Genomic DNA, 109825 nt, shown 5'->3' on the forward strand with positions numbered 1-109825 from the left:
CCTGAGAGGCAGTTTTCCCACTGTCTGGTCCAAACACGGCTCGCTGATGGGATCTCTGGACACTACAGAGCACAAGAGACAGGACAAGGCGGCTTTTCCAGAGGAGAGTGACCTGCATGTTGGAGAAACTCTGGAACGCGTATGAAGAATAGTGCCTGGCAGTTCTGGACTCAGGGAACAGGTCCTGGCTGCGGGGGAGGTAGCTTTCTCTCTCCCTGCTGTCCTTCCAGCTGCTCCAGAGTCAGGAAGCACCTTGATACGCGAGTTAGACTAGGAAACCTCTGAGGTCTTGTCAATCCCCAGAGCCTGAGCTTCCAAGGATTTGTCACTTTTCTGCCTCAAAGTCTTGGCTGGCCCTGGTCTTTCCTCAGGGCCCCATCTCAGGCTGCTGACCTTTTCAATCTCTTCAAAGTGAAAGTGAAAGTGTTAGTTGCTCAGTCCTGTCCGGCTCTTTGAGATCCCATCTGAGCTACCAGGGAAGCCGTCAGTCTCTTCAAGGACGATTCAAATGCCATCTCCGCAGTGGAATCTTCCCCAATCAACACCCCCTCTCGCCCTCCACTGCACCCCCTCCCCAAACTGTTAGAGCACCTGGCTGAATCTCTTCTGTGTTTCTCCCTCACTAGACTCCAAGGGCACGGCTGGGGCTGATTCATTCCCTTGTCTTCACAGTGCACCTGAGAGGGACTCCACTTAGGAAGGATCTGGTGAGGTGAATGACCCTCCTTCCCAGGGGTAGTTTAACCGTGAGGAGAACTGCCTTGGTAATTAGGAAGCATCCTAGTACAATGTCAGCATCATCACTTACTAGCTATACCTCAGTTTTCCTACGGGACTGTTGTGAGGATTAAATAGACCTTGGAGAAAATCATTTCACATTTTGTTTTTCCATCAATGAGCAGCAAGTAGTTTCAGTCTATATTCCAGAAACAAAGACATAACAGGCTGTCTCTGAGCTTGAGGAGGCTCTTCAGTGGTACACAGCAGGGGAGAAAGCGATAAAGTTCCTGGAAGAGGTGGGAACCAAGTTCTACTGGCTCTAGGTACGGAGAAGGAACACATGCGTGAGTCTGAGGGGCTTCCCAAAGGAATCAACATCCGAACTGAGTCTTGACGAGTGACTGGAATGTCAACAGGTGGAAATGGCACAAAAGAGCATTCAAGCAGAGGGAACGGCATGAGCATAGTGCGGGTAAAATATGGGAAGCATTTGTGGGCTGGCCAGGAGCCCTACTTGGCGGGCAGTCCAGGACTTTGGGGCTGGACGGAGTGACAGGAAATACAGCTGAATAAAAGACGGTGGTGAGAGATGAATGGGAGAGCCAAGAGGTGTTAGGGCGGCATGGGCTGTGGTCAGAGCTGTGAGAGAAGGAGAGGACTGTGTGGAGAAAAGATTGGAAGGGGCAGGTTGTCGGGGGAGGAGGCTGCTGCGGTTGTCTGGACATGAGATGGTCAGTCCTGAAGGAGGGCAATGATGGCAGTGGGGGTGGAGTGGAGGGGCACTGTGGAGAACACCTTAGAGGGGAACTGCCAGGGCCTGATGAGAGCAAAGGCCAAGAAGAGAGTGATGAGGTCCCTGTATCCTGATGAAGCCACAGACTTAGCAGTACTTTGTTACCTCATCAAAGCCACTGGCATCACTTGTGCATCTAATTCACCACTTCCCTAGGTAGATGGGTAGCTCTTCTCTGGAAAGAACCTTTTTCAGGGTGTGGTGTGGGAAGACTTGGTCTAAATCACCCTGACACCCAACTATGGGACCTGTGATCAGCAGAGCTTCAGGACTCTGGTTGCTGAGAAGATGAGGAGGGAGGGGAATATGACGTTATTTCCTCTTCCCTCTTTCTTAGATTTGAATCAAGTCCCCTGATTTTACCTTCTCATTGCTCCTTGCGCCTTCCCTTTCTGATACTTATCACAGTTTTCATTTACATATTTCTGTCATACTTGATTGGCGTCTGTCTTTTCTACTGGACTGTAAAATTACCATTGAGAACAGTGCCTGGTAACTAGGCGGCACTCAGAAATATGTTTAGAGCTTTGAAGACAGAAAGTAGATCGGTAGTTGCTGGGACGTGGGATGGGAAGCTGGGCTGACAGCTAATAGGCACAAGGAGCATTTTCACAGGTTGGAAAACTGGATTGTGGTGATGCTTGTGCAAGTGCTTACATTTATTGAAAATTACTGCGAAATTACAGCCAGTGAATTTTATTGTATATGTTATACGTATACGTTATACCTCAATAAAGCTGTTAAAATAATAAAACATTTGTGAAACGAGTAAATGATCTATCTCCCTCCCTGAGGTTGTAAACTCCGTAAGAGAAGCTCTATCCTCTAAATCCATAAGAGTGACTGGCATCCAGTAGACGCGGAACAAACAGCCCACCTAAACACTGAAATCTATGAATGAAGCGGCAGAGGAAGGACTCTGGCCAGAGATCCCCGCCAGCAGCTTCCGGGTCGCTGCTCTGCCCGCCGCCGCGAGACGAGCACGGCGATTGGCCAGCGGAGCCGGTTGTCCAGGGCCCGGACCAGGAGGGTGCTCGGAAAATCCCCTACGCGAACTCGCGGGGTGGGGCTTCCAGGGGGCGGGGCCAAGAGGGGGCGGGCTCCAGACGCTGGCTGGGCGGCTGCGCACTACTGCCGCCGCTGTCGCCGGGGTGAGAGGAGTGGACGCGATGGCAGGGCCCGCGTGGATCTCCAAGGTGAGCTCCGGGCAGGCCCGCATGTGGCTGGCGGGCGTGCTGGGTGCTGGGCGGGGGCTGGCGCGCGGGCCCCGATGGGAAGACGGCGGCGCGCGACTGGCTGGGAACAGACAGGGAGCCGGTCCCGGCCGCCCGTGCGCCTGGCTCGGTGGCCCGCAGGCGGTGTGTAGGCAGCCCCGCTCCCGGAAGGTCGCGCCTGGAGCGGGGACAGCATCAAGGTCAAGGCGGGGAGCGCCGGTCCTGTTCCCGATGAGACCCCAGTGCTACCGCCGGCATCTGTCCCGGCCGGAGCCCAGGCCTCGCGCGGAGCCGGGGAAGGTCACCGGAGTCGCCGACCAGGCTCCACCATCCCGGCTATTTCCGAAGCTGCGGCCCTGCAGCCTGCTGATCGCGCAGAGTCCGCCTCAGCACGACCCGGGCCTTCCCCCGGTCTCTACTCAGGCCCCGGCCGGGTAACCTCCCTAGCCACCGGCACGTGCGTTGGGCTTGAGAGGTTTTCTCAGGTGAGGGAATCCCGGGGTCATTTTCCTGCCAGATTTTTTTCTCCCTTGGAGCGCTTCCCAGTCTGCTGTTGTAGCTATTTCCCCTTCAAAGGACACGGGACACGTTGCACCTTGGAACCTGAGCACCCAGAGACTGGGAGAGGGAGACCAGCAACGCCTTTCCTTTACCTTATGTTGGTGAGAGTCCTGTGATCTCACCTTGACAGCTGGGATGCCTGCCAGAGCTGGAAAGGGTTGCAGACCGTCTGCAGTTCCTTGGTTCCTCAGTGGAACTAACTTTGCCTGAAAACGTAATTGCTCAAGGTCACACAGGAAATCCCTGCCAGAACTGGAAGAGGAACTCAGGTGTCTCAGGATTACCAGTTCCAAGTCCCATTTTGCCTGCTCTGTCTGTGGTCAAGGTCAGACAACAAATTATAGGCAGAGGGAAAAATGGGCCCTCAGGTCTCCTGTTGCTTTTAGAGAATGATCCCCTAAAAACCTACCATAAGCAGTTTAATTTTTTCTCTAGAAAATTTGATACTGTATTTCTCCCTTGCTTTGAGTTTAAAGTGAGGTTTGCATACATTTAATTTAGTGAAAAGTGCTCTACACCGGAATTTAGGAGACTTAGGTTTAAATCTTGGCAATGCCACCGACTGGCCATGTGACCCTGAGCAAATTACTTAACATTTGTGAGTCTTAATAAGCTATCTGTAAAATATCTATACTTGCTTCACAGAGTTGTTGAGGATTGAATAAAATAATGTGAGAGCACCTAATACATATAGAAGCAACACAAAAGTCTGAAGCTCTCCTACCTGTCAACATACTTATCTTACAGCCTTCAAGCAGACAGTTGGGCATCAGTAGCCGCATTTTATTTACTAACTGGGTTCTGCTTTGTTACCCTCTTCAGACCTGGGCTTGTGTGTAATGGTAACTTATTTCACATTCACTCCTTAAGGTAAAGCAACTTCTGTGTCATTGTCTAAAAAGAAGTCAATCCTTCAATCACTGACCTTACACCTAACACCTAATTATCTTTGATCGATACATAAGAGTTCAGAATGAGAGACTAAAACAGCTAGTAAAGTGCTAGTAAATTTGTTTTTCCCTTAGTGTGGTCTCTAAGGAAAAAACTATGCAGTAGGTATTCAGAAAGTGTTGGGTTGTGGAATCAGATGATGAGGTTCTCTGACATGGACTCCCAGTGTGACCTTTGGCAGTCATTTGACCTCTGGCAGTCATTTGACCTTTGTGGTCCAGTTTCTCCCTTTAGGGAGTGGAGTAGGTGGTGCCTTGGATGCTCCCTTTAGGGACTGGAGTAGGCAGTGCCTCTGAAGTTGACATCCCAGGATGCTGAGCTGGGTTGTGAGTTTCAGTCAAAATAAGTCCTCTATTAAGAGTTCCATTTCAGGTTCTATTTGAAAAAGATCTGTATAAGCTTATACATATATATATATATATATTTTTTTTTTTTTTCTAAAGAAGGTTTATTTAGAGAAAATTAAAGGGTTTCTAAAGACCTTTCTGGCTCTAAAATTCTATAATTATAATGAGGCAGTTTCCCATTAGCAGGCTTTTATTGAGTACCTGTCATACTTTCAAGAGTGTATTTATATGTTTTTAAGTTGGAGGATGAAGGTAAAAAAGGAAATGAGGTGCTATGTGTGAAGTCACAGGTTCAGTCCATATTCTGTGAGCCTGGTCTTGGTCTCCTTACCTGAAAAGGGCTACTAATACAATCTCCCCAGGTTTTATAAAAAATAAAATGATGTAATATATGTATATAATACATATAACTATGTATGTATATTATACAAGTACAATATAAAGTAGAAGACAGTCTGTGCTTTAAAAAATCTTGTTTTACTTTAAGTTCTGGGTGATTTAGATGCAGTACTGCCTTACTTTTAAGGTCACAAAGGAGAGATGACAAATATGGAAAAGACAGGTTGTTAAGAGAAAGCTATTGCAAGTATTGAAGCTGTTTGCTGGAGTGGCTGGGAACTCATCAGATAGGGCGATACTTGAGACTGGATTCAGTTTTTCCAAAAGTATTCTGAGCACCTACTATGAACCAGGCACTTTCTACGTACTGGAGATGGAAAAGCAGTGAACAAAACATGAAAATCTTTGCCTTGTGGATTTACATTTTAAATCAGTTAGTTTGGTTGGGTCTTTTGCCACAAAGACATGGGCCTGTTTTGAGTGAATGTTTTTTGTCTCTTTTTGAAGGGTGGGGAGAATGACCCACGCAGATTTTATAACATAGCCTTAAAGTGGTCTCCCTTCCTTCCAATAGCCCATTCGCTGGTGGATGAACCACGCTCTAGGGCTGAGTTTTTGGCCAGTAGTTTTGGCATAGCGTATTCTTTGGGGTCATGCCCTATCTTTTATTTTATTTTCAGTCCAGAGAGATAACTAGTTGCTGGGTTAGAGGATACAACCTGTTCTCAGCTCCTTGGCCGTTAGTGTCACTTTACTACATGCTGATATTACAGCCAAAGGTTCAGGACTTATAAGAACTGTCCCCCAAAAGGAAGACTAAGGATATAACAAATGTATCTTTGCTCATGTATCTAGCATGAAAAAAAGTTAACCTTTAAAACTTTTAATGAATTTTAGTTTTAATACCTTTGGTCTATGTAGCCAATTTCTTTTATTATATTCTGTGCATTATAATGTAATGTGACTTTGTACCAATTTTCAAGAACTGAATTATTGAAGTTCAAAATAACCTTTTAGAATTTATATTTCTGGTATGTCATAGTGTTAAGTGGAAAAAGATGTACCAATGGCAACATCTTTGGGTAGTGGAGTCGGTGGTGGTTTAGTCACTAAGTCGTGTTCGACTCTTGTGATCCCATGGACTGTAGCCTGCCAGGCTTCTCTGTCCATGGGATTCTCCAGGCAAGAGTACTGAAGTGGGTTGCCATTTCCTTCTCCAAATGGGGTTAGTAGGTCACATTTATTTATTTTTTTATATCTTTCCCCATCCCACCAATTAACAATAATGATGGCATTACCTATATTGTCCGAAGTAGATAATTTATTTAAAATCTTCATTCTGTATGATGCATGTCAAGATGGTATTGAATAAACTTTGTTAGATTTTTATTACAAAGTATAATTTCTTAATCTTCATGGGAGAAGAACAGGCAGAGTGTGTAACTGGAGGAGCCCTGGAATAGGAGTTAGGAGACCCAGATTCTGGTCTGTTTGTGGTCTCTCTGTGGCTTTAGACAAATCCCTACTCTTTGGACCCACTGTTTCTACTGTATAATGAGTGAGTTGGGCTCTGGGATTCATAAGGACCCTGCTGGCTCTTAAAATTAGTGATAGTTTTCCTACGGTGTGTGTGACCCCCAAATTGATCCAGTGGTTAAGAATGTGGACATAAAACTGTCCAGACCATCTGAGGAAAATTCAGTGTTTGAGTTTAAAAAAAGTAGAGTTTCATTCTATTTTCAACATCTTTTGACGACTTATATTGATAAAATCGACTTTAAAAGTACATATATAGTACTTAAATTCTCAGAGCAAAGGTAAACTGAAAATTTTGGTTTTCAAATCCAAGAGAGCTTGCTACGTTGAGCTAATACTTGAGAAAAATATTCCTCGGAAGTTCCTGAATTTATCTATGTGAGCTGCAGCATTGTCAGCTGTCAGGAACGGTGCCATGTCTGCCTTTTAACACTATGTGGTTAATTCTGTGCATGACATTTCTTTGTTGATATTAAATGTAGGTCTCTCGGCTGCTGGGGGCATTCCACAACCAAAAACAGGTGACCAGAGGTTTTGCTGGTGGTGTGAGTATAATTATGTCTTTTATTTTTTCCCTTTTAGAAGTTTCTCAAGAAAAGTGCTCTAATGCATTTATTATATGGCATTTAATCTCCATTTATTTAAAATTGGGGAAAAGTGGCCATACTTATACATTTAAGTTACTGATGAACATGTGTAAATCTATTAGGTCACTTGTACATTTTAAAAAAGATTGTATTATAGCTGGCTATATAAGCCTGTCACATTAATATCTTGAAGGAGGCTTGTTTAAAAATAGATAGAAATTACCCTTGAGCCTGTTACTTTATTTCACAGTCTCATTTGGATAAGACAGTTTTTTTCCAAACTAGTACAAGTTGAAAGAAAATTGTTGAGAAGCTTCAAAACCTGCTTCGCATTTTTATTTTGTAAGCTTCCCTGAAAACAGTAGATTGATCACCAATTAAGAATGCCTCAAATATCTGTAAGCCCTATAGGCTTATATGTATTGATATGTTCCTTACATAGTCTTCATAGACTTTCCTGTTAACGGATCATCTGTTTCTCATTAAATCTGCTGCTTTTAGAATTCCCTGCATTAGAGTTGTGTGCTTTAAAAACTGATACCACATTTTTAGAGCATTCTAAGACTGTGGGTCAGTGACTTCCTGTATGTTTTTATTTTACCTCCTTTTTACAGAATCTGATTTGGATTCATAATTCCTATACTCCCATATAATATCTTACCCCATGAGGTATTTATAAGAGCATAGTACATTTTTTTTTTTTTTTTCCATTTACTTTCTGAACTCTGGAAGTAAAGTAGATTTTTCTGGTGGCCTGATGACATTTTGTATTACATGTTGGGAGAACAGGAAGAAGAAGCCAAAGGGGTTCTTTTGGCTCTGCTTTTGCTACAAAAGATGCAGAAAGAGGCTTGTTAGCATTTCAGATGCATTCTGAAAGCTAATGAGATGATCATTGCTCTCTGCTATTACTTAATTTTCAGGTTTTCCATTAAAATTTATGTTATACTGGTGGGAAGGCGGTTATATTTGAGAGAAATAAGAGAAACTAATTTTTAAAAAAGCATCCTTCCATTGTATAGCTAAATTCAGAAATAATTAGTCCACCTGCTTAGGGAACATCATGTGTGCTTGCTGAGTCCTGTCCAACTCTTTGTGACCCCATGGGCTGTGGCCCACCAGGCTGCTCTGTCCATGGGATTTTTCCAGGCCAGAATACTGGAGTGGGTTGTCATTTCCTTCTCCAGGGATAGTCCCAAGCCAGGGATCAAACCCCAGTCTCCTGCACTGGCAGGCAGATTGTTTACCACTGAATCACCTGGGAAGCCCCTTGGGCAGGATCACTGGAAGCTAAAAGACCAGGGAAATGAATCAGTGATTTTTTTTTTTAAATCTAAGTTTTTATTTTTTTAATTCTTAGAGAAAATTGTTTCCATCCTAGATTATTTTGTCTAGCTTAGCCAAACCAGCATAGGCAACTAGAACTGAGAAATGCCAGGGACCATTGTCTGGGCCAAACTTCTAGGTAGGGGAAAGTCCACAAATAATGACATGTTTAGTTTCCACATGGAAGCCCTCACTTAAATCCTCTCATCATTTCCCTTTACATATTTTTTTTTTCCTGTGTTTGAAATGCTGGCTTTATTCTATTTGAAGCCTTTGCACTAAATCATTGATGTTACATTATAGATCACTTTGTCATTCAATGTGTGATTCAGACATTGCAGGCATGATCACATACCATATTCTTAATGGTTCCAAATTAACTTCACTGGGCTTATTTGGATTACTGCTGTCATTAGGGGCCAGTTTTATAAAGGAACTCAGGAAAACAGACCCTCTCTTGATGTGAAGTCTGATTTTCTGTGTGTCAAAATAGACCACAGTGCTACTCTGGAGGTGTCTGAGAGTGTTTTATAAGACTGAATGAGTTGCATGAGAAATGGAAATTTCTAGCCTCCTGTTGGAGAGGAATATGCCTGCCTTCATAGGAAACCCTCTAAATTTTAGTGAGAGAACACTGTTGCAATGTTTTGCTCTCCTTGGTTTTACAGACTTGAACAAAGTGGTCTCTTCGTAGTTTGTCTGAAAAGAAATTTCACTTGGGAAGTTTGCTTGGTAGTTTATTTTTGTTTTCTCTGGAGAGCATTGCTTAAGTTCTTTTTGAAACCTCTGGACTCAGCTAGGAAGTGGAGTTGTGGCATCTCTTGATTCTTGCCTCCACTTTGATGAGCTATTGGGAGGTAGGTCTGTTTTCTTAAAGGCATTTCTTATGAGTTAAGAACCCCTAAACTGGATTTCTTTTTGAACGATGTTCTTTTTTTAAACCTTCAAAAATCAGTTCTGACTGTCTCCTCTGATGATTTCTTATATTCAGGTTAAGACAGTAACTTTAATTCCAGGAGATGGAATTGGCCCAGAAATTTCTGCTGCAGTTATGAAGATTTTTGATGCTGCCAAAGTAAGTGGGCTTACATACTTTTGATAATAAATTGTACAAAAGTTTTCTTAGCCATTTGGAGTCTATGAACTCTTAGGATGAATTGTTCACATTTGTGTGAAGTTGGCGAGGTCTCTCATTAAAACTTCACAGATTCTGACTTGAAGAGTGTTGTTGCTGCCATCATTGTGAACGGTTTAAGCTACTGCATTGGCATCAGTTATGTGTAAAGGAATCCAAGTAGTACTGTAATTTTTATGGATTTTTGAACTCTGCCTTGGTTTAAGGTCTTTTAAGTCCTGCCAAGTCACCTGTCTCCGTCATTCTACCTTCTTAGAAAACAGAATAGATATTTCAAAAAACTATTGATATGTAGGCGATTCTGAAAGTTTTTTTTCTGGTGTGGTAATACCAAATATGAGATATTATTATCAAATAGTCTATCCTTCAATGCAGGTAGATATTTAAAAGTGGGAATTTAGGAAAGTTGGATTTTGTTTGACCTGATGCTTTATTATTGCTATTTATAGCTGCTAGGTGAAATAATATATAAAATTAAATAAGTGGTTAATTTTGATACCAACAGATAAAAGTCAAGGAATTTGATTTATTTATGCTGAATATACATTGTTTTTCTATATGCATTTCTAATTAAAACTCCTACAGAGGAAATGATGCTTATGCAAAAGCGTTCCCTGAGGGAGCTGAACTCTGCTCACTGTCTGCTGTGAGCTCCCGGTGAGCCAGGACCGTCTTGCTCTGGTTCCTCTTCCTATGGTTCCTCTTACTAGTGCATTGCCTGTTGGCTGTCAGATGTGTGTGTACACAATGAAAAGTGTGGGTGAAAAGAAAGGATAGCACTGGTTTATACCTTAAAATTCTTGCCTTTATAGGTTATATAATATTTCTTTTTTTTTTTCTTAACAGCTTTATTGAGATTTAATTCATATACTGTTCAGTTCATCATGTAAAGTATGCAGTTCATTTCATTCATGGAGTTGTGTAATTATTACCACAATCTAATGTTAGAACATTTTCATCACTCAAAAAGAAACCCCATACTCATCAGCAGTCATTCCCCATGACCCTTATCTCTCCCACCCTACCCACTCCCATCACCAGCCCTAGGCAACCACTAATCTACTTTCTCTCTCTGTAGATTTGCCTATTCTGGACTCTTCATATAAATAGAATGTTAAAATTACATGGTTTTTATGATTGGCTCTTTGCACTTAGCATAATGTTTTCAAAGTTCATCCACGTATCAGTACTATTTGATACTTCCATGAATCCTATTTCTCTGTTCGTTACGATATTCTAATTATAGCCACGCTAAGAGTCATTGTGAAAAAAAGATGGGCAGGTGGCAGCTAGGAGTGATGACTGGACAAGGGTAATGTGGAGAATCCCTCTGGGCATGCTGGAGAATGACATCTCTTCTTGCATGCCAGGAACCTTCTGGACCTTTACTGTATGTGTTTTCACCAGTTGCATCCAAAGTTGAAGAAGTCTGTTTATAGCTGCAGTGTGAATGTGAGTCACATATAGTTCTTTCCAGTTCACTGTGCTCTGTGGTGTGGCATCTAGGCACCTATTCAGTGGGAGGAGCGAAACGTCACCGCCATTCAAGGTCCGGGAGGCAAGTGGATGATCCCTCCAGAAGCCAAAGAGTCCATGGATAAGAACAAGATGGGCTTGAAAGGTAGTGCTGATGTGATAATGATCGTTATTATTGATTTCTGTGACAGGCGTTGTATTTATCTCTACCTGGGTTTATCTTTTGCATGATTTTTAATTTTGGCTTATACACGCTCCAGGCCATGATTCAAAACACTGGCATGTGACAGATTGGAATCAAGCACTGGGGAGGTGGTGTCATAGGATTAGCTAATGTCAGGGACATGATACAGTGCCTGGTCCTCAGGCAGTCGGTGTTCAGTGCAGTTGATATTCCAGAAAGCTTCACTGAGGAAATTTCTTCCATATCTGAATCTGAAGCAGAGGGTCAAGTTAGAGGCAGAAGACATTTTTACAGGGTGTGTAGCATGTGCTCACTGCTGCCTGAGAGTGACCAGCTATGCGTGGGCTCATTTATGATGAAGAGGGCATCAGACTTAGAAACAGAGCCCCTGTCTGTCCTTTCAAATGATGCTGGTAAAAGTGTCCCTCGTTTCATGAAGCATGCATGTTAGACGTGTCACACAGCTACTTCATGTCCAAAGAAAGGATCCTAAATACAGCTCTGATGGAATAGTGGAAAAAATGAAAATCAGAATTTCAAATACAGTTGGCCCTCCATATCCATGCATTGTGCATTCATAAATAACATGAACCAACCACGTATTGAAAATATTAAGAATTCCAGAAAGTTCCAAAAAGCAAAACTTGAATATTTCCACTGGCAACTATTAACATAGTCGTTTACATCGTGTTAGGTACTATAAGTAGTCTGCTGCTGCTGCTGCTGCTAAGTCGTTTCAGTCGTGTCCGACTCTGTGTGACCCCATAGACGGCAGCCCACTAGGCTCTGCCGTCCCTGGGATTCTCCAGGCAAGAACACTGGAGTGGGTTGTTAAAGGAGGATGTGTGTAGGTTATATGCAAATACTGTGTTATTTTATAAGGGACTTGATCATCCATGGATTTTGGTTATCTGCTAGGTCCCTTCCCGTACTTGATGCTGAGGGACAAGTGTCAACATTATGAGCTTGGGTTTATAAAGAAAAAGAAAAGACCAGAATGTATTTTGTTGTCATCTGCATATTCTTCTTTATTATAGGCCCTTTAAAAACACCAATAGCTGCTGGTCACCCATCTATGAATTTATTGCTGCGTAAAACATTTGACCTTTATGCAAATGTCCGACCATGTGTCTCAATCGAAGGCTATAAAACCCCTTACCATGATGTAAATATTGTCACCATTCGAGAGAACACGGAAGGAGAATACAGTGGAATCGAGCATGTGGTATGTTCATTTGGATCCTTTTTCATTTTTAGTTAGGTTGCTTTCTGTGTACTTGGGACTGTTGTTCAAATTCCCAGGTGAAAATATTTCCCAAAGACAGTTCCCTTTCACTCATTGAGGAGTTGTGGGTATTTGTCTTGTGGCCTCAAAAGGATGCCTGGGGGAGGGAGCGTGGTGCTTCAGGGCACAGGCTTGGGAACTTGTCCTCTGTTTGAAGTTTGAATCCTCAGCTTCATGGGTGACCATCTCTGTACCTCGGTTTTCCTCATCTGTGCAGTGGAGCTTATAATACGTGGCTCACTGGGCGGGGGTGAACATGACTAACCCTGCCGACATGCCATATGCATGATGCTCGCCTTGGCAGCTGGCGCCGTGCAGGCTTGGCACAGATGGTGTTGTCTGCACACACCGGCAGTCTAGAGCCACACCCTTTCAACAAGACAGGGCTTCCTCTCTTTCAGATCGTGGATGGAGTTGTGCAGAGTATCAAGCTCATCACCGAGGCAGCGAGCAAGCGCATCGCGGAGTTTGCATTTGAATACGCACGGAACAACCACCGGAGCAACGTCACAGCCGTGCACAAAGCCAACATCATGTGAGTCCCAGTGGGCGGTGCTCCCTCCAGCTGTGTGGGTGCCAAGCAGTGGCAGGGCTTGCTTTTCCTCTCTGCAGCTTGCTCACTGCTTCCTGATAGTTCTGGAAGATGGCCTTGCAGCCAGTCAGAGGGTCGGGCATTGCTCTTGTGTCAGAGTCTCCTATTTAATGTGTTTCCTCGGGTGGGTGATGAACAAGTTTGGAAGGAGCAGGAATTCCGGTCTCGGCAGTTTAAGGGAGGGGAAGAGAAGGAAGCCAGAGAGACCAGATCCCCAGATGAGGTGGCCAGTTAGCTAGTCACGTGAATAAAAGGGCAGTCCTTCCTGTGTTAGGAGGGGAATAGCAGGAATGTTTCTGAAATGGCCACCTGTTCAGGAGCTTAAAATAGTGCTCATAGTGCTAATCTGATCCAATGTATCATTCTAGCAATTTGAATTCTCCTCATCTCTAGTGCAGTAAAGGTTAACTTGGTGTGTTATGAAGCAGGTTTCCTAACCTAAGAAAAGTGTTGAGCATGTAAAATAGTAAAACTATTTAAATAATTGAGTAAGTTAACCTTGTTAAGGCAATTTTAGCATTTCCTTATTAATAGATATTTCTTAATTCTTGCTAGGTAACACTACAAAAATATAGTCTTCTTCATTATGATCAAACTACTTTACATTTTATACCCTTCTGTGCTTCCAGAAGTATCCCAACATTTAAATTTGCATTTTACTGATTGCCCCCCAAAATTTTTTTACTGTAATTGAAATCAGACATCTTGGCTTCTGGAACTTGAGTTTCTTGAACTTTACTTCTCTGATTTGATCTTTCTCTCTCTGCAAGTCTTTGCTTTCAACAATTTTTATTTGATTAAATACAGGCGAATGTCAGATGGGCTTTTTCTGCAAAAATGCAGGGAAGTTGCAGAAAACTGTAAAGATATTAAATTTAATGAGATGTACCTTGATACAGTATGTTTGAATGTAAGTATATATTCACACTTACCTGCTATGTTTTGTGGTGTATAGTGTGTACATGTGGTGCAGTTTTTGATTACTGAATGCACAAATGCATTTTTTGTAGATGGTCCAAGACCCGTCCCAGTTTGATGTTCTTGTTATGCCAAATTTGTATGGAGACATCCTTAGGTAAGTCTGGCTGCACCCTTTTAGCCTACAGTTTATTTATAAATGTTCTAAAATAAATTGTGGCTTAAGAATTTTAATCAAGGGTTATAAAAAATAGCGTTTGTTAGAAGATATGAGTTGAATTCTGATAGTGCAGGTGGTGATAATGGTTACATGTTGGGTAGGTTATTCCTTTGTTCATTTGCCAAATTAGCTCTGGACTGTAGTTCCCTGACCATTAGTTCCCTCTTCCCACTTTACAGATATTTTATTGGTTGGTTGGTTGATTTCAGTGTTTTATCATGTATAGCTAGGAAGGTGGGTGTTCATTTTTACAAGGTTTTTTGGGGGGTAACTTTTGGCATAATTTCAGACTTACAGGAAAGTTGCAAGAACAGCACAAAGAAATCCTGTGTACTCAGCACCACATTCACCAAATGTTAACATTTTTATCAGACTGACTTTATTACTCCCTCCTTCCTCCTCCTCATTTCTCTGTCTCCACACACATACATGCTGGTGGCCAAATGGTGCTTTTGTAAACCCATCATTCCTTTTACATCTATTAGTTGGCATTCTATTGTAAGGATAAGCTTTTCCTTCTGTCTGATTTGTTTACTGACTTACCTATGTCAGTTTGGACTCTCGGCTTCTGTTTTACTCAGGGGTTCTGTCCCTCACTATCGTCACTGATATCGGTGCTTAGATTGCACAGACTTGGCCAGTGTCAGTCCCTCGGAGCCGTGTCTGTGCCCTCTTGACAAAGCCCCTTATTTGCTCTCTGGCACAGTAAGGTGCTTCAGGCTCATCCTATATGTTCCTGACTAGTCCTGAAATCAGCTGTTTGTTCAAGGAGCCCAAGGTTCTCCTAGTGGAGAATGGTATGTAAAGATAGAAGTCTGACCACTAGGTGAGCTGTTTTGTTTTTCAAAATGTCCTTTGAAATGCTTTTCTGCCCGCAGTGACCTGTGTGCGGGATTGATTGGAGGTCTTGGTGTGACACCAAGCGGCAACATTGGAGCCAACGGAGTTGCAATCTTCGAGTCGGTAAGGATCCTGGTGACACCTGAAGCTGAATTCAAGTCAGAGTGACGTGAGAATCCAAGAGGGATTATCTGCATAAATATCTGTTAACTCTTGAGTTTTTCCAGTTGTCAAAAGAAAGTGAAGCTTTGTTTAGCTTTTTGTATAAGCTCAGTTGATTCATTCATTTCCCGCTGATTTCTTTTGTAATCCTTATTATTTATTGTGTTTCCTTCCTCAGTTAAAATATTTTACCAGAAGTTCACTGGATAAGATTGTTTGTTCATCTTTTTACACTTAAAAAAAATTACTTTAGCTCTTCATTTTTCTGAGGCTTTATTTCTAAAACCTGTGTCTGGATAGCTGTTCCGTAGCTATTTTCCATCAGAGAGGAAAGCTGATTAAGAGCCCAGCTTCCCCGGAGGAGAGCCGTTTGCTTCTGTCCCCCTTCTGACTGCCCCACCCCGACCCCTGCAGGTTCACGGGACCGCCCCGGACATTGCGGGCAAGGACATGGCCAATCCCACAGCCCTCCTGCTCAGCGCCGTGATGATGCTGCGCCACATGGGGCTTTTTGACCACGCTGCGAAGATTGAGACGGCGTGTTTTGCTACAATTAAGGATGGAAAGGTATCGGTGATCTTGCCGTACTTGGGCTGGGTGAAATTCATTTCCTCCTTGGGTTTTGTATGTGAAGGACAGATGATGGTTCTTCTCAAGAAGGCCAAAGGATCGGACATCAAGCAGGCATTCCTAACGCAGGCTCCCTGGGTGAACTCAGGACGGGTGCACATGTTGCCTCTTCTGAAGGGAGGACCCGTGCGTTTCATCAGGGGAGGGCTGAGAAGCACCGAGGCAAGGGCACCAGTGTGCAGTGGGAAGGACAGTGATGTGGGGGTCAGAGCAGGGCAGACCTGCTTATCCTGTTGCTACCCATGGGGTCTTGGCTAAGTCCAGTAATTTTTCTCAGTAGCTTTTTCCTCTTTCCAGCAAACATCTGTTGCATACATTATGAGGTATGGAGGATATAATAAAATAAGGAATAAGATAAGGTCTCAGACCTCAAGGAGCTGGAAATCTAGCAGTAGATACAGATATAGACGTGTCTGTAATACAGTGGTGCTCTGTGTTACTTTAAATGCATCTGTGATATAAAAGTAATATAGAAGTTTAATAGATGTATTAATGGCTAATACTTGAATACTCACATGATCTTATACTCTATATATATGTGTGTGTGTGTATATAAATATATATATAAAATCTGAGCAAATTTCTACTACTCTGTGGCATAGATACTGTAGTTAAGCCCATTTGAGAGATGAGGGCTTCCTACGTGGCGCTAGTGGTAAAGAACCCACCTGCCAATGCAGGAGACACAGGTTCGATCCCTGGGTTGGGAAGAACCCCTGGAGGAGGGCATGGCAACCCACTCCAGTATTCTTGCCTGGAAAATCCGATGGACAGAGAAGCCTGGCGGGCTGCAGTCCATGGGGTCTCAGAGAGTCAGACATGACTAAAGTGACTGAGCACATAGATGAGGAAGTTTGTCCAAGGTCTCACAGCTCCTAACTGGCAGAGTTGGGGTTCACACCTAGTCTGGCTCTTACCCAACAAGTTTCACTGTTTCCCTAAGTGGTTGTGGCCTGTGGGAGGGTTGTGATCGATTATTCTGAAAGTGGGAGAATGGAGGAGATCATGGCTTTACAAGGCTGGGCCCGAAAGGCTGATCCTTAGCCTGAGATCTCTTCATTTTTTTCAAGTTATCGTTTTAAAAAAGGATAAAGTACACATAATACAACATTGACCACTTTAATAATTTCTGAGGTGCACAGTCTATTGGGTATTAAATACCCAGTATTTTCACATTGTTGTGTGACCTTCACCACCATCCATCTCCAGACTTTTTCATTTTCCTGAACTGAAACTGTCCCCATTAAACAATGATTTCCCTATTTTCTGCTGTTGCCTCAGCCTCTGGCGAGCACCATTTTACTTTCTGTCTCTAGAAATCTGACTGCTCTAGGTACCTCACGTCAGCTGAGTCACACACTTGTACTGTTCAGACTGCCTTACTTCACTTAGCACAAGGTTTGCTGCTTATTTTTAAAAAAATTCTGTACTTTGAAATTTCTGTGGCCAAAATATAAGAAACCCAAGCTTGTTTTTAACAGCCTGATATAGTCATATTGAAGGGCATGTGCTTATATATATTTTTTGTTCTGACGCTGTATTAGAGAAGCTACTCATAGAACCCAGCAGAGAGATGCCTAAATTACACAGTAGGCTCTTTAAATTGCATAGGATGTGATGAGATGAGAGAATTAAATATATTGAGTTCTGTTTGGGAGTAAAGAGCATAAGCTGGTAGAAAACAGGGGAAATGGGAGGATTTCTCTCCTGAAGAGGGGAGTTGAGTTAGTAATTTAAATACTTCCCTAGTATTGGTTTCTCGGCCTCCCCAAATAGGTCAAAATGTGTTTTTTAAAAAACAAACTTAAATTCCCCCAGAGATTTTTGCAACCTCTTGTTTAGATTTGCTGTCAATGAAATGTCCATGATCAAATGCTTCCTTAGAATCTATTGTACAGATCAAGGGAAAATTTTTGGAAAGCATCCCTCCTTCCCTTTGGGGTGAGAGCATCTTCTTTTGTTTTTCAATTTTGGCTGTGCTGGGTCTTTGTTGAGGCATGCTAGTGGGGTTCTTGTGGTGCGCAGGCTTAGTTGCTCTACAGCTCCTGGAATCTTAGTTCCCTGACCAGAGATTGAGCCCATGTCCCCTGCACTGGAAGGCAGATTCTTCACCACTGGGCCACCAGGGAAGTCCCAAGAGACTTGATCTTGTTCTCGCCGTGTTTCTGCATACACTATCCAGTTAGCTTTTCCAAGTCCGCCTCGGGTAGGTGGATGGTGGTAGAACCTGTCTCACTTTGAAATGAGGAACTAAATGAGAGAGTAGCCAGGTAACTCACTCAGCTGGTGTCTCACTGAGGACTTTAAATAAAAACGTTTTTTACTTCAGTTTAACATGTGGGTACATTTTCTGTCTTTGCTTTTTCCTTTTCTCAGAGCTTAACCAAAGATTTGGGAGGCAATTCAAAGTGCTCGGACTTCACAGAAGAAATCTGTCGCCGAGTAAAAGATTTAGATTAAGGCTTCTACGGATGGTATCTGCATCAGTCACTCCTAGTGGATGCCACATCAGCCTGTGTTAGAATACTTCCCATTATGTATGCATTTATGCATTTGTTGCTTGTTTCTTGACAGAGTACATTTTTAGACCTGGCCTTTTTTCTTAAAAATCTGTGCAGAGGATGCAGGTAATGTCCCCAGGCCTGCTTTCAAAGGACTTCTTCCAAGTGCTTGTTTTATTTATTAAACGTCTATCTGGTATACATTTTTTTGTAAACTCTCAAGTGAACGGTTATCATTTGCTGTTGTTAACCATTTTATGCTTCAGTTAAAATAGTTTTTCTTTCACTGTAAATATCATGATACAGAAATACTAAGAGAAAACATCTAACTTTTTAAAGAAAAACACTGATATTCTTGGTTTACGAAAAATATAATGGAGATAAAGTAGAATGTTGGCATAATAGCATGAGAGGATATTCTTATAAAACTAAATGGGCACAAGAGAAATTTCCTGGGAAAGTTTACATCAAAAACAGTGAATATGGTATATTTCTTAGTGATATGGAAAGTAAAGACTAATTTGTACTTTACATGAATTACTGAGTATAAATAAAGACTTTGGATCAGAGAATATATAATGAGAGATGTAATTTTTGTTCAGAGGATACGGGTAATATATTGGGTATAAAGACACAAGTGGATCGTGTGTTCAGTTATTTTTGTTATCTTGAGATTTACTGTTCTTGGTAAGAGCTTTTAATGAAGTGAAGGGGTGGTCCTTCCTTTTCACTGGACATATATCAAGCATGGTGCCTAACACAGCCCTCGATCTCCTGTCCCTTGGTCCCTTGGGGGACCCTGACTCGGACCTGGGAGCAGTCCCTCTTCCGCAGCCTGTATGGCGCTGTCCAGAAGTGGACCATGCTCCCGCTGATAGGGCTAACAGGCCTCACCATATAAATTTTGACTGCAATTGAGGAACCTGGAGTACTGGCTATTAATTTTACATTTCACTGGCTTCTCCTTCCCCAAAGCACCAAATCACCACCCTCTGCCTCAGCACCACCAGGGAAAGAGGAGCTGCAAACTCAGCCTGAATTGATTCACAAAATCGTGCCACCCTAGGGCTTGGCTCAGCTTTTGACCTTCAGGCACCTCCCCATCCTTCCTCCAGTCCTCACCTTTAGCATGATTTGTCTTTAATCTTCAGAAACTGAGTCACTATTTTCATGAACTCTTTGGTCCAAACCAAAGGCAGCTCATGTCCTCCTTGGCCCTCGTGTAACATCTCCAACCTGCGGCTTTACGTTGTCACGGGGGGGTTTTAACCACAACCAATACTCCTGTCTGGGTCCTTTTTTGAAGCTCGAAACCAGACAAATATCTTATATGTATTTTATTCTGTTTAAACTGCTGCTGCTTCTGTTTTATTGAATTGTGCTAATCATCGGTGACCCTTCGGTTTACACAAATAAAGAATTCCCAAACGAATTGAGCTGTATGCTTTCCTCTACCCATTTAGATGCCTTGTTTCATCTTGGCTCAGCTTGCTACTAAGGATGGCTGCTCCAAGTATTCAGAGTGGGCAGAGGGGCATGGTGGTCACAGACTGGCATGCTTTCATGAGAACATTCCCCTTGACCCCCTCCCTCACCTTTGCTTATTCCAGGGCACTAAAGGTCACTCGTATACCTATCGCACACTATCCTGTGGGCTGAATACCCACCACTCTGGACTCATCTGTTGCTCAGTTGACAAAATCAGGTGCTTGTTGACAGTTCTGTTAAAAAGTTTAATTTCAAGTTACACATTAAATACAATCAAATAGGCAGCAGCAGTTTTATTAAGCATCAGAGTCAGTGGGCGTGTGCATTGATGGAACGCCTGGTAACGGGATGATGGGAGCGGCAGCAGCCAATGAGAGTCCACAGTAGGCCAGCCGGAGAGGGGAGTCACAGATGAGGGCTTTCCCGGTTGCACACTTCATCCAAGCTGTCATCCCTCTCCTCCCTCCCCTCAGCACCCAGTCTGCCTCCAGCTGGCCGGTGAAGTGAGCTAGCAGCGTGTTAAATCTACCTGAAAACTAAGATCCCAAACTGTCAGCCCTTTAGTTCTGGGAAGGAGAGCTAATCCGTTGTCACCTGAACAAAAAGCACGCATGAAGCTTCTCTGGATTGTCGGCTATTGTTGATGTAAGGCCTGGCAGATACCAGGACTGTGCCTAACCTGGAGAACCTAAGAGACTTGCCAGAAGTCCGCGTGCCCAGACCAAAGAGGACCTGAGGGTCAGGAAGACGCTCCAGTCTGCCATCTTAAGGAAAAACCAGGGAGGGATGACCCCTGCTTACTTTTTTTGCTCTTGGTAAAAGGAATCGATGACATCTTTGTACTTCTCCAGGACTGCGAGCCGTTTCAGTTTCATTGTGGGACCTAAGAGAAATTGGAAGAGATGAGTGAGGCCTGGGCTCTGAGATGTTTGTGAAGGTTATGTGGTAAAGCTCTAGACTCACTAAGTTCCGTAACCCTGGAACTAAGCCAGACCAACGAGTAGCCAGCCTCCAAAACGGCCCATGGTGATCCCTGCACCTGGCAGTCATACCCCTTGTGTGGCTCCTTCCCACACTGTGCCAGGGTTGGTCTAAGTGGCCAGTAGAATACAGAGGAAGTTGGGTAGTTTACATGATGTAACTAATAGGCAGATCATCCCTGCATTTCAGTGATCACTAATACAATGTTGGACATTATGCTTTGATTGCTTGTGATGGGGGCAGGGGAAAGCCCTGGCCAGGGAGGGCCTCTGCCATGGTCTTTATGAGAGGTCTTCCTCGTTTCACTTTTCTTGGCCTTGGTTCTCTCCTTTCAGGCAAGGCTGAAAGGGCTCTGCTTTGGGTAGCTTAGATTCCATTTTGTGCTAACTCATACTTGGCTGTGTAACTGGAGACTTCAAGATCAAAGCCATTTATAGAAACTGCTTAGAGAGGACATCTGTCTGGTTGACCTTACATTCAATTTGTTAGCACCAGACAGCCAGATAAACTCAGGGTCTCTGATAGCAGCTCAGCATTACTGTAGATATTTGCCTCTGGGTTCAGCCTGACGGGTTGGAGGGAGTCTCATTGAAAAAGCCATTTCCACCTTGCCCTGTGTCATGAACACCCCAAGATGCTACAGCCAAGAGCGACTTCATCCATCTGGCTGAGGCCACCCCAGAGGTCTCTTCTGATTCTGTGAACCATTGGTCCAGAAGGGTTTCATCCCTTTACCTGTTGCATGAGCTGCCTTTACAAAAGATTATGGTGTTCTCACTCCCTGGAGCCAAGTGAAACTCTAGCCCAAACTCTAACAGGGCCTTGGTGTCTGCTTGGTGGTCCCATTGTGCTTTCAGAGGAAAACGATTTCTCAGTCAAAGCAAAGTTAAATGTCGTATGTTCAAATGAATGAGTTCCAGCACATGTACATTGAACAGGCTCTACCCAAACACAAGCCCAGGCACTGAGCAGTCAAGGTCCTCCCACAGGAAGGAGGTAGGTGTCACCTGAAGTGCCATCAGGGACCTTCGGTTTGCCAAGGCTGCTTCCTAGTGGGCACCTCCCAGGCTCTGCCATGGCCTCTGCCCACCTGCACAGCCCCTGCAATTGTGTAAAGAAAACACCTACCCAACTCTCCACCTGAAATGGAGAAGTCCTTCTCAAGAATGGCCCACTTCTGGATGTGGTAGGGTCGTGCAGCTGCATTCATGTTGACTCTCTGGATCCCTTCTTCGATGGCCTGATACACGGCCTCATCCTTCTTCCCCACAACCTCAGATACCGTGGTGGCTTTGCTGCCAACCCTCTGGCAGAACTCTACAGCTTGTTCCGTCAGATTATCCGTGGGCTCAAAGGTGTCAGGGTCCAGAGTGCACTGAAAAGCCAGAGACAGATCAGAACCAAGCCTCGCTCCACAGGTCGCATGCCCGGGCCTTGGAGGAGGTCTCACTGCTGATCATCATGGATGTGGATCACTGTGAGCTGTTTCAGAGAGATGGTTCTAGAACGAATAGGATGTGCTACTCAGACTGCTTGAGCCCCTTAGGGCAGGTAGAAGGAAGGGAGGACTGAGATTTAGATGACCTCGGCCAATGAGATCATCTTTTAAAACAGGGGCCACAACTCTGGGCCTGTCTACTACCCCAGAATCAGATACCAGACATCAAACTGGGAGGTATCTACAGCACTTTGTACACTGGACTGTACTAGAAAACACAGGATCACCAAGACAGCACATTACTAACTCTAAAACGGGGCAGAGGGATTCCTTTATGCCACGGCTGCCCCGTAGTACAGGAAGAACTGACAACTTATTCCAGAATACGGTTGTGCCATCCGCACTGTCTTGGCCAAACGTTGCTTCTGCCTGGGGCAAGACCCACAGACCACCCACCGGCTGCTCCTTCCCCCACCCCCCAGACACACCTTCAAGGTTAGCAGCATGGACAGGAACTTCCTCTGGTCTCCAATCAGCATGGCATTGCTGATGATTGGCAGCTCCGTCTTCACGGCCTCCTCAATGGGCACAGGGGGCACGTTCTCCCCACCAGCTGTGATGATTAACTCTGAGGAGGCAAGGCCAGGCCCCCAGCATAGGCTTTAGTCCAGGGGCTCAGGACAAGTACACCCAGATTCTGCCCGGAGAGCTGACCCTCTATGGCCAGAAGGACCCAGGTTCGATCACACACCTGCCTGCGTGATTTCCAGAAAGGTATTCACCACTCACTGAGCTTCAGTTTCCCCTGGGAAATTGAGGTGTGGGGTTCCCACAGGGATGCTGAGGGCATTGGGCAACATAAATAAAGCACCTCTTCCTCGGAGGTGTCCCCAGCTTTCTTCCCTGGGGGAGCCAAGTTGCTCATGGGAAATTTGAAGTTTCATGCTTTATTTTAAATTTTACGTCCAATTTGTTTTCTACTTGGCATCATATCCATGTTTGGGTCCATGTTTGCATATAGAAATACAAAATATTACCCCTCACGTCTCAGTAGTTAGGACTCAGTGCTTTCACTGTTGGGGCCCAGGTTCAATCCCTGGTAGGGGAACTAAGATCCTGCAAGTCGAGCAGCATGCCCCACCCTTCCCTCCAAAAATTACATCCTCCAATTTTCTGGAAAGGCTTGCCTTGTTTACAGAGGGAGTTTGAATTCCGGCTTTGTCATTTATTAGCTGTGTGACCTTGGGCAAATTACTTAACCTCTCTGGTTGTCCTCATTAGTTAGGTTGGAGTAATAGCAGTATCTTTCCCACGGGAGACAATAATAAGTAAAACAATGTCATTCATTCATTGTTTTTCATTGGCCATTCATTCATTCACCTAAAAACCTTTAACTGGCCCTACCTCTCAGCTCTGCAGCAGCCTGGCACCCACTACCTTGCTGCAGCTGGGGGTGGAGGGGCCCGGAGGCGTGGTCAGAGGGAGCAGGTTCCTCCAAGCCCTGGAACAACCCCACAGGGAGTACTGAGGTCCCCAACTTCTCAAATGTTCATCGATGGCAAGGCATGTGGCATTAACTAAGACCTCAATACTTATAGTGGGTACAAATAGTGGTTGCAGTATAATTGCTCCCACGTCCCATCACAGCCTCGAACCCAGCTGGCGGCACTCACCTTTGAGACGCCCCGTGATATAGAGGAAGCCATCGGCATCCAGGCGGCCCGTGTCTCCGGTGTGCAGCCAGCCCTCGGCGTCAATGGCCTCACACGTCTTGTCCTCCATGTTCAGGTAGCCCATGAAGATGGTGCGGCCCCACAGGCAGATCTCCCCGATGCCCTCTGCGTCCTCATTCACCAGCTTCACCTGGCAACCTGGCACCACCTTGCCGGAACTGGGTGTAGAGAGGCCAGGAGGGATGGTCAGAGGGAGCAGTTTCCTCCAAGCCCTAGATCAGTCCCTACAGGGAGCCCTGGGGCCCCCAACCTCTCAGTGTTCATCGACAGCTAGAATGTCCCCTCCTGGGATTTTTATATTTTAATAGGGTCCTCATAGCTAAGAGGTAGGGCCAGTTAAATGTTTACAGGTGAATGAATGAATGAATGAATGGGCAAAATCTTAATGGGATAACTTCATGTGCTGTGATGGGCAGGCAGGGAGGGGAGATATTTAAGTACAACAGAGAATCCTTCAACTCACTCCCCAGAGCTGACTGCCTTCCCAGTGCACCAGAGGACTGGCCCAGTCCCCACCAGCTCCCATCACAGTTGGAGCCTGGGCCATCAACAATGCTGGGACACCCTCTAACACACCCCATGCTACTGGAGGGAGGGAACAAAGGGATGTTCCTCCCTCAGAACCCTGCTTAGGGAGCCCCTGAGCTGCAAGGCTGTTTATATCCACAGACCCATGTGACACTGTCACAGGGACCACCCCCACAAGACTCAGGCCTGGCAAAGGGACTTGGCCCAAGATAGAGCTGTTGGCACTTAGGGATCCATGGTCCAGTGGTCTGGGCCCAAGGTCCTAATCAGCAGATAGGCACCGACAGGTATCAGCAAAGATGTTCAGGCCAGCATATGTGCCAAAACCTGGGACATACCTATAGAGTCGGTAGTTGTAGGGGCTGGACATGAAGTGGGGGCCTGAGGTCTCGCTGAGGCCGTAGCCTGCATACAAGCGGATGTTGAGGCCCAGGAAGAAGTGCTGTGTCTCCGCAGTCATGGGGGCTGCCCCGTAGAAGTTCTTCTGACACTTGGCAAAGCCCAGCGCCTGGCGGACCTTGGCTAGCACCAGGTAATCTGCCAGTCGGGTTGTGAAGGGCTTCAGATCGCTGGTAGGAGAGAGAGAATGGCTTGCAGAAGACAACACATCCACACACATGCATTAAAAGGGAGGGGGTGGTCAGTGGGTACCCTGAATGGCAATTTCAGTTATCTACTCTGATGGATGATGTGGTGATGCTGAATCCATCACTAAATATTTTCAATATTGGCCCTTCCTATGAACATGCATGCACACATGGGTGTATACATGTAGTTTTGTGCAAATACATCTTGAGCAGGAAGTCAGAAAAACAGATTCAGCTGTGTATGACAACACAGATGCACAAAAGCGAACATACAATAACATGCACATGTAGACACTTGAAGTATGTATGCACAGACACGTGAACACACATGTCTGATCCCATTTGAAACCCCGGAATAGAGTCGTTTATACATATTTACTTTTCACATCCTTGCAAATGAAATGGCACAGACACGTGTACACATCGCGTGTGACACGATACAGTTTCACAGACACACTAGTGGTGGAAAGCATTTCCAAACTGGAACAGGCCAGATTTATGCTGTCGACCCTCCTACAGCACTGGGTGAGAATTTAAAAGCAATCAAAAGACTGTGGGTGGAAGATTGGGATGTTGGGAAGGCTGGTAAAACCCCCATCACTGTGGCCTCTACTTGAGCCACCTTCTGAAGTCAGGAGTCCCCTCAGGAGACTGCCAGAAGCTGCTCCCAGGGAGGTGAATGCTACTCCAGAGGGAGCAAGTCAGTTCTTGCAGTCAGAACCCAAAGATGGGGTTACTGTCTCCTGTGGGATCTGGGAGGAGAACAGGGGTTCAAGCCCAGCCACTGATGGGGCCTCTGAGAAGGGGTCGGGATAAGCCTGGCCTCTCAGATCCTACATTGTGTCCTGGGGTTACGAGCCAGCCCTGCTGCCTCCCCAGGCCTCTTCTTCCCTGGTCCCCTGTACCTGCTCGGGCAGGTGAGGTTCTGCTCCAAGGTCACCGACATGGCCCAGAGCAGCATCTTGCGCCAGATGAAGCCAGACTGAGCCGCCACCTCCTGGATCTGCTCCATGATCTTCTCCCACACCCGAGGCACCCCCATGTGGGACGTGGGCTCCACCTCCCGCAGCGTGTTCACCAGACTCCCCTGTTTGCCACCAGCGAGAGACAGGCTTGTGGTGGAGAGCCAGCTGGGAGCCAGGAGGCCTGTCCCCAGAGTCAGCGTGCACCCGTGCAGGCCCCCTGCACACAGGCACTCGCACAGGTGCACACCATGCAACTCACGTCCCATACTATTGGCTAGGACACAACAGCCATCCCTTCCCCGCTCCTCTTTGTTAACAGAACCCTGATGTTGCTCAGGTGCCAGGGTGGCCAGTCCTGGTAGCAGCCACTTTTCTATCAGTCTAACTCAGACATGGTCACCCCATTCCTCTAAGCAGTGACTGGGCTTCCCAGGTGGCGCTAGTGGTAAAGAAACCATCTGCTAAATCTGTTCAATCCCTGAGTTGGGAAGATCCCCTGGAGGAGGGCATGGCAACCCACTCCAGTGTTCTTGCCTGGAGAATCCCATGGACAGAGGAGCCTGGTGGGCTACAGTCCATAGGGTTGCAAAGAGTCAGACATGACTAAAGCAACTTCGCACACACACACACAAGCAGTGACTAGTCGAGGAATGGACATGGGACATGATTTGGACCCATGTAGGGGGAGGAAGAAGCCTGTTAGAGGGCATCTGGGGATGTTCTCCTCAAGGTAAAAAGAAGGAGCCCAAGCACAGGTGTAGTGTATGAGACCGTGATGCAGGGCAGGGCTGTGGCCATCTGGGACCATCCTGTGATCTTACACTGAGGGTGGCCTGACCTTGCTGGTGTTGTGGACCCACAGAACCACTCTGACTCAACTTCGCTTTACGTAATATCATTGAGTTCCCTTCTTGTTTGGTCATCTGAGTTAGGCTGTGAACACACAGGGGACCGGCAGGCTCACAAATGCTCGCACAGGGCCCACAGACACAAGCACACACATGGGCACACGTACAGGCAGAGGCAGACTGACCTTCAGAGCATCAGGCTCGGCAAAGCAGACCTGGGCCCCCCACTGGATGCCTGTCCACAGGTCATGGATCTGGGCGGCAATGTGGCTGAGAGGCAGGTAGCTGACCACCACCTCCTGTTGGATTTCCGCAGGTTGGATGTCACCGGCCTGGCTGCCGTACCGTGCTGTCCACGTGATCTGGAGGATGGGCAGATGGGCGCCGGGCAGTATCTTCAAGTCAGCTCTGGAAGTGCCCACACCTGGAGCCACCCTAGGGGCTTGGGGTACTTCTTTGGAGTGTTCTTTGAACACCTTCCTGGGCATCTCTGCAGGCACCCCTCTGGGCCAGGCCTTGCCCTTCCATCCCGCTCCACTTTGCTGGGCTCAGTCTGGACCACAGACTTAAGAGCTGTCGTACTTATCTCAGATCTCTGAACGGAGGGGCTGAAGGAGCCCCCTCGAGGGCTGCTGGGGCAAGGCCATTGCCCAGATCCACCCTCAGCCCACCCCCACACATCTGGGCATCCGTCCTACATTGTCCTGACTCAGCATCACACCCTTGGGGTTCCCGGTGGTGCCCGACGTGTAGACCAATGCACAGCACTGGTTAGGCTTCTGGGCGTTGATGATGACGTCCAGGGCCTCCTCAGGCACCTCATTCCCCAGCTCCATGAGCTCCTCCATCTGCACCAGGTGGGAGAGTGGGGGCAGTCCCGGTGAGCTGGGTGGGCTCGCACAGGCCCCCGCTGCCCCCCAGGCCCCCTACCCGTACCGTGTACACGCTGGGCATCCGCATGGGAGGCGCTTCTCTATATATCACTACTGCCTTCAGATGTGGTAGGTGTTTCCAGATCTGTGTGGACAGAGAAAATAAGTGGGGTTTCATTAAAAATAAAAGTCACTTCTTAAGAAGAACCCCATCCCCAGGTGTTAGCCAGCCTGGCAGGCGTCTTGTGGCAAAGGTTGTTGGTCCCCAGCTCTGACCTTCGACTCAGCAGGACACATGCCACCCTTAATGCCTGATTTCCCATCATGAGAACTTTGGAGCATCAGAGGTGGAATAAACAGGCGGCAGGGAATGACTTCTCTTAAAGGAAAGCCAGACAAGCTGGGGCCTGGCTGAATGGAACAGAAGACTGTGTAACTATGGAAGAGAGAAGCAGAGAGGAAGGGGTAGAGGAAATCAGAACTCAGTTATCTCACTGAGTTGAGGTGTCAGAGGTCAGAGTTCAGGAAAGCTGGGGTGCCTAGAATTTGTGAGATAGAATACCAGACAAGAGAGAACTGGCAGAGAAAGAGTTCGATGAATCTCTTTAGGTGTCTTCTTGAGTCTTTGGCGGAATACCAATCCGCACAGGCATAGGTGAAACTTCAAGAAACTGGAAGAATAGATGCTGGAGGAAGATCAATGGCTGGGGCTAGAAGACAAACAAGAGCTTGTATGGGGCCAGAGATATTTGTGTTTCCATCAGCCAGAGTGAAGGGCCCTTAGGAGGTATGAAATACAGACTTCAGAAGCGACAAGTGTTAGCTATGGGGCTAAATCAGCCTTAGAGGAAAGGCTATGTAAACCTGCCCTGAAAGGCTTCATTAAACACAAGTTTCAAAACGAAGTTGAGAAAGAGAAAAAAACTTGAATAAATTAACATGGGTGAGAAAACTAAGAAACCTAACATACACGTAATTGGAGTCCCAGGAAACATTTTTTAATTGAAAAAAGCCTGAGAAATTTCTAAATTTGATTAAAACTGTAAATCCATCAACTCAAGACTCCCAGTGAATTCCAAGCAGGGTAATCACAAAGGAAAACCATTCCAAGACACAGCATGATCCCATTGCTGAAAACCAGTGATAAAAGAAAAAATCTTAAAAGAGGTCAGAGAAATAAGATATACCATGTGGAAAGGAACAAAGATAAGAAAGTACAGACTATTTATCAGAAGTTATGCAAAGTAGAAAACATTGGGATGGAGTCTTTAAAGAGCTAAAAGGAAAAAAAAAAAAGAAACCCCATTAACCCTGAATTCTAAATCAAATGAAAATATCTTTTGAAAAATGAAGGCAAAAATGAGAAGCTGACAGAAGGCAATTGCCCTTGGACTTGTATTCCAAGAAATGTTGAAGAAAACTCTTTAGGAGGAAGGAAGACGAACCAGATGAAGGGGAGGACATGAAGGGATGAAGAGAGCCAGAAACAGCATATATGTGGGCAAACCAAAAAGAACATCTTCCCTTTCTTTAAAAAAATTTTGAATGATACATGACTATTTAAATACTACATTGTAGTGACTTCTCTGGTGGGTCCAGTGGCTAAGACTCTGCTCTCCCAGTGCAGGGGCCCAGGTTTAATCCCTGGTCAGGGAACTAGATCCTACATGCTAAAACTAAGAGTTGAGCTCCCATGCCACACTGGAGAGTGAAGATCCCAAGTGAGGCAACTAAGATCTGACATCAGTTCAGTTCAGTCGCTCAGTCGTGTCCAACTTTTTGCGACCCCATGAATTGCAGCACGCCAGGCCTCCCTGTCCATCACCAACTCCCGGAGTTCACTCAAACTCATGTCCATTGAGTCGGTGATGCCATCCAGCCATCTCATCCTCTGTCGTCCCCTTCTCCTCCTGCCCCCAATCCCTTCCAGCATCAGGGTCTATTCCAATGAGTCAAATCTTCTCATGAGGTGGCCAAAGTATTGGAGTTTCGGCTTTAGCATCAGTCCTTCCAATGAACACCCAGGACTGATCTGCTTTAGAATGGACTAGTTGGATCTCCTTGCAGTCCAAGGAACTCTCAAGAGTCTTCTCTAACACCACAGTTCAAAACCATCAATTCTTCAGCGCTCAGCTTTCTTCACAGTCCAACTCTCACATCCATACGTGACCACTGGAAAAACCATAGCCTTGACTAGACGGACCTTTGTTGGCAAGTAATATCTTTGCTTTTGAATATGCTATCTAGGTTAGTCATAACTTTCCTTCTAAGGAGCAAGCATCTTTTAATTTCATGGCTGCAATCACCATCTGCAGTGATTTTGGAGCCCAGAAAAATAAAGTCTGACACTGTTTCCACTGTTTCCCCATCTATTTCCCATGAAGTGATGGGACCAGATGCCATGATCTTCGTTTTCTGAATGTTGAGCTTTAAGCCAACTTTTTCACTCTTCACTTTCACTTTCATCAAGAGGCTTTTTAGTTCCTCTTCACTTTCTGTCATAAGGGTGGTGTCATCTGCATATTTGAGGTTATTGATATTTCTCCCGGCAATCTTGATTCCAGCTTGTGTTTCTTCCAGCCCAGCGTTTCTCATGATGTACTCTGCATACAAGTTCAATAAGCAGGGTGACAATATACACCCTTGACATACTCCTTTTCCTATTTGGAACCAGTCTGTTGTTCCATGTCCAGTTCTAACTGTTGCTTCCTGACCTGCATATAGGTTTCTCAAGAGGCAGGTCAGGTGGTCTGGTATTCCCATCTCTTTCAGGATTTTCCACAGTTTATTGTGATCCACACAGTCAAAGGCTTTGGCATAGTCAATAAAGCAGAAATAGATATTTTTCTGGAACTCTCTTGCTTTTTCCATGATCCAGTGGATGTTGGCAATTTGATCTCTGGTTCCTCTGCCTTTTCTAAAACCAGTTTGAACATCTGGAAGTTCATGGTTCATGTATTGCGGAAGCCTGGCTTGGAGAATTTTGAGCATTACTTTACTAGCATGTGAGATGAGTGCAATTGTGCAGTAGTTTGAGCATTCTTTGGCATTGCCTTTCTTTGGCATTGGAATGAAAACTGACCTTTTCCAGTCCTGTGGCCACTGCTGAGTTTTCCAAATTTGCTGACATATTGAGGTGCAGCACTTTCACAGCATCATCTTTCAGGATTTGAAATAGCTCAACTGGAATGCCATCACCTCCACTAGCTTAGTTCATAGTGATGCTTCCTAAGGCCCACTTGACTTCACATTCCAGGATGTCTGGCTCTAGGTGAGTGATCACAGCATCATGATTATCTGGGTCGTGAAGATCTTTTTTGTACAGTTCTTCTGTGTATTCTTGCCATCTCTTCTTAGTATCTTTGGCTTCTGTTAGGTCCATACCTAACAGAAGGTCCTTTATCGAGCCCATCTTTGCATGAAATATTCCCTTGGTATCTCTAATTTTCTTGAAGAGATCTCTAATCTTTCCCATTCTGTTGTTTTCCTCTATTTCTTTGCATTGATCACTGAGGAAGGCTTTCTTATCTCTCCTTGCTATTCTTTGGAACTCTGCATTCAGATGCTTATATCTCTCCTTTTCTCCTTTGCTTTTCACTTCTCTTCCTTTCACAGCTATTTGTAAGGCCTCCTCAGACAACTATTTTGCCTTTTTACATTTCTTTTTCTTGAGGATGGTCTTGATCCCTGTCTCCTGTACAATGTCACGAACCTCTGTCCATAGTTCATCAGGCACTCTGTCTATCAGATCTAGTCCCTTAAATGTATTTCTCACTTCCACTGTATAATCATAAGGGATTTGATTTAGGTCATACATGAATGACATAGTGGTTTTCCCTACTTTCTTCAATTTAAGTCTGAATTTGGCAATAAGGAGTTCATGAGCTGAGGAACAGTCAGCTCCTGGTCTTGTTTTTGCTGACTGTATAGAGCTTCTCCATCTTTGGCTGCAAAGAATATAATCAATCTGATTTCAGTGTTGACCATCTGGTGATGTCCATGTGTAGAGTCTTCTCCTGTGTTGTTGGAAGAGGGTGTTGCTATGACCAGTGCGTTCTCTTGGCAAAACTCTATTAGCCTTTTCCCTGCTTCATTCCATATTCCAAGGCCAAATTTGCCTGTTACTCCAGGTGTTTCTTGACTTCCTACTTTTGCATTCCAGTCCCCTATAATGAAAAGGACATCTTTTTTGGGTGTTAGTTCTAAAAGGTCTTGTAGGTCTTCATAGAACAGTTCAACGTCAGCTTTTTCAGTGTTACTGGTTGGGGCATAGCCTTGGATTACTGTGATATTGAATGGTTTGCCTTGGAAATGAACAGAGATCATTCTGTCGTTTTTGAGATTGCATCCAAGTACTGCATTTCAGACTTTTTTATTGACCATGATGGCTACTCCATTTCTTCTAAGGGATTCCTGCCCACAGTAGTAGATATAATGGTCATCTGAGTTAAATTCACCCATTCCAGTCCCTTTCAGTTCGCTGATTCCTAGAATGTCGACATTCACTCTTGCCATCTCTTGTTTGACCACTTCCAATATGCCTTGATTCATGGACCTGACATTCTAGGTTCCTATGCAATATTGCCCTTTACATCATCAGACCTTGTGTCTATCACCAGTCACATCCACAACTGGGCATTCTTTTTGCTTTGGCTCCATCCCTTCATTCTTTCTGGAGTTATTTCTCCACTGATCTCCAGTAGCATATTGGGCCCCTACCGACCCAGGGAGTTCCCTTTCAGTATCCTATCATTTTGCCTTTTCACACTGTCCATGGGGTTCTCAAGGCAAGAATACTGAAGTGGTTTGCCATTCCCTTCTCCAGTGGACCACATTCTGTCAGACCTCTCCACCATGACCCGCCCGTCTTGGGTGGCCCCACACGGCATGGCTTAGTTTCATTGAGTTAGACAAGGCTGTGGTCCATGTGATCTGACAAGATCTGACACAGCCAAATAAATAACTAAGCAAGTAAATAAAATACTACATTGCAGGGCTTATAACTTACGTAGAACTTAAGCAGGAATGACAATCGCACAAAGTATGGAAAGGGGATGCAAGTACACAGTTGTAAGATTCATATGTTACATGCAAAGTAGTACAATATTACATGCTGATCGTATTTGAAAGTAGACTGTGATGAGTTAAAGATGCATGTTGTCAGCCCTAGAGCAAACACTAGAGGGAGAGCTAAGAAGCCAGTAGATAGAATGGAATGAAAGTGAAAGTGTCAGTCGCTCAGTCGTGTCCCACTCTTTATGACCCCATAGGCTGTAGCCCACCAGTCCATGGAATTCCTCTGTCCATGGAATTTTTCTGAAAAGAATGCTGGAGTGGGTTGCCATTCCCTTCTCCAGGGGATCTTCCCAACCCAGGGATGGAACCCACATCTGTTGCATTGCAGGCAAATTCATCTGAGCCACCATTCAGTCGTGTCAGACTCTTTGTGACCCCATGGACTGCAGCACGCCAGGCCTCCCTGTCCATCACCAACTCCTAGAGTTTACTCAAACTCATGTCCATTGAGTTGGTGATGCCATCTAACCATCTCATCCTCGGTCATCCCCTTCTCCTCCTGCCCTCAATTTTTCCCAGCATCAGGGTCTCTTCAAATGAGTCAGCTCTTCGCATCAGGTGGCCAAAGTATTCGAGTTTCAGCTTCAACATCAGTCCTTCCAGCAAATATTCAGGATTGATTTCCTTTAGGATGGACTGGTTGGCTCTCCTTGCTGTCCAAGGAGCTCTCAAGAGTCTTCTCCAACAACACAGTTCAAAAGCATCAGTTCTTTGGTGCTCAGTTTTCTTCATAGTCCAGCTCTCACATCCATACGTGACTAGATGGACCTTTGCTGGCAAAGTAATGTCTCTGCTTTTTAGTATGCTGTCTAGGTTGGTCATAACTTTTCTTTCAAGGAGCAAGTGTCTTTTGACTTCATGGCTGCAGTCACCATCTGCAGTGATTTTGGAGCCCCCCAAAATAAAGTCTCTCACTGTGTCCACTGTTTCCCCATTTTTTGCCATGAAGTGATGTGACCAGATGCCATGATGTTAGTTTTCTGAATGCTGAATTTTAAGCCAACTTTTTCACTCTCCTCTTTCACTTTCATCAAGAGGCTCTTCAGTTCTTCACTTTCTGCCATAAAGTGGTGTCATCTGCATATCTGAGGTTATTGGTATTTCTCCTGGCAGTCTTGATTCCAGCTTGTGCTTCATCCAGCCCAGCATTTCTCATGATGTACTCTGCATGTAAGTTAAATAAGCAGGGTGACAATATACAGCCTTGATGTACTCCTTTCCCAATCTGGAACCAGTCTGTTGTTCCATGTCCAGTTCTAACTGTTGTTTCTTGACCTGCATACAGATTTCTCAGGAGGCAGGTCAGTGGTCTGGTATTCCCATCTCATTTTCCACATTTTGTTGTGATCCAAACAGTCAAAGGCTTTGGCATAGTCAATAAAGCAGAAGTAGATGTTTTTCTGGAACTCTCTTGCTTTTTTGATGATCCAGTGGATGTTAGCAACTTGATCTCTGGTTCCTCTGCCTTTTCTAAATCCAACTTAAACATCTGGAAGTTCATGGTTCACGTACTGTTGAAGCCTGGCTTGGAGAATTTTGAGCCACCAGGGAAACCCATAGAATGGAATACTCAAAAATAAAACAAAACAAAAAATTGCATTCAAAAGAAATCACGAGAGAGGAGAAAAGGATCAAGGGATGGATGGGATCAAAGAACAAATAGGAAAGAACCAAGTGGTAGTTTTATAGACAATTTTGTCAGACTAGATAAAAAGTATGACTCAACTATATGCTGTCTAAAGAGACTTGCTTTAAATATAAGGACATATGTGGGTTAAAAGAGAAACAATGCAAAAATATATACCATGCAAACATTGATCAGAAGAGATCTGCAGTGGCTATATTAATATAAGACAAAGTAGCTTTGGAAGAATGGTTCTCAGAGGGACATTTCTTAATGATAAAGGGGTTAAGTCATCCAGATGACATAACAACATAACTATGTGCATACATGACAGAGTTTCAAAGTACACAAAGCAAAACCAGATTTAAAAGGATAAATAAATAATCCACAATAATTGAGATTTCAACCCTCAGTATTTGTTACCAGTAGAACAAACAGATAGAAAATTAACAGGGATATAGATGAGTTAACATATCAATCAATTGACATTATTAATATTTATAGGACATTCTACCCAACAAACTGAAGAATGCACATTCATTCAAATATGCATGGAACAGTCACCGACATAGGCCAGTTTTTTATCTACCACATCTACTTTGTACAAACAGGATGTTTCAAGTAGCAAAGAGCCCCAGGTGATGAGAGAAAGTTTTTTCTTTGGAAAAGAATCCTAGCTGATCAATTAGAAAACCAGTGTTTTCCCATGGCTCATGTATTCAATAATAATTAATTCAGGCAAAGTTCATCAGTGGAGAGTGATGGGGAATGCTGCAGTGGATGAGCAGGTGGCCACCCGAATCCAGGGAATGAAGCTCAGCGCCAGTCTAAGCGGTACCACCTGACATCACATGCCTCCTGAAGCTGTGCGATGGGAAGCACACAGCACCACCCACGGAGTGTTTTTGCCAATTAGCACCTAATCTGAAGGGCATCGAGGCTTGCGATCTAAAGGAAGCGTGGAGGTTACAGGGATAAGCTACACAACAGCTCAGGACCCCTGACCTGGTTTCTGCAGCATGTCTATGACAGAGGCTCTCACACTTGAGCCTGTGTCAGAATCACCGGGAGGTGTGGGCCCCACACCCTGTTTTTTAGAATCCGTAGGTCTGGGTGGGTTATGAAACTAAGTTCCCAGGTGATGTGACTGGTCCTGGACCACACTGGTCTATGGTACCGGACAAAAGGTGGGGGCTCTGTTTTGAATTAAAAGACTCCTAAGAGACACCACCAAATGCAACACATGGGCCTGGTTTAGATCTCAATTCAAACGAATTGCCTGGAAAAACACATTGTCAGTATTAGATGATAGGAAAGAATTCTTTGACTAGTGTAAATAAAGGCGATAAAGTTGCTGTGATGAAGAAACTGTCTTATATTTTATAAATATTGAGCTATTTAGGGGGTGAAATGCTGTGATGTCAGACATTTGCCTTCAAATACTTCCTACTGATGGGTGTGATGAAAAAACACTGATGATTATTAAATCTGGATGATCACTCTATGAGGGTCCACTATACTTTTCTCTCTATTTATGTTTGTCTGGAGAGTTTCAGAACACAGATTTTAGTCTGGCCAGTCCGGGGCTCCAGGTCCCACCATCCCAGGAGGCTGGAGACCACTTCTCCTGCCCTCAGGAGCAGGGGGGCACCGAGGTCCAGGTAACAGCTCCAGAACCAGAGCCAAGTCAACCCGGAGGAAGCCTCTCTGAGATGCCAGGAGCCACGGAGGGCCTTGCAGGCTGTTGGGTACAGCTGGGGCACAGAGGTGTCCTCAGGCCACTGAATGCCAGTGTGGTGTACATAACAGGGTCAATCAAGAAGGGGCCTTAAATGGATCAGGAGGCATCAGTGTGCCAGAAAGGTGCCAGCTGCCCCAAGAGGCACTTTTGGGCTCCTACTGTGCCCTACAGTCTCTAGAAGACACTGCAGCACTTGCTCTGGCTTGGCCCAAGCCCCACCCTGTGGCAGCCCGTACGCCCGTTCCCCACCAAGACTCAGACTTGGGTGCTCATGTGTCAGTGCCCTGAACCACCCAAGGGCACTCAACACTTCCCTGAAGGGAAAACCATGGAAGGCCATGGGCTGGCTGTGGGGGATGAAGGGTATGTTCCTTGAGCTTCCTGGGTCTCAGTTTTCAGACCTGACAAATGGGTCAGCGGCCATCACCCTGCTGTGCTGATGTGTGCTTGTCCTGAGGAGGGTTGCTGCTGAGGATGATGGGTGACTTTGGCAGGGAAGGTGGAGGTCTGTGAGGGTGCCTAGCCTGACCCCCGTGGCTGCTGCCCCCTTTCCCCCAAACCTTCAGGATCTTTTCCAGCTGTTTCTGTGTGTCGACCACGATGATGTTGGCGCGGCAGTCATAGGCGATATACTGACAGGCCTCAGGGGAGCTGGTCGTGTAGATGCCGGTGATGATGCCACTGTCAGAGACCCGGGAAGATGGGTGTCTGGGCGGGTAGAGCAGCCCACCCCCTCAGCCCCGACCCCTGCCCAACACACCCACAGCCCCTGGCCCCAGAGAGCTCCCATGGCCGGCCAGGCAGCTCAGCACAGCTGCTCTGGGCAGAAGGGGACAAAAGCGGGTCTGGAGAGGGCCCCAGGGAAGAGATGAGATGTTGGGGAGGGGGTGGGGGGCCCCTAAAAAGAGTAATGACCCTCTCTTCACTCTTTGCCCCCCTCCAACCCACTGGGAACTCTGCCCCTCCCTCAGCCACTCACCCTCCGAAGACTGCGCCCACTGCTGAGAAGAACCACTCCGGGGAGTTGAAGGCGAGGATGGCCACGCTGTGGGCCCGCTCCAGGCCGAGCTCCAGATCAAAGGTAGACAGTCCGGGTCAACCAGCAGGAAAGGGGCCTCTCATTCTCACCAAACCCCCCTTCCAGACAGCAGGGGACTCTGCCGGCCCACCTCAGGGACCACCTCCCAGGGTCAGAGTGTGCCCTGGGGGACCAGCCACTCAACAGCCCTTGCTGCCCCTCCCAGGCCTTCCCGGGGAGCCCACCCCTCAGCCCAGTGCACCAGGCTTCCCAGCCCCCTCGAGCGGGCCGACAAATGAGAAGCTTGTGACACATCCTGGCACGTAGTAAGGGTCCAATGAACTTAAACCCTCAGCCCCAGGCCAGAATGGACCATTAGCTCAATGAACAGGACGGTTTTACAGTGATCTTGTCTAAGGGCTTGTCCAGTGGGGTATCGGAAGGAGGTCTGTGAAGGCCAGAACTGAGGTCAGGCCTTGGGCGGCTTCCTCACCTTCAGGAAGCCCTTGGCAGCTTTGCGGGCCAGCAGGTAGTACTGGGTGTAGGAGATGTGTTCCCACGTGCCCTGCCTCTTGAAGCCCATAGCACTGAGGTCCCCATACTTGTCCAGAGTCGTGGAGAACATCTGATGAACAGTGCGGGGAGTCTGCGAGCAGATGGGGTCTATGCGTAGGCGGACGCGCCCGTCGGCCCGAGTCGTCCATAGCGCCTCCTCTGCAGGGTCAGGGAGACCACAGCTTGCATTGTGCCAGCCAGGGCTTGTCCCCAGGGGACTCTTGCTCCTTCCCTGGGCAGAGCTCCCAGGCCTCTGGTTCCCACAACGCCTTGAGCACTGAGCCACAAGGGCTGGCAGACTGGTGAGGAGGCTGCCTGGAGGGGGATGCCTGACGGCCCTGAAGGATGGGCAAGGCTCTAGGGAGGCAGCAATGAAGAGGGAGGGCAGAAGGAGGTCTTGGGGACCCTAGACACTTTTCTGCTAGGGTCCATCATGCCAGCTGGAATTTGCCCCCAGAGGCTGGGTAGTCAGCAGTGGATGTGGGGGTTGCCCAGAAGAGCAGGACTCTCGGATCCTCTGGGGTTTCTACCCTTCCTCTGTCTCCTGAGAAGTGGTTGGGGACAGACCCAAATGGCAGAAGATCAAAACATCAAAAATAGCAACACTTCCAGGGGGCTAGAGGAGACTGGAAACTAGCCGGCTCTGATCACTAGCCTGGAAAATTTCCCAGTCCCACGAGATAATCTAACCATCTCTTTGCTCATCCCTGCCAGGGCCAGGCCCCATGTGAAACCCTCACGTGGGGATCTCATCTCATCTGCACAACATGGGTCTGGTAGCCCCCTTTTACAGATGGGGCAGCTGCAGCTCAGCGAGGCTCAGTCATTTCCCCCATGTCACACAGTGGGAAAGGCATGCCTGACACTGTCCCGGGCACCACCTACCCATTAAGTTTACTGAGTGCGATAGATGAAACAGAGCTTTACCATCTCGTCCGTGAGATGTGGGGTGAGCTATTTGACCTCTGAGTCTGTTTTCTCAGGGGAAAGCTGAGGGTTTAGTTCTCAGGGATGTTATGAGGGTCAAAAGAATGAAAGAGCTTCAGCATGTAGTTGGTGCCCAATAAATGCACACCTTGTTCTTCCTCCCTTTTTCCGGATCATTTGCAAAGGGGTTGGGTGGTCTAGACACTTGTCCATGGGGCTGCCTTCTGGGGCCAGAGCAGTCATTCTACGGTGAGTCACCGGTGAGGGAGTGGGGACCACAGGGGCTACGGCGCCACCTGCTGGCCAACCCGCTCTGAGAGGGAGAGGTCCCACTTCCTTGGACATCCATCTGGAGCCAAGACCAACAGTGAGCTGTATGACAGACGGTTCTGAGGCAGCCAGCAGATGGACCTTGTCTCTTCCTTCAATACTCTAGGGTTTCATGTGAACCCTGGAGTTGGCAGAAAGAGGTGGAGGCCCTGGGGCTGGGACAGAAGAGCCCACCCTTCCTCCCATGGAGGCCAGGGACGGGGAACAGGGGACATACATGCGTGCTTAGTTGCTCCATCGCGTCTGAATCTTGGGGACCCTTTGGGCTGTAGCCCGCCAGGCTCCTTTGTCCATGGAATTCTCCAGGAAAGAATACTGGAGTGGGTTGCCATTTCCTCCTCCAGGCAACCTTCCCGACCCAGGGATTGAACCCACGTCTCCTGTGTCTCCTGCATTGCAGATGGATTCTTTACCCACTGAGCCATCAGAGAAGCCATTAAAAGGGGACATGCTGCTAAGTCACGTCAATCGTGTCTGACTCTGTGCGACCCCATGGACTGCAGCCCACCAGGCTCCCCAGTCCCTGGGATTCTCCAGGCAAGAATACTGGAGTGGGTTGCCATTTCCTTCTCCAATGCAGCGAAGTGAAAAGTGAAAGTGAAGTCCCTCAGTCGTGTCCGACTTTTAGCGACCCCATGGACTGCAGCCTACCAGGCTCCTCCATCCATGGAATTTTCCAGGCAAGAGTACTGGAGTGGGGTTCATTGCCTTCTCCAAAAAGGGGACATATCCAGGCCCAAATAGGAAAACAGAATGTCTGGGGCAGGGGCATGGCTGCTTGGAAATGCAGGCTAGGGCAGAGAGAAGGTCACCCAGTGCCAGGCAGTGTGTACTGTTGAAGGCCAAGACCAGGCTGGCTGGCATCCATGGCTGCCTTCTCTGCAGAGGCCCATCACCAGCCGCTGCTGGACCCCCACGCCCCCTAGTGGAGGTTTGAGTCAGCGCCTGCTGAGGAGCCCTCTCCAATTGCTCCTTAGACTTCTCCAAGCCCCTTCTTCCAGGTTCTTCTTCCTGGAACCCCAGCCTGGCAGACCCCAGAGATCAACCTCTTTACAGTCTCCAACCCCTGCACTTTGTGCAAGTCTGCTCACATGAGCAGACCAGGGTAAAGACACAGCCTGTAGAGTCAGGTCAACCTGGGTTCAAATTCCGTTCTGCCATTCCCTGTTGCGTGACTTTGGCAAGTCTTTCTCCTCCCAGCTCCATTCGAATAGTCTTCAAGCGCAAAGGGCTGGCAAGAGAGACCAGAGCCTCATACAGGTGGCAGGAATATAAAATGGTGCAGCCATGATGGTAGACAGTTAGGCAGTTTCTTAAAAAGTTCAACGTAAATCTACTATACAACCCAGCAAGAAATGAAAGTACGTACCCCACAAAGACTTGTACAGGAACATTCATAGCAGCGTGAGTTACAGCAGTCAAGAGTTGGAAACAACAAATGTCCATCAACTGGACACTATTTGGCTCCACAAAGGAACAAAGTGCTGATACAGGCCACACCATGAATGAAACTCAAAACATATCTGGTGAAAGAAGCCGAAAGGACCACATATTGTCTGATTTCATTTCTATGATACGTCCAGAAAAGGTGGAAATGATAGAAAGCAGATGAGTGGTAGCCTGGGACTTGGGAATGGGGAGTGACCACAAATTTGCATCAAGGGTCTTTTTGGGGTGATGGAAATGTTCTAAAATTGAATTGCAATGAGGCTGGTACATTTGCAAATTTGCTAAAAAATCATTGAAAAGGTGACTTTTTTCAATGAAAAAGTGAAAAATCATTGCATTTACAAAGGGCAAATGTACACCTGAACAAAACTGCTTTTAAAAATGGAAAGATGGGAGGAAATGAAATTCCCTGGTGGTCTACTGGTTAGGACTCTGCACTTTCATTGCCAAGGGCCCTGGTTCGATCCCTGGTTGGGAATCCCACAAGACATGAGATACAGCCAGAAAAAAAAAAAAGGAGGAAGAATGCTAACACCACCCCCCAAATTGGCACGAGAATTCTGTAAGGTAGCCCAACCAGAGTGCCCAGAGTCTGGCAATCACTTTCCAGTAGCTGGTAGCTGTCTTCCCTTCCCTAGTACAGGTTCTTCTTGGTGCTTAGGACAGAAAAGGTATATTTTCCTGTGGGCGTTCTAGTTGCTCAGGTTCCACTACATTTACCTGTTCCCCCAGGCTTGCCAAGATAATGAGAGATAAGTCTTACAACCTCTTGTGAAAGTTTCGCTCAGCCAAAAGTTTTCACTTATCAATTTTTAAGTGAACCTTTTTTTAAAAAAATTACAAAACTATATGTTTGTTCTAAGAAACAGGAAACGTTAGAAGTACATAAAATAAAAATGGATAGGTCTTCCTTAAGTCTAGGTAATCACTGTTGTCATTTGGTGTGTGTCCTGCGTATACAGGGGCTTCCTAGGTGATGCTAGTGGTAAAGAACCCGGCTCCCAATGCAGGAGACCTAAGAGACGTGGGTTCAATCCCAGGGTTGGGAAGATCCCCTGGAGAAGAGAATGGCAACCCACTCCAGTATTCTTGCCTGGAGAATCCCATGGATAGAGGAGCCTGGCAGCTGCAGTCCATGGGGTCGCACAGAGTCAGACACGACTGAAGCGACTGAGCACACACACACGCACTGTGTATACAAATATATGTACAAGGAATTCATTTTAACTTTGTGGCTGTTATCTTTTTAACCAAAGGGGGAAAAAAAAGAATCATGTTACTATTGTATTAATCAAGGGTAAAGGGTCTTCCCTGGTGGCTCAGACGGTAAAGCGTCTGTCTGCAATGCTGGAGATCCGGGTTCGATCCCTAGGTCAGGAAAATCCCATGGAGAAGGAAATGGCAACCCACTCCAGGACTCTTGTCTGGAAAATTCCATGGACAGAGGAGCCTGGTAGGTTACAGTCCATGGGGTCTCAAAGAGTCGGACATTACTGAGCAACTTTACTCAGGGTAAAGTAATCAAGGGTAGCAAACCCAAAATGCCAACAGGGGGCAGGTGGGTAATGTATCAACATCAATAATAAATAATGTATAATACTAAACAATAAATAAATGAATTGCCCCAGGATTTGCAAGTGAAACTCAGAGGCACAGTCTTGCTTTTCACAAAGAAATAGGTTCCCTCCCATTTTCTTTGAGACACATGGCTCCTGTAGTCTGCCTTTTGTTTCTCTGTTTTTGACAAAAACAGAGAATTGTGCAATATTTCGCTAAGGGAAGCTGTAATACAAGGGCAGTGACCATTGTCCCGACCCCAGACTCAGGGCCAGGGAGGTAACAGGGAGTAGCGGAGACTGGCAGGGGGATACAAGCCTCTAAAGAGGGCAGCTGCTCCTTGGCTCTAGGATTTGGTGCCCAGGAGGAATGGAAACCAAGAGCTACCTGAAATCTGGGTGTTCAAGTACAATCACTTGATTTTTTAATGTTGCTCACATTTTAAAAAATGTTATATGGACCCAATCAAACATTATCATTATCCAAATCATCCATCTTTAGCTTTTGCGACATTAGTATCTATCTCTCTGGACTTCCCTGGTGGTCCAGTGGTTAAGAATCTGCCTTGCAATGCAGGGGATATGGGGTCAATCCTTGGTCAGGGAACTAAGATTCCCATGTACTGCAGAGCAACTAATCTGGCGAGCTGCAGCGAGAGAGTCCACCTATCACAGTGAAATATCCCAAGGGCTGCAACTAAGACCCGGTGCAGCCAAATAAATTAATATTAAATTTAAAAAATCTAGTAAAACAAAAGATTTTAACTTAAAAAAAATCTTTCTCTCCCTCGTTGTGTGTGGCTACATAATACTCCATTGGCCATATCAATTTCATAACATAATGTACATATCATAACAGCCTCCCCACTGAAAGATACTCAAGTGATTTCCAGCTTTCAGCCCTGTTCTAGGCTGTCCTAAGGATGGATTTCTAGAAGTGGGTTTACTGCATCTGAAGAAAAAAGCACTTAAATTTTGATGGCTATTTTGGATAAAGTTCCTTTATTTGGTTCCTTTTCTCCCACAGAATACATGGTTCTGTCTTTTTGCTGCATTGGGTTTTTGTATTTTTTTTTTTTTTAGCTCAGGTGGTAGAGAATCTGCCTGAAATGCAGGAGACCTTGGTTGGATCCCTGGGTTGGAAAGATCCCCTGGAGGAGGAAATGGCAACCCACTCCAGTATTCTTGCCTGGAGAATCCCACGGACAGAGGAGCTTGGCGGGCTGCAGTCCATGGGGTCACAAAGAGTCAGACACGACTGAGCAACTAACACACACACACACCTCTCTTTTTATCCATGGTGCCTATGATTCAGGGATAAGTTGTCTCACCTCCTTCTTAGAAGAAGAAAAGAAGGAACAGACAAGGGAAGGAAAGGCAGTTGGTCTGTGAGTTCAGTCTCCTCTTAGCCTGGTTGCTTTGTGACAGGGATGAGAGCCCTGGCCTCTGGTGGAACCACGCCCTTCAGGAAGTGTGACCAGGCAGCTTGGCTCTGGCCTGGCCCTTTCTCTCCACGTTTACTGCACAGGCTCAGCTGTCGGAACCCCCAGACCACCAGAAGAGGAGACTCTGGTGTGAAGGGGTCTACCCTGCCCCTGGCCTCCCAGAGAGAGGCCCCATCATTGTCCTTCCCATGAAGGAGTTAAAATGATCACAGCTCCCGTTTACCGAGCACCCTCCTGTGCCAAGTGGGCTGCGTGCCATCTGGTTGTGTGACCTCACACTGAACAACCTTCCATATTGTGCTGTAGCTCACTCTATGACTCTCAGAAAGGCTAAGCCACAGCTGGCAGAGCTGGGATCCCCACCCACGGTCTGACTCCCAAAGCCACACTGGGGTTGCAGTAGGGTTCCAGGCTGACCTCAGCACCCACACCTCCCCTGCAAAAGGACCATCCTGTCTCCTACCCAAGTCCTGTGCTCAAGCTCAGGCTCAGTGACCTTGGGCAGTCATGATCTCTGGCCACTTCCTCTTCCTACATTCCAGAGTTTCCCAGAACCACCCTTCTTAACCCATATCTGACCTGTTCAAAGCCTCCCACATCTCCCCTTGACCACAGGGTGATGCCCTCACAGTGGTTTCTAAGGAAGGCCCTCCTTAGAAGGGCTCACCAGCCTTTGCCACCTTGACGTGGCCAGCCTGAGCTGCTCCCAGTGCCCTGCATTCCTGGCCACCCCATGCCTTTGCCCAGGCTGTGACTCTGCCTTGAACACCCTTCTTCCATCACATTACCCTCTCCCGCCCTTCAGGCCCCAAGTGCAACCCCCTCACTGAGGATTTCAGTGCCCAAGCCTCACTGCGGGCCGAGTCCTGGTCGAATGTGCCTCTCCCATCAGGCTAGTGGCTCTCCAAGGCAGGTCTGACTCCTCCCTGGGTCCTGATCACAGACGCCTGGCTCTGAGCAGAGGTCAGGGGGCCTTCAGGGAAGCAGGAGTCAGCCTCTGTCCCATCCCAATCCCAGAGGGCTGGACCAAATGACTGTGTCCAGGGCACCCAGGCCTGCCCCTCGCTCCCTGCCTCCCTTCTCCCCAGGTGGCCTGAGGGTGGTGCAGGACACATTGGTGCCCAGGCATAGAGAGAGGTGGGCATCCAGAGCAGACGCCTGCTCCAGCAGCCCATGCCAGGCTGAACCTCTGTCCTAAGCGCCCCTAGGTAGGGCTGGCAAGACCCAGCCTTGCCCAGTGTCCTCCTGAGTCCACCATAGCTCTGTGGCCTTGGGCTTAGGAATGGATGGGAAGGAAGGCAGATGAGTGCCCCTGCCTGAGGTGCCTCATCCATCCTCCCTTCTCATGCATCCCCATCTCTGGGCCTTTGCTCACACCATTTCCTCTCCCAATCTCATCTCTGTCAGAGGAGAAGTCTCTGGACAGCATGTTGGAAGATCCAGTCTTAGCTATCAGTGCGGTGGGCAGAGCAGTCAGAAGGGTCCCTTGCCTATGAAGCCCCACTCCCCTGGCCACAGCGATGAGACCAGAAGCCCACACCTGCACAGGGACCATGAGGTCACCGTGCAGGGCCCCGTAGGGATGCTCCTCGTGGCCCCTCCTGCAGAGATCATGGGGTGGTGGGAGTCCTAGCAGTTCTAGGGAGCAGAGAGAAGCAGGTGGTTTCAGCCAGGCACAGAGAGGCTGGGTTTGAACAGTGGTGGTTGCCACTGGAGTAGGGAACCATGGAGTCCATTTCTTCCCACCCCCACCCTACCCCCACATAGCCACTTTCTAAGCTTCCTCTCTTCCCTGCCTGTCCTCACGGTCACCTCCATCCACTAAAACCATCTGAACTCACCTACCTTCCTATGTACCTGGGTTTCTCCTGAAATCAAAGAACATGAAGTAGCAAAGATTTGTAATAAATAAACAGACAAGAGTTGGCCTTTGTACTGTGGCAAGAGCACTGTGTCATGTAAAAGTGTCAATCGATATAATAGGACACTGGCTAAATTCGATAGAGTATAGCCAAATCATGGATTCATAGGCAGTCATCAAAACAAAGTATTTACAACATATTTAATAACGCAAGGAGATATTCACAATATAATTTCAAGTAAAAAAAAGGAGCAAATAAAAGTGCATATAAAAATACATAAGTAAAACTGAAAAGATTTGCATCAAAGTAATGTTAAAAAGCTTAGCACATTTTGGCTGCTCAAGAAATAGCTCTCTGGCCTTCTTGACTAGACTCTGAACTTCTGATGCAAGTGTTGGACTTGCAGTAAATGTTTGCCAAAAGAATGAATAAAACTACACACACACTGCCCAGCAGGGATATCGACTGAGACCTCAGGGTTGGGGGGAGGGGAGGGCATCCTTGAGAAGTGGAGGCAGGGCATTCTTACACACAGCACACAGAAGGAGAAGGAACGGAGTCTCAGAGTGAGCAAGAATGGCCAACGTCAAAGCAGGTTAGGGGCAGAACTGGGACAAGGCACCAGTTCAGGAGCCAGGGGGCTGGTTAGTGAATGAGGTTTAGGCTCTGGGGGTCCATGGTCTGTTCCCTTGGGGAAGAGAAAAGTGGTGCCTGGGTCCCTGACCCTCTGCCACAAAGTGACCTGCTCAGAAGTGAGCAGGAGGGAGGGGTCGTGAAGGGGCTCAGGGCTGCTGTGGTACCTCTTAGCCTGCCTCCCGGGAGTGAGTCCTTGGAGGATAGCAGAGATGTAAGAAATCAGAATGGGCTGCCAGGCCCTTATAGTTGTCCCCATCTCTTTGCCTTGACACTCAACAGGGGCATAGGTCTGCCCTGTGCCTGGCCAAGCTCACTGCTGTCATCATAGCCAAAACATGGCCAGGATCCAATCAAGGTCCCTGTCACCCAGTTAGGCACCCAAGAGCCAAATCAGACCTAATTCTAGAAGGCAACCAACAGTTAGACCAATAGCCTTAAGCACACATCCAGAGAGTGTCCGCTGAGTCTTGGGCTGGGCTTTCCCAAGGCCCAGATTGCACTTTGTACTGCCTTCCTCCTCCCCCTCTCTCCCCCTCCCTCCCTCCCTCCCTCCCTCCCTCTCATGTTTCTCCAACTCCTCTTGGCCTGACCAGTCCTGTATTTTATCAATTGCCCTTTATGCTGAGGGTGACTGAGCAGGCGGGGAGCTGTGTTCTCTGGGGCTCTGGAACAAAGGCTTCTAAACAGCAGAGGAAGCCACTCCTAATTCACTGGGAAAGGTCGAAACAGGAGAGCAAGAGTGAAGAGGAGAAACCCAGAGTGTTTTCTGCAACCTGTGGGAAAGGCCTTAGAATGAAGCAGATTAAGCAGAAGGAGGGAGACTCTGATCCTGGATCAACCCATGTTGTTCCCCAGCCAGGACAGACCTCCCTTCAGGGTACCGGATCCCACAGCCTCTGTTGCAAAGGCCCGTCTGGTGACAAGCACCAGGAGGATGCCCCTTCACACAGGGACCCTCTGCTAAGAGTCTTTGGAACCCATTTACCCCTGCCAGACACTCTGGGGATATATAAGGCAAAGAGGCCATGGTGGCTTCAGGACCTGGCAAGAGATTAAAGTCAAGGCCTGCCCGGGCCACAGCAGTGTATCCAGCCCCAGGCTCACCTATAATTGGCAGAACTGGACATTTTCATTAAGGTAAGTTTTCCGCAAGTATCCCCAGAGGCTCTGCTTTTTTCGACTGTAAAGGTTAAGATTACCACGTGTTCCCATTTCCTCTGACCTCTGCGAAGTCCTTCTTACCTTCCCCTACACTCGCTTCAGGCTGAAATGATAGCAGATCTTCTACCTCACACTGTCTCCAGGAGCCCTCCCTGCCCCAACCACAGGCTCTGAGCTCCCTGAGCTCTTTCCAGCAGAAACACCATGTCTGCCCTTGAAACGTGTGGGAGGGTAGGAGCGTGGGACACAGAGAGGCCTGGAAACCAAGCCGGGCTGAGTTCTCAGCCTCCTGACCTCCAGCTCAAAGCTCCCCTGTGGATGTGAGAATCGCCTAGGGAGAGTGGGTGTGGGGAATAGGGCTGACCAGCACTTCTACCAGCCCCATCCCCAGCAGCTGCTCCCCCTGGACACCCTCCCCTCCCTGTGGTCTTGACATTGCATTGCTCCAGCTGGGGTTCCTGCTCAATTTAGAAAGGGCTAGGAAAAAATGTATGTCTAGCTTCGGCACAAGGCTGCCTTTGTATGGAAGTCAGATCCCCGCAGCTCTGCAGCCTGACACAGTGGGGCTGTTCCCGGGAGAACAGCCATCTGGGCTGCTCAGAGCCCAGCCTGGGGAGCACAGTTCAAGGACCCGCCAGCTCCTTGGGAACTTCAGGAGACTCAGGTGAACACTGAATCCTGCAGGCAAGGTTCCAAGAGCTCCCCAGAGAGGCTGCAGCTCCGCAGTTAGGACACAGGGGCTGGCCAGGGTGTGCAGGAGGGGAGGGGACCCCACCTAAACAGTTCCAAAGAGGAGTGTGCCAGTTCCGACTTTCACATCTTACTAGCTGTGTGACTCTGAGAAGAATCACGGAACCTCTCTGAGCTGTTTCCTCTACCAAATGAGATTGATAGACGTGCCTACTCTACTGCTGCCATGAAGAGAAGATGAAAGAATGCAAGTCAGTCCCTTAGCACAGAGCCTGTGCTAAGTGGCTTCAGTCGTGTCCGACTCTGTGAGTCTGTGCACTGTAGCCCGTCAGGCTCCTCTGTCCATGGGATTCTCCAGGCAAGAATACTGGAGTGAGTTGCCATTCTGGTCTCCAGGGGAACTTCCCAACCCAGGGCTTGAACCTGCATCTCTTAGTCTCCTGCATTGATAGGTGAGTTCTTTACCATTAGCGCCACCCAGGAAGCCCAGCACTGAGCCTAGCAAAAGCTACTCTTATTACGGGGGCAGATGTGTGGGGATTTAACCCATCTCATAATCCCCTGAAACCTTCTCCCTAACAGTCTTTGGTGCAGATGGTTGCTTTCTCTCAGTTTTATGGAAATGGCAGTTTTTAGGCCCCTCCCCATGTGTGGCTGCTCCAATATCCTCTTCCACACAAGGCGGGGGCTCTTGGAGCCTCTGGGGAATTGTGAAACTAAGACCCAGGGCCAGACTGGCACCCGGTGGGCACTCAAGCCATGGTGAATCTGGATCTTAGTGCAGCTGCATTCCAGAGCCTCCCCCTCCACACTTCAAAACCCTGGAGGCTGCACGAGATGGAAATGGGCAGAGCATGACCCATGGGCCAGGCTTGTGGGAGTCAATGAGGTCGGTTTGGCACTGACCTCGGACCCTGTGCCTGGGGTCCCTTGGGCAACTGTGCTGAGAAACCGCCTCAGTCCCTCCCAGATTGTCCCTGTCTCCTAATCCCCAGCTCTAGATGCTAAACTCCCAAGGGCAGACCACTCAGTTCAGGCCTAGGCCTAAGGGGAGTTTAAAAATCTGAGATGAGTTGGAAATTGTCCTCATCCAGGAAGTCCACCCTGATCACCCAATTCCTAGATAGCATGCCTTCCTTCTTCAGCCTCAGTGTGTCCTTCGCCCAGAGCCTGTCTGCCCTCAGACTAGGAGTTCCTGGCGGGCAGGAAAGAAACTTGTCCACCTCAGTATCCCCAGCAGCCTAGCCCTGCACGAAGGATGGGGAGTCCAGATGCACCCCCAGCCTGGCTGTTCCCACAGCTTTTGGAAGTTCTGGCAAATCTGAATGGCCTCGCTGCCTCCCCTACAGTTGCCTCCTCCTTCCCCACCCCTCCATTCAAGCTGGTAACTTGCCCCCACCTCACTCTGGCCTGGCCCCTGGCTGCTAGCCCTCGCTGACGGACCCTCTCTGGGATTCCCTACCCACCTGTTTGAAATCTGCTTAGTTTCTGCCCTACTGCTGCAGGGCTGCCAGGTACTAACTCAGGTTAAGCAATTACACCCAACGGGGTTGGAGATTACTCCTTTCTTCTTGGAAACATTCCAGACACCGAATGCTCTGAGGACACCGAGCTTGCACCACTTTAGCTCCCTTCCTGCCCTTCAAGTTGCAAAACACCAAAGCCATCACCCACAGCCAAGACTTCTGAGCTCCAGGGCTTTGCTGTGCACATTCCCCAGGTGCTGACAGCTGCTGCGTGAGCACTGCAGAGACAGAATTATCTAGTCAGGAAAGTAAGCCTGAGCAAGGCAATGGGACCTACCAGAGGTGAGACACAGCAACAGAGCAAGTCAGCTAGCTGCCCTGAATCCCAGGACGAGATGCTGGAGTTGCCTGGGCCCAGCTGGCCCCTCTCCTGGGCTCTCTTGGTGCCTTTCGAATGCTTCCCCTCAAAAATCGGTCAACCTGGGGCCTCCCTGATGGTCCAGTGACTAAGACTCCGCACTCCCACTGCAGGGGGCCTGGGTTCAATCCCTGGTTGGGGAATTAGATCCCACATGCCACCACTAAGACCCAGAGCAGTCAAATAAAAGAAAGAAAAAAAAAGAAGAAATCAGTCAATCCTTTCCTTGGTCCTAGTCTTTCTTCATCTCTGAGGAAGAGCAGAGAGGCAGAGTCCAGGAAAGTACACATTACAGGCCAGATCCCTGCCAAAGCCATTCCGAGACACCCAGCCTGGGCGAGGGGCAGCTGCGAGCCCCACCAGGGTGAGGGGAGTGGCATTTGGTCTCCAGGACGCCAGGCAGCAAGGGAGTTGGGGATCCAGAGCCCTGGGCTGGCGTTACCACCTCTTCAGTCTCAGCTTCCTCACCAATGAGGAGCATGGTGATCTGGGCCCAGTTTCTGCCTCGAGTCCATGACAGAGTTTGTGGCAGAGCAGAGAGGTCCTGATTCTCTCCCTGCCCTCACACCAGGCCTGTCCTCTCCCCAGGAAACCCAGGTCAGAAGAAAAGCTGAGGGAAGAGACCTTGGAATAAAGGCCCCAGTCCTTCTCCTTCCTCCTGTCCCCAATTCTGGCATCTTTTACTGCCCCATTCGGGGACCCTTAGAACTGGCCTCCCCAGCCAGTCACACTTCAAATGCTACCACCTGCTACCCCTAAACCCACAATCCCTGTCTGAAGACACCAGGCGTACCCACGTTGGAGATCATCCTACAAAATACTCAACCAGTCCAGACTCTACCACCTAAAAGTCAACTTGCTATCTCCCTGACCAGCTCCCACCCAAACCCCCCTCAGGGACCTACCCCTAAGCCTGGCTTCTCTGGGGGAAGCTGGGAAAGCTCTGAGAAAACCAGCACCTCTGAGGGACCTCATCCCCGGGCAGCTGACACAGACCAGAGACATGATGGCAACAATGGGCCGTCCCAAGGACATCTCGGAACCGGGGAGGCAGTGACCCGCTCCCCTGGGCACCGGTCACTTCCACTTTTTTTAAACTTCCACTGTTGCTACAATATCGTTGTACAGCCAATAAAAGTGAACAAAAGCCATGTTGTTACTATCATTTTGATGAGTCGCCAGGGTAAACGCCTCCCTCAAGGTGCAATTATCTGGAAGTAAACGTCATTAGAAGAGCACGCGGCCTCCCAAGTCTTCAAAAACAACTCTGCCAGTGACTGCCGGCTAGCCTGCCCCTTGGCCCAGCAAGAAACTGCCTCAACCCACTTGGAAACTCCAAGGCCTTGTTTATCTGGGCCTCCTCTCCTCCTTTACCAACCCCAAGCCGAGATCCCAGGTACCCAACACGTGAGGCCCCAGGTGTCTTTCCATCGCTGACCTCTCTTCTTCCCAAGCTTCCTGAAGAGAAAAACCTTCCTCCCACCACCTTCCATCAAGCTTGGCCCTGATGGCCGTGAAAGGAGAAGGGATGTAGTGGGGTCCCTGGGGACGTGGAGATCAGTATATCTACCTGGCCTGTCCCCCCAAGTTTTGTCCTGTGGGTCACCTGGGTTGCTTCGTAGTGTTCTGTTAACCCCCTCCAGCACTCCCAGTACAGCTACATCCCTGTCCCGCCCACCCAGTCCTGCCCGGCAGCCTCCCAGCCAGCTCACCTGGAGGATTCAACTGGGCATCTTTCACCTTCTCTGGGGTCGAGAGTTTGAGAGCATGGCTTAGGGGCTCTTTGGAGAGCGTCTGCCCATCAGTCAGGGAGCTGGAGGGGTAAGGGGGAAACAATTGTTAGAAAATAACAGGCTGGCCTGGGCTCTCGATGCCAGCCCAGAATGCGTCGAGCACCCCCGGGGGTGACACTGGCATCGCTGTATCCTAGGGGGCTCAGGGGACAAGACCTTATTATTTGCAGGAGTTAACCTCACCCCCCGGAGAAGGCAATGGCACCCCACACCAGTGTTCTTGCCTGGAAAATCCCATGGATGGAGGAGCCTGGGAGGCTGTAGTCCATGGGGTCGCTAAGAGTCAGACACGACTGAGCAACTTCCCTTTCACTTTTCACTTTCATGCATTGGAGAAGGAAATGGCAACCCACTCCAGTGTTCTTGCCTGGAGAATCCCAGGGACGGGGGAGGCTGGTGGGCTGCCGTCTATGGGGTCACACAGAGTCGGACACGACTGAAGCGACTTAGCAGCAGCAGCAACCTCACCCCCATGCCACGCTCTCCCTTCAGTTTCTAAGGGCTCAGTAGAAAGCAAAATCAAGCCCTGCTCTACTCTAATTTGCTGTGTGACCCTGGGAACGCACATGACTCTCTCTGGGCTCAGTGTCCCCCTCTGGACAAGGACAGGCTTGGAGTCCAGCTTGCAAGGTTTGAGGATTGGGAGGTGCCTCCAAGTCCCTCACTCCCATACCCACCAGCCCTCAGGCACTGAGAGCAGCCATTCTTAGACGCTCATGCAGAGCTGAGGACATTCCTACAGCTCTCATGGCTCCTAAGCTGGCCCCCAAATGAGGCCCTCTTCCCAGTGGTGTCTGTGAAGGTGCCCTGTGTCCATTCCCTGATGGAGAGGAGAGGCATGGGACCAGGGAAACCTGGGGCTCTTGCCATCTGTCTTCACTCCTGGTCTAGATCCCCTTGCCTTCAAGGCTTGGTGGCCCTGCACAATGAATCATCTTCTGGTCAACACAGCCCACGGGGTTATTGGGCCTCTGTTATATACTCAGCCTCAATGCTCTTTCGCATGATTCCTCCTCGAAGGAATCTGGCCAGACCTCAACCTTCTGGGTGGATGAGCAGATGGGGTTCAGTATTCACCTCAGGGTCAAACAAGGCTATGGTGTTACTCAACTCTGGGGACTCGTGTCACAGTGATAGGCTATATAAACAGAGCCTGGAGTTGTGCAGTGTGTAACCTGTGCAGCTGGTCTTGGCAGCCCTGAGGCAGGACCCTGGCTTCAGAGTCCCACCTGTCTGTCAGAGTGGAGCTGGTCCCATCCCTGCCCAGTTCCCAGGCACCTGGCTCAGTTACCTGCTTTTCACATTCGCTCTTACTTCTTGCTGGTACCGCAGGTTCAAACTGAGTTTGCGAACACACTCAGGCCCACCTGGCGGTAGTCTGTTTAAGAACCTGAGATAGATTTGAAAGCAAAAGACATCATGAGGTTTTGAAAGGGGGAGGGTGAGGAGGAGGGAGATAAGGAGTGGGGTGCCAGGCTGGTCCCCTTCTTGGGAACTTTGTGAGCAAGGCTGGGCCACAAGGCTGGAGCAGCCCTTCTGTTGCTATGGTAACCTGCTCCAGGAGGCTGCCAGAAGGACTGAAAAGCGTGCTTCTGGGATGAGGCCTGTTGTGCCAGCAGAGGGAAACAGAGGCTTCTGAAAACCGTAGGACGTGTCCTGTGACTTTGGATCATTGGTCACTGCCACTACTCTCTTGGGTCATTGAGTAAAAGCTGCTTCCACTTTGGGGCAAAGAAGACTGTGATGTCACCAAATGACCCCTGAGCTCTGGGCTCAGGCAATTACAGGGCAAGCTGGGGCACACACACCCAACTAGGCTGAGGGTCCCACACTGAGAGTCTGGGGGTGGAGGATGGTATCCCGTGAACTCGGTATAACATCCATGCTCTATCTTGGTCCCTGCCCTCAAAAGATAGGGCTGCCTGCTTAAAGTGATCAACTTTTGAAATCACCCGCTGGGTAGCCACCCCCACACTGGCCAAGGCCATCGTTGGCTATAATCTCCCACCATCTTAACTGCTGCCTCACAAACAAGCTTGTTTTTAAATCCCCACCATCAAAAGGTACAGGCGGCATTTCTGCCACCTAATCAAATTTGCATAAACTCGTTCTGGTTTTAAAATAGCTAAACAAACAGTAAATGAAGGAACACCTCAGGAAGCCAAGGGCCCAGCCTAACCATCAGATTAGAGCCTCCTTCAGTCTATGGGGAGGAGAGACGGTAGGAAGCAACTTCCTGTGGGGCCTTTCGGGAAGCGTCTGCCCCCTACCCCTGCCACTGCAGCAGCAAACCTCTTGTGACTCAGTCGCCTTTGCTGTCCTCTCCTCTCCCGTGTCCTGAGCCGACCCTCCCTCAAGAAGAGGGTGGATCCTGTCCCCCTGCCTGTACTTGGCGAGACGAGAACCCCTTGAGGATGGCCCACGGAGGGTCTTACTCAGCCCTCTATGGGCCTGAAGAAATTTGCATGCTTAAGACAAGGCCAGGAGAAGGCAATGGCACCCCACTCCAGTCCTCTTGCCTGGAAAATCCCATGACTGGAGAAGCCTGGTGGGCTGCAGTCCATGGGGTCGCTAAGAGTCAGACACGACTGAGCAACTTCACTTTCACTTTTCACTTTCCTGCACTGGAGAAGGCAATGGCAACCCACTCCAGTGTTCTTGCCTGGAGAATCCCAGGGACGGGGGAGCCTGGTGGGCTTCCATCTATGGGGTCGCACAGAGTCGGACACGACTAAAGCGACTTAGCAGCAGCAAGACAAGGCCAAGATCTAATTATCCAAATGAGTAAAGAGTACTCTGCCCCTTGGCTCAAACCTTCAAGATTTAGTCCCCTTAAGGGGAGGGCACCCTTTTCCATCGACTGAAACAGAATGTGCTGAACCTTCCTATGACTTTTTCCTGCTCACCCAGGGTCATGCTAGTAACAAAATCTACCGGTTTGGTTGTGACACAGAAGTGAGTCAAACTGCAGGGCATGGAGGGCCACCTGTCCTTTCCTGAGGTGGCTGCTGCCTCACGTGTCGCTGCTGGCCATGCTTGTCTTTAGTCTTTAATCCTTGCCTGCATCACCAGTGGCCACTTCGTGCCACTGTCACTGTGCTGGCCTCCAGTGACTCACCTCCCTCCTACTCTGTGAGGTTTTTCCGGTAGCAGACTAGTAAATAAAATAGCCAAGCTTGTTAGAATTGTTAAGTCAGAGGAGATGGCTTCCAAAGTGGAATTTATGTTTTCCTCAAAGAAAAGAGATATGGGGAGAAATCCCTTCTGTTTTGACTCCTCAAGAGCAATCTGGGCCCCTACTGATTCTTGCTGCTGTTCCAGAAATCACAAGTGGCTGGCAAATCATTGTGACAGGGGAAGTGTGAATATTATATAGTCAACCCATGCAGCCTGTCGAAGGTGAGGAACACAGTATTCCCTCCACTACGCCTGGAACATGGCACTCCAGAACTTAGCTCAGTGTCACAGGAGAAAGTTCCTAAGTAGCAGAATGACAGTGATGACGAGAGAACGGCCCAAGGGGACTGACTTGCCTCTGCTTTTCCATTCCTTGGAGAAAGAGGAAAATCCGAAAAAGATCCCTGATGAGGACGCTAAGGTGGTGTTGGTAGTAAAGAACTCACCTACCAATGCAGGAAACATAAGAGATGTGGGTTCAATCCCTGATTTGGAAAGATCCCCTGGAGGAGGGGCACAGCAACCCACTCCAATATTCTTGCCTGGAGAATTCCATGGACAGAGGAGCCTGGTGGGCTATGGGCCATGTGGTCGCAAAGTCAGACGTGACTGAAGCAACTTAGCACAAGGATGCAAACTGTTCTCAGCCCCAGTTCACACACACGGACTGTGAGCATCCTGCCTTACTCACTTTCACAGAAGCAAGAACTTCTTCAGCATCTGCCCTGTAGTAGCATGGGGAGCAAGAAGCACTTCGAGGGCACGTACGAGCAGGTATATTGTGCGGTGTGGGGGGTAAGCAGAGGCGTCTGGGAGGGCTTGCACTCTCCTTTCCCTGAACTGGCTCTCCTTTCTCCTCCTAACTTTCCAGAAGATCTGATGGGAATCATTTAAAAACAGAGCCTGCCAATAGCTTCCTTCAGCTCCTCCTTCAGGAAGCACTTCTGGATGATCCCCAACACCCTCTCACCCTTGTAGCCCTCAAACACGCAGGTTTGGGCTTTGAAGGCCACCCATAGCTTGGGAAGCTTCTTGAGAGTAGGGGTCATGCCTGATTCAACCCTGTCCTCTGGCCCTAAGTGCTCTCTGGCAGGCAGTTGGAGCTCAGTAAATGTTGGTTGGATCTAATCCTTCTCAAGTCGTCACTATGTGTGTGACATTTAAGTCAAGGGGAGCCTTCATTTTTCATGTGAACCCCTCATGGATGGAGATCTAGCTCCTATTTATTTCTGTTGCCCTTTCTTCCCATTCAGCACTCTGGTCTGTATGCATTAAGTACTCCATAAATGCTTTCTTGAAACAATAGAGTACTCAGATTTACCCAGAGTTGGCCTGCCTGTGTTTAAGTCACTTTACTTGCTGTACAACCTTTGGAAAGTCATGCACCTCTCTGAGCCTCAAGTTTTCTGCCTAAATCCCATGGCTATTGTGAGGATAACAGGATACATGTAGTGCTTAGGCTCTCACGAATCTTTTGGTGAATAAGTAGGAGGAAATTCTTTGGTGAGATTAGGAGGGTTACTAAATGAGGTGAAAAGTCCCAATCCAAGTCTGGGTGTCCAGGTACCCTGCCAAGCCCAAGAACTCTCCTTCCTGGAAGGCAGTGTGGGAGCCAGGAGGTGGGAGGGGGTAGGATCCTTGTTCCTTACACGGTCCTCAGGATGGAGCTGGCAGACCTGAGCAGGAGTGCCTCTGGCATTGTCCCCGAGAAGTGGCCACACCCTGCAAGCTCACCCCAGAGAGAACGAGAACCTCAGAGAGCCTGTTCAGGTGTCCCCTGGGAGAGCCGCATCAGCCCCAGAGAGGCCCAGCACCACCAAAGCGCCCTGCAATAGAGATACAGAGTGAGTCACCCTGTGGCCTGGCCAGGTCTGGGGCGACTGCCCTCCTTCCAGGGCATACCTCACTGGTTCCCGGCCTCGGTACCTGTCTGTAATTCACCATCACTTAAGCCCACATGCTCTGATCACATTTGGAACAACACAGCCTCACAGCAGGTGGCTGCCTTGGGCCCCAGGGCCAATCAATTACCAGGATGAGCAAATACATCAGATTCCCAGCCTCCTCACTCCTGTCCACTATTAGTAAACCCCTACCACCACCACCACCAACACCATCACCACTCTTTCCCATCCCTTTCTTGTTCTGGTTCTCACCTCTCTCTGTCCTGGGGGCAAAGGGAGAACCTGTCTTCTACGTGCTGCAGGATATTTTCAATCGAGGGCATTGTCCAAATACTTCCCCAAATCCTAAAACCTCCTGAGTAGGGAGGGGAGCTGTGCCTCCTTCTGATCCCACGGTCCTGGGCACACAGACACAGCTGCACAGCTGGAGCTCTTGACGGCAGTGGCTTCCTACTGGCTTCCCTGCTGCCCCGCACAGCAGACCCCACACTCCATACCGCTCGTTAGTTGGCCTGACCTGCCTGTCTCATCTCAAAGATAAGGCTCCCCTGGCATCTCTCTTGCGATCCCTGATTCCCAGCCGGAAGACCCCCACCGAGGACTTACAGTGATGGACTGTGCACCTCCAGGGAGGATCTGGCTGCCACAGGGTGTTCACCTTCCTCCTTGGGGCTGGTAGGCACAGGGCACAGCATTCGCTGTGCTCCTTCAGCTAAGGCATCGTAGGTGTGGGAGCCAGTGCTGCAGGGTCCCTGGTGCCAGGTGATGAGGCAGTGGGGCTGGGCGGGAGTGGGGACCCGCCCCAGTCTGCCCTGACACTGTCGGTGAGGTGTGGCCACAGATACCTCTGACCTACCTGGCACAGGTCCTTGCTGCCCACCTCTGAGGCTTACATAAAGAGGGGTGGGAGGCAAGGGAGGGCCTGCCGATGCCAGTGGGTGTGTTGTCTGTCATCCTTGGCAGAGACGCAGGAAGACACTGTTCCTGCTGCAGGGCTTTCTGCCTGGAGCTGGTGCTGGGCCCCAGGGGTTAGGCAGGCAACCTGAACATTTTTTCCTTTGCTTTTTCAAACTTTTCTTTACTAAATACACATATTGTGCCTAGTGTTTTATGTGTGTTGACTCTTCACGTCTTCCAACAGCCCAAGGTGGATTAATGGTGCCATTTCCCAGGTGAGGTGACAGAGGCCCAGAGAACTTTATTTTTTTCTCCTTCCTCTTTTATCCCCCCCTTTTTTAAATTGGAGGATAATTGCTTTCCAGTGTTGTGTTGGTTTCTGCTGCACAGCAACATGAATCAGTCATAATTATATATATATACACACACATAATTGTATATATACATGGGCTTCTCTTGTGGCTCAGCTGGTAAAGAATCCACCTGTAATGTGGGAGACCTGGGTTCGATCCCTGGGTTAGGAAGATCCCTTGGAGAAGGGAAGGGTTACATATATCCCCTTCCTCTTAAACCTCCCTCCTACCTCCCATCCTACCCCTCTAAGTCATCACAGAGCACCAGGCTGGGCTCCTTTGTTATACAGCAACTTCCCACCAACCATATATTTCACAAATGATGGTGTATATGTCAGTGCTACTTGAGAGCTTTAGACATGTTCGATGTTATGCCCAGCAAGAGGCAGAGATGTCATTTGAAATCCAGCTTTCCATAACTGACTTTGAAACCAGGACACCATGTAAGCTGGATTTGACCATTATTTGCATCATAAAACTCGGCTGACAGCTCCATCTCACGTTGCCTCTAGAGAGCCCCTCTTCCATGGAAACAGTATCTCTGCACGTTGCCCTTTGTCCTCTAATGCCCTCACCACTTCCACCTCATTCCAGAGACTCTTGGGTTTGTGGCATTATATCTGCATCTTCTAAAACCTGGGCCCTGCTCTCTGGAAACACCCCTGCCAATCACTGTGCTATTTCACCTTCCAACCCCAAACCCCTTCCCACCTGAGTTGTCACCTGCCAACTGCCTCTCGGGTGAGCAGGTGTTGGAAGAGGTGAAAAAACAGAGGCCACTGGGTTTTAGGGGAAAATTTAAGCAAGCCCTAAACTGAAGGCTCAGATGCAGGGCACAGCAGCAGGATGGGGCAAGGGTTATTCCAAGGCTCTCCACCCATTCATGGCATATGACTCCCAGATTGCTACACTAAGCTGGTGTGTCACTACCAGCACACCAACTTCAAGAGAATTCTCCCCTTTCAATTCCAATTTCTTAACAGCTTTTTTCTTAGCAGTGATCCTCGCCCACTACCACTTTGGGGCACCTGACAATTCAGGCCTGGGGTGCTGCCCCTGAGCCTCTCATGGGTCAGGAGCCCCTTTGAGAACCTGCTGGAAGCCCTCCGCTCACCCCTATCAATATGCCCAAATGCTCTTGCAGTTTCAGGGCACCCAGGGTGCTTTGGAAATCCATACACTCCAACCCCAGTGAACCCCAGATAGAAATGCAGATCCTTCCTCTGTCCTAAAGAGAGTGTGGGTTGCCCCACTTTTTTCCTCTTCCTCCCACTCTCCTGGCGAGGATAGAGCATTGATGTTGGAGTTGGCACTGGGGGTCGAAGTTGGTGGGGATGGTGGGAGAAATGTCCTCACTTTGGGGGGCTAGCAGGAATGCATGCCCAGATCCCTCAGCTCCTCCCAGGCAGCTCGACAACTCCTCTAAATGTAGAGTTTCCAAACTGATAGGAGGCTGGGCAAATGGGCTTATTCTAGGCAGGAGGACTTGGGAGATGTGTCATCTTCCGTTTCTATCCCCTCTCAAAAACTGCAAGCTTGCCTTCCCTGGCACACATTTCCCACTGTTCTTCAGACCCCTCCTCCTCCAGGAAGCCCTTTGGGAAGGACCCCCAGCTCTCATGCTTCTTGCTGGAGCCGTGCTAGCTGTGTCCATCCCAGAGCGCTTAACGTTTAGAGGCTGGGTGTTACTTTTTAAAACTGAACTGTCTACTATGAAATAGAAATCTTAAGCCCATATTCTCAGAGTTGGAAATGACCTCTGCCTGCCCCATGACTGCCAGCTCCAGGAGGCTCCTCCTTCCTACTATGATTACTGAGTACCTCCTCTGCAGACATTGCTCGGGGCCTTTGGGGTGGAGGCAAGCCCTTGTCTCAAAGGCAGAGCCTGGTCCCTGCCTCAAAGTCTTAGAGATGATGGAATTGACAGTTAATAAGTAAAGATGCTTTCAAGGTCACTGTGGGGTCACCAGACCAGGCTGGGGAAAGGGTACAAGGAAATTGAAGGAGGAAAGATGGATAGGGGTGAAGGTTTACTTAACATGAGGCAGAGGACAAGTGCCCCAGGCAGTGGTGGAGCAGAGGAAGCTGGTGTGGACAGGAGAGTGTCCAAGTGCCACAGACTCAGGCTGCGGACCGCCCCCAGGCCTGGGACCACAGCCCACAGATGGAGCTTGTCCAAGGCAGAGATCTTCTGGGAACACACGGTCTCTCAGAAAGGGTGAGGGCAGGGCAGGGGTAGCCCAAGACATATCTTGCCAGGTTCATCAGAAGGAACATATTCGGGGCAGGCACCTGGGGCCCTTGACTGTGACTGATCCCCAGTGCAAGGAGGATCAGTGTTTCTCCTCCATCTTTGCCTAACAGGAGTGCTTGCTGAGAGGCCAAAGGCTTGTCTCAGCTTCATCTTGGCTCCTGCCATGGTGGATGTGGGTGTCCCACCAGCCAGCTGACTTCTAACCCAATCTGCAGCACCAAATGCTTAACCTTCTCAAGCCATCACACAGCCTACAGGGTCACACCAAGGTCCTCTGCATGGCCTAGGAGGAGTCTGGTCATGCCCTAGACAGGTCCCTGGACACTGGGACATGTGGATTCTAGTTCAAATTCCACCTCAGTTGGATAACCTTGGGAAAGTCCCTGGTCCTCTCTGGGACTCAATTTCCCCAGGCAAGTCACAGGCAGAGGGCTTTCCAGTTTTCTGTTTATGACTGGTGATTTGGATGTCTGGGCTGGAATTCTGCTGTGCCAGGCAAGGACAAGGCTACAGGACTGGGTGTTTCTGGACTCCAAGGCCTGAGAAGCTGGGCGGAGCAAGGCAAGAATAATGATAGTAATGGCTGAGTTGACTCATTGGAAGAGACCCTGATTCTGGGAGGGATTGGGGGCAGGAGGAGAAGGGGATGACTGAGGATGAGATGGCTGGATGGCATCACTGACTTGATGGACATGAGTTTGAGTGAACTCCAGGAGTTGGTGATGGACAGGGAAGCCTGGCATGCTGCGATTCATGGGGTTGCAAAGAGTCGGACACGACTGAGCAACTGAAGTGAACTGAAGTGAACTGAATGGCTAACAGTCACCACGTTTGCACTAGTGACGTGTGCCAGGCAGGGTTCTGTGCACCTTATACATATATTGACACATTCAGTCCACTCAACAGCCCAATCACTATCAACAGCTCAACAGTGCCTATCACTATCCTCACTTTACAGATGAGGAAACTGAGGTACAAGGAGATTATGTAATTTGCCAAAGGTCTTTTGGTTAGCAGAGTAGGATGCAAACTTGGGCAGGTTCAGTGTGTACCTTGGGCAGGCTGTACCTGATAGTCTCTGGCCTGCTGGGTGATTTGAGTGGGTGGGGCAGGGGCCAAAGCGAGTGAGGTGCAGAAGGTGGGCGTCCCACGGTCCTCGGAACTCCCACTCCCGAGCATTCATGATTAGATGTGTTTATTACGCCCTTCCTCCAAAATTTTGAAAAATTTGGGGTAGAAACAAGGTTTAAATCCTCAAACCATTTTCTTCTATTGTATTGATGACTGACAGAGAGAACTGTCAACTGGTGTTTTGCATCGTAATTGGGAGGCAGCATGAAACTTGGAGTTGACGCAGTTCTGGCAGACAGCAAAGAAGCTTGCCATCTCCCGTCACTCGCCGTTTTTATTTGAAGACCCACAAGTCTGACTTTGGGTTACACTTTTTCTCCTGTTATGGCTTCAGTTAGTCCGTCTATAAAATGAAGGGGTGGAAGGGATGGTCTCTAAATTCCAGCTCTGATGATAGGTGGTTTTCCATGTTTCTACTAAGGAGATGAGAGGAAGGAAGAACACTGCCATTTTTCAGGTTCTGGACCAGTTCTTAGCCAGAGAAACTTCATGGTGTCAGGATGGGGGCAAGGTTGGGGTTTAGACTTCTGCCAACAGGGGTGTTATGCCCCTGCAGCATATGGATGTTGGCTCCCAGACTTGGTCCCTGTCCTGGAGGAGCCCATAGTCTAAAGATAGGCATGAAGGAGACAGGCACATATATGGCCTACACACACGAGAGACATCTGTGAGCCTGGCAGGTAAGGGTGTTGTGCAGTGTGGACACAGAGCCTCGGGAGACTGATCTCCTAGGAGAACATCATTTCACTTTATTAACAATGAGAACTAATACTTACTGAACAATTAGTAGGTGCCAGGCACTGTTCCAATAATGTCATACGTGTCAACACATTTACTTATCTCAACAATCTTATAAAGCAGGTACTAAATTATAATCCCCATTTAAGAGGCAAATGAAGCACAGAGAAATGAAGTAACTTGCTAAAGTCTACAGAGCTTGTAACTAGAATGGTTGGGATTCAAATCTAGGCAATCTGGCTCCAGATTTTATGTTACGAACCATAATGGGCACTGCTTAAAATTGAGTGAGGCTCTCTGAGGCTCCTTATTCCTCTCCACACGCTTCAGCAACATGGGATTTGGTAGGAGAAACTGACTCAGAAAGGCAGAGCACTGTGGTTGAGACACAAGTTTAATGCGCAGGTAATTTTAAATTCTTCAAGTAAATATACTCCTGACATGTCATTACAGTATCCAACATGTAATAAAAAATGATCAGACATCTGAAAAATCAGGAAATGTGGGCCAAAATCAAGAGGAGAAAATAGCCAATAGAAACATACTCGGGCATGACACAAATGTTGAAATAAGCATGAGTGCTTGCTCAATTGCTCAGTCCTGTCTGACCCTTTGCGACCCTTTGGACTGTAGCCCACCAGGCTTCTCTGTCCATGGAATTTCTCAGGCAAGAATACTGGAGTGGGTTTCCATTTCTTACCCGAGGGAATCTTCCCAACCCAGGGATTGAACCTAAGTCTCCTGTGTCTCTTGCATTGGCACGCAGATTCTTTACTACTGAGCCACCTGGGAAGCCCTGGAATAAGCATACAAAGACTTTAAAACGGTTACTAATAGTTCAGTAATTTAAAGAAAAAATGATAGAACTGATGAACAGATGGAAAATCACAACATAAAAATAGAAAGTATAAGAAAAATACAATCTCTGAAATGAGAAATTTACCAGATGAGTTTGACAGCAGATTGAAAAGTTCGTATACCTGAAAGTTCATTCCCCTTAAGACAGAATAATAGAAATTATTCAATCCAAAGAGCAGAGAGAAAAAGGTTTTTTAATTGAACAGAACAAAACGTTGCTGAAAGAAGAAGACAAAAAGCTAAGTAAATGCAAAGGCATCTCAAGATCAAGAGACTTGATATTGTAGATCCCAAATGGATCTTCAGGTCAACATAATCCCTATCAAAATCCTAGCTGGTTTTTCTACAGAAATTAACAAACTGGTATAAAATTACTATGAGATTTCATAAGACCCAGATAGACAAAATAATCTTGAAAAAGAACAAGTTGGAGGATCCACACTTCTTGATTTCCAGACATACTATAATGCTACAGTGTCCTGCTTCCATGGTGGCTCAGCAGTAAAGAATCTGCTTGCAATGCAGGAGATGCAGTTTCAGTCCCTGAGTGGGGAAGATCCCCTGGGGGAGGGAATGGCAACCCACTCCAGGATTCTTGCCAGGAAAACCCTATGGACAGAGAAGACTGGCAGGCTACAGTCCATAGGTTCACAAAGAGTCAGACGCGACTGAAGCGACTGAGCACGCACGGCCAGTGTGTCCTTCAGTAATCAGGATAAAGTGGTACTGGCGTAAAACAGACGTACAGATAAATGCAGTAGAATCTAGAATCCAGAAATCAGTCTTTGTATTTATAGTCAATTGATTCTCAACAAGCTGGAATCAAGATTGCTGGGAGAAATATCAATAACCTCAGGTATGCAGATGACACCGCCCTTATGGCAGAAAATGAAGAACTAAAGAGCCTCTTGATGAAAGTGAAAGAGGAGAGTGAAATAGTTGGCTTAAAACTCAACATTCAGAAAACTAAGGTCATGGCATCCGATCCCATTACTTCATGGCAAATAGATGGGGAAACAGTGGAAACAGTGGCAGACTTTATTTTGGGGGGCTCCAAAATCACTGCAAATGGTGATTGCAGCCATGAAATTAAAAGACGCTTACTCCTTGGAAGGAAAGTTATGACCAACCTAGAAAGCATATTAAAAAGCAGAGACATTACTTTGCCAACAAAGATCTGTCTAGTCAAGGCTATAGTTTTTCCAGGACTCATGTATGGATGTGAGAGTTGGACTATAAAGAAAGCTGAGTGACGAAGAATTGATGCTTTTGAACTGTGGCGTTGGAGAAGACTCTTGAGAGTCCCTTGGACAGCAAGGAGATCCAACCAGTCATTCCTAATTATGTAAAGTTTAAAAATAAAATAAAATAAAATAAATTTTTTTTTTTTTAATAAAGGAAATCAGTCCAGAATATTCATTGGAAGGACTGATGTTGAAGCTGAAACTCGAATACTTGGCCACCTGATATGAAAAGCTGACCCATTTGAAGAGACCCTGATGCTGGGAAAGATTGAGGGCGGGAGGAGAAGGGGACGACAGAGGATGAGATGGTTGGATGGCATCACCAACACAATGGACATGGGTTTGAGTAAACTCCGGGAGTTGGTGATGGACAGGGAGCCCTGGCGTGCTGCAGTCCATGGGGTCGCAAAGAGTCAGACACGACTGAGCGACTGAACTGATTCTCAACAAGGGTGCCATGACAATTCAATGTGGGAAGTAGTCTTTTCAACAAGTGGTACTGGGGTGACTCAATATCCATGTACAAAAGTATAAAGTTGGACACTTTCCTCACCCCATACACAAAAAATTAATTTGAAATGTATCAAAGACCCAAATGCAAGAGCTTAAACTGTAAAAATGCTAGAAGAAAATATAAGAATAAATCTATATAGACTTGAATTAGGTAAAGCCTTCTTAGCTATGACACCAAAAGCACAAGAAACAAAAGAAAAATAGACAAATTGGACTACATCAAAATGAAATCTCTTTGTGCTTCAAAGGACATCATCAAGAGAGTGAAAAGATAACCCACAGAATGGAAGAAAATATTGGCAAATCATTCATCTGGTAAGAGAATTAGCAAATCATTTATCCTGATATGAGAACTCTAATGATTCAACAAAATAGAAAAATAACCCAATGGAAACTGGGCAAAGGATTTGAATATACATTTTTCCAAAGATAAACAAATGGAGAAGAAATGTGTGATGTCCAGCATTATCAGCTATCAGAAAATGCAAATCAAAACCAGAATGAGGTAACACTTCATACCCACTAGAATGGCCTTATAAAAAAGATGGATACTGGGAATTCCCTCATGGCACAATGATTAGAACTCTGTGCTATCACTTCCCAGGGCATGGGTTCAGTCCCTGGTCAGAGAACTAAGATCCCACAAGTGAGGATGTGCAGAAATTGGAACTCTTGTACACTTCTGATGGTAGGTAATGCAGCTGCTTTGAAAACCAGTCTGCTAGTTCCTCAAAAGATTATGCATGGAGTTATATGATCGAACAATTCCACTTTTAGGTTTATATCTGAAATAAAACATATGTCCATACAAAAACTTATACGTAAATATTTATTGGAGCATTATTCATAATAGCCTGAAAATAAAAACTCAAATGTTCATCAGCTGATAAATGGGTAAACTAAATGTGGCATGTCAATACATTGGAATTTATTTGGCCATAAAAAGAATGAAGGACTGATACATGATAGAACATGAATATGAATCATGAAAACATGCTGAATAAAAGAAGCCATTCACAATAGATGATATATCATATCAGATCATTTAAGTGAAACATCCAGACTAAGCAAATCTATATAGACAAAAAGTAGATTAGTGGTTGTCTAGGACTGGGGGCTTGAGGGAAAATGGAAATGCTAATGGGTTAGGGGTTCATTTTGGGTAATGAAAATACTTTAAAATAGACTGTGGTGATGTTTGCACAAATCTAGAAATATACTAAAAATCATTGGATTTTATACTTTAAATGGGTAAAATTTATGGTATGTGATTTGTATCTCAATAAAGCTGTTATAGTAAAAAAATAAATGGAGCCTCAGCTACCTGTAAAACATCAAATATCTTTAAAAATGAATGTAAATATGAGACAAACAAGGACCTATTGTTGGTACAGAGAACTATATTCAATACCTTTTAATAACCTATAATGGAAAATAGTCAAAAACAGAATGTGTGTATATATATATATTTTCATATGTATACACACACATTTATGTATAACTGAATCACTTTCACTTTTCTGTACACCTGAAACTCACACAACATTGTCAATCAACCATATTTCAATATTTTTTAAAGTGAAATGATATCTAAATGACATATGAGAGTTTTTTCATCACCACGCTTATGTGATGACTTGAAATCATGTCTGCAAATTCTTTACACTCTTCCCATCAATCATCTTATTCTCCTCTTCTTAAGTATGAGATGGCCTTAATGACCAGCTTCTAACAAATACCATGTAGCAGAAGTGACACTATGTGATTTCCAAGGCTAGCTCATAAAAGGTAATACGGTTTTCACCTGATTCTCTCACAATACACACTTTTTGTGTCCCTGACCTACCATGTCAGGAGTCAGGCTACCTTGAAGCCACTATGAAGGAGACCATGTGAAATTAAATAGAGGAGATACTGAGCCTTCCTGGTTGATCCAAACCCCAGCCTATTGCGTCTCACCACCTCAGGCATCAGACATATGAGTAAAGAACACTGGAGACAACCCCAGACCCAGCCACCAGCTGTCATGTCAAGAAAACACTCAAGCAGACTATACTAGAGAAGTCCACTGGCAAAACTAAAGGTCTTTGGTGAACAGCAAGTGTGGTAAGTTGAAAATGCCCCCTACCTAAATATTCATCTTCTAATCTCTCAAAACTGAATATTACCTTATATGCTCCCCCATCCAATAAAAGGGGGGTGTTGCAGATGTGATTAAATTGAGGATCTTGAGACAAGGAGTTGATCATGGATTATCTTGGCGGGCACTGAACTCAGTCCCATGAACTCCTTATTGCAAAATTCAGACTTAAACTGAAGAAAGTAGGGAAAACCACTAGACCATTCAGGTATGACCTAAATCATATCCCATACAATTATACAGTAGAAGTGACAAGTAGATTCAAGGGATTAGATCTGATAGACAGAGTGCCTGAAGAACTATGAATGGAGGTTTGTGACATTATACAAGGGGCAGTGATCAAGACCATCCCCAAGAAAAAGAAATACAAAAAGGTAAAATGGTTGTCTGAGGAGGCCTTACAAATAGCTGAGAAAAGGGAAGCTAAAGTCAAAGGAGAAAAGAAAAGACATATGCATCTGAATGCAGAGTTCTAAAAAATAGCAAGGAGAGATAACAAAGTTTTCCTCAGTGATCAGTGCAAAGAAATAGAGAAAAACAACAGAATGGGAAAGAGTAGATATCTCTTCAAGAAAATTAGAGACACCAAGGGAACATTTCATGCAAAGATGGGCACAATGAAGGACAGAAACAGTATGGACCTAACAGAAGCCTAAGATATTAAGAAGAGGTGGCAAGAATATACGGAAGAATTAGACAAAAAAGATCTTCATGACCCAGATAATTATGATGGTGTGATCACTCACCTAGAGCCAGACATTCTGGAATGCGAAGTCAAGCGGGCCTTAGGAAGCATCACTATGAACAAAACTAGTGGAGGTGATGGAATTCCAGTTGAGCTATTTCAAATCTGAAAAGATGATGCTGTGAAAGTGCTGTACCCAATATGCCAGCAAATTTGGAAAACTCAGCAGGGGCCACAGAACTGGAAAAGGTCAGTTTTCATTCCAATCCCAAAGAAAGGCAATGCCAAAGAATGCTCAAACTACCGCACAATTGCACTCATCTCACACGCTAGTAAAGTAATGCTCAAAATTCTCCAAGCCAGGCTTAAACAGTACATGAACCATGAACTTCCAGGTGTTTGAGCTGGTTTTAGAAAAGTCAAAGGAACCAGAGTTCAAATTGACAGCATCTGTTGGATCATCAAGAAAGCCAGAGTCCCAGAAAAGCATCTATTTGTGCTTTATTGACTATGCCAAAGCCTTTGACTGTATGGATCACAATAAACTGTGGAAAATTCTGAAAGAGATGATAATACCAGACCACTTGACCTGCCTCCTGAGAAATGTATGCAGATCAAGAAGCAACAATTAGAACTGGACATGGAATAATATACTGGTTCCAAATCAGGAAAGGAGCATGTCAAGGCTGTATATTGCCACCCCATTTATTTAACTTCCATGCAGAGTACATTATGTGAAATGCCAGGCTGGATGAAGCACAAGCTAGAATCAAGATTGCTGGGAGAAATATCAATAACCTCAGATATGCAGATGATACCACCCTTTTGACAGAAAGCAAAGAGGAACTAAACAGCCTCTTGTTGAAAGTAAAAGAGGAGAGTGAAAAAGTTGGCTTAAAACTCAACATTCAGAAAACTAAGTTCATGGCATCTGGTCCCATCACTTCATGGCAAATAGATGGGGAAACAATGGAAACAGTGACAGACTTTATTTTTCTAGGCTCCAAAATTACTACAGATGGTGACTGCAACCATGAAATTAAAAGATGCTTGCCTCTTGGAAGAAAAGCTATAACCAACCTAGATAGCATATTAAAAAGCAGAGACATTGTTTTGCCAACAAAGGTCCATCTAGTCAAAGCTATGGTTTTTCTAGTAGTCACGTATGGATGTGAGAGTTGGAGTATAAAGAAAGCTGAGTGCCAAAGAATTGATGCTTTGAACTGTGGTGTTGGAGAAGACTCTTGATAGCCCCTTGGACAGCAAGGAGATCCAACCAGTCCATCCTAAAGGAAATCAGTCCTGAATATTCATTGGAAGGACTGATGCTGAAGCTGAAACTCCAATACTTTGGCCACCTGCTGTGAAGAACCAACTCATTGGAAAAGACCCTGATGCTGGGAGGGATTGGGGGCAGGAGAAGGGGACAACAGAGGATGAGATGGTTGGATAGCATCACCGACACGACGGACATGGGTTTGAGTAGTCTCTGGGAGTTGGTGATGGACAGGGAGGCCTAGCGTGCTGCAGTCCATGGGGTCTCAACGAGTCAGACATGACTGAGCAACTGAACTGAACTGAACTGGATTGCAATCCCATGTATCACAAGAGGGAGGTAGAGGGAGATAGGGGGAGATTTGACACACACACAAAGGAGAAGAAGGCAATGTGAGCAGAGAGCAGAGACTGGAGAGGTATAACCACAAGCCAAGGGTAGATGTTGGTAGAGGAAAGAAGAGGAAAAAGGAAAGAGGCAAAGAAGAGGAGATTCTCCCCTGCAGCCTCTGAAGGGAGCACAACCCTGATGACACCTTGATTTTAGCCCCATGAAACTGATTTCAGACTTCTGCCCTCTAGAATTATGAAAGAATAAATTTATTCTGTTTTAAACCACTAAGCTTATGGTGATTTGTTACGGTGGCAACAGGAAGCTAACACAGCCAATGAAGAACAGAGGTCTGCCAACAACCTTATAGATAAGCTTGAAAGAGGATCTTCCATCCAGATGAGTGTTACCCTGGCTAACATCTTGAGTGTAACCTCATGAGAGACCCTGAGCTAGAATCACTTAACTAAGTTGCACCTGAATTACTGACCCATAGAAACCATGAGAGATAATAAGGAATTGTTGTTGGCTTGAGGCACCACAGTTTTGAGTGACTTGTTAAGCAGCAAGAAATAACCACAACATTTTCACTACAAGAAATGCTACAAGAGTGTATTCAGGGAATAATGTTTATTCAGGTTTATAGTGGGAATTACCCCAGATGAAAACATGGATCTGCTAGGGGAAGCACACTGATTGAAACCACCCACCCTGGCCAGGCACCATAGCAACTATTTGCATGAGTTGTTTTAGGACAAGATGTCCTGGTAAGGAACACGGAACTAATAAGCCTCCACCAACCAGAAGAGTTCGGGAAAGGTCAAGAGGAGACACCATATGTCTGATCACGTCCCAGAATCCTTTTTTCTGGCATCCACCTTGGCTGAACAAGGTGTGCACCACCAGGAAGGACTTTGAGTCAGAATAATTGGCTAAAGACAACCCAGAAACTAATCCCATCACCATAAAGCCCAAGACCGCAAGCCATGTGACAGAGCTGCTCTCCTGGGTTCCCTTACCCTGCTACTCTCCTCCCGGTGCCCTTTCCCAGTAAAATCTCTTGCTTTGTCAGCACATGTGTCTCCTCAGACACATTTCCTAGTGTTAGACAAGAGCCCAGTTTCAGGCCCTGGAAGGGGTCCCCCTTCCTGCAACAGATCTACAAGAGGGAATAAAGATCACTGGAAATACTAAATATATTAGAAACAAGGCAAGGATACCCGCTCTTACTGTCTCTATTCAGCATTATATTGGAGGTCCTAGTCAGTGTAACAAGGCAAGACAAATTAAAAAGTGAAATGATTGGAAGCAGGTAGAAGAAATAAAGCTATCTGTTAAATAACAAATTTGTATGCCTAAAAAATCCAAAGGAATCTACCAAAAAAAAAAGCACTAGAACTAACAAATGTAATTAAGTAAGATCACAAGATTCAAGGTCAATATTTTTTTAAAATCAATTGTATTTCTATACAAACAACAAATGATTAGAAAATTAATTATAAAATACAATTTACATAGTATCAAAACCCATGCAATTCTAAAGAACAGGTTTAGGAAAAAAGTGTGTAAGGCATCTACACTGAAAACTACAGTTCATAGCTGAGAGAAATCAAAGATCTAAATAAATGGAAATACATACCATGTTCATTGATCAGGAAATTCTCCCCAGTTTGAAACATAGATTCAATTTGTTCTTAGCCAAAATTCCAACAGTCTTTTTTGTTGAGACTGACTTGTTTAGTTGCTAATTCTTGTCTGACTTTTTGTAACCCTATGGACTGTAACTGGCTAGGCTCCTCTGTACATGGGATTTCCTAGGCAAGAATACTGGAGTAGGTTGCCATTTGCTTCTCCAGGGGATCTTCTTGAACAAAGGATTGAACCTGAGTCTCCTGCATTGGCAGGCAGATTCATCACCTCTGAACCACCAGGGAAGTCCCGTGACTAGATAATTCTAAATTCTGCATGAGAATACAAAGGAGCTATTGTGTGGCCTTCCCTGGTGCCCCAGTGGCTGACTCTGCACTCCCAATGAAGGGGTCCCAGATTTGATTCCTGATCAGTGAACTAGACCCCACATGCTGAAACTATTATGGAAATGAGTGGGGGCAGGGAAGGGAAGCCAATAAGCAGGGCAGATCAGGTGGAAAGGAAAGTTTGCTTTATTTCAGGTGCTGGCAACTGCGAGGGGAAGGTGGTGGATATCTTTCCAAAGGCTGACTCCTTCCCCTGACAAGCATGGGGTGAGAGCATTTATAGACAGAGTAGGGGATGCTGTTACCTGCAGAAACAACATAGTCATCTCTAACAGTCATCTTCAATCGGTCATCAGCGGTCTGACTAGCATCATCTTGGTTGTTTTAGGTACAGTTAGTCTTCAATTCGGGTGCACTTGTTCTCATTTTTTTTTGTGGTCAGTTTTCAGAATTGTGGAAGCTCAAGTCCTGGGTACAGTCTGGTCATCATGTAGTTAACTTTTCCACCTGGTGTTTTGGTATCTTTAAGACAGCTCACACGATATGGCTAAGAATATTATCTACAGCCCTTGAGAACGGAAGGTCCCTAACTATGTTTAATAACTACGTTATTATTATTTGGTGTCCTTAGACTGTTGTCCTTTGTTTCAGTATTTCTCATTTCTCTGATTAAACTTATTCTTTGACTGAAGTTTTCCACAGACAAAAGGAAGGTAGAGGACACGATGGGGGGGTGGGGGGGGACAAGGACCATACAGTCCTGCTCTGTTTCAAAACTAAGAGTTCAAATGACACAACCAAAGATCCTGCCTGCCACAACTAAGTTCAGCCAAATAAATAGATAAAGATAAATATTAAACAAGCAAATGAACAAACAAAAAAACCCAAAGGAGCTGTTGTGTTATTAACCGATTATATTATAACAAGCATCCCCAAGTGTAGTGACTTTTTAAAAATAGGCATTTATTATCTTGCAGTTTCTATGGGTTAAGAATCTAGGTTTAGCTGAGTGCCTCTGGCTCAAAATCTCTCATGACGTTGTCATTAAACCGTCAGTCTCAGCTGAAGGTTTAACTCATGGGGTTGTGGGCAGAACTCAGTTCCTTGCAGGTTGTTGGGCTGAGGATCTCAATCCCTCGCTGGCTGATGGCCAGAGAGGTCTCCCTCAGGTCTTTGCCACGTGGGCCTCTCCCTCAGAGAAAGTAAGTAAGAAAATGAGAGAGAGCAGTAAAAATGAAATCATGGTCTTTTTATAACCATATCTCTGAAGTGAAATCCCATCACTTTTGCCATATTCTGCTTCTTAGAAATAAGTTAGTAGGTTGGTCCCCATTCACGGATATGGAATGACACAAGAATGCAAAAGGCAAGAGTCACTGAGGCACATCTTAGAGGCTTTCTGCCACGCCCAGGACAGCCAAAACGATCGTGTTTATAAAACAAAGGAACAAAGTTGAAAGACAAACACTATCTGATGTAAGACCTAGTATAAAGCTGTAGCAATGCTGACAGTGCGGTATTGACATAAAGAGAGAAAAATAGTTCAGTGGAAGTAAACCCAGAAATAGACTCAGACATGTAGCCAGTTGACGTGTTTTTTTTTTAAACAAAGGGGCCATAACAATTTAATACAGAAAAAAAAAAATCATTTTCAACAAAGGGCATTTGAAGAACTGGATAAATATGTGAGAAAAAGGAAAATATTAATTTGAGATGGATCATGGGCCTAACTATAAAAACAAAAACCATAAAGCTTCTCATAGAACATGTAGAGAAAGAGTTCTACGTGTTCATAGAGGGACTGATATCAAGAATTTATGGAGAAATCTCTACAAATTGATAATAAAAGTTTTAATAATAAAAGCCCAATTACAAAATGGGCTAAAGTTTTGGATAGATACTTCACAAAAGAAGATGCAGAGATGGCCAACAGGCACATGAAAATATGCTCAACATCATTATCAGGGAAATTAAAATTACAATGAAATAGCACCATTCACTCACCAGAAAAGCTATCATTGAAAAAGAGTAACAATAGATAATGATGACAAAGATGTGGAGCAACAGAAACTTCTTGTGGGAATGCTAGGACCACTTTGGAAAACCTCTGGTGGCTTCCTTATACATGTATTTGTTGTTCAGTCGCTAAGTCATGTCCAGCTCTTTGCGACCCCAAGGACTGCAGCATGCCAGGCTTCCCTGTCCTTCCCTATCTCCTGGAATTTGCTCAAATTAGTGTCCATTGAGTCGGTGATGCTATCTAACCATCTCATCCTCTGCTGCCCCCTTCTCCTTTTGCCTTCAATTTTTCCCAGAATCAGGGTCTTTTCCAATGACTTGGCTTTTCACATCAGATGACCAAGGTAGTGGAGCTTCAGCTTCAGCATCAGTTCTTATAATGAATATTCAGGATTGATTTCCTTTAGGATTGACTCATTTAATCCCCTTATATGTATACCTATCTTTTGACTGACATGGAACAACAACCTGGTTCCAAATAGGTAAAGAAGTACGTCAAGATTGTGTATTGTCACCCTGCTTATTTAACTTATATGCAGAGTATATCATGCGAAATGCTGGGCTAGATGAAGCACAAGCTGGAATCAAGATTGCTGGGAGAAATACCAATAACCTCAGATACGCAGATGACACCACCCTTATGGCAGAAAGTGAAGAACTAAAGAGCCTCTTGATGAAAGTGAAAGAGGAGAGTGAAAAAATTGGCTTAAAATCCAACATTCAGGAAACTAAGTTCATGGCATCCGGTCCCATCATTTCATGGCAAATAGATGGAGAAACAATGGAAACAGTGGCAGACTTTATTTTGGGGGGCTCCAGAATCACTGCAGATGGTGACTGCAGCCAAGAAATTAAAAGATGCTTGCTCCTTGGAAGAAAAGCTATGACCAACCTAGACAGTATATTAAAAAGCAGAGATGTTACTTTGCCAACAAAGGTCCATCTAGTCAAAGCTATGGTTTTTCCAGTAGTCATGTATGGATGTGAAAGCTGGACTATAAAGACAGCTGAGCGCCAAAGAATTGATGCTTTGAACTGTGGTGTTGAAGAAGACTCCTGAGAGTCCCTTGGACAGCAAGGAGATCTGACTAGTCATTCCTAAAGGAAATCAGTCCTGAATATTCATTGGGAGGACTGATGCTGAAGCCGAAACTCCAGTACTTTGGCCACCTGATGCGAAGAACTGACTCATTTGAAAAGACTCTGATGCTGGGAGGGATTGAGGGCAGGAGGAGAAGGGGATGACAGAGGATGAGATGGTTGGATGGCATCACCGACGCAATGGACTTGAGTTTAAGCAAGCTTTGGGAGTTGGTGATGAACAGGGAAACCTGGCGTGCTGCAGTCCATGGGGTTGCAAAGAGTTGGACATGACTGAGCGACAGAACTGAACTGACCTTTTGATACAACAACCTAGAGACTTCTCCAAGGAAATCAGTATATATGTCCACAAAAAAAAAACCTTATACAAGAGTGTTTGCAGTAGCTTTATTCATAAAATCTCCAAACCAACCAGAAACAACCCAAATCCTCTCAACAAGAGAAAGGATAAACAAATTGTGGTATAGCCACATGACAGCATTCTAGCCAACAGCAGAAAACAACACTACCACTGAAACACTTCACAGTGTGGAGGAATCTTGTAGACACTGTGATTAGTGAAAGGAACCAGGCATAGAAAAGCACATACAGTGGGTTCCATTAGTATGATGTTCAAGAGCAGACCGAAGAGTGGCTTTTCAAATCTAGTTATTTAAGGATGAGTGGGGGTGAAAGTCGACTAGAAGGAAGCGCAGAGAACATTCTGGAGTGATGAAAATATTCTATCTTTCTATTGAGTTGTTGATTACATGGGTATATGCTTTTTGTCAAAAGCCATCTAGTGAAAAATTTGCTTCCATTAATAAAAAACACAACGCATTACATTTTGCAGATGTAAATGCTTATGCTACAGCTTCTTGGGGCTAGAGTCCATGCTAGGTCCTAGATGTCCTTCACATGGTCACAACCTTTGCAGTTTCCAAAGTACCTTCCTAGCCCTGACTTCATTGTTCCTCACAGGCTCCTTTGCAAGGAACCAGGGCTGCCTGTGGAGGAGGGCTATAGAGCCAGGACCCAGGGAGCACACATGGAACCCAATGTGATACAGGACTTTCTCCCGCCACTGCCCCTGTCTTCTGCAGGGACAAAGAGTTAAGTAAGTTCCTCGTCCCTGGAGGTCTTCAAGTCAGGGTAGGTTAATAATATGGGAATGTTGGGTTAGACTCAATGACCTAAAGAAAAACTTCACTGGCCTGAGAGGCTGTCAATAGGGAACTTGCCTGGGGACAGAGTGAGTCAGCTTCTGGTTCAGTGCTCTGACTCCAGGCCAGCCTGGGTTCTGCTGTTCCCAGTTAATGACTCTGTAGCCCCTGCAAAAACTTAGCTCTGGCCTGGGTTGACCTGCATCCTGAAGGCATCCAGATCTGTATTCAGATGTCTGGGACAGGGTTATTTTGCCCTAGGGACTCTGATTTCTGGGATGTGCTCTGCCCTTTATCCTAGGACTCTTGACCTTGCCTTCCAGTGACACTTATAATATACTCCCATGTCCTCTGGGACAATATTTATTCAACAATAAATATTATATATTTTTGAGTTTGAAGACTACACTGCTGCTATTTATTTATTTTTTAAAAAGTTTTAGCCGTACCAGGAAGCATGTGGCATCTTAGTTCCTCAGTCAGTGATTGAACCTGCCCACGCTGCATTGGAAGCACAGAGTCTTAACCACTGGATCACCAGGGAAGTCCCAACAGGAAACAATCTTCAATAGACAAATGTATACTCACAGAAACCGATAAGTAGCAAAGAATCCAAAATATGAGAGAGAAAGTAATTCTACTACAATAACCATTTTTTGTACCACGGGGAAGTGAGGGGAAGGAAGTTGGGAAAACTGGAAGGCCCTGGATATTCCATATTCTTAAGGATGCCTGTATAATTTCCATAGTATTTGCATTGTGATTGTTTGTTCCTCCCAGACTTGCATACCCCAGAGATGGGGAGCTCACTCCCTATCATCCACAGGAAGCTTTGGCAGTGAGAGCAGCCTTCTTCACCAGGCTTGCAGCAGTCTCCTGTGCCTGCCCCATGCCCCTGACTCCAAGGGGTCTCCTCTCTGCCCCCAGTGCAGAGCAGGCAGAGCTGGGAAAGGCAGCTGGGAGTCCAGGAGTACGGTCAGTTCAGGGTTCACTGTCCTCCTCTGGGCCACACTCAACTCTGCAGGTTCCCTTCCTCTAGCGTCTGCCTCCAGCCCACCCAACTCCAGCCTGTCTTCACCGCTGCCAGAGCCACCTCCACAAACTAGGCTCCTCTTCTGCTTCTGCTGCATCCATGCCTCCCAAGTCTCCTCTTTGCCTCCTCTGACTCTGGTGGCCCCTAGTCTGGCCACACCGGCCTATCCAGACCTAGCAGTTAATCTGGCCCAATCTAACTGGTCCGATGGCTACCTTAACTCTTCCACAACCACACCTTCTGTCCACAGAATGACCCTGCCTGCCACCAGGGCATCCACGGCCCTTCAAACCCAGGATGAACTGTCCCCTCCTCTGGTTCTTTTAAAGCCCTTCCTCCAACTTGGGCTTCTTCCAGCTCAGGGAGGCTGGTGCCTGTACTGGACCAAGAATTTAACAGGACTCGACATATCCAATGGGTACCCCTGATGGACGGCACAGTCTACAACTGTGGCCTCGAAGGACGCAGAGCACAAGCTGCCAGGTCAGCATCAGACCCGCCCCAGCTCCAGCCCCGCAGAGGCTCCTTCCCTCCAGCCCTGCAAGTGGTGTGATACAAAAGGAAACTCATCTGGGGGAGCCTGGCATGCAAACCCTCCTCTGCTCTCAGTCTCCAGCTCCCCGATCTCCGGCCTTCCTTCCGAAACCCTGGGAAGGGGAGGGGGGGAAAGATAAGGCCTCTCCCAGACTATTGGAGGAGTGCAGACCCACCCTGGCCCAGGAGCAGCAGCCTGCCAGGGGCCGCAAGGCCAGGAGAGATGGGCAAGCCTGAGATGGAGCCCTGTGCTCCTGGGGCCGGTCTGGAGGGACGAGGAGCATTACGGCCATGGTAATGGCTTCTGACTTTAGAACATGTTAAACAAGGGTTCAAAGCTCTTTCCTCGTAGCTATTCTGCAAGGCCTAGGAGGTTCACTGTGCCTGTGAGGGGTGGCCCTTGTACCTTTGGAAGCATTTCATACACACCAGCTGATAGACTCTGCACAGATTTTCTGCAAGGTCAACAGAGAACAGGCTTTTGTCTTCCTTTGAACAGAGAGTGATAACGAGACTTAGAGAAGCTAAACAACTTACCCAAAGTTGCTAAGCAAGAAAGCGGAGGGGGACTGACCTTCTGAGTTTTCTGCCCTCTCTTCCCTCATAGGCCCCCTCATATACCTACCATTCCCGGCTCTGCCTCCCTTTCATAGAGTCTGCAAAAGAGGCCCCCGCCTCTGTGAGCCCATTCCCCAGGGTGAGGGAGCTCCAGCCAGCCCCCTTGAATCCTATCGACCCTCTGCGTGTGGCCCACGTCCAGGGAAGGGGCTGGACCTCAAGCTCTTGGAGGCCTTGCAGGTAAGGTGCCTCTGCTTCTGTGAGTAAAGGAGCCCACTCTGGGCTCTCTGGAGACCCAGGGCAGGGCCCAGACCCTCAGCCTTGGGGGGCAGGGGGGTCCTCTGCCTGTCCGTCACATTGACATTTCTTTCATTTGCTCCATCTTTCCTTCCTCATAACTCCCATGAGAACAATGGCCATTCACTCTGTAGCTCAAACACCGGCAACTCTCCCCAGAGGGCTCAGCCCCTGGCATTTCTCCCTTGTCCTTCTCCCCTTCTGCACTGCGCACTGCAGCCAGCGAGACCTCGCCCCTCCCTGAGTTCCCCATCTTTCTTCGCATCTTCTCACCATCCCAACGCTGTTCCCTCTAGCCGCACGGCACTTCCTCTCTGAATGTCAGTGCCCTCCTGGCCATCCAAGGCCTGTGTGATGTTCGGGACTTTCCTGATGGTCCAGTGGCTAAGACTGCACGTTCCCAAAGCAGGGGGCCTGAGTTCAATCCCTGGTCAGGGACTAGATGCCACATGCTGCAACTAAGAGTTTGCAGGCTGCAACCACAGATCCTGTGGGCCGCAACTAAGACCCAGCGCAGTACCCCGCCCAAAAAACAAACAAAATAGTCCGCGGTAGAAGCCCCTCTCACCTCCTCTGGGCCTGTACCCTCCTAGCACAGATCACAGGCATCTGGAGGTCTGTGTGTCTGCCTTCTCCCTGCCCTCTTGTTGGGGAATCCTGGGGCCAGGACTGGGTTCCAACTTCTCAGGATCCCCCATCCTTGAATGGGGAGGGCCTAGGCTAGAGTGGGCACTGGTGATGACTGACAAATTGAATCTGCTTCCTCTGGATCACAGTTGCGCTCAGTCGCTCAGTCCTTTCCGACTCTTTGTGACCCCACTGGGGTGTGCCCCCCAGGCTCCTCTCTCCATGGGGATTCTCCAGGCAAGAATACTGGAGCGGGTTGCTATGCTCTCCTCCAGGGGATCTTCCCAACCCAGGGATTGAACCCAGGTCTCCCGCGTTGCAAGTGGATTCTTTACCGACTGAGCCACCAGGGAAACCCAGATTAGTAGAACATATACAGCAGAAGGGCTTTGGGGGAACTTCACCTCCTGCATTCATATCCAGACAGGGAAGCTGCAGCCCAGAGAGGGGCAGGGACCCACCAAGGTCACACAGCAAGTTGGAGCCGGACTCTTTGGCTTTCCCCTGTCCTTGTCTGACATTGACCCCACATGCCAAAGTTCCCCCTTGAGAAGACAGGGATACATTCTTATTGTCTTCTTCTTCCTCCAACCAACTGCAGCCCCCTACTCATGCCCTCATTCTTCGGCTGAGCCCCTCTGGGCCACACAGGGGAGTACGCATGTCCCACTCCAGGGCTTATCCCATTTAGCGATCATCCAGACCCTTTCTTTCGTTTCCTAGATGAAGAGACTGAGGCTCAGAGAGTGAAGCAGCCTACTCAGGGTCACACAGCAGAGTCAAGTCCAGAACTTGGCCATGGGCTCAGTGGACAGAGACCCAACCTCCAACTTACCTGGTTCCCACGTTTTCTTGGGTGGTCCCCAGGCTTGCATCCAGCAGGCTCTCCTGCGGGGCTGCTCTGCTGTCCGGCATGCTGGGGTTCTAGGGGGGACAGCTGCGTCCAGCTCCAGAACTGTGTGGCACCAGCCTCGGGCATCTGCCAGAGAGAGCGGTCTCCCTCAGCCTGGGAGGTTGGCCTTGACGGGGCAGGGGGGCGGGCCTGGGGCCGGGGGAGGCGGCGACTGGAGTGGCCCAAAGAGACCTATTTCCTCTCCATTTTTAGAAACTCAAAACACTCCTCAATGGTGAAATTGCTCAAGATTAAAACTTTCCTTTTCTTTGTGGTTTTGTTTTCACTCAAGATGAGAAGAATTTCAATGAAGCCAGTGTTCTTTTTCATGCAAATCTGCTCTGGTTCTCCCAGGAAGTCTGGCCAATGGGCTCAGGGCTTCTGGGTCCCCAGAAAACCTCCTCACTGGCTTGAGAGGCCATGTCAGAGCACAAGGGGTTCTCAGCACCAGTCTGGATTCAGATCCTGCAGTAGCTCACCCTGCAAACCTGCCTCACTGTTGACACAGCACCCAGGAAGGGGTTTTATCCTCTCAACCCACCTCCCCCAGGTTCTGCGCTGAAGGCTGGAGCTCTGAGCAGGACCCGTGGTTCCTGCCCTCAAGGAACCCCAGTCTGAAGGAAGGAGAGAGACATTGCCAACACTGAGGACTACGGTACAGTTGACAGAAGCATTTGCACGGAAGCAGATGTCATAAGGGACCCAGGAGCATGACTACCAGGGCCTCCTAGTAGAAGTATGGATCTGCGCCTTCAGTTAAAGGAAAGCAGGGTGTTGATGGTGGGTTTGCAGGCATCTGTAAACAGATGTGGGAAATTCACGTAAGGCAGGGCAAACTGAGGGCTTTCTTGGAATACCAGGAATCTCCTCCCTTGGGCAGTTCTCGCCAGAACAAAGTACCGTGAACTGGGTGGCTTAAAAGAGAAATGTATTCTCTTACAGTTCTGGAGGCCAGAAGTCTGAAATCAAGGTCTTGGCAAGGCCTTGCTCTAAAGGCTCCAGGAAAGAATCTTTCTTTTTCTCTTCCGGCTTCTGGTGGCTCCCAGCAATCCTTGAAGTTCCTTGGGTCATAGCTGCATCTGTCCAGTCTTTGCCTGAGTCTTCACATGACTGTCTTCCCCCTCTGTGTCTTTGCCCTTATATCCCCTTAAGGACGATAGTCATCAGACTAGGACCCATCTTCATCCAATATGACATCATCTTAAAAAATTATATCTCTAAAGACCTTATTTTCAAATAAGGTCACATTCCGAGACTGTGGGTGGGCATGACTTCTGGGGGAACATGAGTCTGCTGAAACTGTCTACAGGAGGCATTGGTGGAGACTCCTGCAAGATGTCCCCAAAAGTGGTTAGTAGGTTCAGCTGGGTCACAGGTAATACTGTCTTAACTGGTGGACGCAGGTGGCTGAGAAAGAGTTTGTCAGCATTCATGGAAATTCAGGGCATGGACCCCAGGGTGCTGTCTCCCAATACATTGAAGGCACATTAGACAGGAGGCCTGAAGTCTGGCTTTGAGGCCTGAATCTTCCACTCACCTCTTCTCCCTGTGACCTTGGGCAGGCCTCTGTCCCTCTCTGGGCCTCAAATTGACTGTTTGGATCACAAGGGTGATGGCTTGGAGGCTGGCCAAGGTGGCTGCCAGCTCCAACTGGACATGAGAAGGTGATGGGCCGAGTCATGCTCACGGGCTGACTGGGTACGCTGAGAGGGACATCATTGTGAGTGCTAAGTGGTGAGCCTGCCACCAAGGAGATACTGAATCAGAGAAAAAAGACATCTAATTCTTAAGCTCAAAAGCTTTGGTTAAGATGAAAGCCTGAAAGGTTTGGAAAGATGTGCAATGTGGCAGAACAAATTCTCCCTCCCCCAACCCCACCCCTCAGATTCTTAGGGATCTTGAGAGCTGAGAAGGGAAGAAACTTCCAAAAGGAAGCCAGACCCTGAGTGGGGCTCAGAGAGGAGCTCCCTAGAGTACATTTCCTGAGCAGTAAGAAGGGAAGAAGTTAGTAGGGCCTGAGGCTTCCCAAGAAAGTGACAAGGCCCTAGATTATGCGGCACAGGCCACAGAGGAGGAGATGGTCCAGGGCACCAGAACCAAGAGGGCCTGGGCAGCCCCCCTCAATGCAGCAGTGGAGCAAGGGTCCACATGAGCAGAGGGCAGGGTCAGCGTGCTGGCCACAGAGGCTGATGGGAGAATGGGTATTCAGTGGGCCCGGCAGGAAGAGTTGACCCCACCTGAGGCCCAGGACCACAGATCTCATACAGAAGGAGGGGGACAGGGAGCAGCAAAGTCTAATTTTGCTGAGCTTTAAAAACAGTTACCTAACTTCATTTGAAAAAGTGTCTATAACCATGTGCTGGTTAGTCGGCCTTTGTGACCGGATTCCCTCTCCATTGGCTCCGTCCCCCGGGAGCTGACCTGTATGGGCATCTCCGAGGCCCCTGGCCTCTCGTCAAGTTAGGCCAATACAGACAGCAGTGGAACGGAGGGCCGATAGAAAGAGGTTGGGAATTTGATTCCTCGTGCTCTCTCCCTGCTGGCCACAGTTTTGGCAGCAGCTTCCTCCTGGTCCTGGCAGCTGAAGGTCCTGTCTGACCTCCTGCCCAGACGGCTTGGGACCTCAGGAGTGGTCCAACTCCCTGCTGTGGCTTTCCCATCCTTTGCAGCCCCCTTTACCCTGCCCTCCCCTCTCTAACTTCCCCTCTGAGTGGGCCATCTCTTTTTTATGGGGACCCTCACTGATAAAGCAGGAACATAAAATGTACAAAGGGAGTTGATTGTTTAACGGGCACAAACTTTCCTTTTTGAGGTGATGGAATGTTTTAGAAGTAGATAGAGGTGTTGGCTCCACAAAATGGTGAATGCACACCATGGTGAATGCACAATATGACACAGAATTGTGCACTTTAAAATGGTAACATTATGTGAATTTTTTTCTCAATAAATTTTTTTCTTAAAAGAGGCACAGAGAACTTCACAGTGAAAAGTGTCAAGTTTCCTTCCATCCTTCTCCCTCCTTTGCTCACCCATTTCTTCTCCCAGAGCCACCACTGTTAAAACTTGCTTTTGCATCATTCTAGAAGTATTCTAGGGGCTTCATCTGGGGCTCAGAGGTAAAGAATCTGTCTGAAATGCAGGAGACATGGGTTCAATCTCTGGGTTGGGAAGATCCCTTGGAGAAGGGCATGGCAACCCACTCCAGTAGCCTTGCCTGGAGAATCCTATAGACATAGGAGCCTGGCGGGCTGCAGTCCATGGGGTCACAAAGAGTCATGACTGAAGCAACTGAGCACACACGCATGCAGAAGTATTCTCAGTTCAGTTCAGTCGCTCAGTCGTGTCCGACTCTTTGTGACTCCATGAATCGCAGAACGCCAGGCCTCCCTGTCCATCACCAACTCCTGGAGTTCACTCAAACTCATGTCCATCGAGTCGGTGATGCCATCCAGCCATCTCATCCTCTGTCGTCCCCTTCTCCTCCTGCCCCCAATCCCTCCCAGCATCAGGGTCTTTCTAGACATATACAAATGGTAACACAGTATGCAGTTTTGTATCTTGTTTTTCACACTTGACAATGTTCTCTTTCCTATTGTACTGAGGGCTTCCTAGTGCTTTTGTTGGGATGTACAGCATTTCATGGATGGTCTGGCCGGGATGCATCTAATCTGTCCTGTGCAATGAACATCGAGGTTGTTTTCAGTCTTTTGATGAAACAAACAACCTTATTTCTGCACCGTACGCACTCGAGTTGGTCTAGCTCTAAGATAAATCCCTAGAAGTGGAACCATTGGGACTCGACTTAGTTTAAACTGGAAAATGACAGTTTTTTTGTGTGAAATGGATACATTAATTATTCTGTAATAGGAGGAAGGGGGAAGAGATTTTAAAAATTCATGGAGTTACAGAAAAATAAAGTTTCAGTTTTGCCTACATGAGTTTGTTGACTGGGAATATCTGTTCCTTCCGTGTGTGTGTGTGAGAGAGAGAGAGAGAGAGAGAGAGAGGCTAAAATGTTTTCTGCATCAGTTGGAGGGCTCTCCTCTTGCTCTGGCTGCATGGGGGGCAGGGGGATGTGGTTGTTGGCTAGGAGCTCTAGGGATCTCTAGGATGCTCTGGGGGCCAAGGGCATTGCATTGCAAGGAGGGCCCAGCCCACTGAGTGCCTTTCAGAGAGACAGCCCAAGGATGGTATGGGTGTTCTTAACTAGACTCTGGGAATCCCCTGAAGTCACAGGCAATGGGTGTGTGTGTGTGTGTGTGTGTTTGCCTTTTTTTTGGGGGAAAGGCTCCTAGCTCTTTGTAGACCCTCAGAATCTGTATCTGACAGTGAGGAACCACATGACGTGGGAAACCCCAAACTTTGCATTTAAACAGATCTGGGTTCAAATTCTTCATCTTCTGCTTATGACCTGCGTGACCTTGGGCTAGGGCCCCACCTCTCTGAGCCTGCGTGTGTGCTAAGTCACTTCAGTCATGTCCAACTCTGTGCAACCCTATGGACTGCAACCTGCCAGGCTCCTCTAACCAAGGGATTCTCCAGGCAAGAATACTGGAGTGGGTTGCCACGCCTTTCTCCAAGGGATCTTCCCAACCCAGGCATCAAACCTCTCTGAGCCTGAGCTTTGTCATAGTGATGGGGGTCAGTAATCAATGCTTCTTGGAGTTGTGGGTAAGGAGGACTAGAAGACTGGGGAGACAGGGTGAGTCAGGGCTTTCTTGAGGCACTGCTGTATCTCTGATGATAATCTGGTACCTACCTCTCTGCCTCCCTCCTTCCACTGGGGCCCGGTGAACACCACATTCCCTCCGCTGGTCCACACTAAGGCAGAAACAGAGGTTCCCAGAAACATCTGACCTAGAACATGTTGATGCAAAGGAGTGCACAGAACCAGTTGTTCCTCCTCCTGAAATTAGATAAGAAAAGAGAGGAGGTGGAGTGAGAGTTGAGGGGGTACACGGGAAGGGAGAAGCTAGAAGGATTCAGGACAGGGTGTGCTGATGGGGGAGCCCCGACCCCATCAGATGCGGATGACCAGCCTTTGGGTCCTGGGCCCCTGTGAGCCTCCCTGAGCAGTGGGTCTCAGATCACACACCTCCCCCGCCCCAGCCAGGGCTGAGGCCTCAAAGGCCTTGTTCTGAGAAGCATACTGCAAGCAAAGTCTGCAAGCACACTGCACTCTGCCAGAACTGTCTCAGGCTTCTTTTATCAGAACAGAAGCCAAAGTCCTCACGCTGGGCCACGGGGCTCTCTGATCTGGCCCTGACCCCCTCTCTGAGCTCTCCTCCCACAACACCTCCCGCCTGCCTCGCTTCCCTTCCCTGCTGCCCGTGTTCTACCTCCTGCCACAGATTTTGGACAGGTTGTTCCCTCAGCCTGGGACACACTGTCCCCATGTATCATCCAACTCCCTCTTCATCCCTTCAGCATTCACTCAGATAATCACCTTCTCAGTGAGGCCTTCCCCAACCGCTGCAGCTAAACCCATACCCCCACCCAGCACCCTGCTCTCTTTCTGTTTATTTTTTCTCCATGCCTTCACCATCACCTCACTTCAGGATACTCTGTGCGTCAACATCTATCTGTCCACTAGGACACAGGCTCCTACAAGGTAGCAATTCCGTCTCTTTAGTTCCTTTCTTAAAAACAATGCCTAGTATTACTATCTATAAAATGGACAACTAATAAGAACCTCCTGCATAGCATGGGGAACTCTACTCAATACTCTCTAATCACCTATATGGGAATAGAATCTAAAAACGAGTGAATAAATGTACCCTGATCCACTTTGCTATGCACAGAAGCTAACGGGGCATTGTAAATTAGCTATTCTCCAATAAAAATTAACTGAAAAAAATAATCATACAACTGCTTAAAACTGCGTTTCTAAAAAGAAGGCCTGTGATGGCATTTTGGAAAATAAAATGTAGCCTTTTCACTTCAAAAAAAGAAAACAAAACAGTGCCTGGTAGAGGGTAAGTGCTAAATAAATGTTGGTCAAGTGAATGACTTTTCAAAAAAAGTTTGGAATATAGTTGCTTTGCAATGTTGTGTGAGTTTCTGCTGTACAGCAAAGTGAATCAACTATATGTATATATGAACGTGAAAAGTGTTAGTTGCTCAGTCGTGTCTGACTCTTTGCAACCCCATGGACTGTAGCCTGCCAGGGTCCTCTGTCAATTTGCCTCTGTCAAATCCCTAGTCAGTTGCCTTATTTGCAAATATTTTCTCCCATACTGAAGGTTGTCTTTTTGTCTTGCTTATGGTTTCTTTTGCTATGCAAAAGGTTGTAAGTTTAATTAGGCCGCGTTTATTTATTTTTGTTTTCATTTTCACCATTCTATCAGTGGGCCAAAAAAGATCTTGCTGCGATTTATGTCAAAGAGCCTTCTACCTATGTTTTCCTTTAAGGGCTTCCCTGGTGGAGACCTGGGTTCAATACCTGGGTTGGAAAGATCCCCTGCAGAAGGGAACAGCTACCCACTCCAGTATTCTGGCCTGGAGAATTCCATGGAATGTGTAGTCCATGGGGTCACAAATAGTCAGACACGACTGAATGACTTTCACTTTCACTTTTCGAGAGTTTTATAGTGTTTAGCCTATTTAGTTCTTTAATCCATTTTGAGCTTATTTTGTGTATGGTGTTGGTGTTAGGGAGTGTTCTAATTTCATTCTTCTTCTTTTTTTTGCCCATCTGGGTCTTGGTTGCAGCATGCAGGGTCTAGTTTCCTGACCAGGGAATCTAACCCAGGCCCCCTGCTCTGGGCAGAGTCTTAACCACTGGACCACCAAGGAAGTCCCTCTAATTTTATTCTTTTACCTTTAATTCTCCGGTTTTCCCAGGACCATTCACTGAAGACTGTCTTTTCTCCATTGTATATTCCTGCCTCTTTATCATAGATTAGGTGACGGTAGATGCATGGGTTTATCTTTGGGCTTTCTACTCTGTTCCGTTGATCTATATGTCTGTTTTTGTGCCAGTAACATACTGTCTTGATTACTGAAGCTTTATAGTATAGTTTGAAGTTTGGGAGCCGAATTCCTCCAGTTCTGTTTTTCTTTCTCAAAATTGCTTTGACTGTTCAGGGTCTTTTGGGTTTCCACACATACCGTAAAATCCTTTATCCTAATTCTATGAAGAGTGCTGTTGGTGATTTGATAGCAATTGCATTAAATCTGTAGATTGCTTTGGGAAGTATAGTTATTTTCACAATATTGATGCTTCTAATCCAAGAACATGGTATATCTCTCCATCTGTGTAGTCTTTGATTTCTTTCATCTGCATCTTATGGTTTTCTGAGTACAGGTCTTTTGCCTTCTTAGGTAAATTTACTCCTGGGTATTTATTCTTTTTGTTAAATGATAAATGGGATTGTCTTCTTAATTTCTCTTTCTGATCTTTTGTTGTTGGTGTATAAGACTGCAAGAGATTTATTTGTATTAATTTTCTATCGGTAGCTTTCTGGTGGCATTTTTAGGATTTTTCTATATACAGGATCATGTCATCTGCAAACAGTGACAGTTCTACTTCTTTTCCAATTTGGATTCCTTTTATTCCCCTTTCTTCTCTGATTGCCATGGCCAGGAATGCCAAAACTCTGTTGAATAATAGTAGTGACAATGGACTTTCTTCTTTTGTTACTTAGAAGAAATGCTTTCAATTTTTTACCATTGAGAATGATGCTCGTCATATATGACTTTATTATCCTGAGGTGGGTTCTCTCTATGCCCACTTTCTAGAGTTTTGTCTTTTTTTTTAAATCATAAATCAGTGCAGAATTTTGTCAAAAGCTTTTTCTGCATCTATTGAGATAGTTTTTATTCTCCAATTTGTTAATATGGTGTACCACATTGATTTGCACATATTAAAGAATCCTTGTGTCTCTGGGATAAATCCCACTTGATCACGGTATATGATCATTTTCATATGTTGTTGGATTCTGTTTGTTAGTATTTTGTGTCTATGTTCATCAGTAATATTGGTCTATAATCTTCTCTTTTTGTGATATCTTTGTCTGGTTTTGGTATTAGGGTGATAGTGGCCTTGTAGAATGAGCTTGGGAATGTTCCTTCCTTCACAATTTTTGCAAGAGTTTGAGAAGGATGGATGTTAGTTCTTCTCTAAATGTTTGATAGAATTCATCTGTGAAGCCATCTGGTCCTGGACTTCTGTTTGTTGGAAGACTTTTTAATCACATATCCTGGAGAATGTTTCAACTACATTACTTGTGTTTGGTCTGTTCATATTATCTATTTATCCCTCGTTCAGTCTTGGAAGGTTGTACTTCTCTAAGAATTTGTCCATTTATTCCAGGTTGCCTATTTTCTTGGCATATAGTTGCCTGTAGTAATCTCTTAAGATCTTTTGTATTTCTGCAGTGTCAGTTGTAATTTCTCCTTTTTTATTTCTAATTTTATTGATTTCATCCTCTCCTTTTTTTCTTGATTAGTCTAGCTAAAATTTTATCAATTTTGTTCGTCTTCTCAAAGAACCAGCTTCTAGTTTTATTAATCTTTGCTGTTGTTTTCTTTGTTCCTCTTTCATTTACTTCTGCTCTGCTTTTTGTGATTTCTTTCCTTCTACTAACTTTGAGTTTTGTTTGTTCTTATTTAGGTGTAAGGTTAGGTTGTTTATTTGAGATTTTTCCTGTTTTTTTTCTGAGGTAGAACTGTATTGATGTAAAATTACTTCTTAGAACTGCTTTTGCTGCACCCCATAAGTCTGGGGTCACCATGCTTTCATTGTCATTGGTTTGGATGTATTATTTCCTCTTCAATTTCTTTAGTGATCTCTTGATTATTTACTACCTTATTGTTTAGTTTCTATGCATTTGTGGGTTTTTGTTTGTTTGTTTGTTTGTTTTTACAGTTTTCTTCCTATAATTGATTTCTAACCCCATAGCATTGTGGTCAAAAAAGATGCTTGATACAATTTCAGTTTTCTTAAATCTACTGAGGCTTGATTTGTGACCCAAGATGTGATCTATCCTGGAGAATATTCTATGTGCACTTGAGAAGAAAGTGTGTTCTGCTGCTTTCAGATGGAATTTCCTATACATATCCATTAAGTATACCTGGTCTCATGTGCCATTTAAAGCTCGTGTTTCCTTATTACTTTTCTGACTGGATGATCTGCCTATGGATATGAGTGGGGTTTTAAACTTCCTCGCCATTATTGTGTTACTGTCAATTTCCCCTTTAATGGTCATTAGCATTTTCCTTATGGGTTGAGATGCTTCTATGTTGGGTGAATAAATATTTACAATTGTTATATCTTCTTCTTGGAATGATTCCTTGATCATTATGTAGTATCCTTCCTTGTCTCTTCTGACAGTCTTTATTTTAAAGTCTATGCTGTCTGATATGAGCATTGCTACTCCAGCTTCCTTTTGATCTCCTTTTGCATGGAATATCTTTTTCCATCTCCTCACTTTCAGTCTGTATGTGTCCCTAGGTCTGAAGTGGATCTCTTATAGACAACTTATATATGGTCTTATTTTGTATCCATTCAGCCAATCTGTGTCTTTTGGTTGGAGCCTTTAATCCATTTACATTCAAGGTAGTTATTGATACGTATGTCCCTGTTGGCTCTAGGTCAGTAATCACACCATCGTGATTATCTGGGTCGTGAAGATCTTTTTTGTACAGTTCTTCTGTGTATTCTTGCCACCTCTTCTTAATATCTTCTGCTTCTGTTAGGTCCATACCATTTCTGTCCTTTATTGAGCCCATCTTTGCATGAAACATTCCCTTGGTATCTCTAGTTTTCTTGAAGAGATCTCTACTCTTTCCCATTCTGTTGTTTTCCTCTATTTCTTTGCACTGATCGCTGAAGAAGGCTTTCTTATCTCTCCTTGCTATTCTTTGAAACTCTGCATTCAAATGGGTGTATGTTTCCTTTTCTCCTTTGCTTTTCGCTTCTCTTCTATTCACAGCTATTTGTAAGGCCTCCTCAGATAGCCATTTAGCATTTTTGCATTTCTTTTTCTTGGGGATGGTCTTGATCACTGCCTCCTGTACAATGTCATGAACTTCTGTCCATAGTTCATCAGGCACTCTGTCTATCAGATCTAGTCCCTTAAATCTATTTCTCACTTCCACTGTATAATTGTAAGGGATTTGATTTAGGCCATACCTGAATGGTCTAGTGGTTTTCCCCACTTTCTTCAATTTAAGTCTGAATTTGACAATAAGGAGTTCATGATTTGAGCCACAGTCAGCTCCTGGTCTTGTTTTTGCTGACTCTATAGAGCTTCTCCATCTTTGGCTGCAAAGAATATAATCAGTCTGATTTCAGTGTTGACCATCTGGTGATGTCCATGTGTAGAGTCTTCTCTTGTGTTGTTGGAAGAGGGTGTTGTTATGACCAGTGCATTTTCTTGGCAAAACTCTATTAGCCTTTGCCCTGCTTCATTCTGTACTCCAAGGCCAAATTTGCCTGTTACCCCAGGTGTTTCTTGACTTCCGACTTTTGCATTCCAGTCCCCTATAGTGAAAAGGTCATCTTTTTGGGGTGTTAGTTCTAAAAGGTCTTGTAGGTCTTCATAGAACCATTCAACTTCAGCTTCTTCAGCATTACTGGTCAGGGCATAGACTTGGATTATCATGATATTGAATGGTTTGCCTTGGAAATGAACAGAGATCATTCTGTCGTTTTTGAGATTGCATCCAAGTACTGCATTTTGGACTCTTGTTGACTATGATGGCTACTCCATTTCTTCTAAGGGATTCTTGACCACTGTAGTAGATATAATGGTTATCTGAGTTAAATTTACCCATTCCAGTCCATTTTACTTCGCTGTTTCCTAAAATGTCGATGTTCACTCTTGTCATCTCCTGTTTGACCACTTCCAATTTGCCCTGATTCATGGACCTAACATTCCAGGTTCCTCTACAATATTGCTCTTTACAGTATCGGACCTTGTTTCCATCACCAGTCACATCCACAACTGGGTGTTGTTTTTTCGGCTCCACCTCTTCACTCTTTCTGGAGTTATTTCTCCACTGATCTCCAGTAGCATATTGGGCACCTACGGACCTGGGGAGTTCATCTTTCAGTGTCCTAACTTTTTGCCTTTTCATACTGTTCATGGGGTTCTCAAGGCAAGAATACTGAAGTGGTTTGCCATTCCCTTCTCCAGGGGACCATGTTTTGTCTGACCTCTCCACTTTGACCCGCCCGTCTTGGGTGGGCCCACACAGCATGGCTTACAGTTTTATGTGATTAGATTGGTTAGTTTTCTGTGATTGTGGTTTTTGGTCTGTCTGCCCTCTGATGGAGAGGGATAAGAGGCTTATGGAAGCTTCCTGATGGGAGAGACTGACTGAGGGGGAAACTGGGTCTTGTTCTGATGGGTGGGGCCTTGCTCAGTAAATCTTTAATCCAATTTTCTGTTGATGGGTGGAGCTGTGTTCCCTTCCTACTATTTACCTGGGGTGAAACTATGGTGGAGGTAATGAAGATAATGGTGACCTCCTTCAAAACATCCCATGCATGTACTGCTACACTCAGTGCCCCCAACCCTGCTGCAGGCCACCACCAATCCACGCCTCCACCAGAGACTCCTGGACACTCATGGGCAAGTCTGGGTCAGTCTCTTGTGGGGTCACTGCTCCTTTTTCCTGGGTCCTGGTGCGCACAAGGTTTGTTTGTGCCCTCCCAGAGTCTATTCCCCAGTCCTGTGTAAGTTCTGGCAGCTCTACGGTGGGGTTAATGGCGACCTCCTCCAAGAGAACGTATGCCATACCCAAGTCTGCTGCACCCAGAGCCCCTGTCCCTGCGGCAGTCCACTGCTGAGCCGTACCTCAATAGAAGATGCTCAGGCACTGTTCTGTCTCAGTCTCTGTGGGGTCCCTGGATCCTGGTGTGCACAAGGTTTGTTTGAGCCCTCTTAGTGTCTCGGGCAGGAATGGGGTTTGTGTCTAAACACAAATTCGCCCCTCCTACTGTCTTGCTGGGGCTTCTCCTTTGCCCTTGGATGTGGAGTATCTCCTCTCGGCCACTCCAGTGCTGCACAGCTGCCGCTCTCCACTCCAGTGCCACGCAGGATGTGAAAAATCCTGGAATGTGAAGTCAAGCGGGCCTTAGGAAGCATCACTATGAACAAAGCTAGTGGAGGTGATGGACTTCCAGTTGAGCTATTTCAAGTCCTAAAAGATGATGCTGTGAAAGTGCCTCACTCAATATGCCAGCAAATTTGGAAAACTCAGCAGTGGCCACAGGACTGGAAAAGGTCAGTTTTCATTCCAATCCCTAAGAAAGACAATGCCAAAGAATGCTCAAACTACCACACAATTGCACTCATCTCACACGCTAGTAAAGTAATGCTCAAAATGCTCCAAATTCTCCAAGCCAGGCTTCTACGTGAACCGTGAACTACCAGATGCTCCAGCTGGTTTTAGAAAAGTCAGAGGAACCAGAGATCAAATTACCAACATCCACTGGATCATTGAAAAAGCAAGAGAGTTCCAGAAAAACATCTATTTCTGCTTTATTGACTATGCCAAAGCCTTTGACTGTGTGGATCACAATAAACTGTGGAAAATTCTGAAAGAGATGGGAATACCAGACCACCTGATCTGCCTTTTGAGAAATTTGTATGTAGGTCAGGAAGGAACAGTTAGAACTGGACATGGAACAACAGACTGGTTCCAAATAGGAAAAGGAGTACGTCAGGGCTGTATATTGTCACCCTGCTTATTTAACTTATATGCAGAGTACATCATGAGAAACCCTGGGCTGGATGAAGCACAAGCTGGAATCAAGACTGCCAGGAGAAATATCAATAACCTCAGATATGCAGACGACACCACCCTTATGGCAGAAAGTGAAGAACTGAAGAGCCTCTTGATGAAAGTGAAAGAGGAGAGTGAAAAAGTTGGCTTAAACCTCAACATTCAGAAAACTAAGATCATGGCATCCAGTCCCATCACTTCATGGTAAACAGATGGGGAAACAGTGGAAACAATGGCAGACTTTATTTTGGGGGGCTCCAAAATCACTGCAAATGGTGATTGCAGCCATGAAATTAAAAGACGCTTACTCCTTGGAAGGAAAGTTATGACCAACCTAGACAGTATATTAAAAAGCAGAGACATTACTTTGCCAACAAAGGTCCGTCTGGTCAGGGGTATGATTTTTCCAGTGGTCATGTATGGATGTGAGAGTTGAACTATAAAGACAGCTGAGTGCCAAAGAATTGATGCTTTTGAACTGTGGTGTTGGAGAAGACTCTTGAGAGTCACTTGGACTTCAAGGAGATCCAACCAGTCCATCGTAAGGGAGATCAGTCCTGAGTGTTCATTGGAAGGACTGATGTTGAAGCTGAAACTCCAATATTTTGGCCACCTGATGCAAAGAACTGACTCATTTGAAAAGACCCTGATGCTGGGAAAGATTGAAGGCAGGAGGAGAAGGGGATGACAGAGGATGAGATGGTTGGATGTCATCACCAGCTCAATGGATATGAGTTTGGGTAAACTCTGGGATGTGGTGATGGACAGGGAGGCCTGGTGTGCTGCAGTCCATGGATTTGCAAAGAGTCAGACACGACTGAACGACTGAACTGAACTGATGTCCCTGTTACCATTTTCCTGATTGTTTTGGGTTTGTTTTTGTAGGTCTTTTTTCTTCTCTTGTGTTTCCTGCCTAGAGAAATTCCTTTATTATTTATTGTAAAGCTGGATTGGTGGTGCTGAATTCTGTTCAATTTTGCTTGTCTATAAAGCTTTTGATTTTTCCACTGAATCGGAATGAGATCCTTGCTGGGTAGAGTAATTTTGGTTTTAGGATTTTCCCTTTTATCACTTTAAATATATCCTGCCACTCCCTTCTGGACTACAGAGTTTCTGCTGAAAAGTCAGCTCATAACCTTATGGGATTGTTATTTGTTGCTTTCCCTTGCTGCTTTTAATATTTTTTCTTTATATTTAATTTTTATTAATTTACTTAATATGTGCCTGGTATGTTTCTTCTTGGGTTTATTTTATATGAGACTCTGCACTTCATCGACTTGGGTGGCTATTTCCTTTCCCATGTTTGGGAAGTTTTCAATTATAATCTCTTCAAATATTTTCTCAGATTCTTTCTCTTTCTTCTTCTAGGACCCCTATCATTTGAATGTTGGTACATTTAATGTTGTCTCAGAGGTTTCTGAGACTGTCTTCATTTTTTTTTTTTCATTTTTTTTCCTTTATACTGTTCCACAGCAGTTATTTCTACCATTCGATCTTCCAGCGCACTTACCCACTCTGTCTCAGTTTTTCTGCTGTTAATTCCTTCTAGTATATATTTTTTATTTTAGTTATGGTGTTGTTCATCACTATTTGTTTGTTCTTTACTTCTTCTAGGTCCCTATTAAACACTATTTTCTCAGCCCATACTCTTCATTCTATTTCTAAGATTTTGGATCATCTTTACTTTTATTTCTCTGAATTCTTTTTCAGGTAGGTTGCTTATTTCCTCTTTGTTTACTTGGCCTAGTAAGTTTTTACTTTACTTCTTCATCTGTGACATATTTTTCTGTTGTTTCATTTTTTGTCGATGGATGGGGCTGTTTTCCTGCCTTGCTGATCGCTAGGTCTGAGGCGTCCAGCACTGGATCTTGGAGGCAGCTGGGTGGAACCTGGTCTTGGTGATGAGATGAGGACCTTCAGGAGAGCTCACACTGATTACTATTCCTTGGGGTCTGAAGTTCTCTGGTGGTCCAGTGGCTTGGACTTGGCACTATCATGGGGGCTCGGGCCTGACCCCTGCCCTGGGAACCAAGACCCTCCAAGTCATGGGTTTTTGCAGTGTGGCAAAAAACAAACAAAAACAAAACCTCCCCAAACAAACAAAGCCCAAAACAAATGATAAAAATAAAACAGAACAAAAAATAAAAACAGACACACAAACAAAAAAGAAAGCAAACAGACAGATACAATCCTAGACAAATAGCAAAAGCAAATCCAAGCAACCAAAAAACAAACCAACAAGCAAAAAAAAGGAAAGCAAAAACAAGTAACCCAAAGAAACATGAGCTCTCAAATCAAAACCAGTAACTAACCTAAACAGAAAACAAAAGTTAAAAAACTGAAAGAAAAGCTAAGAGGACAAAAGACAAAAAAAAAAAAAGACATGAAAATGACAAGAACAAAAATAAAAAGTAAAATAAATAAAAGCAAGATTAAACAACACAAAAATATCAAATGGACAGATAACAACAAAAACCAAAAACAGACAACATGCAGAAAAGAGCAGAATAACAGAATAAACGATAAAATAAAAGTAGAAAAATAAAAATATATTAGAAAAAAAGGAAACATCAAAGCAAAACACAACAGCAAAAAAAAAAATACAAGAAAACAAAAGAAAATAAAAAATAAGATTTTGTATATATAAGAAAATTGAAAGTTCCCTGATGCCTCCACTATTGGTGTCCTTATCCCCATGGAGGGCTGCATCTAACCCCTGCCTCCCTAGGAGGCCCTCCGAGACCTTGAGGTAGGTGCCTGGACCCACTGTGTCTGCCCCACCTCTGCAAGTGTTCCATCCTGAAGCACACATGCCCACACGGGCCAGCTGGGGCACAGGCTTCCACAAGCTGGAGGAGGCTTGTGGCGGGGGGTGTGGGGGTGGCAGATCAACTGAATGACTTCTGACCTGTGAGTATAGATACGGACTCTAACCATTACAACATAATCAACAGTTCTTGGGTGATTAACAGTTCTTCTCCAGGTAAAAGGGCCCCTCCATGTAACCAGTGGGATGACTGAGACAATGATTAAACCTGAAGATGTGCTGTTTGATTGAGACAAAAAAAAAAAGAAGGGTGATTAGGGACACCAAGAGAAACAACTTGCAGAAATGAATGGTGGTGCAACAACAAACGTGAAACACTTGGAAACAATTAAGTGGAAGAAGACAGAGTTGATACGTGGGTTGGGCTGCGTCCTGCAGGTCTGCAAGAGGGGTAGTTGCCCAGCCTTGAGACTGAAGAAAGCCTGAAGATTGTGGCAGAGACATCAATGGTCTATTAGGCAAGGGATCCTATATGTCTCAAAGAGTTCTGGGACAACTTCACTCTGTGGGCAGCACCTGGCAAGCAGGAAGTGGCAGCCATCTTTGTTACACTGGGGAGAAGAGGCTACCATTTATAGGGGGAACAGACATCAGCTGGGCTCATTAGTTACCAGGGACTAAGTAAGGCCTATAATTAGAGGATTGGATAGTCACGTGAATGAAGCAGGAACGAGTCTAGCAGGGGATGTACAGAAAGCAAGAGAACAGCCATCTTGAATGGCCTGAGCATACAGTGTTCTCAGTGCTGGCACGTTGCTTCTTGAGAAACCTAGGCTCTGGAACACCTGGTTACAGATGGAAACATCATTGCACTTTGCTGCTGGGCTCTGCAGAGGAGGAGAAGTACTGTCATAGCAAAGCAATTGCTGTGCTTGCTATTAATAGGTTTTGAATTTGAGAATCAAAACCAGTTTTCCAATCAATCTCTTAGCCCTTTCATGATTTTTCCTACATCTGCATGCCTTGGGTGTTTACCATCATTTAATATTTTTCTTCGCCTTAACTCAGTTTTAGCATTTAGGAATCGACTCTAGCTTCATCCTAAGCAATTAGATTTGTGAAAACACATACTGAAGGACTCATTATATACATGCGTACATAATGCATATTAAAATAAATATAAAACCATTTTGTAAAGTATTTGTCCATGTACCACCGTGCTCACAATGCAGGGAGCACAGTTTCGATTATTTATACTATTTGATATATAGGATATATATAATATATGTACATATATAATATTTGATCATAGGATACTTTTGGAAACTGCTATAGAAAAGCTTGGAAATTTGAATTTTGTTTTCATTAAAGAATGTAAATGTTATTCATCTGAACAAAGTCAGAGTTAAGGGCCAGTTGACAGAAGTCACAGGATAGATGGGAGTAGGGTTCTCTCAGACTTTCATCTTACACTGAGGGTTTTGAGATACTGTGCCAAGTGGATGGAACAAGAGATAGATAAGAGGCTGTTTAGAGCTACAGAAATGAATAGTAGAACCAAAAATTGAAGTGATCAAGCACTGGAAGGAAGTGCGGAGGGGAGCTAAGTATATGAGTGCAATCATTGTTCACAGGTGTCCTTTGCAGTAACAAATCACACTCTAGAGAGATAAGCACATGCTTGAAACCAGTAGAGCCCTCGCAAGAGATAGGTTATAGATAAACATAGAAATGAGTGAGTGAGTGTCACTGTCATGTTCAACTTTTTGCGACACCATGGACTGTAGTCTGCCAGGCTCCTCTGTCCATGTAATTCTCCAGGCAAGAATACTGGAGTGAGTTCCCATTCCCTTCTCCAGGGGATCTTTCCAACCCAGGGATCAAACTCAGGTCTTCTGCATTGCAAGCTGATTCTTTACCATCCGAACCACCAGGAAGCCCTAAACCTAGAAATCTTTATAGGTAAGCAACAAGGATTTACTGTATAGTACAGGGTTATTTCAGAGAAGGCGATGGCACCCCACTCCAGTACTCTTGCCTGGAAAATCCCATGGACGGAGGAGCCTGGTAGGCTGCGGTCCATGAGGTCGAGAAGAGTCGGACACGACTGAGCGACTTCATTTTCACTTTTCACTTTCATGCATTGGAGAAGGAAATGGCAACCCACTCCAGTGTTCTTGCCTGGAGAATCCCAGGGACGGCAGAGCCTGGTGGGCTGCTGTCTCTATTTTGTATTTATAGTTATATTTAATAACTTGTAATAACATATAATGGAAAAGAATCTGAAAAAGAATTATATATAACTGAATCATTATGCTGTATACCTCAAAGAACTAACACAACATTGTAAATCAACTACAATTCAACTTTTTAAAAAGCTTAAAAAAAATTTAAAGAAACAGCTAAAAAAAAAAGAATAAAAACAGTTTTAAAAAACCCCAAATGGTTTGTCTCTGCTAATCCCATGCCTCTAACTTGTTTCTCCTCACTCCCAATCTCCTTTGGCAAACATAAATTTGTTTGTGAGTCTGTTACCATTTTGTGTATACATTCATTTGTATTATTTTTTAGATTCCACATATGAGAGATATCATACAGTATCTGCTGCTGCTGCTAAGTCGCTTCAGTCGTGTCTGACTCTGTGCGACCCCATAGACAGCAGCCCACCAGGCTCCCCTGTCCCTGGGATTCTCCAGGCAAGAACACTGGAGTGGGTTGCCATTTCCTTCTCCAGTGCATGAAAGTGAAAAGTGAAAGTGAAGTCGCTCAAGTCCTGCCCGACCCTCAGCGACCCCATGGACTGCAGCCTACCAGGCTCCTCCATCCACAGGATTTTCCAGGCAGGAGTACGGGAGTGGGGTGCCACTGCCTTAATCAACATACTTCAATAAAAATAAATGAATGAATTCCCTGGTGGCTCAGATGGTAAAGTGTCTGCCTACAATGTGGGAGAATCGGGTTTGATCGGGTGGGGATGATCCTCTGGAGAAGGAAATGGCACCTCACTCCAGTACTCTTGCCTGGGAAATCCCACGGGAGGAGCCTGGTAAGACACCTCCCACACCCAACCTGCCAGGTGCCTCTGGGCTTGGGCAGGGGGAGCATGGTGTATATTTTCTGTATCAGTTCCTCTGGGCTACTTTTTTGTTACCATGTATATGTGTCACATCGGAGAAGGCAATGGCACCCCACTCCAGGACTCTTGCCTGGAAAATCCCATGGATGGAGGAGCCTGGTACGCTGTAGTACATGGGGTCGCTAAGAGTCGGACACAACTGAGCAACTTCCCTTTCACTTTTCATTTTCATGCACTGGAGAAGGAAATGGCACCCCACTCCAGTGTTCTTGCCTGGAGAATCCCAGGGACGGGGGAGCCTGGTGGGCTGCCGTCTATGGGGTCGCACAGAGTCGGAAATGACTGAAGCTACTTAGCAGCAGCAGCAGCAGCATATGTATTACATATGTATTTTTTTTTGAAATGCTGCATCCTGGCCCCACGGCTTGGAAGGGCAGGAGCACTTTGGGCCTCTGCTGACCCCTGCTGGCCACAGTGCCTCCCACCTCTTTTCTCAAGATACATGGATCTTGCCACCCCCATCCCCACCCCCACCCCCACCCACAGAAACTGTCTTCCTCCATCCCCCACGGGATACCTGTGTCAGCCGCCGCAGTGTGCCCTGGACATCGGGCCCCAAGGCCTCAGCTGTGAGACCCCTGCACACCGAAGAGCGCTGTGGCCCCAGGCTGCAGCCGCGTCCTCTCGTGGGGGTCCCTGTCTGTGATGAATGGGGGTGTGGGGGGCGGTGGCGGTGGTGGGTGCGGTGCAGAGTTCGGTCCTGGAATCAGAGCTGAGTTTTCTCCAGCTGCAGATAGAAGACAGGGATTTCTGAGGTTCAGTCTCCTCTCCAGGGACTCAGCTTCTCAGAGACTCAGGCCACCAGGGTAGAAGTTTGCTGAGAGTAGGGGCAGAGGAAGATGGGAGCACAGACGACTCTACAGATAACTAGTGGGGGAAGACTGTAAAGGGTGACGGGGCCACCCAGGACCAAGTCCTTTGTTGGAAGAAGTTAGGGCAGAAAGGAAGGAAGGGAGCAGACCTAGACGCCTGCCCCACGTCTGCAGAGGACACACTTTCTCCCCTTACCCTGATCTTCCCTCACCTAGAGAGGCCTGGATGGTGGGCCGCGTGACCCTCACGCTCAGGGTCTGGATGGGACAGGCCGAGTTTGAGCACACTGGCTTCTGGATTAGCTATGTGACCCAGGCCGAGTCACCTTACCACTCAGAGTCTCAGTCTGCTCATCTGTAAAATGGGGACTCTTGGTTGCCAGGGGCCAGAAACCCTAAATGAAACCAGCTGAAGCAAAAAGGACAGCAAAATGACCCATACAATCCAAGACAAGGCTAACAATTGAACACGGGAGGGTGCAGGTGCCGGCTGGGACCCGGATCCGGTCTGTCACGTGGATGGCTGGCCCTCACCTCTCCCGTCCTTTCTCCTTCCTGGGCACCACACTCCTCACTCTGCATGGGCTCCTTCTTGTGGACACACAGGAGAAAGTTTGCAGTGAGTCCCTTCCCTTCCTCCCCTCAACGAAGTGTTCCCAGGAGCAGAGCACAGGGCCTGTCCAGATGTCCTCCACAATGTAGCAAAGAGCTGTGTTCTCCTGTGGGATGGTGTCCAGCTCACAAATGCCCTTACTATCTTGTATTTGCTTTCCTCCCTTTTCTTCCTTCCTTCTTTCCCCTCTCCTTACTTTTGTGCCCTACGATGCACTCCCAGCAAAGCCGTAGAGCATAAGCTTTGCCTTAGGCTCTGTTCTCTAGGGAACATGGGGATGCTTACAAGCTGTGTGACTCAGGCACATTACTTAACCTCTCTGTGCTTCAGTGTGAATGCACACCAAGTCACTTCAGTTGTGTCCGACTCTTTGTGACCCTCCAAGCCTGCATAAGCCTCCAGGCTTCTCTGTCCATGGAATTCTTCAGGCAAGAATACAGGAGTGGGTTGCCACGCCCTCCTCCAGGGGACCTTCCCTATCCAGGGATCAAATCCAGGTATTTTACGTTTCCTAGCATTGGCAGGCAGATTCTTTACCACTAGTGCCACCTGGGAAGCCCATGGTTCAGTGTTCTTATCTGTAAAATGGAGTCACAATAATTCCTAACTCTTAGGGTCATACTGAGTTAGTACACAGAAAGCACCTACAACAGAGTGGAAGCTTTCAGTAAGAACGAATGTTTATTTTTTTGTTACCCTAAAGCCCGGGGAAACTCTGTAACTTGGGATGGAGGCAGGCCATCATGAGAAAAACAGAGGTTTGGACAGCTTTCTTCAGGGTCTCTCATCAGTTACAACCTCAGGGCTGAGGGTGCTCGTTGCTGCCTGGGCTGGTGCCCCTGAGGGTGGGAGAGTGGGCCGCGATGGGCAAGGGGCTGAGAGCTAGCATGACTTGATTTCAGCCTGTGCGACCCTGGACACGGCCGTCGCGTCTCAGAACGTCTCTTTCCTCACCTGACAGTGACTATAACTTATACACAGCTGTTTCTGAGGCTCCTCCCCTGGGCAGGAGCCAAGGGTGCTCCAAAAGTTCAACCCAGAAACCCAGTGAGCACTCAGGTGAGGTCCGTAACTTCAGACCTGAAAGGCCAGGGGTCGACGTCTTCCAGCCTTCTGCCTCCATTTTGCAGATGAGGAAATTGAGGTCCAGAGAGGAGAAATAACCTGGCTGACATAAGGGAGAGGGGCTGTGGCGCTGGACAGGGACAGAGGGGTGCCCTTGGGGGAGGGGCACACAGGTCCTCCTCTCTGAGCCCGAATGCTGGCCTGGGAAGACCCTCTTCTGGGACACACCCCAACATCAGGGAGCTGGCAGTGGGCTCTCCTCTGAGCTTGGGACATCGCCAGCGTCTGCCTGGGCTGGCTGTGTCTGTGACCTCCCCAGGGGATGGCCAGGAGTGGGAACAACAGACAAGCGGCCAAGGCCTCAGCATCCTGGCGAGTGGCCTGGGCAGCCAGGAGTCAGGCCCAGGCAGGCTGGGACAGTCGGCGCTGCTCCCCAGGAGGGCTGAACACCCGAGCGTGGAGAATCTGCTCCTGGCTCAGACCCAGTGTCCTGCTTAACGACAAACCTCCAAGGCCAGGCTGTTGGGGGTGAAGAGCCCTTTGTGAAGGATGAAGAGTCTTTGACTGAGCCAGGGAAGTCCCCTCTCCTGTCAGGGTTAGGGTGACCCTTTTCTCTCCCAGGACCTGCTCCTTGATGTCCAGAGGGCCCGAGCTGTGCCCAGAGAAGTTCACAGTCAGGTGTGAGTGATGGCTCTCTAATGATGCTGGGAGCTCCAGCCTTCTGAAACAAGGTGCTGTGTGTACCCAGAGCCATGCCAAGCATCCTCATCCAAGGGTTACGCATGCCTCATGACAGCCCTGCCCGGAGGCATTATTACCCGTCCTCCAGGGGTGGAGGGGTAACCTCTGAGGGGTGGAACATGTCGAGGCCCCACAGCTAGCTCTCACGGACGTGGGATCAGAACCCAGGCAGTGTGGCCTTCAATCCAGGCCTTGGTCTCCAGTGCTGAGGGCCAGCTGGGCTGTGGTGGGAGCCCAGAGGAGGCCTCTGCGGCCACAGCATGGTGAGCAGGTGCAGTCACCCAGGAACGGGGTCTTCCCTGCTTGTTCTCTGGAAGCCCAGAGGCACTCACAGTGCAGGGCCCAGTCTCAGGTGAGTGAATGGGGCCTCTTTTCTGTAATGTTGCCCAAGTGTCTAGAAAATGATTTTTTTTTTCTTTTCCCAAATAGGAATCTGGTCACCCCAATAGACCACTCTTGCCCTGGTAGAATTTTCAGAGCTCTTTTCTTTATGGGGGTCTTTCTGAGTCAGAGCCCTGACAAACCTTGGCTCTCCCCCCTGCCACCAAGTAGGCCTGGAGCAAACAGCCCCCAACCCTGGCTGAGCGGAAACAGCCTTGATCAGCCTTCTGTGGACCCCTAGTCACAAAAAAGCTATCTCAACCCCAGGGACCCTCTCAGCACCTATAAACCGACTTCTCTTGGGCTTTGCCACTGTTTGAAAGAACATTCGCACTGCAGGGCCTGGGAGGCCAGAGAAGGTGATATAAAACGGCAGACAGACGGAGAGGGCCCAGGAAGAGAAGCCAGCTGGCCCCTTGCCTCGCTTCACTCCAAGCTTCCCACACTCACCTTCTCTGGGAAGCTTTCCAGATACCCCTACATTCTCCAGCTTTCTTTGATACATTTCATAGAGACACCCGTCTGCCACTCACAGCTAAACTGCCACTTCTGCTCAGCCTGGGGCCATAGAAGCCTACTTCTTTCTCCTGCTGGCTCCAAGGCTCTGATCACACACTCAGCTGGATAATGGCAAATAAATGCGGCCACGCATCCATCCCTCCATCCCTCTCATGCAGATCAGCCAGCATTTGTGACTGTGCCAGGGGGTCCCTTGGGGTCACAGGGATGAGTAACACTGGTCTACTTATGAGTTACAGCCTTGCACACCAGTAACAATGGAAATAGGACTTCCTTTTTTCCTTTTAAATAATGCAAGTTTTTTTTTTAATTAATTTTTATTATATTTTGGCTGCACTGTGCAGTATGCGGGATCTTCATTCCCCAACCAGGGAATGAACCCACATCCCCTGCAGTGCAAGTGCAGAGTCTTAACCACTGGACAGCCAGGGAAGTCCCCAGGACTATTTTTTAAATCAAGTTTTTACTACATACCAGGCTCTGTGCTGAAGCATCTTATGTACATTGTCTCATTTAACCCTTATACAATCTAATAAAAGCACCACTATTATTCATTAAATTTTTTTCTAAATTATAGATGTTATAGATGAAGAAACACTAAGACACACGGACGTTAAATTGCCTGAGGTCACACAGGCAGCAAATGAGAGAGCCAGGCTTTGAACCTGAGCAATGCCACCTGTCAGAGCCATCGCCCGTGTGTGACCCAGGAGAGGAGGCCACTCTCATCTGGGGGATCAGGAATGGCTTCCTGGGAAGCTGAATTTTCAGTGGGGGCTTGAAGGAGAGACTGGATGAGAGGCACTGGGCTTTGGGGTGTGAGAATTCTAGGAACACAAGTGTGGGGGTAGAAAAGTGTCACGTGTGGAGAATGACCAAGGAGGGGCGTGTGGGCCAGGAGAAGAGGGTGTGGGTGTGGCCTGACCAGAAGGAAATGCAAGTGCATAGGTCTGCGGCCCTGACTGGCAGGCTAAGGGTTTGGGGCTTGTGGCTGGCAGTATCATGGCTGTTGAAGATGTCCATGTCCTAATACTCCAAATCTGAAAATATGTTACATGTTAAAGGCACTTTGCAGATGTGAGTTAAGTGAAGGGTTTTGTGACAGGAAGTTTATCCTGGATTATGCAGGAAAGCCCACTCTAATCACAAGGGTCCTTATAAGAGGGAGACAGGAAGGCCAGAATGAGAGGAGGGGATGTGATGATGGAAGAAGACGGAGAGAGATTTGAAGACGCTGTGCTGCTGCCTTTGAAGATGGAGGAGTGGGTCATGAGCCAATGCAGGCGGTTTCTAGAAACTGGAAAAGATGAAGAAATGGATCCTTCCCCTAGAGCCTCTAGGAGGATGCAGTCCTGCCAATATCTCGATTTAGTTCAGCAAAACCGGAGGTTTCTGATCTCCATAACTGGAAGAGAATAAATACCTGTTGTTTGAAGCCACTCAATCTGTGGCAATTTGTTACAGCAGCTGTAGCAGACAGACACAGAGTGAGGCCAAGCACAGCACAGGTCACAGGACTTTCAGCAGCATCACCCCACTGTCATTTTAGAAAGCTGGATCCAATTCCACAGAAGTTTATGAGCACCTCCCACATACCATGATGAGCCGCAGGGAGATAATGGCAAGAGGAACTCTGCAGTCCCTGCCCTGGGAGGAGCTACAGTTGCTCCATATCAGGGTAGAGGCTGGTGTAAGATGAGCTGCAGTTATCACTAACTGGCAGGCTGAACAGGACTGGTTCCCGACTGGCAATTGCAGGGCCTTTGTTTAAAAGGAGTTATCTGAAGAGCTCTGAGGAGAGCACTTCTCAGCAGATGTGCCATACCCAGCCAGGGGGTTGGGGGTGTGAGAATTCTAGGAACAAAGGTGTGAGAGATAGAAAAGGTATGGCTGCATCGCAGCAAATTTGTGCCCAAGTCTCCACAGTGCAGCCTGAGGGTCTCATGGGCAACGGGGGATGTGTGTGGGCAGGGCCCACAGGGGATTTCTCAAAGCAACAAGTAGGAGTCTCTATTGTGTGTGTGTGGCGGGGGGGCGGCAGCGGGGTGGGGGCGATGTGCAGGGGGAAGGCAAGAGGAGCAAGCCACCCCCAGCCCACTAGCAATTTCACTCCTAGGGGTGTACCTAACACAAGTATGAACATACATGCACCAAAACTTATACACCAGAATGCTCATGGCAGTACGGCAATGACCTCTGGTGCCCCAAATGTCCATCAACAGTAGAGCAGATGGCTACTATGGTAGAATGGACCACACACTGGATGGCAGTGAGAATGAATAAACTCTTGTTAAACCAGCAACACTGATAATTCTCACCAACTTAAAATTGAGCAAAAGAAGCAAGGCACAGAAGAATACCTATTACCTGGCTCTGTTGATACAGGGCTTACAAAGAGGCAAAACGGATCTGTTTCAGAAGTCTAAATAGTGGTTCGTTCCCCTGGGGGCTGGGGGAGTGGGAGTGCATTGTGATTGAGAGGCACCACAGGGTGCTTCTGGAGAGCTGGCAATGTTCCAATTCTAGACAGGGGTAAAAAAACAAGTGCTCACTTTGTGATAATTCACTGGACTGCACACTTGGGACTTCTGTATTTTCTATCGGTATATTATGGGGTTTCCCAGGTGCTCACAGTGGTAAAGAATCTGCTTGCCAAGCAGGAGATGGGAGTTCAATCCCTGGGTTGGGAAGATCTTCTGGAGAAGGAAATGGCAACCGACTCCAGTATTCTTGCCTGGGAAATCCCATGGACAGAGGAGCCTGGTAGGCTACAGTCCATGGGTTTGCAAAGAGTCAGACATGACTGAGCAATAAATAGCAACAGCAGGGATGTATTATATTGCAATGAGAAGTTTGTTTTTTAGATTATTCATGAGCATACTATAGTAATTAGGGTATTTTGGTGGCTGGGAATTACAAGGCTCAGGTTCTAGACTTTACCTTCCTGAACAAAGATGGTGTGTGAGCCTGCAGGCTATGGCCTCCTTTCAGGTCTCAGCTCCTTATTTCAAAATTAGAAATGTATGTGAATTATACAATTTTTCCAGAAACTCAGCAAAATGCTTGAACTGTGGTTAACCTGACTCCTTATTAAAAAAAAGAAAGAAAAGAGTCTAAGATTTGGTCAGAGCTGGAGCTGTTTTTCTGCTCCCTTGTTACAGTCGTCATGTGAAGATTTGGCTCTGTTACTTACGGCCCAGCTATCTGACCTTGGCCACAGAAGCAGGTGTGAGGTGGCCTGGAAAGAACATGGTGGGCTTTGGGATCATTTAGTCTGGGTTAGAGTTCTGGCAGTGTTCCTGTCTTAGCTGTGTGTGAGCTTGGACAAGCTACTGAAACTCTCTGAGTCTCAGTTTCCTCACTGGTGAAATGAAGTGCGTGTCCCCTCTCTTCTGGGCAGGTACAAAGGTTAAGTAAAAAGTGCCCAGGGACTTCCCTGGTGGTCCGGTGGTTAGGACCACGCTTCCACTGCATGGGACACGAGTTCAATCCCTGGTTGGGGAACTAAAATTCCATATGCCCTATAGTACAGCCAAAAAAAAAGTACCCAGCCCTTAGTAGGCGTATCTGCTTTTCCTGTACCCCATGAAGTCCCTGGGTTAGCTAGGTGTCCTGCTGGGACCAGGCCAAAGAAGATGTCTATCTGACCATTCAGACACTTTGCTGATCCAAACTAAACAAAGCATATGTAAAATGGACAGGGAGCCATGAGCCCTCCTTTATGGGTGGTGCAGAGACTGTGTCCTGGGGTCCTTCTACCCAGGGGCCTGCCCATGAGGCCTTCGGAGGCTGGGGCTTGGACAGGGATCAGAACAGAGGGAGGGGCACAGGCCAGTGTCCTGGGGCCTGCGTTTGTGGACTTCCCAGTGCCTCGTAGATGTGCTAACCACAGGTGCCAGGAGGTCCAGCCTTTCACAATGTGTTCAGCTCTGGGCCCTGCTCTGAGTGGCTGTTGACAAACAGAACTCTGAGGAAGGGTCCTGCGGGGCAGGGAAGGATCTTGACATATGAGGGACAGCCAAAAGAACTGCTGGGGTGGGGGCAGCGTAGCTCAGGGGAGACTCTAGAGCCTAGGGTCATGACTTTTGCTAATCCAATGGGCTCTCTGAAGTTCCTGGCCAGATACGTTTTATCAGTCAGAGTTTTTGATGGCAGGCAACAGAAATTGGCTCTGGTGGTCTCTATCAGTTAGGATATAGTTAGCTGCTGTATTAGGAAAATCCCCAAATTTCAATCGTCTTACATAGCATAGATTTACTTATTGTACATATAAAGCCTCAAACGGCTGTTCCTGAGAGGTATGGGTATGTGTGTCGGGGGCAGGGGCGGGGGGCGGCGGGGAGGGGAACTCTGCTTCATACAGCAGTATAGATGTCCAGGCCTAAGGTAGCTCCACCATTCCACACGTGGCTTCCGAGGAGGTCAGCGGTCAATAAGCAGCCTGCAGACAGAGAAAGAGAGTAGAGGATTACACAGGAGGATTTTGTGGGCCTGAAGTTGTGTCTGTACCTTCCCTTCACTTTCCATTAGCCAGGAATCAGTAATGTTGCCCCACTCAACAGGAAGGCTATAGACGGACTTACAGAACTGACAGGATGGAGGGCCCCAGCCTTGAGAAGGAGGTTTTTCAAGATGCTCCAGGGAGCAAAGAAGCAGGGAGCAATAGATTTGCTGACTACTTCACAGCCAGGCAGGCTGGCCACTGTCACCCCTACCACGGCTGCCAAGAATTGCCTCCAGTCCTCCCTTGGCTCCTGGGATCACTGCATAGAAGCAAAAGGGATAGAAAAGAAAATCCACTCCTCAATTTGGAGGTGTTTTGCCCTCAGGGGATCTCACTCCATTATTTTCTGGGTCCTTGATCCACCCCAGTAAATTTTGAAACAATAAGTACGTAAAAAGTTGCTCAGCATTTTTGGTTCTCAGGGAAATGAAGATTAAAACCGTGATGTATGACTACACATTCACCAAAAAGGATTAAAGTTAAAAACATTGACAAAACCTAGTGCTGCCAAAGACACAGGCAACTGGAACTCATACACTTTGCTGGTGGGCATATATAACGGGGGTTGCTGTTGTTTACTCACTCAGTCGTGTACAACTCTTTGCAACCCCATGGACTGTATAGCCCACCGGGCTCCTTTGTCCAAAGGATTTCCCAGGCAAGAATATTGGAGTGGATTGCCATTTCCTTCTCCAAGGGAATCTTCCCAACCCAGGAACTGAACCCTTGTCTCCTCCATTGGCAGAATTCTTTACTGCTGAGACAACAGAGAAGCCCCACAAAGGAGTAACTAGGAAAAACTGTTTAGCAATTAAACATACACCTATGCTATGATCGAGTAAGCCCACTCCTGGGTATTTGCTGATCAGAAATGAAGTCATGTGCATGCGTGTGTGCGCGCCAAGTCACTTCAGTCATGTCTGACTCTTGGTGACGCTATGGATGGTAGCCTGCCACGCTCCTCTGTCCACAGGGATTCTCCAGGCAAGAATACTGGAGCGCTTAGTGAAAGTGAAAAAGGCATGCAATTTGTACAGTAAGGGATTTTAAGAGAGATGACATTCATATAAATTTTACTACAGTGTTTTGTGGCCATTCCCTCCTCCAGGGAATCTTCGCGACCCAGGGATTGAACCTGAGTCTGTGTCTCCTGCAGTGGCAGTTGGGTTCTTTACCACTAGCGCCACCTGCGAGGCCCTGAAATGAAGACATATGTTTAAACAAAGATTTGTACAGCAGCTGTATTCATGACAGACTACAACAGGAAACAGTGCAAAAGTCCATCATCAGAATAATGGATAAACAAACTGTTCTATCCGAACAACAGAATACTTCTCATCAATGCAGATGAACTACTGATACATATATAGCCATGGATAAATCTCAAATATACAATGAGCAAAAGTAACCAGACCAAAAAATATACATACTATATGGCCCCATGGATGTGGAGTTCAACAGTAAGCTGACTCAATCTGCGGTGACAGCTCAGGATCCAGTGGTTGCCTCTTACCTGCAGGTATGTTCGTTCTAAGATCCCCAGTGGATGCCTGAGACCATAGACAATACTGAGCCACACATATACTATTTTTTCCCATGCATATATAACTGTGATACTTTAATTTATAAACTAGGCACATGAAGAGATTGATAAAAGTAATAATAAAATACAATTAAGGTGAGCATTTCCATAGTGTAGTAGTTATTGTTTGTCTCACAAGCAAAATGTCCCCAGTTTGAAACTGGATGGAAACATGTTTAAGGCTTCCTCAGTGGTTCAGACGGTAAAGAATCCACCTGCCGTGCACGAGACCTGGGTTTGATCCCTGGGTCAGGAAGATCCCCTGGAGAAGGAAATGGCTACAATACACTATAGTAAAATTTTTGTGAACGTCCTCTCTCTCTCTCTCAAAATTCCTTATTGTACAAATTTCATGCCTTTTCCACCTGCACCAAGACTTGCCATGTACTGTGGCCATTAAGTCTTTTTTTTTCTTTTTTTATAATTATTTTAAAAGGATATTGTTATTATTAATACATTATTTTATTTTATTGACCATGCTGCAATGCATGTGGGATCTTAGTTCCCAGATGAGGGATCAAAGCTGTGCCCCTTGCAGTGGGAGCTCAGAGCCTTAACCACTGGACCACCAGGGAAATCTCAGCCATAACTCTTGCAGTTTGAGGGGTGATGGCAAATCTAGCTCAAATTTCTTTTTCCTTCTTCACAATTTCACTGATAGAAGATTCATTCTTACCTTAGATCTTAGCAACCTCAGCATACAATTTTTTTTTCTTTCCTGATTGAGACCTTTACCTTTTCCCTTTCAGGAGGCACTTTATGGCTTCTCTTTGGTGTTATCTTAATTGTCAGCATCACTATACTTTGGCCACTTGTTCCAAAGAGCTGACTCATTGGAAAAGACCCTGATGCTGGGTAAGATTGAGGGCAGGAGAAGGGGACGACAGAGGATGAGATGGTTGGGTGGCATCACCAACTCGATGGACATGAGTTTGGGTAAACTCTGGGAGTTGGTGATGGACAGGGAGGCCTGGTTTGCTGCGGTTCATGGGGTCGCAGAGTCAGACATGACTGAGTGACTGAACTGAACTCTTGGGCTTTGAGGCCATTAAGTAAAATAGGGGTTACCTATACACAAGCATTGCGACACTATGGCAATTGATCTGATAACAGACATGGTTACTAAGTGACTAGCAGGTGGGATACACAGGATGGTGTGAGAATTCATTATGCTACTCAAAATGGCATGCACTTTAAAATTTTTGAGTTATTTTTGGAATTTTTGGACATTAAATAATTGACCATAGGTTAACTGAAATGGTGGAAAGTGAAACCATGGGTAAAGCGTGACTACTGTAATGAGGAAACCTTCTAGGGTGATGAAAATTTTCTCTCTCCATCTGGGTGGTGGTCACACGGTATACACGTGTAAAGTCACTGATCAGTCGACTGTGAATTTTACTATGTATAATGTATATTTTAATGAAGTACACAAAACTCTTAATATGATAAAAGTTTGGCCTTTTGGGGGGTTACGATGGTCCCGCTCAGGTTAACAGGGGGATTTTCTGAGCTCTGCCCCCTGGCTCTGGGTGTGCAGCGGGATGTGCTTCTTGTGAATGCTGCGAGTGGGACGTGGACCCAAGTTTGGGACACCCATCACCTGGCCTCATGGCACTTTCTCTCTCCACTGCACAGCGACCAGAGGTTTCTGCAGAGATTCAGCCTCTCCTGGCCCTTGCTGGCAAACAATATGCCTTGCTGCTGGTTAAACTTCCATTTCTTTGATGAGCGGTGAGGCTCAACTTCTGAAGGATGGTTACTGGCCATTTTCGTTTTTTTGTTCA

General features: G+C 46.7%; 2 protein-coding genes across 4 annotated transcripts; one reads left to right on the forward strand and one right to left on the reverse strand.

Moving 5' to 3' along the window:
• The first annotated feature begins 2617 nt into the window (after positions 1-2617).
• On the forward strand, positions 2618-19749 carry IDH3A (isocitrate dehydrogenase (NAD(+)) 3 catalytic subunit alpha). The gene is made up of 11 exons (XM_019983708.2): positions 2618-2709; positions 6944-7006; positions 9366-9449; positions 11016-11130; positions 12207-12394; positions 12856-12989; positions 13854-13956; positions 14057-14121; positions 15063-15147; positions 15601-15753; positions 18193-19749. Exons 1-11 carry the CDS (start codon positions 2683-2685, stop codon positions 18274-18276), a joined length of 1101 nt encoding a protein of 366 aa, XP_019839267.1. The 5' UTR covers positions 2618-2682; the 3' UTR covers positions 18277-19749.
• Positions 19750-20036: 287 nt separating this feature from the next.
• Positions 20037-79311, reverse strand: ACSBG1 (acyl-CoA synthetase bubblegum family member 1). Of its 3 annotated transcripts, XM_070775309.1 has the most exons (16): positions 79127-79311; positions 52796-52894; positions 51424-51524; positions 37710-37930; positions 37178-37266; positions 36759-36879; positions 27822-27902; positions 27584-27733; positions 27071-27247; positions 25978-26159; positions 24824-25054; positions 23898-24115; positions 22713-22852; positions 21915-22161; positions 20607-20688; positions 20037-20341 (listed from the first exon to the last, which is right to left on the reverse strand). In XM_070775309.1, exons 1-16 carry the CDS (start codon positions 79204-79206, stop codon positions 20314-20316), a joined length of 2247 nt encoding a protein of 748 aa, XP_070631410.1. In that variant the 5' UTR covers positions 79207-79311; the 3' UTR covers positions 20037-20313. The 3 variants fall into 3 exon arrangements, with proteins under 3 accessions (XP_070631410.1, XP_070631411.1, XP_019839578.2); XM_070775310.1 differs by lacking the exon at positions 52796-52894 and having other exon boundaries at positions 79127-79310; XM_019984019.2 differs by lacking the exon at positions 52796-52894 and having other exon boundaries at positions 20037-20688; positions 79127-79310.
• Between the last annotated feature and the right edge of the window lie 30514 nt (positions 79312-109825).

Source organism: Bos indicus, chromosome 21 (assembly GCF_029378745.1).
Source record: "Bos indicus isolate NIAB-ARS_2022 breed Sahiwal x Tharparkar chromosome 21, NIAB-ARS_B.indTharparkar_mat_pri_1.0, whole genome shotgun sequence".
In the NCBI taxonomy this organism is placed as follows: Eukaryota; Metazoa; Chordata; class Mammalia; order Artiodactyla; family Bovidae; genus Bos; species Bos indicus.

Excerpts from the sequence above, each read along its gene's own strand:
- IDH3A (XM_019983708.2), top strand. The coding sequence starts at position 2,683 with ATGGCAGGGCCCGCGTGGATCTCCAAG. Across the intron at positions 9,450-11,015 it reads AGATTTTTGATGCTGCCAAA|GCACCTATTCAGTGGGAGGA; the intron begins GTAAGTGGGCTT and ends TGTGGCATCTAG. Across the intron at positions 12,990-13,853 it reads GTGCACAAAGCCAACATCAT|GCGAATGTCAGATGGGCTTT; the intron begins GTGAGTCCCAGT and ends GATTAAATACAG.
- ACSBG1 (XM_070775309.1), bottom strand. The coding sequence starts at position 79,206 with ATGCCGGACAGCAGAGCAGCCCCGCAGGAGAGCCTGCTGGATGCAAGC. Across the intron at positions 27,903-36,758 it reads AGCTGGAAAAGATCCTGAAG|ATCTGGAAACACCTACCACA; the intron begins GTTTGGGGGAAA and ends CTGTCCACACAG. Across the intron at positions 27,734-27,821 it reads GGATGCCCAGCGTGTACACG|ATGGAGGAGCTCATGGAGCT; the intron begins GTACGGGTAGGG and ends CACCTGGTGCAG.